At 43.2% G+C, this 121896-nt stretch overlaps 2 protein-coding genes and 1 long non-coding RNA gene across 4 annotated transcripts; 1 reads left to right on the top strand and 2 right to left on the bottom strand.

The window, feature by feature from the left end:
* Positions 1–6821: 6821 nt before the first annotated feature.
* On the bottom strand, positions 6822–21579 carry LOC137333984 (anterior gradient protein 3-like). Of its 2 annotated transcripts, none has more exons than XM_067998372.1 (8): positions 21399–21579; positions 21048–21222; positions 20822–20885; positions 16834–16886; positions 16585–16661; positions 10963–11026; positions 10765–10848; positions 6822–7089 (listed from the first exon to the last, which is right to left on the bottom strand). In XM_067998372.1, the coding sequence occupies exons 1-8, from the start codon at positions 21504–21506 to the stop codon at positions 7040–7042; spliced, it is 675 nt and encodes a 224-aa protein (XP_067854473.1). In that variant the 5' UTR covers positions 21507–21579; the 3' UTR covers positions 6822–7039. The 2 variants fall into 2 exon arrangements, with proteins under 2 accessions (XP_067854473.1, XP_067854481.1); XM_067998380.1 differs by having other exon boundaries at positions 21388–21444.
* Positions 21096–54218, top strand: LOC137333997 (uncharacterized). The gene is made up of 3 exons (XR_010966029.1): positions 21096–21578; positions 34072–34196; positions 54037–54218. It is a non-coding gene; the product is annotated as an uncharacterized lncRNA (long non-coding RNA).
* Positions 54219–100145: 45927 nt separating this feature from the next.
* Positions 100146–120198, bottom strand: LOC137333976 (anterior gradient protein 3-like). Its single transcript, XM_067998361.1, has 7 exons — positions 119950–120198; positions 118556–118619; positions 115616–115668; positions 110168–110244; positions 104773–104836; positions 102008–102091; positions 100146–101108 (listed from the first exon to the last, which is right to left on the bottom strand). The coding sequence occupies exons 1-7, from the start codon at positions 120047–120049 to the stop codon at positions 101059–101061; spliced, it is 492 nt and encodes a 163-aa protein (XP_067854462.1). The 5' UTR covers positions 120050–120198; the 3' UTR covers positions 100146–101058.
* Between the last annotated feature and the right edge of the window lie 1698 nt (positions 120199–121896).

The following is a 121896-nucleotide window of genomic DNA, read 5'->3' as shown; positions in this document are numbered from 1 at the left end:
TCTTCCTCCTTCAGGCTGCAGATCACAGAGGTCTCTCTGTGCACCTTTTGGAAGAAGAAGCGTGAGCAAATCTTGCCCCGCTCCAGGGAACGGACTGTAGTCCAGAAGATGATCTTTGAGGCCACGGAGGGGGAAAGCAAGGCTTGCTGGCCCTTCACCTCTCTGAGTTCCTCCCCGACATCAACCTCCATCGACTGCAGCTGGAGCAGATCCTGCATGCTTTTCTGGAGCTGCGACACTTCCCTCTGTCTCTCTCTTGCCTTCTGAACGCCTTTTGAGGATGAAGAACCTCTTGATGTTGGCCTTGATTGCTTCCCACCAGTGCACGTGGAGTTGAAGAGGGATTTCACAATCCTCCAACCAGAGTAATCCCTCTTTAGTTCCTCGATGTTCTCCGGGGTCAACAGTCTCGTGTTCAGCTTCCATATCCCCCTGCCCACCTTCTGGTCCTCCTGCAATTGATAGTTGGCCAGTAGAAGGCAGTGGTCAGAGAAGAACACCGGCTGGACGTCGGTGGATCTGACCTTGAGCATTGAGGACACAAATAGGAAGTTTATCCTGGAATGGACAGACCCGTCTGGCCAAGACCAGGGGTATCTCTGGGGTGCTCCGTCTGCAAGGTTGCTGAAGACGTTGCGAAGCTTTGTCTTTCATCGCTTCCATCAAGAATTTGGACGTGGTGTCCAGTATTCCGTCACTCCTGCTGCATCATCCAGTTGCATCGATGATGACTGGACTAGAGTCCGAGTTGAAGTCTCCGGTGAGAACTACCAGTCTGGAGGTTGCCAGCATCATCTGGAGAGGCTGGAAGACCTCCAGTCGCTCACTCCTAAGGGTCGGCGTGTACATATTGATCAGTCTGAGCGGGGCGTTCTTGTACAGAACGTCTGCTATGAGCAGGCGGCCCCCTAACACCTCCTTAACCTCAGTGATGGTGAATTGGCATCTTCGCAGCAAAATTCCCAGGCTTGAGAAACGATTATCGTTGCCTCCCGACCAGATCGATTGCCCCTCGGTTCACTTTTTTTTATTCGTTCATGGGATGTGGGCATCGCTGGCGAGGCCAGCATTTATTGCCCATCCCTAATTGCCCTTGAGAAGGTGGTGGTGAGCCGCCGCCTTGAACCGCTGCAGTCCGTGTGGTGAAGGTTCTCCCACAGTGCTGTTAGGAAGGGAGTTCCAGGATTTTGACCCAGCGACGATGAAGGAATGGCGATATATTTCCAAGTCTGGATGGTGTGTGACTTGAAGGGGAACATGCAGGTGGTGTTGTTCCCATGTGCCTGCTGCCCTTGTCCTTCTGGGTGGTAGAGGTCACGGGTTTGCGTGACCACTGCCAGTAGTTGCTGAGGTGTGAGATCCCGCACTCCTGTAAGAACAGCAGGTCCCTCTTGACGCTGAACAGGTAGTTCAGGGTAGCAGCACATCGCATCGTCGATTTAATATTATGCACATTTTAGGATGCAATTTTTAAAGCCATTTTAATAATACAAAAGGACAACCATTAAGGTATTACAATTACATCAATCCAGGTTCTACGTTACCGTCCACTTACTACTCTCGGTCCAGATTCTACATTTGTGTGGTGAGCAGGAACGTCTGGACGGTCTTTGGGCTGAGGAAGAGGGCGAGGGTCCGCGCTCGGGGGTCGATGGCGGGGTCTCGTGGGGTGGTGTGTCCGTGAGATCTGCGACCAGGTCTGGCACCTTGGCCTTCGCTGGTTGTTCACTCTCCGCGACCGTCGTGCTGCTCCTGGTTTCCTGGAATCGGGGGACCTCGCTCTCCACGTTGCTTCTCCCAGCATCCCGGAGTTAGGGTGCGCTAGGCTCCCGGTACCTTGGAGCTGGGTGTTGCTGCTCTCAATTTCCTGAAGCTGGAGCATGTTTTCGTTGTCACTTGTCACCATCGCATTTTGCTGCTTCCTTTGATGAAAGTGGGGTTTCCCATCTTTTCCTTGTTCATCAGCCGAGGAGTGGTCGCTGTTGTCTGTTGGGGACTCTAAGCTCCTCCTGCTGCTGGTCACACCATTGGCGTTCATACCACTGGCCCTAAGGGACTTCCTCTTTTTCTTTCTCTGTGTTATCCATCCTTCTTCCACCCTGGGTCACTTTCCATTGACTCTACGTTCTCCGGGGATGTCTTGGGGCTGGGTGTCGGGGTGTGGTTTCATTCCTCAACTCTCCCTTCCTGCTCTTGTCCTCCTCCTGGTCGTTGGCTATTTCACGGGGGTCCACGGAGTGGGGGAGTGGTCTGGCCTCCTTTGGGGCAGCCACGACTGCTGCTCTCTTCTACTGTGTCACCTCGCCACTCGCTGCCTGTGCGTAGCTGTGTCTGCGGTTTGGGCAGGTCTTGTACAGGTGACCAGCCTCTCCACACAGGTTGCAGCACTTGGCCTCCTGACAATCCAGTGTCTGGTGGCCCTCCTTCCTGCAAGTCACTGCCTTGCAGGAAGCTGCCTCATGCCCGCGTTTGCTTCAGGGTCGAAACACTCTGGGCTGCCCCTGGTATACCCTCCACCTATGACTCGACCCAATCGTGAAGTTTGACGGGAGCTCGATGATGTTTCCGTCGGCATCCACCCTTAGCGTCACCTGCATGCTCCTCTTGCTTGTCCAGATTCCATACATGTCCTCCGATGTCTATGCTCCGTCCACATCCATAACCGGCATTTGCGAGTTGAACTCCTCTGCGGTGAGGAGCGACAACGCTGCTTCCATTCCCTTCTCCTTGAAGCCCTGGAGCATCTTCATGCATCCCGTGACATCCTTGAAGGTCACGTCGAAGTATTCGCTCCTTGGGAAGTCCTGCAGGCAGAAGATGTCCGTGGCCTCTTCAAGAAGGACCTTCCTCAGGATGAAGTTCTGCTGCCATTGCAAGGTTCCTTTAACCATCCTTGCGGTCAGCCTGACGGTGTTGCGCACCCCATGCCCAAGTGTTTGGGAAGCTCTGACCGCTATGTCCGCTGCAAAACTATCATTTTCAGCCCACTGGAAAAAGGTGTTAGACCGGTCTCCGGCCAGCATAAGGATCCACCTTTTTGTCAGCAAAGCTCCAACTGGTTATAACTGCTTTTATTTGTCCTGGGAGATCCGCCTTCTGGATCGCGGACTCTCCCCTGCCAGGTAAGTATCAATCAAGCTTTTAACATGTACGAGCCCCAGAACCAGCCAAATCACATTTTATCCCTTGCAGCATGCTGTACAACCTCACCCTCCTACATCAAACTGATGCCGAAATAATATGCTAGATTCTATCATCTGGCCTCACAATATTATTATTCACTCGGAATGGATGGTATGCTCACAAACTGCATTTGATTCTATGATAAAATTGTTTAAACAAATATTAATTGTATGCAACGTGCATTATATAAGTAGAGTACACATCGGGGACCAGTAATTTATGGCAAACTAACCATTAATGTTGAAGCTTCTGGCAACTCTGAATTATACGGTGGATGTCAATCAGTAGCTTATTTGTGGTAAACCGCTGGCTCTCCAGTGCATACCCTCTGTATCATAGAAGCATAGAATCATAGAAAGTTACACACAGAAGGAGACCATTCGGCCCATCGTGTCCGTGCTGGCTGATAAAGAGCTATCCAGATTAATCCCATTTTCCAGCGCTTGGTCCGTAGCCCTGTAGGTTATGGCACTTTAAGTGCACATCCAAGTACTTTTTAAATGAGTTGAGGGTTTCTGCCTCTACCACCCTTTCAGGTAGTGAGTTTCAGACCCCTACCACCCTCTGGGTGAAAAGATTTCCTCTCAGCTCCCCTATAATCCTTCTACCAATTACTTTAACTCTATACTCCCTGGTCATTAACCCCTCTGCTAAGGGAAATAGGTCCTTCTTATCCATTCTATCTAGGCCCCTCATAATTTTATATACCTCAATTAAATCATCCCTCAGCCTCCTCTGTTCCAATGAAAACAACCCCTGCCTATCCAATCTTCCCTCATAGCTAAAATTCTCCAGTCCTGGCAGCATCCTTGTAAATATCCTTTTTACCCTTTCTAGTGAAATCACATCTTTCCTGTAATGTGGTGACCAGAACTGTATGCAGTACTCAAGCTGTGGCCTAACTAGTGTTTTATACAGTTCTAGCATAACCTCCCTGCTGTTAAAGGAAAGTATCCTGTATGCCTTCTTAACCACCTTATCTAGCTGTCCTGCTACCTTCAGGGATCTGTGAACATGCACTCCAAGGTCTCTCTGTTCCACGACACCTCTCAGTATCCTCCCATCTATTGTGTAATCCTTTGCCTTGTTTGCCCTCCCCAAATGCATTACCTCACACTTCTCCTGAATTGAATTCCATTTGCCACTTTTCTGCCCACCTGACCAGTCCATTAATATCTTCCTGTAGTCTACAGCTTTCCTCCTTGCTATCAACCACATGGCCAATTTTTGTATCATCTGCAAACTTCTTAATCAAGCCCCTTACATTTAGGTCTAAATCATTTATATATACCACAAAAACAAGGAACCTATTACTGAACCTTGTGGAACCCCACTGGAAATAGCCTTCCAGTCACAAAAATCTTTGCAGTCTAATGTTGATAGTTTCTCCTATGCCTGTGATGCTTCCTTGAGCAGATAATTAACTCAAATAAAACTATTATGTGCCTGTAAATTGTCTTATGCATGATTACTGCTCTATTATGATTACAAAACTCCCATGATACCTATTCACCAAATTGTTCAGATCAATGCTTTGTAAACAGTATGTTAGATTATTTTCATTTCGTATCCTTATAATGGGTAACATAATAAATGTAGAGTTCATAGGATTGGGATCTCACAAAATTAATCTTGGTGATTGCTGAGAACCTAAAATGTCCAGAAAACTGCATTCAGTTCCAGTCACTGAGGTACAAAAAAAAAAGCCCAAGCCCTGGAGCTTATGTGGAGAAGGACCATGAGATTGATCCCAACCAGGTGAATTTCCACACAGATTCTTCCTGCTCGTCCACTGTAACTTTGGCAGAAAAGCTGCAGAGACCCAGCAAATTGATATAAACAGCATAGAATACAGTAACAACATCAGGGAGCTGCATTGTTTATGTGGCACTGGAATTATGTGTGTGCATAGCCAGGGCAACTGTGGAAATAATTAGTTTAGGAGGTGTTTTGCTTTGCAAATATCATAGTTGTCAATCAGTTCTTTCACTAACTTTATTCTTGCTAATAAAGGAACTCCCTCAGTAACCCACTATACTTTTGCCAACAATGCAATGGTTAATGTAATACTACTCTTCACACCATAACTCTGTTCATTCCAACTTGCTGGCAGTTGGAAAGCATAGCCAATAATCTCCCTCCCATCTTTACTCCACCATTGGCGGCTGTGCCTACAGCTGTCTAGGCCCCACACTCGTCAATTCTCTCTCTAAACCCCTCCACTTCTCCACCTCCCTCTCCTCCTTTAAGACCCTCTCAAAATCCACTTTTTGACCAAGATTTTGGTCACCTCTCTGCTTCATTGGCTTGGAGTACATTTTTCCTCACAACTCTGTGAGGAGGCTTAGGATGGTTTTCTACATTAAACTATTATAAAAATGGGAGTTGTTGTTGTTACTGACTTTGGTTGATCTCTTCAAGCCTGTCATCATCATTCTCCTTGCATCCCTCCATGCCCAGGGAGTTCTGGACATCACATTCACCAATTAACCGATTTGTTTTTAGAAAAAAAGTAAACTATTCCAAACCTAGGATAAAGACTATAGAATGTTAAAACAACGGGGTGCAATTTTTGACTTCAGTGGAAAGTAAAATTGGGCAGGATGTAATACGGAGGGTCCAATTCTGTCAGTTTCCTGCCAGGTGAGTTAGGTTAATATTAACCTCAGGGTTTAAAAATATTTGCAATTAATTAACCATAAGGTTATGTATGCTGGGTCAATTGAAATTTCCAAGACTGAGATAGATAGATTTTTGTTGGGTAAGGATACCAAGGGATATGAAACTAAGGTGCTAAATAGCATTGAGGTACAAATCAGCCATAATCTAACTGAATGGCAGAACAGGCTCGAGGGGCTGAATGACCTACTCCTATATGGATAAGTATACATAGATAATCAAATACCGTGTAGAATCCTTTAGTGAAAATCTGTTGAATGCAGTCTTCAAGCTTGAAACAATGCAGACTGCATCCTGATTTTTTTTTGTTGTATTTGAAGATCACAGAGAAGCTTTAGGAGTTTCACTTTTGGAAATTTTACCTGTAGTGATTCATTTTACAGGAGATTAAATAAATTGGGATGCATTAATAACTGAAAAATCATACAAGATTTATTTTGTTCCATAATTTGGGTTCTTCAGTCAGTCATCCATTTGCAAATAAAAGAAAATCAGACTTAAGAACATTAGTAAGTGCTATGTGGTAAAATGTTATAGAAGAAAACATCCAAAATATTAAAAACTGCATTGTATCTGCTAAAAGAGGCAGACTAATTCTGAGAAGAATAAATTAATTATTTGCAATACGATGTATGAAAATTAATTATTAAAGAATGCAATCATCTTATAATTATATTCTCCATTATAAGGATCATGTGCCATTAAGCATTACTTGCTAACCCATCTTTAAAAACAAGGATTAATGATTGTCAATTTGAGGCATATGACATTTACAACAGTGACTACACTCCAAAAGTACTTCAGTGGCTGTAAAGCGTTTTGGGATGCCCTAAGGATATGAAAATCGTTATATAAATGCAAGTTTTTCTTATATTCTAAATTGTAAATAGACCACAAAACCACATAACAGAAACACTTACAGTCTTTTCACTTAAGAATTATAGAAGCTGTGCACAAACTCACATTGGTATCAAAAAGATTTATTAATATGTCATCACTTACAAGTTGAAATGCCCAATATTGAGAGAACGTTATTTACACCTTTTCTGCACACATCAGTACAATATTGGGACAGTGACATACAATGAGTCTACACAATGAGCTTGTTATGGTTACAAGTGTTGAACAGAAATAATATAACTAATAAAGCTTATGGTAGATAGATGGCTTCAAATTCTTATAAGTCACGTTTCACCAGTATTTTGGCAGCCTTCATGTTTGAAGTCACTAAAGAAAAAAAGAAAAAATGTTATTCAGGTATGATGTACAAATTTAAATGTTACGACAATTTTTTGTCTGTAGCAGATTACGTATTGAATTCTTTCTTGCTGATCGCGCACACACACACACACTTAAATTGATTACAGCTTGCTACTTCTGTAGGCTGCAGAGGACACAACATCGGCATCAATGTGAAAAAAAAAGTGAGTCTGAAGGATGTTCTTGTGGAACATAAGGGCAGTTTAATATGCTAATATCTCTTGACTGCTGACCCATTGGTGTCAATAGGTCCAGCAGTCTCCCTGATAACTGCCAGAAAAGTGTTAGATTCCTGAAATGACAGGTTAATCAAAGTGATTGGGTTTCTCATGTGGAAGTCAAGCCATTATATTTAATTGCAAGCAACCTGTGGACTATTTATAGGTATAGTACGGTGGTTTGGTGACTGTATTGGTGTGGGAAAACACCATTTTAAATCCTGTCTGACCACCTAAATGTAGTTATGAGAAATACTTGCTTTTAATTCCCTTTATTCTGGGATATCGTCATAGAAATTTGGTTAATCTTTGGCTTCTGTGCAACAGGAAGTCAGTCATTCAATCGGAGGCCATAGGGGGTATGAAACTAATCAAAGGTTCCATAGTAATGTTCTAAGAAATAGTGACCATGTTTCCAGGATCAATTTGATGTTGAGCATCAATGCAGGCAAAGCACCTTTATTGTTTTGATATTGAGGAAAATTGTAAAGTTTGTAATTACTATAAGTATCCATTTGTCTGATCATTTACCTGCTTAACAATCACTAAATGTGTATTTGTTTACAGCCTGAGTCATGATATGATAAAGTGTATATTCTTCTGTCTTCTGCAGCGGGAGAGATCACTATGGCAGCATGTAATATATTCCAGTAAACTGGAATGTAGTGACAAGGATTCTCTATGCAACCCCTGGTTTGCGCTACTTTTAAATATTGCCTGGTACAAGCACACATCAGTTTGAAAGGGACTTAAGCCTGTTTATGGGAATGATTAGTGATGCTGAACATGAGGAGAATATCTGATGTAAATGCAACAGATGTTTATAAATATTGCATTTGAAATACTCAGGATGGATTTTTTGGGCAGTGGGGTCCAGAGAATCCACGTTTCAGATATCTATCTTTGAAGCCTAGCAATCGCAATTCAAATTCACTGCTTTCTTTCTTGCATGCTCTACTTTAACTGAGAGCTTGGAATGGTTTGCAGCACAGGCTTCTTTACCCAAAATTGCTGTCAGCACCATTTTGTATTGTCTGCGATGAGGTGCATGTAATATGGTGGGATAAGTCTCCTACCAGCATGCAGTGCTCTATAAATGTAGTTTAGCTAAGAGCTCAGCCATAGTTGGTAATTGTAAACAATTTTACAACACCAAGTTATAGTCCAGCAATTTTATTTTAAATTCACAAGCTTTCGGAGGCTTCCTCCTTCCTCAGGTGAACATTGTTGGAAACGCATTTCCACACCGTTCACCTGAGGAAGGAGGAAGCCTCCGAAAGCTTGTGAATTTAAAATAAAATTGCTGGACTATAACTTGGTGTTGTAAAATTGTTTACAATTACCAACCCCAGTCCATCACCGGCATGTCCACATCATAGTTGGTAATGAATTTGAACAACAGTTGAGCCTTATATTCAAACCCATTTTCACTGAATAGGAATCCAATGCTGTAACATTTGAGCTAATATTTTAGATTTCTATTCAGCTCTTATGAAGCCAAATCACAGAATCATAGAATATTACAGCACAGAAGATGGCCATTCAGCCCACTGCATCTGTGTTGGCTTGCTGAAAGAGCTATCCACTTAGTCTCATCCTTTGCCCTTTCCCCATACCCTTTTAATTTTTTTTTCAGACATTTATCCATTTCCCTTCTAAAAGCTATTATGGATTCTGCTTCCACCACTGTTTTTGGTACAGCATTCCATGCTCTAACAACCCTCCGCAAACAAAAAAAAATTCTTCTAGCCTCTCCCTTCATTCTTTTGATGATCTTAAATTTATATCATTAGTTACTGACCAGCAGAAATAGTTTTTTCCTTTTTCCCGTCAAAACCATTCATAATTTGAATATCTCGATCAGATCTCCTCTTACCTTCTCTGCTCTAATGAAAAAAGCCCCAGTTTCTTTAATCTCAACAAGTGATATAATACAACTATATACAGACCACAGATTTTTAAATACAAATAAAAGTATTGAATAGCTTTAAATAGTCCATGGATATCATTAGCCTAGTTTTTGCCACCAGGTGATTGTAAATTTTGAAATGTTAAGTATCTATTCAAAACCCAGACCTCCCAAATCAAATAAAGAATAATGCAATTTTCTCAGTGAGTTCTACAAGCAACTTAGTCAAATCCTCAGGGTGCATTATAACCCTGAGGATTTGACTAAGTTACACACCTGGACTAAAATGTAAAATTTACCAATGAGGAAGATCTAGAAGGCCAATGTTCCTAATGTGTACACCTGGCTTGAAGCCTTGCCTGCTTGGGAGCTCATATCAGGAAATCACAAGCGTGTTCCCCAGAATTGTAGGTCCTTTTTGTGCCATTGTCCTCTGGTACCTTGTGCAAACTGAAGCTGAGGCTGCCAGCAGATTATTCAACTGTGGAGACATCACAGCTGAGACCAATCACCTTACACTTCCAACAGAATAACAATGATTTTTTTTTCTCCCTTCTATAACCCAAGGAAACTGAGAACTGTAGCGCCCCAATTACCACTCAAGCAGAAACTGGCTGAACAAGCGGGGTCAAACCCAATACCCTTCTGAATTATATAACTCAAAATAAATACACTGACTGGCCTAAGGTGACAAATTGCCTCGTCATCACTAGGCAAAAGCAGGCATTATAGGAAGTAAACAGTTATATTCACTAAGAAGGAATTAAGGAGAAATTTCGTTACCCGGAGAATAGTTAGAATGTGGAACTTGCTACCACATGGAGACTAAATGGCCTGTTGCTGCGCTGCAAATTCTATGTAATTCTATTTATTTCTGAAACATATTGCAGACATGAAAATTAAAGGTAGATGTTATGAATTTGTGCTTGAGATGCAGAGTTTTATCTGCCATGTGCACATATTGGGATTTTGTACTTGCAGATTAGCAAGCCACATAAAATTTTTCATCCACTCTTTACAAAGGTTGACCTCCTCGTCTGAATTCCTGATTGGCGCTCTCCATGGGTGAAGCTCTATGCCAGGAGCACAAATTCATAAAATCTACTCTTAAGCAAGAACACTGATTCAATACTAACAGTTACAAATACTCTTAGACTGGGATTACTGTTGTAATTTGCTGTTGTAAACCTTAGGGGTAGTTTGATGAAACTGAGCTCCCAGCATGGAGCGTTGCCTGCTGGAAGGGCAGATCAGTAATTTGGGTGTGTGATATATGTGAAAGTTGTGGGGGTGTGCATCTTAGTTGCTGATATGCATTCCTGTGAGTGAGGCTCAATGCCGGGAATGCAATTTCAGAAAATTACCTCTCTTAATTAATATTTACAGACACTTAGCTTTTCATAAATGCCCTGGCTATTTCAGACTTGAAAAAAATGAGGTAATTGGACATAAAACATTAAGGATTGTGACAACAAATATATATACACATGTTTAATAGAAGCAAGTTAGACTCACAGAGTTCAATGTCGCTGGCCTCATAAGTGTAAAGGCGGTTTCCATACCTCCCTTTGATATCTGCTCTCACTGTCAAGGAAGGATCTGTATTCAAAGAAAGCAGATACTCAATACTTACAAGTACAGTTGTTAAATACTGGGAATACTAACGAACATAACTAATATCCTACACGAGCAAAATAGATTTACAATTCTTACCTACAAAGATTATCCTGGGAACGTACTGATTGTCAGGCCACAAATTTTTATCGTTTGTCTCAAACTGTAATGAAAATGAAGATTTTGTTGAAGTAGTAATGTCATCATAAATTTGAATCAAAAGTTGTATATAGCAGTGCCAATCAATAATGCAAAGAATACTAAGATACATATTTAAAAAAAGGATGCAACATATAAACCTGTCTGTAGACAGCACCAATCTGATCTTTAAGAAATGTGATGACGCATGCTTAAGAGATGTAACATGAATGGATACCTCCTCTTTTAGTTTTCTTTCATTCCCCCAAATGGCCCAGCTGATTGAAAATTCACTTTCACTGGGAAGCCCACAAGTAAATCACTGGAGACTGAGATTCCAACGAGTGCCCTACTGAAGACTCTGACACGCTAGCTCTATAGCCACTAGGTTGCACTATAACCCATGAATTGGTCAGTGTGTAGAGAACAGTGCAATTCTATGCAAAAATACGGTCTGAATACTGTACTTTTTTTTTGTTTGCCCCTCACATTTTTCACTGCTCCCACCATCATACATAGAATGTGCATTAGGGGCAGTTTAGTACTGTGGACCCGATCCCAATGAGGATAATTGCCCAAACATGTGTATAGGAATCTTAGACCTTTTCTACCCAAACTGTTAACATGGCTTTGGTTTCAAAAGTAAACTTCAGGAAGGTTTCTTATCATTACACTATCGTTTAGTATTTGAAGCACAAATGTCTATGTTTGTTACTGTTTGAAACTAAAGTGTGCTATATATACTCGTATATAAAGCAACCCATGGAAATTCCACCCCGAAACCCCAGGAGGATAAAATACAATCCTCGTATAAGGTAAGGGTCAACATTTCCAAACTCCATCTACCGAAATTTTCACCTTTGTGTCAACTGGCAACTAAAGATATATTTTCTCAGTTCTTTCTCATTTCAACTAGTACAATCCTATCAGTTATCATTCTGTTCCTCCATCGTTGTAAAATGTCAGTATCAATTCTACTTCCCAACATCAATTCTGGCTCCTGCTGCTGATTTTAAATCTTCTCTCCATGCATCTAGACTTTAATTCAGCAGCAGGAGCCTGGACTATAGTCAGAAGCTGTGAGGGAAAGTTGACATTTAAATAGCACTGCCCTGAAGGAACAGTGCAACAGCTCATTGGAATGTGCTGCTACTGCTCCTGCCATCCTTAGAGAAATTATTCAGCTAGGAGGGAAACCTAAGGGAGGATGTTCCCCTCTCAGTTTTACCCCAAACAGTGACATAAATATCTAGTCTTATGCTTCAGTATATATGCTATATTACACTAGTATATTACAGGACAAAAATAATTAAACAAAAATTTCATACTTTAGTGAAAAAAGTGCAACTTTGTTTTTTGCTGAGTTTTTCCAAGTACTTAATTTGTAATTTTGTGCTTACACTAATTTGTGGAATGAATTGTCATTGTCCTTTCAGCTTAGGAGTCTTTTGCCTCCATGAAGTGTGAATATAATAAGATATTTAAAATGCATCGGAGGAATATTAGCCAGTTAGTTCTTCTCTTCATGACATTTTGTTAATATTACCACTGAATCTCCTGTAGAGTTGCTTATGATGATTTGGATGTTACACTGTTGCAGTGGCGGGAGGGGTTTGAGCTGTGAGAAACTTGGGGAGGCTGGGGGTCGGGGGGCAGGTGATGGAGTTGAGGAAGAGGGGAATTGGAAGGGAGGATTGAAACCTCTGTAATTATCTTTACATATCAGAGAAGGAAAGAGTCAGTCATGAAATGGGTATCAAAACTGCAACTTATAATACGTTTGTAATGGTGTTGAGACAATTCAAGAACTTGGTATACAAAAAATTCAGCTCCTTTGAAAAATATAAATATAAAGATGAAGCTGGTAGTTGGGGAAAAGTCAGCTTCTTAGATGAAAATGGTATTGGGGATTGTCAGCGATAAGGTGGTACTGGGAGCTTTTTTTGGGGAGGGTGAGAGTCAACACATGACTTTCATGAATATAGAAAACAGTGAAAGGAACAGACATTCTATGGATGCGTGGAAGTCCAAAACAGGCACTTCTGTGCATGCATGGAAGAAGGAAAATCATCGGGCAAAGGTCCAAGTGGAAAACTGTAGCACTGGGAACAGAGTAGTATTACAAAGCCGAGGTGCCTGAGAAGAAAGAGGGTTGGGGGGGTGGGGGTTGGGATGTGACAAGCATTCGAAGATAGTATTGGTAAGTATGTGGGGAGTTTCTGAACTCATTTCATATTTCCAAAATTTCTCAGGTGTTTACTATGTCATAAATTGTATTTGTAGGGTGTCTATAGAGGGTTGGATGAATAAGTATCACGGCCACTGAAAAGACTTGGAAGCAACTTTTGAGAGAGATGTGCTCAAGGACAGTGAGATAAGTTGCTGGGAAATTTGAGACAATCAGAATGCTTTGCAACCCATAAATATTTCTGCATGTCCCAAGACTTTTCTGCACTCTACAGATGTGTCAGATGCAAAACATTTATATACACTAATATGTAACATATTAAAAATCTTACATTTGCATACACTATGTCTACAAAACCTTATTTCTTGTTCTCACATTTTTGTCACTTAATATTTCCATAATGAAATAGCAAACATTCAAAATGATTATTTTCTTTAAGTATTCACAGGAAAAAACACAAGCAATGTGCCCTCCTCAAACATAAATAACCTGAGTAAAACCAATCATTTTGATATAAATGAGATGGAAGTCCTAAACCAGCTGAAAGGGTTTAAAATAAATAAATCTCCAAGGTTAGATGGTAATAATCCCTGAAAGACTTGTAAATCATTAACATTTGCCATGAGGCAGTTAATGATCACTGGGGAATTTCCACTAAATTGGGAGCAGGCTAATGTGGTGCCTATATTCAAAAGGGGTGACAAAACAGACACAGGCAATTAAATACCTTTAAGTCTTACTTCAGAATCAATTATTAGGAATGCACTTGAGGATTATCTGTACAACAATAACCTAATAAACAGCAATCGACACATCTTTAGTTGTGGAAAGTCTGCTTGACCAACTTTTCAGGAAGTGACAACCCAAGTGAACTTGCTAATCTCTATGATGCTGTGTAACTACTTCCAAAAGGTATTTGAAAAAGTTCTACATGTAAAGCTACTAGTTAATCTCAAAGCTGTGGGGATACAGGGCAAAAGTTGGAAATGGATAAGAAATTGGCTGAAAGGTAAATAACAGATGTCATATTGAGGTGAGGTGAGGTGGGGGGAGGGTGGTATAGAGTGGGGTGCCCAAGGGCTTAGTGTTTGTACCACTGCTGTTCTAATTTATATCAGTGACTTCCATTCAGAAATTCAATGAAAATTAGTCAGATTTACAGATGATACCAAACCAAAGCAATGGAATCAAAGGAGGCAGCTCAGATATCATAGAATGAGCTAAACAAAGTATGTGAGCATTCTGAACAAAGGTGGATGAAATTTAATGCAGACAAGTGTGAAGTATTGCACATTGGAAAATGGGCAACATACATAATTCATGGTGCTGAAATAGTTCAGGATAAGTTTGAAAGAGACCTAGGAGTTTTTGTAGACTCAACACGTCCAATCAATGCAGAGCACCAATGAATAATGCCAATAAAATGTTGAACTCAAAGATAAAACAGTAAAATATAAGTCAAAAGAAGTTGTGATCAAACTGCACAGTGTTCTACCTTGACTACTGTGTTCAGTTCTGGTTGCCGAGACACAATGAAAACTGCACTTGTGTTCAGTACTGGTCATTAAGAAAGAAAGGATAATGGAGGCAGTGTAGAGAACAGCCACGGGGCTGATCCCAATGCCAAAGGTATACGCTAAGAGAGACTAGAGAAACTTGGCTTATTAACCTGGAAAGGAGATGTCTGAGAGGTGACCTTATCGGAGGTAAGTAAGATGGTAAACTGTATGGAAAAGGTTAATCTGGAGTATTTTAAGTTAAACTCTGAGGGTAGGACAAGGGGACACAGGTTCAAACTAGTAAAAGACAATTTTGGGATTGATATCAGAAAGTTCTTCTTAATGCAGTGAGTGATCAACACTTGGAATGGGCTTGCAGGAGGAGGTTGCCTGTAGGAGATTAAACCCCTGGAATCTTTAAGAAACAATTAGATGTAACTATAAGGGAACTATAGGGTCTTTCTGGATGGATGAATTTTGATGAACCAAAGGGCCTGCCTCATCTGTAAGGATCTTATGATTATAAATTCCTATGTCCACAGTTATAATTAAACTGCCTATGTAAACTTGTCATGCTGTAATTATATTCTCTAATATGGAAGAGCTATAGTGCCTCAATTTTGAGTCTCCCAGCTCTGCAGACTATACTGCAGAGAAATTCCTATGCTCCAACCAACTCTACTTCTTGCTTCCTAAATTGCCCTATCCACTAAATGACTCTACTAGAAAGAAGAATTGAGCAGCCATATGCTCCTGTGTTAGTTTTGCTATTTAACTATAAATAATAATATAAATTCAAGCTATTATATAAAAATGTTACTTTAAAAAAGTATTACTTTAAAACAGGATCAGAATTACATCTGTGTACCCTGGCCCAATTATCCATCACCCTCTAACCTTGTTTCGCCAGAAGACAACACTTGGTCTTGCCTTCACCTGTGCAACACCGTGGTAGATTGACTGATATATGTATATGTTCACCTCCTGTGCCATTACTTATGGTAATCTGAAGATTACACTGTTGCAAGGGAGTGGGGTGCTGGTATGGAGATGGGTGAGTATCGGAGAGGTGCACATAACTGCTGAAGGAATTTAGAAAGAAGTTTGTGACAGATGTGGTCAGAGGCAGTGAATTAAGAGTTTGTTGATTGGTTCCTGTAAATATATAGATAGTGTTTTAGTGTTTCCCTGACCTCTCTCCCCTCATAGCTAGATCAATAAATAAATGTATTCCCCTCACATATTGGAGTTCTAGGAATAAATAAATAGATCTGTGCCTTTAACAGGGGAGAGAAGACTGGCTCAGGAAGAGAAATAGTGACTCAGGAGGAAAAGGGAGGTTCAGGAACATATGGTTGCCCAATTCTTCTGTCTAGTAGCATAGTTTAGGAGATAGGGAAATGTGGTAATGTGTTTGATTGCTGATCAGGTTTAAAGAGAATTCAATGGGCTCATGGAGCCCAGATGCTTAAATTTGGGCATGGACATTTGGAGTAAAAACCTAACAAGAATAGCATTTCTAAGAGTGGCTGGAGGGTTGGGAAGAGTCGGACTGTGGAATTGTTAGTATACACATGGTTGCTTTAAGAAACATAATTTGCATAAGTAATATTTTGTATTTTTTGTAAAAAAAGCCTAAGATAAAGTTTAAAAGCAAAATACTGCAAATCTGAAATAAAAACAGAAAATGCTGGAAATACTCAGCAAGTCAGGCAGCACCTGTGGAGAAAGAAACAGAGTTAACGTTTCAGATTGATGACCCTTCATCAGATAAATTTTATATAGTTTTAGAAAAGAATACAAATTCATAATTACCTTCATACCTTTAATAGTTTCCTGAATGTGTGCTGTTAATACTTAATAAAGTGCTTTGTAATATTGTATTTTCTCACTTACCACAAGATTAAGCATAACAAAGTCTTCTTTTGCCAATTTCTGAATTTCCTTATCATCAGCAAATGCTTTCTTCAGGGCTGTTATAAAAAAAGTCACAGGAAAGACTTTAAAAATAGTACAATGCAACAAACCTTTCTGGGTGAAGTGATAGTGAATCTTTCATAACAACATTTTCAACAGCTACTTTATTGAAAAACATTATGAAATACAGTATAGGGAATGAACTTGTTTGTTGAAGAGATCACTCACCTTGACTGTATGGGCATTCTTCTAAGTGGTGGATGACCATTAAAGGTCGGTTGCTAAAGTGGGAAAAGTACAATAAATTTTTATTTAATGCAAAATAACTAAATGTCAGATTATCTGACTAATATATAAGCAAATAAACTAAGGAGTTCTAGAATTAATTTCACATTTCAATTTTTAAATGCTATGAAATACATATTTATATTTAAAAACATTAAATTTGGGAAAGGGCTGAATTTGTTGGTGCTCATAGTCAGCATTGGGGAACTACATGTTTTCTCATAATTTGCTTCCCTTATTTAACTTCAAATTGATAAGAGTCTCTCCAGATGCACTCATGTTCTATTTCCATTTCCCACACAAGCCATTTTTGGAATACGAGAGTGAAACTAGCAATTTAGTATTAAATTATGGATCATTTGGGTTGTACATGTTGCACTAGAAATTGGATTGAAAATGTACAAACTTGTTTCTACTTGTGACCCTTATGGCCACTAAAAAGAAGAAAGGTTGGATTTTTTTCTTTGGCAGGATTCTTTGAGGAAGTGACAACCCAAGTGGACTATGGAAAGCCCTATGACACCTTGACTTCCAAAAGGCTTTTGATAAAGCTCCACATGAAAGGTTATTAATTGTACTCAGAAGTTGTGGGGATTCAGGGTAAACCCTGGGAATGGATAAGAAATTGGCTGAGAGGTGAAAAATAATGAACGCTCAATTGAGAATTATGTCAGAGTGGGGACGAAGTACTGATTGGGGCACCCCAGGGCTTGAACATAAATGACTTGGATTCAGAAACTCAGTGCAAAGAGATCAATTTGCAGACGATACAAAACTAGGAAAGACAGTCGAATTGGCAGCTCAGAAATTGCAGAATGGGTTGGACAAGATATACAAGTGGGCAGAACAATGGCAGATGAAATTTAATGCAGAAAATTATAAAATAGGAAGGAAAAAGAGACGACAAGTGTGCTCCATGAATAATGTTGAAATAGCTAAGGATGAGGCTGAAAGAGACCGAGAATCTCAGTAGACTCAAAATACCCGATCAATGCAGAGCATCAAATAAAAAAACTCAATAGAATGTTCAACTACATACCTAAGATAGTAGAATATGTTAGAGGAGGTAATGATTAAACTTTATTGTGCTCTGGTCAGACCTGACCTTGAATACTATGTCCAATTCTAGTCACCAAGACACAGGAGAGATCTTCAAGCACTGTAGGCAGTGCAGAGAAGAATCACAATGCTGATCTCTAGTATTAGGGCTGAGTTATTAGGAAACACTGGAGAAACTTAGGCTTTTCAGCGTAGAAAGAAGGTATGTGAGAGTTAATCATAGAGGTACAAATTAAACTGAGAGTAGAACAAGGGGCACAGGTTCAAACTAGTAAATGGTAATTTCAGGACTGATATCAGGAAATTCTTCTTCACACAAAGTGATCAACAAATTCCAGATAGATTAGTGGAGGCAAAAACCCTGGAATCATTTAAGAAACAATTCAATGATATAATGGGAGCAATGTTAGGATTGATCTAGATGGATGAATTAAGATGGGCCAAATGGCCTTCCTCATTGATGATTACCATGTGATCTGCATTGGGGCAGGCTTTGCCTCTGCCCGTTTGGCCATGGTCTGACCCTAGGTAGATTTTTCAGGGTCAACTTCATCTGAGTAATCTTGGTGGGCTCCCAGCATCCCAGCTTAGCACCATTTGGAAAAGGCTATCCAAAAAATAATTTTTTGCTCCCCAGTTGCTCTCCCCATGTTATGGGCCACCCTTCCTTGCTGCCTCACCTTATTTTTTAGCCTCACAGGGCTAGATTCTTAAAGGGGATGTAGATCCTCAACATCATACTTTCTCAATATATAAATAAACAGTACTGTAAGGTCCTTCACTGGTTGCTGGAGCGCAACATTTTGGCCAAGACCCATATGGCATTTACAACGCATCTTGTGCTAGATGCTGAGAGCACGATGGAAATACTTAGAGGTGGATATTGCCATAGCTGTATAGAACTGCTCCTCATCAGGCCCTGCCTGCATCTGCACCCAGATAAGTTGACCTTACATGATAATGTGAGTTCAGCTCACTTAAATGTTCGTGGTGCACCAGGCATGTAGCGCATGATGCACTGGGAAGGTCATGGGGGTTAAAGATGGAATGCCGGGCACCAGTAGCCAGAGAAGGACTGCTGATAACCCTTACAGTGCCTTTTTTTTTGTTGTGTAGAGTGGCAGGGACCCAAGTCCTCTTTCAGGATTTGGCCGTTGGAGGCTCAAAAAAAGACAATGGCAGCAAGAAAGGGTGGCCCTGTAACAAGGAGAGGGTCAGCCAGGAACAAATGTTTATTGTTCAATGTGGCTTCTCTGCAGTATGGGGAGGCCCCTTCCTTTGCATTGCAGTCAGGGTCATAATGAGCCTAGTGCACCATTTGTGTGCAGGCTCCCAATGGGCTTAGTGTTGGCCAGCAGCATAGGCCAGCGCTGAGGCCTCAAGCCTCTGTGCCCGATAATACGGGCTTATCCTGCTACTACGCCGCATTGCTTCAACTTGCATTGGCTTCTTAAATTAGTTGACCTCACATGAGCTCAGCTCAATGGGCTGGAGGCACAGCAACCTGAGGTAAGATCTTTCTGATTTTAATAAAGACAAGCTCTAAAAAAAATAAAATCTATCTTCAGATTGACTAACTAAACCTTTCATCTACCCATCAACAAATGCCAAAGTATGATCACTGATTTTAAAAAATGGCAATTGTATCAATTCTACCATTCTTGCATACTGGTTTCATGCTTTGTTAGTCATTCGTTCCCATTTGAGGAGAAAAGATTTTTGATTGAGGATCCTGGGTGGTTTTACCCCTTTTTGGGACTCTTCCTACTGTATGCACCTTTCCCTAGCCATGAGATCATAGACAAATTGCACTCTGTCAATACTACTCTAAGCATATGCCAGAGGATCTTAGTGTGACACCTGTCACTCTCTCTCCCTGTGGAGCCTCAGTACTGAATATTTTAGTGATTCTGAGCTCCTCATGGTAACAAGGACAAAATTGGGGATCAGGTGAGCATCAAATCACAGAATGAGAAAAATACATTCAACTCTTAAACCTGTGCCTTCCACAGACCAAACACATTCATAATCTATATCTAATTAATCTTTGTGGCACATAAGAACATAGAACATAAGAAATAGGAGCAGGAGTTGGCCATAAGGCCCCTCGAGCCTGCTCCGCCATTCAATCAAATCATGGCTGATCTTCGACCTCAACTCCACTTTCTTGCCCGATCCCCATATCCCTTGATTCCCCTAGAGTCCAGAAATCTATCTATCTCAGCCTTGAACATATTCAACGACTCAGCCCCTCTGGGGTAGAGAATTCCAAGTGACACAATACATACTCTCCTACACACTGTACCACCTTCTATGACTTAAAAAAAAACCCAGACCAGGAAACCAGCAACAAATCAAGATACACAATGATACAATTCATGGTTTACTTAATCTTTTAGTATTTCTCGGAGAATGTTCCACAATTTTCTTTCCTCTTCCCGTCCCCCTTTGCTATTCTGTTTTTTTTAGTTATGATCTCTTCAAATGGCTCCCTGTCCCTGTATATTCGCACCTCTTTAATATCCCTTTTTTTCTTCCTATACATTTCATGTATTTTCTCCCTTTCTGTATGCATCTCCTTTGCCTCCCCTCAGTACGTTCTTTCGCCTGTTGCTGTTTCCTTCTACCCTTCCACCCCTCCCCCTAACTAGTATAGTGCTGCTTGTTTTCCAAGCTTTAAGTTTCATTCCTGCGATCTTAAATCGGGCATCGCAGCTCGCACCATTTGTCTATCAGTCAACTCGAGAGTTATTCCACTCATACAACATCTTCCAGCTGAAAATCCAGGGAATCGAGAGAAGGGGAAAAGACGTCTAGATGTACAACACTGACAGACTCTAGAGAGCGCTTTTGGTCAGAAAGACAACCTTACCTCTTTCTGGCTTTGTACAGTCCTTCTTCGTAGGTTTGAACCCAATTAATTTCATCGCCCCATCCTACGATAAATAAGATATGCAAGTATTATCCTGCAGACAATATCACAGGAAAAGAGAGAGGAAAACAAAAGTCAAGCAAACTTATCAAACTGCACCGGTGGAAAATACTAGTCAAGCGATGGAACCCAGCACGAAGTTATATGAAAAGTTACAGCTCCTTACCTCTGGATAAACTAGGAGGGCATTTTTTCTCTTCCTTTCCACTCTCGTTCTTAGACGGAGGGCTAGCAACCTTCGAACTGGGGGAACCTCTGGCCAGACAACCCGAGACAGCCGCCAGCAGCACTAGCAGGGAAAGCGAAAGACCAGCCATCCTGGTGGAATTCAACTTCAAGTACTGGAAACAAAGAGCACAGAATTAGCAAAATAGTGGGTCCTGACAATTCTCCAACTGATATACGCGTTTGAATAATTGCAACGAGAGAAAAAAAAATTAGGAAATGTTTTACATTGTGAAAAATGATTTCCCTTTCTGAGTGAAAATCAAAAGCGTACGATATACCTCCTGCTTACCTGTGGCAGGTTAACAGCCGAGCTGGGTGCTGTTAAGACTGTGCTGTGATTCAGTGGTGTTAAGTTCTCAAATATATACCTGATGTTCTCCACCCCATTGGTCACCATCCTTTCATCGCCCTCCCCAATTTGGGAATGCAGGAAGGATGGGCTTGATTTAGATTATTTATCTTCACTTCTGTAAGTAGATATGTTCATTTTAGAACTTTTTGTGCTCAGAATTTTCAAAGTATAGTTTCTTGAGTGCAGTTTTGCGAGTTTAAACAGAGATAGTGAATTATTTAGAAAACTTGGCACTTTTTCAAAACATTGGGCAATTCAAATCAGTGTCTGTTGATTTCTCCAAAAGCTGACTGGTCTCTCTGCTATTGGTTAAAAGTTTTACAGACAGCATGTTAACATTTTTAAATTACATTCCAGTTGACTACAGTGCTGATTCACAACTTTAGATATGGTTTTAAACCAATAGCAGCAACACCCCTATATTGCCTCTGCAACAGAGAATCATAGAATCATAGAATGGTTACAGCACAGAAGGAGGCCATTCAGCTCATCGAGTGGGTGCCGGCTCTTTATAAGAGCAATCCAGTTAGTTCCATTCCTCCGTCCTTTCCCCGTAACCCTGCAAAATTTTTCCCTTCAAGTATTCATCCAATTCCTTTTTGAAAACCATGATTGAATCTGCTTCCACCACCCCTTCAGGCAGCGCATTCCAGATCATAACTATTCACTGCGTAAAAAAGTTTCTCCTCAAATCGTCTTTAGTTCTTTTGCCAATCACCTTAAATCTGTGCCCTCTGGTTCTCGACCCTTCCACCAATGGGAACAGTTTCTCTTTATTTACTTTATCTAAACCCTTCATGATTTTGAACACTTCTTTCAAATCTCCTCTTAACTTTCTCTGCTCTAAGGAGAACAACCTCAGCTTCTCCAGTCTATCCACGTAACTGAAGTCCCTCATCCCTGGAACCATTCTAGTAAATCTTTTCTGCACCATCCTAAGGCCTTCACATCCTTCCTGAAGTGCGGTGCCCAGAATTGGACACGATGTGGCCGAACCAGTGTTTTATAAAGGTTCAACGTAAGTTCCTTGCTTATGTACTCTATGCCTCTATTTAAAAAGCTCAGGATCTCGTAAGCCTTTTTAACCTCTTTCTCAACCCGTCCTGCCACTTGCAAAGATTTGTGCACATATATCCCCAGATCTCTCTGTTCCTGCACCCCCTTTAGAATTGTACCATTTAGTTTATATTACCTCTCCTCGTTCTTCCTGCCAAAATGTATCACTTCACACTTCTCTGAATTAAATTTCATCTGCCATGTGTCTGCCCATTCCACCAGCCTGTGGATATTTATGGATCTCTTTTAAATTTTGTTATAGAAAATTGAATTTATGCCAAAAAATCCAATAATTATTTTTAAATAAAAAAGTATTTTTAAAAATAATTTTCTGTTTTCACTTAATGGTTTCTAAAGCTAACAATTGGGTTTCGTGAAGCATTTCTTCAGGCCTGGTTTCAGTTTCTTCCTTTGCCTTTGGTTGCAGTTCTTCCACCTGTATCATTGTAATGCCTACAAAACACAGACATTTTAGTACAGGGGGAGGCCATTTGGCTTTTCTTGTGTGTGCTGAATTTAAGCCCTTCACGGGGATTGATTTTACAGTCCAACTGTCCTGCTTTCCCCCTGTACCTTTTATATTCTTCAAGTGATTACCTAATACCCTTTTGAATGTCCCAAAAAGCTGTTGAGGTTCAGTCAATTGAAAATTTCAAAACTGAGATTGATAGGTTTTTGTTCGGCAAGGGTGTTAAGGGTTATGGAACCAAGGTGGTAGATGGAGTTAAGACACAGATCAGCCATGATCTAATTGAATGGCGGAACAGGCTTAAGCGGCTGAATGACCTCCTCCTGACCACCCAAAATCTCTTTCTGGCCTCGTGCTTACTAACATTGTAAATAGTTCCCTTTCCTCATGCACTGTCCCACTCCCTTTCAAAACCACTGTCACAATTCCCTCCTCAAAAAATATGCCCTTGACACCTCTATCTTTGTAAATGTCTGTCCTCCTTTTCCTCTCAAGTCCTTGAATGTGTTATCATCTCTTACATCCGTGCCCATTTTTCCTGCAACTCCATATTTGAATCTCTCCAATCAGGTTTCAGCCCCTACCACAGCACCAAATCAGTCCTAATCAAAGTCACAAATGACATTCTCTATAACTGTGACTGTGTTGCATAATCTTCCTTGTCTTCCTTGACCTCTCTGCAGTCTTTGACATAGTTTACCACACCATCCACATCATCCACCTTCAAAGCACCTCCTCCATTGTCCAGCTCAATAGGACTGCTCTCAATTTTTCTTCAGCTACTTGCTCTTCCTTGGTGACATCATCTATGGATATGTGGTCAGCTCCTCCATGTACGCAGTTGACAGCTAGCTCCACCTCTCCACCAACTCTCTTGACCCATCTGTTGCCTCAGTGTTGTTAGACTGTTTGCCCAGCATTCAGTGTTGGAAGAGCCACAATTTCCTCCAGTTAAGCATTAGTAAGACCAAAGCCATCGTCTTTGGCCCCAGCCACAAACTTTGTACTCTTCCAACTGATTCCATCCCCCCTCCCCAGCTACTGTCTCAGGTTGAACCAGATTGTTCATAACCCCAACATCCTATTTCGCAGTGCTGAGTTTATGACCCCATATCCCGTCCATCTCCAAGACCACCTACGTCCACCTATGTAATATCGTCCATCTTCGCCCCTGTCTCAGCCTATCTGCTGCTGAAACACTCATCCATGTCTTTGTCACCTCCAGACTTGAGTATTTTAATACTCTCTTGGCTGGCCTCCCATCCACCACCCTCCTTAAACATCAGCTCATCTGAAACTCTGATGCCTATATGCTATCCCGCACAAGTCCCGCTCGCCCACCACCCTGCTCTCTGACCTACATCGGCTCACGGTCCCACAATGCCTCAAACTTCTCATTCTTATGTTTAAATCCTTTCACCACCTTTCTCCTGTAACCTCCTCGAGCACTACAATCCCAGAACTCTCTGTTCCTCCGACTCTGACCATTTGTGTATCACCTTCAGCCATTTAGATCCCTCCCTAAACCCTTCGGGCACTCCACCACCCTCTCCTCCTTTAAGGCCCTCCTTAACACCCACCTCTTTGCATTTGCTCATGCCTCCTAATATCACCTTTTTTGGCTCGGCATCCATTTCCCATTATGCCTCATGAAACGCCTTTGGATATTTTCCTACATTAAAGGCGTTTTATATAAATTCAAGTTGTTGTTATTCTTCTTCTTGGCTGTTTCAAGGGGATTATGAACCAGGCTGAAGAGGGTATCCTTTGTCATAGAAGTGCCATTCCATCCAGTCTTCCTTCCCCTTCAAATAATAATGGCACAGTGCTAAAAATGAAGGCATCATGACAGCGTGTATTCATACAAATGGTCACAGAGCCTCTGTCCATTAATGGATATTAAGCTCTTTCTGCTCTTTCGATTGGTGGCAGAGGCCCGTATTGCTACATGCGTACCAGCTATAATGGCCTGGACTTTAGGGGAGCCTGTCTGCCATCGTCAGGACCTGACTTACATATGTTAAAAAGACCCCATTGGCTTTGGCCGGGTGTCCTTACCGCCTGCTCAGAAGTGAAGGTTAAAATACAAACCTGGTAGCACCTGGCAGTTTCAGGGCGGATAAGTAACTTAGGCAATTTTAACTGCCAACCCACCCAGATTTCGCTGTGACGGCTGGGTTAAAATCACCCCCTAAAAGTTTGACAACTGGCATTGAACTAGTGGTCTACAGTTACCCACTTTATCCTTCTCTCCCTTCTTCAATAAAGGTTGAAAAACATTATACTGGGTGTATACTATAGGCCATCAAATAGTGGGGAGGAGATAGAAGAGCAAATTTGTCGGCAAATTACAGAAAGACGCAAGAACTATAGAGTGGTGATAATGGGGGACTTCAATTATCCCAATGTAGACTGGGATAGTAACAATGTAAAGGGCAAAGAGGGGGAGGAATTCCTGAAATGTGTTCGAGAACTTTCTGGAACAGTGTGTTTCCAGTCCAACCAGGAAGGAAACAGTGCTGGATCTAGTTCTGGGGAATGAAGTGGGGCAAGTGGAGCATGTTTCAGTGGGGGAGCATTTGGGAAACAGTGATCATAATCTCATTAGGTTTAGAATAGTTATGGAAAAGGACAAGGAACAATCAAATGTGAAAATGCTTAATTGGAGGAGGGCAAATTTCGGTCAGTTGAAAAAGGATCTTGCCCAGGTGGATTGGAATCAAAAATTGGTAGGCAAACCAGTAATTGAACAATGGAAGGCCTTTAAGGAGGAGTTCGTTCAGGTATAGAGTAGACACATCCCTACGAGGGGGAAAGGAAGGGCATCTAAAGCTAGAGCTCCCTGGATGACTAAAGATGTAAATATTAAAATGAAACAGAAAAAGAAGGCTTATGATGAATATAAGGTTCATAATATAATAGATAACCAGGCTGAATACAGGAAGTACAGAGGAGGTCTAAAAAAGGGAATAAGAGGGGCAAAGAGAAAATATGAGACTAGATTAGTGGCTAACATAAAAGGGAACCCAAAAGCCTTCAATGAACATATAAATAGTAAAAGGGTAAAAGGGTAGTCAGAGGAAGGGTGGGACGAATTAGGGACAAAAAAGGAGATCTTGTGGGGGTAGAGGGCATGGCTGAGGAACTAAATGAATTCTTTGCATCCGTCTTCACTAGAGAAGAGGATTGTGCCATTGTAATGGTAAAGGAGGAGGTAGTAGCGATATTGGATAGGATAAAAATAGATAAAGAGGAGGTACTTAAAAGATTGGCAGAACTCAAAGTAGAAAAGTCACCCGATCCAGATGGGATGCACTCTAGGTTACTGAGGGAAGGAAGGGTGGAAATTGTGAAGGCTCCAGCCACAATCTTCCAATCCTCCTTAAATATGGGGGTGGTACCAGTGGACTGGAGGATTGCAAGTGTTATATCCCTGTTCAAAAAAGGAGAGAGGGATAAACCCGACAATTACAGGTCAGTCAGCCTAATGTCGGTGGTGGGAAAACTTTTAGTGACAATAATCTGGGACAAAATTAATTGGCACTTGGAAAATTATGGGCTAATAAACGAAAGTCAGCACTGATTTATTAGAGGAAAATCGCATTTGACTAATTTGGTTGAGTTCTTTGATGAAGTAGTGGAGAGGGTTGATGAAGGTAGTGCGGTTGATGTTGTGTATATGGACTTTCATAAGGCCTTTGATAAAGTGCCACATAATAGGCTTGTCAGCAAAATTGAAGCCCATGGAATAAAAGGGGCAGTAGCAGCATGGATATGAAATTGGCTAAGTGACAGAAGAGAGCGAGTAGTGGTGAATGGTTGTTTTTCGGACTGGAGGGAAGTATACAGTAGTGTTTCCCAGGGGTCAGTATTAGGACCACTGCTCTTTTTGATATATATTAATGACCTGGACTTGGGTTTAGAGGGTATAATTTCAAAGCTTGCAGCTGACACGAAACTCGGAAATGTAGTCAACAATGTGAAGGATAGTAACAGACTTCAGGAGGACATAGACTGGTGAAATGGGCAGACACATGGCAGATGAAATTTAATGCAGAGGAGTGTAGAGTGATGCATTTTGGTAGGAAGAATGAGTTGAGGCAATATAAACTAAATGGTACAATTTTAAAGGAGGTTTAGGAACACAGAGACCTGGAGATGCACATACAAATCTTTGAAGGTGGCAGGACAAGTTGAGAAGGCTGTTTAAAAAGCATATGGGATCCTGGACTTTATTAATAAAGGCATATAGAGTACAAAAGCAAGGAAGTTATGCTAGACCTTTATTAAACACTGGTTGGGCCTCAGCTGGAGTATTGTGTTCAATTCTGGGCACCATGACCTGGATGTCAAGGCCTTAGACAGGGTGCAGAAGAGATTTACCAGAATGGTACCAGGGATGTGGGACTTCAGTTATGTGGAGAGACTAGAGAAGCTGGGGTTGTTCTCCTTTGATAGAGGTGTTGTAAATCATTAATGGTTTTGACAGAGTAAATAAGGAGAAACATGTTCCCAGTGGCAGAAGGGTCGGTAACCAGAGGACACAGATTTAAGGTGATTGGCAAAAGAGCCAGGGGCGACATTTTTTTACGCAGCGGGTTGTAATGATCAGGAATGCACTGCCTGAAAGGGCGGTGGAAACGGATTCAATAGTACGTTTCAAAAGGGAATTGGATAAATATTTGGAGGGAAAAAATTTACAGGGCTATGGGAAAAGAGCAGGGGAGTGGGACTAATTGGATAGCTCTTTCAAAGAGCCAGCACAGGCATGATGGGCTGAATGGCCTCCTCCTGTGCTGTATCTACTATGATACTATGATCCTGTGATTAGCTACTCTCCATTCCCTTGGCAGAATTTAAGGAAGATTGAAACATGTAGCCTGATGCTGTCGCTTCCCCTACTTTTTTCAAAAGCTCAGGTTGACTTATCCACCTTGAGTGCTGCCATTTTTTTAGAACCAATTCCTTTCCTACAATTATCACTAACAATTGCTCTATACCTTCCTTTAGTAAACCTACATTCTCACTTCCACCATCATTTGTAGAAACCGATGTTAAATATTTATTTAGTATTTCCGCCATAACTTCTTCCTCCACAATTAGCTCCCTCCCTGAGCAGTCCTATCCTTTCTTTAACGATTCTCTTACTTTATGTATAAGTTTATAAAAGCCCTTAATGTTTCCTTTTACATTATCTGCTAGCTTTAGAAACATAGGGCTCGATTTTAGCACCCGCTATCGGGTGCGTTCTCGGCGGGGGGGGCCCCGAAAATCGGGAAATCCAGGAGCGGGACCGGATCCCGCCTCGATCCCGCCCACTTCCGGGTTCCCCGCTGACGCGCCGGCATGCGCGCGCAGCCCCCGCTGGTGGGAATCCCGCAGGCAATTAAAGCCAGCGGGATGCCACTTGACAATATTTAGTTAGGTATTTCAGGTCATTAACTGACCTGATTAAGGATCTGTGTGTGATTTTTGATCAACATGGGACTGTTTCCCACACTGGGGGAAACACTCCCAGCTCGAATGGACGTGTTGCAGCTGTCAGCCTGTGGCAGCTGCAATGGTCCATTTGACAGGTCGGAGGGTGGGAGACCCTCACCCATTGCAGGAGGCCACTCTGTCACTTGGGACAAAGTTTGGCCTCCACCACCCTCCTCTTGACGGTCAAAGTCACCAACCTGCACACTTACCCCGGGGTCCGGAGACATGTACCTACCTTGCGGACCCCCTCAGATGTACATCTTCCGGATGGGGGCCGCCGTAGCTGCAGTCATGACCTCCTCGGAGGGCGAACAGTATCACCAGCCTCACCATCCACGTCGTCCACCTCTGACACGTGGAGCTCCACAACAGAGTGCTGTGACACATCCACCTGTACAGCAGGAGGGAGGGCTACCGCAGAGAGAGATGCATCGCAGAGGGCACTACCCTCGCCACAGGTTCCACAGACCGAGGCTCAGCCTCCTGGACCTCTCTGAGCAGCAGTGCACACGGAGGCTCAGAGTCACTCGACATGTAGCCGTGGACATCTGCAGCCTCTTTCATGCCGAGCTGCTCCTGGCTGGCCCGTGCACCATCTTCCTACCTGTCGCTGTCAAAGTCACCACTGCCCTCCCGAACCTCTCCTCCACAGCCTTCCAGGGTGCAACCGGGGACATCCCTGATGTCTCTCAGTCGTCTGCGCAGAAGAGCCCTGCAAATACACCTACACCCACTCTGCAGTGACACAATGGGTGGCATCAGTTGTGGGTCCTCATAGTGATACCCAGGAGCGGGCATTATTGCACAAACCAGACAGGATTCGCGAAGATATGGCAGTAGTGGTGCCAATATAATGTGTGATGTGAGTTGTTCTGAAATTCAATATAAGTAACAACCATGACAAACCCTCAAACACCCTTGTGCATCCCCTTCATGCTCACGACACGTTTGCCTTACGCTGCCTACTGCACATATGTGATGCATGCCCTGTGGCTGCAGCACAGGTGGTGGCAGGTTGAGTGAGGCTGGCCGTGAGAGAGATGCATGAGAGGGTGAGTATGGGATAGAGCCATGAGATTGTATGAGGATTGGGTTGCGTGGTAGTGGCAGGGTGAGTACTGGCGAGGTGAGTAGGTGCAGGTAAGATGAGGATGAGGTTTGAGTGGTTATGAGGGGTGATGTGACAGAGTAGTGTTGGCAGTGCCGAAGGAGATGTGGGGTGGGGGCAGTGATGTGGCAGACGGAGTGGAGGGGAAAGACTACGTGTACTCACTTTGGCTGACCTACTGAGGTCATTGGACTGCCTCCTGCACTGTGTGCAGGTGGGTGATATGTTGGTGGCGCAGGTGACCCCCTCTGCCACCTCGAGCCACGCCTTCCTGTGGCGGAGGCAGGCCGCTTCCTCCCGCCCGCCGGGTGGAAGATCTCTGTCCTCCCCCTCCCCCTCCTCCTCACCCCATGTATTGATACCTGGAGTGAGGCATCATTAAACTGGGAGCAGCCTTCCCCCTGGGCTGCTCCATGCAGTCATCTTTGCTATTGGTTGCAGCATCTGTCAGTGGAGGACTGCCCCTTTAAATAGAGCGCCTCCAGCTGACAGATCTTACTGCGCATGCGCAGCCCGCCCGACGCGCAGATTGGAAGCGGGGAACCCGGAGGAGCAGGTAAGTGAATTCAATTAGTGGGTTGCCTGCTACGATCGCGCTGGAAACCCACTAATTTCACCGGGCGCATTACCAACCGCCGAGAACCCACATCCCTGCTAAAATCGGGCCCATAGAAAATAGGAGCAGGAGTAGGCCATTCGGCCCTTCGAGCCTGCTCCGCCATTCAATCTGATCATGGCTGATCCTCTATCTCAATACCATATTCCCACTCTCTCCCCATACCCCTTCTTTTTTATATTCCCTTTTTGCGTTTCTAATCTTCCTTTTCACCTCCTCACTATGTATTTTATATTCTTCGTGGTTTTCTTTGTACTATTAGCCCTAATTTTATCATATTTCGCCATTTCAAGTTTCAATTTAGACTTATTCTCTCTGTACAGCCATGGCACTCTATTCTTTGATGTACCCCCTTTTTGCTTTCTGGGAATATATTCATTTTTCAATTTCCAGCAATGAGCTGCTCTGTTGACATGGAAATTGTAAATGCCAAAATAATTGACGATTTCATTTTAGAAAGAATTAGAAACCTTAAATCAGATAGGTCTGCTGGTCCGTATAACATCCACCTGAGAGTGCTTAAAGAGATTGGTCATGTGTTTTGCAGGCCCCTTGTCCGTATCTTAAATAGCTCGCTAGAGTCAAGGATTGTTCCCTTGGACTGGAGGGATGCTTATGTCGTGCCGATTTTCAAAAAGGGAGACAAGTTACATCCAAGGATCTATAGGCCTGTTAGTTTTATGTCAGTCATAGGCGATGCTAGAAGGGGTCAAAAGAGATGGTCGTTATGATCACCTGGGCAGAGAAGGAGTTATCAGAGACACTCAACATGGCTTCTGGAAAAATAAGGTTGTGTCTTACCAATTTGATTGAATTGTTTGAAGAAGTTACTGGGTTGGTGGATGAGGGTGGTCGGGTAGACATTGTATACTTAGATTTTCAGAAAGCTACCTCACAATATGTTACTTTACAAGGTAGAATCTGGTGGAATTGGTGGTGAACTGTTACAGTAGATTAAGAACTAGCTGTATTCCCATAGCAAAATGTGGTTATCAGTGGTTGTGGATGGTGTCCTGCAGGGATCAGTCACAGGGGTATTGCTTTTCACGATCTTCGTTAATGACCTGGATGTAGGTGTTGGGGGAACGGTCTGCAAGTTTGCGGATAAATGAAAGATCTGTGCGAGTGTTAGGACTGTAGATGCAAATAAACTACTCAAATCTGATCTTGATGTGATGGGGGACTGGGCCCGTGTTTGGCAAATGGTATTTAACTTAGCTAAATGTAGTGTTATGCATGTGGTCAGGACCAACACTATCTATACCCTGCAGGGTAAAGATCTTAAGTCTATTGAGAAGGAAAGAGACTTAGGTGTTATTGAATATAATTCTCTTAAGGTTCATGGCCAGTTCCGTGAAGCCACAGCTAAAGCAAATAGAATATTAGGTTGCATTGCTAGGACGCTTCAGTATAAACCAAAGAACACCATTTTGTCCTTGTATAAGACTTTGGTTAGGCCTCACTTAGAATACTGTGTCCATTTTTGGTCCCCTCACATGGTGGGTGATATAGAGGCATTGGAACAGGTTCAGAGGAAGGTCACAAGAATGATACCCAGTTTAAAACATCATAGTTACCCAGATGGGCTTAAAATGCTGTGTCTATTTACTTTAGAGAAGCGTAGACTCCAGGGCGATCTGATAGAGATGTATAAAATAATGAAGGGACTAGACTGTGTTCATATAGTTAGTTTATTTCAATTAGAAAAGTCAGGAAAGATCAGAGGTCATGTGTTTAGGTTGTGTAAGGGTAGAACTAGGTTAGATGTCAGAGGGTTCTTCTTTTCCCAGAGAATAGTAGCCCTGTGGAACAAGTTGCTGGCTTGTGCGGTGAGTGCAGATTCACTGCATTCCTTCAAAAAGAGCTGGTCCAGTTCCTGGCTGGGGCAGAGATCACAGCATATAAATGGTAGGGGGAAATAATAAGTAACCATGGTCAATGTGTTCACCTGGACTAGGTTTGGGTGCCAAAGTTGTTTGGCGAGGAACTTTCCAAATTGTTTTCTCCCTAAGTTGGCTTTGGGTTTTTATCTGCTTTTTTCTGTCTCTTCCATGATGAGCGGTGGGTGTTGTAAATCATAGCTGTATAGGGTAGGCTCGATGTACCAGCTGGTCTTTTCCTGTCCTTTATCTTTCATATATTCGTATACCTCTGATCAGGACCCCAGCTACATTGTTACATCACCATTTAGTAAATATACAAATATCATTATATTGCCATTACCATAAAAGGCCTGGAAATTCGCAGGAAAATTAGGAAAAGAAGAAAAAAAGAGTATGGGAGAAATAATTAAATTAAATGAATGGATCAGGACACAAAAAAGAAATTGGCCCTAAAAATCCATGAATGGAATATCTAGACATAAGAAGGACCCAAGGGGAACCTTCACCATTGACCCCAGTAACTTTCTGGGGTCAGGGGGAGGTTCCCTCATTTGTCTGCTATTAACAGGTGCCCTCGTCATTGTGAAGAGGCCGGGGAGTCTGTTGAAGGTGGGCAGTCCGGCGAGGGCTGTGAGATATCCTCAGAATGAATCTGTAGCTTCCCACTGCAGCACCTCGGTAAGGGCTTTGATCCTTTGATTGGACCACAATCCTGGCCTGGACCTCCAGGTGGTTATATAACTAGGGAGTTACACCTGATGTGACCATGCATACCTCTGCTGACCATAAGTCAGGTCTGCAGTGAAGAACCCCTGACGTGGGGAGTTCCTACGCCCTCTTCCCCCACCTTGCGATGTTCCTCGTGTTTGGGGTGGGCAGAAGCTTCGTTCCCAACAGGTCATTGAGGAAACTTCACCACAAGACCAAGACTCAGAATATTTGGGTCCTCGCCTAGTTGCTAGCCATTCTAGCGGACTCTCACCAAAATTATGGTGGGAGTATGCTGGAACAGTCACGGATTTTTAGAGTGATTGAGTATTTAAGTTTTATGTTACTCAGAGTTTCTAGCTAGTGAAAGCTGGAGGAGGTTGATAACTGACAATCAGCTTAAGGGCTGCACCTCCTTACTTCTGGGGGAGGTCTCCACTTTTGTTGGCAACAGTTACACTTTCGTCTGTAAACGTGGTGTTAACATCCAGAGAAAGTGGCACATTAGTCATTCCAATAGAATTCAAATTTATACAAATAATTTGAGATTAAAAAATAACTTAAAAATAATTTTAAAATGATCTTTTGCACTAATTTCTCAGGGACTGCTTTGATTTAGAAATACTTTCAGAGGAGCAGTAAATCCTTTTGGGTTAAAATGTAATCTGTTTATCACCTTAAAAAAATAAGACGATAATATAAAATAAATACGCCTTAATTGCTTTGAAATCTCTTTGACCAAGCTTTTGGTCACCTGCCCTAATCTCCTTATGTGGCTTGGTATCAAATGTTTGATAATGCTCCTGTGAAGTGCCTTGGGACGTTTTAGTACGTTAAAGGCGCCATATAAGTGCAAGTTGTTGTTGTTGTTGAAGTCATGTTACTCTTCATTATCATTAATTGTAGTCCTAACATCTGCCCTAGTGTTAACTGGTGTGTGCTTTAATATTATAAGTGCAAATAATTGTTTCTCTTTCTGAGAGTGTTTGGAAGCAAATCAGCAGAAACATACTTACTGCCTATTCCAGATTATAGCTGATCCATTCTAGGATGCTGTTGTGACCCTGATGTGATTTGGTAAATTTAAATGACCAAATATAACACATCATGTTCCCCACCCCATTCATTGTGAATCCTTGATCATTAGCTTTGCCCATTTCAAATATAGCTAAAGTATAGGAACAATAGCCTGAAATTATAAAGTCTTTCTTTTGAAAGGTTTGTGGACCTGTCAGTCTTACTTTTTTTGCTCAAAAATATGTCCTATTTCTCTCTGTTCCACTCTCTAGGGTAACATGAACACGTATAATTGCCCGAAGCAGATTTTTGGTTTTAGTTTGAGTTTTGAAACAGATCGCATGCCCATCAAGATGAAGAGTTCACCTGCATGTTTGTTCTTTTTACAATTGGACAGGTAAACAGTTTTCATTTTCTTAAAAAAAGTGAGTTGTGCAAAACCAAATTAAATAAATGACACTTGATAAACCCGAACACACATCTGTATATTAGATCGAAACAAACTACTGCGGATGCTGGAAATCTGTAATATCTGTATATTAGATATTCTTCTAACACACCCCACCCTTGTGGTTGTAAAAATAATCCCCAGTAATGTGGCTATGTCTGATAGGTTTGTTAGGTTAGCTAGAGACAGCAATTGATTTAGAAAATTTGGCACCTTTTCAAATCACGTTTTGTTGGTTTGTCTGAAGGATGACTTGTGTTTTTGTTATTGGCTAAAAGTTTTATAGGCATTTTAATTTTATAATTTTATTCAAAATGGCCACTGTGCTGATTCACAACTTCAGCTCTCAATTAAAATGAATAATGTCAACATCCCATACAACTTTAGTAACCTTTTATATTGCATTACACAAAATTTATTCAAGTACGTGACAATTTTTTACTGTAAAATAGATTAAAGCTTTTTTATGCTTTTTCCAATTTTGAGTGTTCATTCAGCTGATTTGATTCATGTAGATCTTAATTCACAAAATAAAACACCAAGTTGTAATAACAATTTTGTCACAAATTGACAGAACTGAAGCACTGAATTTCAATGATCAGTAAATGACTGAAATATTGATTTCTTAATTTCAGTCCGAATGGACAGAAAATATATTTTTTTTAAATAGTGGAACTTGTTTTATTGTCTCAAAACATATGATTCAAGAGATGCTATGATTGATGTATTATAATGACATTTTGCTGGTTGAACTAAGTAATATAGCTTGTGTTTTCATAATACACATTTTCCAAGTTACATGTTTACTGAATTGGTCTTGGTTAACAGGAGAAAAGCAGTGAATTATACAAAACAAAACAGGCAACGGTGAAAAAATATTTTATTTTTAATTTTCTGTTTATTATATGGATCCATGCAACATCTGGAAGGCACATAGCTGATAGTTTCCTTTAGAATCACATATTGATTTAAGCTATAGCAATGAGCACCAGCTGCTACTTACAGAACAAACTTTATTGAACCAATCAGCTTATAACACACAGCACAACTGTTCTGTACAATATGAAATAACCTATGGACAGATTCAAGCTTTTTTTTGAAGTCATGTTCCATGATAGAGGAAGCATTACACTTGAAGTTATGCTGTGCAATGCCCCATTGTCTGGTATTTACCAAAGGCATTAACCTATTTATTTTAACTGGCTAATGCCTGTGTTAAAATAGAGGATGTGGGAATTTCATGGTAATATATTGCACAGTGTAATTTCAACCAATTAGTGTTTGCTATGTGCTGTTGTTAGATCCAATATGATAGAATAAGGTATGCCTCATATAAATGTATACCTGATCACTGTGTCGTTCAGACCATGTCAATCAAAGTCCTGTTCCATGTGTGCTTAGATCATAATATAATACAGTTCTGAAAAGGGGCAATATTGAAAATACCCTGGATAAACATTGAGGCATCAGTGCAAGCTATTTTCTTAGACAACCAGATGATACTTTTTTTAATTTATAGAAGATTTATTTTACACATTTGTTAAAATCATGTAATTAACTATCTAACAGGCTTTCTTGCCCAGTGGTCTTTTCCTAAAATGTCTCACTTATACATGCTGCATTTCCTAACAATATTGAACAAGCGTATTAACTGATTAACTCCATACAGTTATCAACTGTATGACACAATGACACATCAGAACTCAGCAAAAATGATTTTATATTTTGTCAGCTATCTTTAAGGGTTATGCTTTTTATATCACCAGTGAATCAACTCATTTAACGAATAAGAGGAAAAGTTTTCAATTGGTTGTGCTAATCGTGGTCATGAGTGAATTGCAATCATAAAACCCTAGAGCTTGACTTATGTTTAGTTTTTGTCATGGCCCAGTTTAATTTTTAATTGCTAGTTTTCTAATTTTATTCCTAAATTTTCAGAATTGTTTGGGGTGAATTGCTGAGGCCTCCCACCTGGCAGAAACGGGGCGGTAGCGTCCTGAAAATGGTGGGCAATGACCTACTGCCCCATTGCCGCCATCATTGCAGCTGCGCCAATAATTCCTGGGCCAACCTCTGCATGGCCAGAGCGGCTCCCTGAGACATGCAGTAGGCCCATTTAAAATGACACCGAGCCACATAAGGAGATATGACAGACTTGGGACCCCCTAATTGCCATTTTTGGACTGAGCTGGGCGGAGCGTGCGGCATGCATCAGGCAGTGGTCCGGCCAAAGAGGATCCCACAAGTGAGTTTCTCTTCATTTTTTGGGGCCGGGAGGAGTAGTAGTGCTCCGCCAGGCTCCACAAACCCAACCTGGGCCTCTGCACTCCAGTTCCCCATCAAACAGATCAGGGCCCCCCCACAAGAATCTAACTTCTTCTGGCCTGGAGCCAACGGGCTTCCCTAGGGCTCTCGGCTTGTGACTGCAGCCTGGTAGCTCGATACAAATGAGGTCCGATCCTCAAAATGGACGGAGTCTCTTGGCAAGACTGTCAGTGGCTGCTGTCTGCCATGTGTCTAGCCGACCGGATACTGCTTTGGGGGAAAATCTACCCCATTGTGTTTTACGTGTCACTTAACAACAACAACTTGCATTTATATAGCGCCTTTAACATAGTAAAACATCCCAAGGTGCTTTACAAGAGCGATTATCAAACAAAATTTGACACCGAGCCACATAAGGAGATATTAGGACAGGTGACCAAAAGCTTGGTCAAAGAGGTAGGTTTTAAGGAGCATCTTAAGAGAGGAGAGAGGGATAGAGAGGTGGAGAGGTTTAGGGAGGGAATTCCAGAGCTTGGGGCCTAGGCAGCTGAAGGCACTGCTGCCAATGGTGGAGGGATTAAAATCGGGGATGCACAAGAGGCAGGAATTGGAGGAGTGCAGAGATCTCAGAGGGTTGTAGGGCTGGAGGAGGATACAAAGATAAGGAGGGACGAGGCCATGGAGGGATTTCAAAACAAGGATAAGAATTTTTAAATCGAGGTGTTGCCGGATCGGGAGCCAATGTAGATCACCGAGCACACGGATGATGGGAAAATGGGACTTGGTGCGAGTTAGGATACGGGCAGCAGGGTTTTGGATGAGGTCAAGTTTATGGAGGGTGGAAAATGGGAGGCCTTCCAGGAGAGCATTGGAACAGTCAAGTCTAGAGGTAACAAAGGCATGGATGAGGGTTTCAGCAACAGATAAGCTGCGGCAGTGGTGGAGATGGGTGATGTTATGGAGGTGGAAGTAGGCGGTCTTGGTGATGGAGCGGTTATGTGGTTGGAAGCTCATCTCAGGGTCAAATAGTACACCAAGGTTGTGAACGGTCTGGTTCAGCCTCAGACAGTGGCCAGGGAGAGGAATAGAGTCCATGGCTAGGGAATGGAGTTTGTGGCGGGGGCCGAAGACAATGGCTTCGGTCTTCCCAATATTTAGTTTGAGGAAATTTTTGATCATCCAGTACTGGATGTCAGACAAGCAGTGTGACAAATGAGAGACAGTGGAGGGGTCGAGAGAGGTGGTGATGAGGTAGAGCTGGGTGTCGTCAGCATACATGTGGAACCTGACGTGTTTTCGGATGATGTCGCAGCATGTAGATGAGAAATAGGAGGGGGCCGAGGATGGATCCTTGGAGGACTCCAGACGTAACGGTGCAGGAGTGGGAAGAGAAGCCATTGCAGGTGATTCTCTGGGTATGACTGGATAGATAAGAATACCACACTCAGACAAGAGAGCTGCCTACTGCTGGGAATGATAGGGACTGATGAGTGTCTGTTCTCACAGGAGTTGTCTACATGTGGAGAAAGGGAAGTTGAAGAAACTTCGGTTGAGAGAGACTTTGACCGTGGGATGAACTGTGTGGTGAAAAATGGAACTTTAAAATACTTTAGTTACCTGCAAATTTTTCTGTCATTTTAGATTGGGAGGATTAGGCCTGAGGTGGGATAATGCTGAATCATTGTGGTGCCGTTGATTTGTGTTACTGTGGGTGTAGTGTGCTATGTGCACAACTTGTGGATATCACATCAAAGGACAACTGAGAAATAATCCTCATTGAAATGTTAAGCCACTGAAGCAACATCAATTCTTCCCCAAACCAAAGCCATGACATAATTTTATTTATTTAATGGCTGTAGTTTATTTCCAAGGCATTATGTTTAAGTTCTGTAAACTGCTGGACCAAATGATTACATTTTATGCTTAAAAATTTGTTTAAAAAGGGGAAAATCTCCAGTTCAATGCAAAACACAACCAGCCAGGCAAGGGCAAATGTGAGGTTAAAGGCGGAAATCCAGAAGTTGCTGTTCTTGCCCTGTTAATTTCACAATTCTTCAATCTGATTGGTTAAGGAGATACTCAGTTGCTTGCCCTGTTCACTCATGTCCCAGATGCCCTGTTTCCCTCACTGTGATGTTATCACCTTGCACTTTCAGCAACTTGCCATGCAAAAAATTAAACCTAGATATGCAAGGGCAAGCCTAATTAATGGCAGATGCTGTCAGATGACCTGCCACAGCAAATTGTGGCCCAACGTAATCTATTATGTTAATCTACAGAGTCATACATGTGCAACGTGCAAGTTAATATAATGTTTTAAATCTGTGGGTAAATCCTCTCTACTTTCTCTTCTCTATCAATCTCCCTGGTCATGTACTAACAGTGATTGAGAGGATGATGGGTCACTTGCTCCTTGGTCTCTGCCAATGCTGCTGTAATCTGGGCTGTTTGAGGCACAGGAGTGTAACATTCAACTTGTTTTCTCTAACTCGCTGTTGGGAGGTGCTTGGCCTTTGGTAGTGATAAATCCTAAAATATAAAATGGCTTGAAATTGTTTTGAAACTGTAGAAATCAGTGTTTAAACTCCCCAGACACTTCAGGCTCAAACTCCTTACTTCCACCATGATCTGGTGATCATACACCTGCTGCAACTTATACATCTCAGTCTACCGTATCCAGAGTGCATTAGCAGTACAAACCCAGGAAACTCGCAGCTGCTACACCACTGACTCTCACTTTTCAAATGAGGCCAGTGAGGACTCAGTGGGCGGATTGCAGGAAGCTTTAAAGGCATGAGGGAAGTAGTAGCAAGCATTTTAAAGATGCACAACGGGTGAAAACATCTTACTCCCAATTTTCCTGGCTCAGAATTTTTTTTGTGCTGATTATGCACCACTAATAGAGAGGATCCTATGTTCTGGAAATGAGGAAAGAAATTTAGGTACTTGACTGTCACTTTATCCTTGAGTTAGTTTCAGTCCTCATTCCATCGTAGAACCCATAGTCAATTCCACATTGTGGCCATTAAATTACACCTTTTTTGAATATCAAAAGATATTCTCATTTTGACCGCAGTTTCGGTCACCTCATCTTATTTTAGGTGGGGTTTTTTTCCAGAGAATCGTTGACCTGTGGAACAGGTTATCAGCTCATGCAGTGAAAGCTGATTCACTGTATTTCCTCAAGTGATAGCTGGACCTGTTTCTGGCTGGGGCAGAGATCACCTCATACCCTGTAATATAAATCAGGGTCAATGTAATCTCCTGGACTAGTTTCGATTGCTTAAGGGGGTTGGAGAGGAATTTTCCAGATTTTATTTCCCCTAATTGCCCTGGGTTTTTTATCTGGGTTTTCATCTCTCCCAGGAGATTATATGGCTCAGGATGGTTAGAGAGTGTCTGTGTCGTGATGTTTAGGACATCACAACTAAATAGAACAGCCTGGGTAGACCAGTGGTTCATTCCCTGTGTGTCACTTTCGTGTGTTCTGTGCTCAACATGGTGGTGGAATGTCATGTGGGGTCAAGGCTCTTAGTTGCATTCCAGTGTGCAGTGTATCTTGCTATCTTGCAACTTCAAATTTGCTGAAGTTTGTAACAAATGCCCTGATCCAATGCACATAATCAGATGGTAGATTTTCATAAATATAAGCTGAAGTGTGGTGAAAAGCTGTGAAAGTGTGCCCAAACATGATTCTTGTTGAGATAGGGCAGAAGTGTGTGAAATACGGGTGTGTGCATCAGGATACTTAGGCCTAATGTACTCAGAAGAGTAATGGCTTCTTTTCTGTTTGGGCAGCAGCGTGTGGAATATACATGTGTGCATCAGAGCATGTCTGAGGCACAGAATGAGTTGGTGGCTTTTGCCCAACTAAGGCTGTGAAATGATTATGACCATGCAAAAGATCCTTTGGCAGTAAGCATGCTCGAAGATATTTTGTGCCCAGAAAGGTCAGCACTAAAAAAATGATTACATTTTTTGTTGGACTTACATGGACTTAAGCGAACATATTCAGGTTCCTGGAGGTCCCAGGTACATCAGCCATGCACCACGTGTTTCAGAGGCCCAGCTGCTTGTTCAATCATCTCCAGCATACTGAACCTTACAGTTTATTCCTTCTGGTTGATTGTTAGTTGACTAACGGTGGAGTCCAGAACAAGGGGGCATAACCTTAAAATTAGAGCTAGGCCATTCAGGGGTGACGTCAGGAAAACACTTCTTCACACAAAGGGTAGTGGAAATCTAGATCTTTCTCCCCCAAAAAGCTGTTGAGGCTGGGTCAATTGAAAATTTAAAAACTGAGATTAATATATTTTTTATAGCAAGGGTATTAAGGGATGTGGAACCAAGAAGGGTAGATGGAGTTAGGATACAGATCAACCATGATCTGATTGAATGGCAGAACAGGCTAAAGGGGCCGAATGGATTACTCCTGTTCCTATGACCATTCATACTTTTTATCTTCCAGGACAGTAATATGAGGGCATCAGATTGCCAATCTTTCTCGATGAAATGGACAAGAATAATATAGTACGTCGTTGTAAGGACAAAAGCTAAGGCTTCTAACCAGGATTTTGTCACTGTGATCTAGATTTCCAAAAAATAGTTTTGTACTGATGTATTAACAATAAACCGATAACTTGAGCATGATAAGGCTGGCAGAGACATTTTCCCAGGTCCGTGCTTTTTTAAATTAGCTTTATACTAGTGTATTGAAACATTTGGCAAAGCTGGAACTGACATAGTCAGCACACACAGTACAAATGTTTCCAAAAAGTGTTGCTTTGCTTACTTGCCAGACTTCAAAAATGATGCCAAAGTTTAATCTTTACAATGTTCTCTTCTGGTCCTGCCATGATGCACAGCATGTTGGCAATCGGAACCTGCCTATCTTATGATGTCATATGTAGAACAAGTGCTAATGGTATCTGAAATTGCGAGTGGCTGTCCAGCTGTATTTCAGTTCTATTTGCTGTGAATCTTCTCCTCTATGATGGTTTTTAATGAGAATCATTCAAGCCCAAATGTTTTTATTGTCTAACATTATGCTGGCAGAACTACTTGTACTGATGTCATCAGTATGTTTTGGAACTGAAAAGCTTATTGAACCTTGCCATCTGTTCAGGAGGTCAATAGGTTAATATCCCTTTTCTAGTAGTGATCTACTCAAAGTTGTAATTTGACTTGACCTTCCACATAGAGCCATTCTTAAACGGTGCTTGATGATTGATCTTTAACCAAGACCAAAAATTGTACCAACTACCTATCTGGGATAATTGAAAACACTGGCAAAATGGAGTCGGGTTCCTCTACCAATAGTTTTGCCAAAGTGACAACCTAAACAGAAATAATTTTTTCTTTCTGCAATTCCGCCATTATTTGAAGAGGTATACAAGAAATGTAGATGATTTAGTTGATGTAGTTGAATGCAACTGACTTAGTTAAGGGAAACACCTTTGCTGCTGCGCTCCTACTTGTCTTAACACCTCCATTATGGACCAATGCATCAATGTCAAAGGAGGCTTTGGTTTTGTTCCATAAAACCATTACATGGAAGGACATCGGGGAGCAAATAGAAGTAGGAATTTTGTTTATCTTGATTGCTGCCATACTGATCGGTGCTTGGGCCTCAGCTATTTACAATCTATATTAATGACTTAGATGAAGGGACCGAGTGTAATGTATCCAAATTTGCTGATGATACAAAGCTAGGTGGGAAAGTAAGCTGTGAGAAGGACACAAGAGCCTGCCAAGGGATATAGACAGATTAAGTGAGTGGGCAAGAAGGTGACAGATGGAGTATAATGTGGGGAAATGTGAGGTTATTCACTTTGGTAGGAAGAATAGAAAAATAGAATATTTTTTAAATGGCGAGAAACTATTAAATGTTGGTGTTCAGAGAGACTCGGGTGTCCTTGTACAAGTAACACAGAAAGTTAGTATGCAGGTACAGCAGGCAATTAGGAAAGCAAATGGCATGTTGGTCTTTATTGCAAGGGCATTGGAGTATAAGAGTAAGGAAATCTTACTACGGTTGTACACGGCTTCAGTGAGACCTCACCTGGAGTATTGCGTATAGTTTTGGTCGTCTTATCTAAGTAAGGATATACTTGCCTGAGAGGCGGTACAAGGAAGGTTCACTAGATTAATTCCTGGAATGAGATGAATGAGAGGTTGTCCTATGAGGAGAGGTTGAGTAGAATGGGCCTATTCTCTCTGGAGTTTAGAAGAATGAAGTGTGATCTCATTGAAACATACAAGATTATTAGGGGGCTTGACAGGGTAGATGCTGAGAGATTGTTTCCCCTGGCTGGAGAGTCTAGAACTAGGGGGCATAGCCGCAGGATAAGGGTCGGCCATTCAAGACTGAGATGAGGAGGAATTTCTTCACTCGGAGGGTTGTGAATCTTTGAAATTTTCTACCCCAGAGGGCTGTGGATGCTGAATCATTGAGTATGTTCAAGGCTGAGATAGATAGATTTTCGGACTCTCGGGGAATCAAGGGATTTGGGGATTGGGCGGGAAGTGGAGTTGAGGTTGAAGATCAGCCATGATCTGATTGAATGGCGGAGCAGGCTCAAGGGGCCGTATGGCCTACTCCTGCTCCTATTTCTTATGTTCTTATGTTCGTATGTTTACCACAACCCAGCATTTTCTGGTGCTAGACCACAAAGTGTCAGATTTTTAAAAATTCAATTACACAATTTACAATGGTGGGATTATGATTTCACAGTCCCTGGGTTGCTAGTCCAGCACCATAATCACTAAGCTCTCTCTCAGTTACCATAACCATTAGGGTATCTCTTGGGTATCATAATGACTAGAGTACCTCTCGGGTGCAATAATCACTAGGCTACCTCTCAGCTGAACTTGCCATTCATTCATTCACTGTTTGTGGCGCTTTGTTGTGTCCAAATTGACTGCTGCATTTGCCTACATAACAATAGTGACTGCACCAAAAAAAAAGTAGTCCATTGATTATAAAGCACTTTGAGACATCCTGAGGATTTGTATAATGCTATATAAATGCAATTTCTTTCTTCTTTACCAAACCCAACTTGACGGGCTTCTAAGCCAGAGAACAAAATGAGTTTGCTAGTACCAAGGTGCTAGATATCTTCCTATATGACCAGACATTCCTAACGAATTAGCCATTGTTTGGAATCTGTGCAAAAGAACTGCACATGCTGCATTTTAAATACCTCCTGTCTGCCTAAGTGTCCACCACTCAGCATGAGGCTATCTGGAGAAAGTAATCCCTTTTAGGCAAGCTTCTGATCAAAACACATATTTAAAATCGCTTATATCTAAGTATTTGTGGAAAAATGGCAAAAGAATCCCGAACTATGATAGGCATAATAAGGTAAATAGTAATAGATTGTTTCTACTGGTCTGTGACACAATAATGAGAGCGCACAAATTTAAGACAATCACAAAAATAATTAAAACGGAACTTAGGAAAAAATCTTTATACATAGGGTGATTAGAATGTGGATTTCTTTGACGTGGACTGTTGTTGAATCAGAGTCCATACATACTTCTAAAAGGGAATTAGATAATTGTTTGTAAAGTAGAATGCTAAAAGGTGTGGGAAACAAGAAAGGGATTAGCTTAGGTGACTCATGTAGTGAAAAACACCAGCACAAATGGGATGGGTTATATGATCTCTTTCTGGGCTGGAACATTCTACAAGTCTATAATTAAGGCAGATAATTTACTGCTATGTTTAAGTGCATTATGTTGCTATTACCTGTAAGTCTCAGAGCATGTGTAGGGTCAGAGCCTGTGGAGTCAGGAAACAGGTAGCAGAATGGATAGCAAGTTGGCTACAAAAGAGAAAACAGAGAGTAGGGGTTAAGGGTAGCTGCTCAGACTGGCAAAAAGTGGGAAGTGGTGTTCCACAAGGATCGGTGCTGGGACCACTGTTGTTCACAATTTCATTAATGATTTGGATTCAGGAATCGGAAGTACAATTTCAAAATTTGCGGATGACACCAAATCGAGGGGTATAATTAATACAAAGGAAGAATGCATCAAAATACAAGAAGATATTAATAAACTTGCAGAATGGCAAATGAATTTCAATATAGATAAGTGTGAGGTGGTGTATTTTGGTAGGAAGAATAATGAGGCCATATACTGCTTGGATAATAAGAGTCTAAAGATGATAGAGGAGCAAAGGGATCTAGGGGTACAGATACACAAATCACTAAAAGTAGCAACGCAAGTTAATAAGGTCATAAAAAAGGCAAATCAAGCACAAGAATTCATTTCTAGAGGGATAGAATTGAAAAGCAAAGAAGTTATATTAAACTTGTACAGAACCTTGGTAAGACCACACTTGGAGTATTGTGCACAGTTCTGGTTTCCATATTAAAGAAAGGATGTGGAGGCACTGGAGAGATGCAAAAAAGATTCACAAGGATGATACCAGAACTGAGAGGGTATCCTTATCAGGAAAGGCTGAACAGACTGGGACTCTTTTCTCTAGAAAAGAGAAGGCTGAGGGGTGACCTGATAGAGGTCTTTAAAATAATGAAAGGGTTTGACAAGGTAGACGTAAAGAAAATGTTTCCACTTGTGAGGAATCCAAAACCAGAGGTCATAAATAGAAAATAGTCACTAATAAATCCAGGGAATTCAGGAGAAACCTCTTTACCCAAAGAGTTTAAGAATGTGGAACTCACTACCTCAAGGAATAGTTTAGGCAAATAACATAGATGCATTTAAGGGGAAGCTAGATAAGTACATGAGGGAGAAAGGAATATAAGGCTATTCTGATAGGATTGGTGAAGTATGGAGGGAAGGGGTTCGTGTAGAGCATAAATGCCGGTATAGACCAGTTGGGCCGAATGGCCTGTTTCTGTGCTGTATTTTCGATGTAACTCGATGAAGTCTGCATAATGTTTCTATGGATACAATGTTGATACGATGGGTCCGTATCTGTGCCTGGTATCTACCAGACAGGTGTATGAGGCCGGCATTTATTGCCCATCCCTAATTGCCCTTGAGAAGGTGGTGGTGAGCTGCCTTCTTGAACCGCTGCAGTCCGTGTGGTGAAGGTTCTCCCACAGTGCTGTTAGGAAGGGAGTTCCAGGATTTTGACCCAGTGACGATGAAGGAACGGCGATATATTTCCAAGTCGGGATGGTGTGTGACTTGGAGGGGAACGTGCAGGTGGTGTTGTTCCCATGTACCTGCTGCTCTTGTCCTTCTAGGTGGTAAAGGTCGCAGGTTTGGGAGGTGTTGTCGAAGAAGCCTTGGCGAGTTGTAGCAGTGAATCTTGTGGATGGTACACACCGCAGCCACTGTGTGCCGGTGAAGGGAGTGAATGTTTAGGGTGGTGGATGGGGTGCCAATCAAGCGGGCTGCTTTGTCCTGGATGGTGTCGAGCTTCTTGAGTGTTGTTGGAGCTGCACTCATCCAGGCAAGTGGAGAGTATTCCATCACACTCCTGATTTGTGCCTTGTAGATGGTGGAAAGGCTTTGGGGAGTCAGCAGGTGAATCACTCGCCGCAGAATACCCAGCCTCTGGCCTGCTCTTGTAGCCAATATATTTATATGGCTGGTCCAGTTAAGTTTCTGGTCAATGGTGACCCCCAGGATGTTGATGGTGGGGGATTCGGCAATGGTAATACCGTTGAATGTCAAGGGGAGGTGGTTAGAGTCTCTCTTGATGTGGAGATGCCGGTGATGGACTGGGGTTGACAATTGTAAACAATTTTACAACACCAAGTTATAGTCCAGCAATTTTATTTTAAATTCACAAGCTTTCGGAGATTTTCTCCTTCCTCAGGCAAATGTTTCAAGATCTCCTTGAAGCCTACGCATTTATACATATTGAACAATAATAAATGGTGTTTACAGACTGCCCCTGCAACTGCCCGTTGCCAAGGCAATCACCGTGTTCAGACAGAGAGGTGTTACCTGCAGAACCTCCGAATACACATTCAATAAAAAAACAAACAGGGAAAAAAAAACAGAGAAAAAAAAAACACAGAGAGAGGCAGAAACATCCGGAAGGCAGAGAGAGCCAGCAAATGACCCATTATATTAAAAACAGATAACATTTGTTCGCTGGTGGGGTAACGTGTAGCGTGACATGAACCCAAGATCCCGGTTGAGGCCGTCCTCATGGGTGCGGAACTTGGCTATCAATTTCTGCTCGACGATTTTGCGTTGTCGTGTGTCTCGAAGGCCGCCTTGGAGTACGCTTACCCGAAGGTCGGTGGATGAATGTCCATGACTGCTGAAGTGTTCCCCGACTGGGAGGGAACCCTCCTGTTTGGCGATTGTTGCGCGGTGTCCGTTCATCCGTTGTCGCAGCGTCTGCATGGTCTCGCCAATGTACCATGCTCTGGGGCATCCTTTCCTGCAACGTATGAGGTAGACAACGTTGGCTGAGTCACAGGAGTATGAACCATGCACCTGGTGGGTGGTGTCATCTCGTGTGATGGTGGTATCTGTGTCGATGATCTGGCATGTCTTGCAGAGGTTACCGTGGCAGGGTTGTGTGGCGTCGTGGACGCTGTTCTCTTGAAAGCTAGGTAGTTTGCTGCGAACGATGGTCTGTTTGAGGTTGGGTGGCTGTTTAAAGGCGAGTAGTGGAGGTGTGGGGATGGCCATAGCGAGGTGTTTGTCCTCATTGATGACATGTTGAAGGCTGCGGAGAACATGGCGTAGTTTCTCCGCTCCGGGGAAGTACTGGACGACAAAGGGTACTCTGTTGGTTGCGTCCCGTGTTAGTCTCCTGAGGAGGTCTATGCGATTTTTTGCTGTGGCCCGTCGGAACTGTCGATCGATGAGTCGAGCGTCATATCCCTAGTAAGAACGGGATATGACGCTCGACTCATCGATCGACAGTTCCGACGGGCCACAGCAAAAAATCGCATAGACCTCCTCAGGAGACTAACACGGGACGCAACCAACAGAGTACCCTTTGTCGTCCAGTACTTCCCCGGAGCGGAGAAACTACGCCATGTTCTCCGCAGCCTTCAACATGTCATCAATGAGGACAAACACCTCGCTATGGCCATCCCCACACCTCCACTACTCGCCTTTAAACAGCCACCCAACCTCAAACAGACCATCGTTCGCAGCAAACTACCTAGCTTTCAAGAGAACAGCGTCCACGACGCCACACAACCCTGCCACGGTAACCTCTGCAAGACATGCCAGATCATCGACACAGATACCACCATCACACGAGATGACACCACCCACCAGGTGCATGGTTCATACTCCTGTGACTCAGCCAACGTTGTCTACCTCATACGTTGCAGGAAAGGATGCCCCAGAGCATGGTACATTGGCGAGACCATGCAGACGCTGCGACAACGGATGAACGGACACCGCGCAACAATCGCCAAACAGGAGGGTTCCCTCCCAGTCGGGGAACACTTCAGCAGTCATGGACATTCATCCACCGACCTTCGGGTAAGCGTACTCCAAGGCGGCCTTCGAGACACACGACAACGCAAAATCGTCGAGCAGAAATTGATAGCCAAGTTCCGCACCCATGAGGACGGCCTCAACCGGGATCTTGGGTTCATGTCACGCTACACGTTACCCCACCAGCGAACAAATGTTATCTGTTTTTAATATAATGGGTCATTTGCTGGCTCTCTCTGCCTTCCGGATGTTTCTGCCTCTCTCTGTGTTTTTTTTTTCTCTGTTTTTTTTTCCCTGTTTGTTTTTTTATTGAATGTGTATTCGGAGGTTCTGCAGGTAACACCTCTCTGTCTGAACACGGTGATTGCCTTGGCAACGGGCAGTTGCAGGGGCAGTCTGTAAACACCATTTATTATTGTTCAATATGTATAAATGCGTAGGCTTCAAGGAGATCTTGAAACATTTGCCTGAGGAAGGAGAAAATCTCCGAAAGCTTGTGAATTTAAAATAAAATTGCTGGACTATAACTTGGTGTTGTAAAATTGTTTACAAGAGTCTCTCTTGTTGGAGATGTTCATTGCCTGGCACTTATCTGGCGCGAATGTTACTTGCCACTTATCAGCCCAAGCCTGGATGTTGTCCAGGTCTTGCTGCATGCGGGCTCGGACTGCTTCATTATCTGAGGGGTTGCGAATGGAACTGAACACTGTGCAATCATCAGCGAACATCCCCATTTCTGACCTTATGATGGCGGGAAGGACATTGATGAAGCAGCTGAAGATGTTGGGCCTAGGACACTGCCTTGAGGAACTCCTGCAGCAATGTCCTGGGGCTGAGATGATTGGCCACCAACAACCACTACCATCTTTGTGCTAGGTATGACTCCAGCCACTGGAGAATTTTCCCCCGATTCCCATTGACTTCAATTTTACTGGGGCTCCTTGGTGCCACACTCGGTCAAATGCTGCCTTGATGTCAAGGGCAGTCACTCTCACCTCACCTCTGAAATTCAGCTCTTTTGTCCATGTTTGGACCAAGGCTGTAATGAGGTCTGGAGCCGAGTGGTCCTGGCGGAACCCAAACTGAGCATCGGTGAGCAGGTTATTGGTGAGTAAGTGCCACTTGATAGCACTGTCGACGACACCTTCCATCACTTTGCTGATGATTGAGAGTAGACTGATGAGGCGGTAATTGGCCGGATTGGATTTGTCCTGTTTTTTGTGGACAAGACATACCTGGGCAATTTTCCACTATGTCGGGTAGATGCCAGTGTTGTAGCTGTACTGGAACAGCTTGGCTAGAGGGGCAGCTAGTTCTGGAGCACAAGTCTTCAGCACTACAGCCGGGATGTCACCTTTGGTTCTTTTGCCAATCACCTTAAATCTGTGTCCTCTGTTCTCGACCCTTCCGCCAATGGGAACAGTTTCTCTTTATTTATTTTGAACACTTTTATCAAATCTCCTCTTAACCTTCTCTGCTCTAAAGAGAACAATTCTAGCTTCTCCAGTCTATCCACGTAACTGAAGTCCCTCATCCCTGGAACCATTCTAGTGAATCTTTTCTGCACCATCTCTAAGGCCTTCACATCTTTCCTAAAGTGCGTTGCCCAGATTGGTCACAATACTCCAGTTGTGGCCGAATCAGTGTTTTATAAAGGTTGAACGTAACTTCCTTGCTTTTGTACTCTATGCCTCTATTTATAAAGCCCAGGATGCCATATGCTTTTTCAACCACTTTCTCAACCTGTCCTACCACCTTTAAAGTTTATACACATATATAGCAGGTCTCTCTGTTCCTGCACCCCTTTTAGAATTGTACCCTTTAGTTTATATTGCCTCTCCTCATTCTTCCTTCCAAAATGTATCACTTCACACTTCTCTGCATTAAATTTCATCTGCCATGTGTCTGCCCATTCCACCAGCCTCTTAAAGTCTATTACTATCCTCCTCAATGTTTACTAAACTTCAAAGTTTTGTGTCATCTGCAAATTTTGAAATTGTGCCCTGTACACCGAAGACTAAGGCATTAATATATATCAATAAAAGCAGTGGTCCTAGTGCCGACCTCTGGGGAACACCACTGTATATCTTCCTCCAGTCCGAAAAACAACCGTTTACCACAACTCTCTGTTTCCTGTCACTTAGACAATTTCGTATCCATGCTGCCCTTTTATTTAATGGGCTTCAATTTTGCTGACAAGCCTATTATGTGGCTCTTTATCAAATGCTTTTTGAAAGTCCACATACAGATCATCCGAATTGCCCTCATCAACCCTCTCTGTTACCTCATCAAAAAACTCACTCAAGTTAGTTAAACATGATTTGCCTTCAACAAATCCATGCTGACTTTCTTTTTATTAATCCACACTTGTCCAAGTGACTATTAATTTTGTCCCGGGATTATCGTTTCTAAAAGCTTCCCCACCACCAAGGTTAAAGTAACTGGCCTGTAGTTGCCGGGTTTATCCTTACACCCTTTTTAAACAAGGGTGTAACATTTGCAATTCTCCAGTCCTCTGGCACCAACCCGTATCTACGGATGTTTGGAAAATTATGGCCAGCGCCTCTGTAATTTCCACCCTTACTACCCACAGTAACCTGGGATGCGTCCCATTCACACCGGTTGACTTATCTACTTTAAATACACGAGGGAAAAACTTACTTGACCTCATCCTCACCAATCTACCTGTCGCAGATGCATCTATCCATGACTGTATTGGTAGGAGTGACCACCACACAGTCCTCGTGGAGATGAAGCCCCGTCTTTGCACTGAGGACACCATCCAACGTGTTGTGTGGCACTACAACCGTGCTAAATGGGATAGATTCAGAACAGATCTAGCAGCTCAAAACTGGACATCCATGAGGCGCTGTGGGCTATCAGCAGCAGCAGAATTGTATTCCAGCACTATCTGTAACCTCATGGCTCGGCATATTCCTCACTCTACCATTACCAACAAGCCAGGGGATCAACCCTGGTTCAATGAGGAGTGTAGAAGAGCATGCCAGGAGCAGCACCAGGCGTACCTAAAAATGAGGTGCCAACCTGGTGAAGCTACAACTCAGGACTACATGTGTGCTAAACAGCGGAAGCAACATGCTATAGAAGATCTAAGCGATTCCACAACCAACGGATCAGATTAAAGCTCTGCAGTCCTGCCACATCCAGTCGTGAATGGTGGTGGACAATTAAACAACTAACGGGAGGAGGAGGCTCTGTAAACATCCCCATCCTCAACGATGGCGGAGTCCAGCACGTGAGTGCAAAAGACAAGCCTGAAGCGTTTGCAACCATCTTCAGCCCAGATATCCCCACCATCACACAAGCCAGTCTTCAGCCAATTCAATTCACTCCACATTATATCAAGAAACGGCTGAGTGCACTGGATACAGCAAAGGCTATGGGCCCCGACAACAACCCGGCTGTAGTGCTGAAGATTTGTGCTCCAGAACTAGATGCCCCTCTAGCCAAGCTATTCCAGTACAGCTACAACACTGGCATCTACCCGACAATGTGGAAAATTGCCCAGGTATGTCCTGTACACAAAAAGCAGGTCAAATCCAATCCGGTCAATTACCGCCCCATCAGTCTACTCTCGATCATCAGCAAAGTGATGGAAGGTGTCGTCGACAGTGCTATCAAGCGGCACTTACTCACCAATATCCTGCTCACCGATGCTCAGTTTGGGTTCTGCCAGGACCACTCGGCTCCAGACCTCATTACAGCCTTGGTCCAAACATGGACAAAAGAGCTGAATTTCAGAGGTGAGGTGAGAGTGACTGCCCTTGACATCAAGGCAGCATTTGACCGAGTATGGCACCAAGAAGCCCTAGTAAAATTGAAGTCAATGGGAATCAGGGGGAACACTCTCCAGTGGCTGGAGTCATACCTAGCACAAAGGAAGATGGTAGTGGTTGTTGGAGGCCAATCACCTCAGCCCCAGGACATTGCTGCAGGAGTTCCTCAGGGCAGTGTCCTTGGCCCAACCATCTTCAGCTGCTTCATCAATGACCTTCCCTCCATCATAAGGTCAGAAATGGGGATGTTCGCTGATGATTGCACAGTGTTCAGTTCCATTCGCAACCCTTCAGATAATGAAGCAGTCCGAGCCCGCATGCAGCAAGACCTGGACAACATCCAGGCTTGGGCTGATAAGTGGCAAGTAACATTCGCGCCAGACAAGTGCCAGGCAATGACCATCTCCAACAAGAGAGACTCTAACCACCTCCCCTTGACATTCAACGGTATTACCATTGCCGAATCCCCCACCATCAACATCCTGGGGGTCACCATTGACCAGAAACTTAACTGGACCAGCCATATAAATACTGTGGCTACAAGAGCAGGTCAGAGGCTGGGTATTCTGTGGCGAGTGACTCACCTCCTGACTCCCCAAAGCCTTTCCACCATCTACAAGGCACAAGTCAGGAGTGTGATGGAATACTCTCCACTTGCTTGGATGAGTGGAGCTCCAACAACAATCAAGAAGCTCGACACCATCCAAGATAAAGCAGCCCGCTTGATTGACACCCTATCCACCACCCTAAACATTCACTCCCTTCACCACCGGCGCACTGTGGCTGCAGTGTGCACCATCCACAGGATACACTGCAGCAACTCGTCTCGGCTTCTTCGACAGCACCTCCCAAACCCACGACCTCTACCACCTAGAAGGACAAGAGCAGCAGCAGACATAATGGAACAACACCACCTGCACGTTCCCCTCCAAGTCACACACCATCTCGACTTGGAAATATATCGCCGTTCCTTCGTCGTTGCTGGGTCAAAATCCTGGAACTCCCTTCCTAACAGCACTATGGGAGAACCTTCACCACACGGACTGCAGCGGTTCAAGAAGGCGGCTCACCACCACCTTCTCAAGGGCAGTTAGGGATGGGCAATAACTCCCGGCCTCACCAGCGACGCCCACATCCCATGAACGAATAAAAAAAAAACATGAGGATAAACTTTTTTACGCAGTGTGTACTTATGATCTGGAAAGCGCTGCCTGAAAGAGTGGTGGAAGCAGATTCAATCATGGTTTTCAAAAAGGAATTGGATAAATACTTGAAAGGAAAAAATTTGCAGGGCTATGGGGAAAGAGTGGGGGAATGGGACTAACTGGATTGCTCTTACAAAGAGCCGGCGTGGACTCGATGGGCCGAATGGCCGCTTTCTGTGCTGTAATCATTCTATGATTCTACAATGATAATTTGCATCGCTATTCACCTGCCTCTTTTTAACTGGTAAAGTGACCCGTCAAATTTTTATAGCTGCATCAGTGATGACAGCAAAGATCAGTAATTAATCACTTTCAGTGCCTTTACTCGACCAGAAATACTTACTGATCTGTAGAAGTAAGCAATCACTCTGGAAAGCGCTTGTAAGGACTATTTGAATTTCAATGAGAATATTAACAATTTTCTCTATCAAACTCTGTGAATACTTCACTTAAGTAAACAACTGGCACTGCATATGGCTATTGTTCCCTGTCTCTGATACAGTCTGACCTCAGTGTGTAACCAGTATATTAAATAAACACATTCAATACATCTGCTACAGGAGTAGATTCAATATTTATGCTAGGTGGGGCAAATGCTATGGAAACGAGTGAAGCTAACATGACATAATGCACTTTGTCCATTAAACCAAAAGCATTGCTCTTACTAAAATACTGGAAAAAACTAAAAATCATGTACAATACTGAAAAATGGTTTCCAGTGAAATAATAAAACATGGCCCTATTTTCTGAATTTCATAACTTTTTATTTCTGATAGGCCAGGATATTTATTTTTTATCACATATCTTATACGGGCCAAGAATTTGCATGTTATGTTGACTCTTGAGGAAGTAATAAGAGTAAGGTTATTGTGATTGTGAATGGAAAGGCAGAGCAGCAGAATTTTGAACAGTTTTTCACAGACTATCTATTTGTCACACTTCCCTGTAAAAGAAAGACTTGCATTTATATAGCGCCTTTTATGACCTCAGGACACCCCAAAGCCCTTTACAGCCAATTAAGTACTTTTGAAGTCTAGTCACTGTTGTGTTGTAGGAAACCTGGCAGACAATTTGCACACAGCAAGGTCCCGCAAACAGCAATGTGATAATAACCAGATAATTTGTTTTTAGGTGTTGGTTGAGGGATAAATATCGACCAGGACACCAGGGAGAACTCTGCTGCTCTTCTTCAAAAGAACACCTTGGGATTACATCCACCTGAGAGGGCTGACGGGGCCTTGATTTAATGTCTCATCTGAAAGACAGCACCTCTGACACTGCAGCACTTACTCAGTACTGCACCGGAGTGTCAGCCGAGATTTTGTGCTCAAGTCCTTTGAGTGGAACTTGAACCCACAATCTTCTGACTCAAGAGGCGAGAGTGCTACCAACTGAGCCACAGCTGACACTAGCTGTATTCTCCACCACAATAATACTGAAACATCTACTCCAGGAAGGTCTCAGGTTTGACTGGTGAATCTGCTGAGTTAGCTCATCTCAGCCAAACTTGACAGTCAGGGCAATATATTTGCCCCAGTGCCCCTGGGCTAGGAAGAGAAAAAATAAGCAGCCAAAGTTTCCAATCCTGATTACTATGTAGTAACCCCTTCTGGAAAGTGCGTGTGTGGACATTGGGTGAGGATAGGATCAAACTCAGCTGTAATAACTTACAAGATCTTTTTTATATTTCCATAGATGATTTGCCTATTTCTTTGCTATTTTTTTTTTGGTGCTTATCAAGTTGAGGGATTTTATTAACAGAACACAAGAGCTGAAACCAGAGGAGAGGCGAGAGTGTTTGCCCTCAAAGTCAAGGCAGCATTCAACTGAGTATGGCACTGTCCTGGTTCAGGATTCTGAGGCCATCCTTAGGCACAAGACGAGAGGTGATTCAAATGTTGGACAGGCAGTTGGTTTGTGCAGATCCCAATCAATAGCCCATCCATGAGCAATGTCTGGCATTCAGAAGGCATCTAGCACCTTGGTGTTGACAAATGTTTTTGAATTTTGCTGACCTAATGAACTGAGGCTTTTAAAATATCAACACAGACACCCAAAGTAAGTCAGGTAAGGTAGTAGAAAGACTGCAAGTGTGCAACCTCTGTCCTGTACAGGAACAATTTGGGTTTTTATGTTATAAAGGACTGCCTTCCCCTCACCCGTAGTGGGCTAGTGTACATGTGTTCTTTATCTTTGTAATAGTACATGAATCCTTGACCTGATTGTGCCAAGTGACTGTCATCATACTACAGTGTTCTGTATCTTTTACCTACTGTGGAATAAAGCTGCTGATGAACCAAAGGGAGTTTCATTGTTATTCTCCTAGGTCCCGCTATCACGCTGGCAGATACAGGGCAATAGGAATCAACTTCCATAAAAAGGCAGGCAACCAAACTGCTTAACGGAGTGACTGACACGATAGAACCCGAGCTGTTAACTGCAGCAGACCGAATTCTAAACAGGCACCAAGGAGCCCTAACAAAACTGACGCAAGGGGGCGGGATCTGGGGGAAAACCCTTAAGTAGCTGGAGTCATACCTGATGCACAGGAAGACGGTCGTGGTTGTTGGATGCCAATCATTGCAGCCAAAGGGCATTGCTGCAGCAGTTCTTCAGGGCAGTGTCCATAGCGCTAACCATCTTCAGCTGTTTCTCCAATCACTTGGCATCCATTAATAAGTCAGGAGTGGGGTTGTTCGTTGATTATTCTACACTGTTCAGCTACATTCACAACTGCTCTGCTAATGAAGCAGCCTACAGCGGAGCCTGGGCAATGTTCAGGCTTGGGCTGACAAATAGCAGTTAACATTTATGCCTCATAAGTGCCATGCAATGACTATCTCCACGAGAAAGGCCCAATCACCTCCCCCTGATTTTTAATGGCACCATCATTGCAGAGTCTCTCACCATCAACATTCATGAGTCACTATTGACCAAAAGATTAACTGGACTAGCCATATCAATAATTTCCCTACAAGTGCAATCCCTATCTACAAGGTTCAAGTCAGAAGTGTGATGGTACACTTACCACTTGCCTGGATGGATGCAGCTGCAGCATTCAAGAAACTTGACAACATCCAGGACAGAGCAGTCTGTTTGATAGGCACCTCTGCCACCGGACTCAATATCCACCCCCTGCATCACCAATGAATTGTGACTGCAGCATGTGTGATCTACAGAATACAGTGCAGCAACTCACCAGCAACTCACTTACTTCAACAGCACCTCCTTCCCCTGAGCCCTCTACCGCTGAGAAGGACAAGAGCAGTAAGATTATGGGAACAGCATCACCCGCAAGTACCCTTCCAAGTCACACATTATCCTGACTTGGACATGTATCAAAACTAAGGTAGTCTGCATGCCCTGGGGAGGGGTCCTGATCTCCTGGGTGGGAGACCAAATAGACACATAGCAGAATTATGTGGGATTGTCATCCTATAATATCCATTGACACTTTCAGGACCATCATCTAAAAAAAAGATATGTAATAGTGTGTACTTGGGGGCACAATATTTGTCTCAGATGGAGCAGTGGAAATGTTGAAGCCAACATGAAGTACGATATATTATCTTGAATTGGCCTACTTGCTGCATGCTGAAGTTGAGGGTAAGTTGCTCCATAATTCTCCTTATTCCCCCAGGTTTTCTGTGTTCTTAGGACAGGGTAGAGAACTTGGTGAAGAGAATGGAGATTTGTCTATGGTGTTTTTTAGGGTGTGAAGGCACATCGCGAGGAGGAATGAAATTCCACTGGAGATTGTGGAATATGTTGCCATACCTCTCTGCATGATATCTCATTACATTTACTGCTCTTGCTGCTGCCCCTGTGATTATGCTGTGTACTTTAGGATTTGTTACTTGATAAGCATCCATTTTGATTATCTCATGTTGTAAAGAGAAGAAAAAAATAGCCCCAACACCTGTTATCCGTTAAAGATAAAAAATGATGAGCAATTACACAAAATAGTTGATGGGCATCCACGTGACCAGAAAGAACCATTAAGGTCTATCAATTCAGTGTCAATGTTTTAAAAATGCAATGCACCTTAAAGATAGCTTCGTGAATTCATGATCCTGGTGTGGAGTCTTTCCCACTGGGAGCATATATTGAGAACTTGGATACGCGCTCAAATTAATGATATGGACTCCCTACAGGTGAAGCTTTGAGTCAGAAGTACATATTTGTAAAATTACCTGTCACACATTAAGCCACGTGAGATACAATTGACCTCACCTCTCCCACCTGAACACTAGGAAACGATTGACTCCAACCACTAAGCCATTAAGGAACAAATAAAACAAATGCTTCTCAGGATTCAACTAGTCGATACTCGTAAAGATTTTAAATACCTCTTTAAGATCCCTTCTCAGTCTTTTCATCCAGTGGAAACAAGCTCAGCTTCTATAGTGTCTTGTAACCTAGGTATCAGACAGGTCGACCTTAGTTGCTGCTTTTCCAACACCATGATGTTCTTCCTGTAATATGATATCAAGAACTGCATTCATAGTCCACATGCACCTGTATATGGCTCAGTATGATATCTTGTGATTTGTGTTCAATTCCACATGCTGTACAAAATCCCATTTGCCTCATTTATTGCTGCCATACACAAGACAGAAAGTTTCAACAAACTGTTCAAAAATACCCCTCTAGCTGTTTTACATTCCTTTCTTCAGGTTAGTCTCTAACATTTTACCCATAGCAGATGTCAGGCTGACTGGCCTGTAGTTTCTAGCACAGTCCTCTGGCATGCTATCCATTCATGTCATGTGCTAGGTTGCAAGTTTCAGTTCATTGGAGATGTGGGTCCACTTATGGAAACTTTTTTTTTGCTGTGAACAAGAGTTTTGGCAGAAAGCCTAAATTGTAACAATCCCTTCCCTGTACTTTGGAATTACGGCCCTTCACATTCACATCCCAGACACCTATAATGTGGTGGCATGTAAACCTTTCTTACAAATTGTGCAGAGGGGGCATTTTGTAATCTCTTTATTTAAATGTACACATCCATCAAAGTACATCTCACAGTCTAAAAGGGTTTCAACTGCGCTAAATTTACATTCTTTAGAGGAAAATGAATGAACCCAAACTGGATCAGTTCAAATTAACACTTTGAATTTGACAATCAAACAGAATTGAGGCTCTGTTTAAAATAATATTAATTTAAAAGGAACATTTGTTCCGTCACAGAACTACTCCCATACATTCTAATGAAAACAGAAGCTTCTAGCTTATAGGAACAGATTAAAGTAGATTTGTTGCTTTGTGGGCCTTATTGTGAGGAGGACCAATTATTGAATTACTAGATATACGTCTGATGTTCATGTACCTAACCAAGTGGAATGGTTTGCTTCCTTATATAATTAGGTGGCAGATTTTCCTGTCATTAGCACCTGGGGATATCTTATTTCTGAGGAACTTAAACCATTATGTTAGCTGTAGTTGCACTTAGATTATGAAAAAAATTGATGGGACAATTTTCCTGCTCTCCTGCCCAAGAGCTGAATATGAACAGTGAGTCCGAAGTGTGCGGTGCCTGTCCAGAGTTAAGTATGCCTGAATCTGGTGACCAGCTCATTTCCATGCCCCATGAAGTGAGGTAGTAAAGTTGACTGCTGCTGCATCTTGAGAGGAATCAGAGCTGCACACTCTAACAGCGAGCCTCTGTTCCCTTTTTGAAAGTTCAGGATTTCCAGAGCTTCCCTCAAGGGGAGGGGGAGGGGGAGGACCCAGAGAGTCCTTAGGTAAGTCTCTTCTCTCGCTTATAGGGATGTTGCACCAAGTGTCGTTTGGAGGCCTTTTAGCTGCTATTTATGGATGTTTTTGGACAGCAGCCAACAGGTCCTGCACATAGAAGCCATTGCTGCTGCTGCAGGCCTTTCAAGATGACACCTCTGGCAGTGCAACACTTCCTCACACACACACACTCCCTTAGTACTGCACTGGGAACATAGGCATAGATTAAGTGCTCAAGCCTCAGCAGTGGGGCTTGAATCAGTGACCTTCTGACTCAGAGGTGAGAGTGCTACCACTGAGGTAAAGCTGACACCTAAAAGTACTTCTCAGAAAGAAATAAACAACCTTGTTTATCAGCGAAAACACAATTTGTATTGAGCCTTTCCAAAGGCTTTCAGAATTATTTTCTCCCCTAAGGGGAGAGGTGAGAGTGACTGCCCTTGACATCAAGGCAGCATTTAACTGAGTGTGGCACCAAGGGGCCCTAGTAAAATTGAAGTCAATGGGAATCAAGGGGAAAACTCTTCAGTGGCTGGAGTCATACCTAGCACAAAGGAAGATGGTAGTGGTTGTTGGAGGCCAATCACCTCAGCCCCAGGACATTGCTGCAGGAGTTCCTCAGGGCAGTGTCCTTGGCCCAACCATCTTCAGCTGCTTCATCAATGACCTTCCCTCCATCATAAGGTCAGAAATGGGGATGTCCGCTGATGATTGCACAGTGTTCAGTTCTATTCGCAACCGCTCAGATAATGAAGCAGTCTGTGTCCACATGCAGCAAGACCTGGACAACATCCAGGCTTGGGCTGATAAGTGGAAAATAACATTCGTGCCAGATAAGTGCCAGGCAATGACCATCTCCAATAAGAGAGTGTCTAACCACCTCCCCTTGACATTCAACGGTATTACCATCGCCGCATCCCCCATCATCAACATCTTGGAGGTCACCATTGACCAGAAACTTAACTGGACCAGCCACATAAATATTGTGGCTACAAGAGCAGGTCAGAGGCTAGGTATTCTGCGGCAAGTGACTCACCTCCTGACTCCCCAATGCCTTTCCACCATCTACAAGGCACAGGTCAGGAGTGTGATGGAATACTCTCTACTTGCCTGGATGAGTGCAGCTCCAACAACACTCAAGAAGCTCGACACCATCCAAGACAAAGCAGCCCACTTGATTGGCACCCCATCCAGCACCCTAAACATTCACTCCCTTCACCACAGGTGCACCGTGGCTGCAGTGTGTACCATCCACAGGATGCACTGCAACAACCCGCCAAGGCTTCTTTGACAGCACCTCCCAAACCTGAGACCTCTACTACCTAGAAGGACAAGGGCAGCAGGCACATGGGAACAACACCACCTGCATGTTCCCCTCCAAATCATACACCATCCCGACTTGGAAATATATTGCCGTTCCTTCATCGTCGCTGGGTCAAAATCCTGGAACTCCCTTCCTAACAGCACTGTAGGAGAACCTTCACCACAAGGACTGCAGCGGTTCAAGAAGGCAGCTCACCACCACCTTCTCGAGGACAATTAGGGATGGGCAATAAATGCTGGCCTTGCCAGCGACACCCACATCCTATGAACGAATAAAAAAAAAAATTCTGACATTCCCCTTTAATTGTCATCTCAAACAGGCAGATGCTTTATTTAAATATTCATTAGGGGTGGGGATGTCCTGTCTTCACAGGGTCGAGGTTAGCAGAGAGCCAGTTGCAGAGCTGTGTCAAATGCTGCAAGAACACCTGCAACTAATCTGCAGCATAGGGCTGGCACAACCAGTGATAATAATGGTCAGCTGCAGCCTCAAGTCTCCCTTCACCTCCTTACTGGTGCAATGCTGGCCTAAGAGGATGGTGACTTTGACTCGGATGCAGGGCCTCCCTCCTTACAACCCACTGCCTCCACTTCAGCAAATAGGGGATTGGATGCTGGACTGCTCCATCAGTTGCCTGCATCATGCCCCTACCTGGATTTCCTTGTGCTTCACTTCTTAGTCCCTTTAGCCTTGAGAAAGGCTCCTTATGGGTTGGGATGCTTACCAAGCTTTTCCAAAGGTTCAGAATCTTTTCCCCCCTATTCTAACAGTGCCTTTTAATTGTCCTCTTTCAATTTTACTTACACACCTTTCTGCTCTCACCACTGGTGTGCTCCCTGTACCTGTCCAAATCTGCGTCTGAAGCTTCCCAAATGAACTGTCCTCTGAAAATTGTTGCAGGCAGCACACTTCCAATTAAGTTTGTCTATTCAGGTCTAAATTGCACCCATATCAGAAAATCTAGGCTATAAAGTTTCTTTTAGAAGCCTGGGTATAATGAAGGAACTGATTCAGCTTTGAAGTTTTTAGTGTTCGAAATGTTTGGAGTATTTTAGCTAAAAATACCATGTATTTCCCCACTCTGAAAAGCTACAGAATGCTAGGAAGGAGCCCTTAACAAACCAATGACAATCTTCTGTTAATAGTGTATCTCATTCATTTCAAAGATAAAATCAATATTCTTTGCATTCATTGTATGACCACTGTTGGTAGAAGCAAATAGAAGGGGAACCTAAGAACAGTATTAACCCTTAGGGTTCTGGCAGCTTCAGGAGAACTCCTGTGTCTCGAGTTGGATGGTTTTCAATTCGTATACTATGACTCCAAAAAAAAACACATGGTGATGTTACAGTAATAAAAAAATATATAGTGCCCTTTATATCCTTGGGGCTTTTAGCCTTTTACTTTTTGAAGTGTAGTTGTTTTGTAGGCTGCCAATTTGGACAGGGAAAGGACCCACAAATAGCAATGAGATAAATGACCAGTTGTTCTGGTGGTGTTGCTTGAAGGATAAATGTTCGACGGCACACCAGATCCTAAGGACAGGCATAATTTTAGTAACAACTAGGGCACCAGTATGCAGCATCCTGGATTCAACATGCTGCGGAATCAGATTGAGACAGCAATACCAGAGGGCTTCAGGACCCTCATAACTGTCCAGTGCTTTGCACCCACGCTGATCATTGGACCTGCTGATCGCATACCCAGCAACTGTGGAATAGCAGGACTTGGCATGGTTAAGGGGGTTGAATTCCAAGCACTGAGCTGCCCCATTCAAGTGATTTCAATGTAACAGATAGTATACAGAACCAGAAGCTAAAGGATCATAGCCATTTTACCAGCCATCACTAGAACATCCAGTGACCCAGCACAAGGAGGTGCTGGACTACTTCCATCCCTAGAGGCAAACGTTGACAGCCAGGAAGCAGCCACCTCACTTCCTCCTTTCATTTAGAAGAAGTGCATGGTTAAGGACTACAAAACATACAGTGAGATGTTCATAAAGGAGAAAGAAATACTGAGCACATATGTATCACAGACAGGCAGGGGAAATAAGACAGGGTTAATTGCAATCGTAATAGTTCTTTTGAGATAAGGCAGTATAACATAATAATATAAGGAATGGAATGTCCATTCATGGCACTTGAGGGTAATTTTATGTATCTGCGCTCCTGGTAGTGAGCCTATCCTGCCGGGAATGCATATCAGAAATTTGGGTGCACATTGCCCACCATTTTCCGACCAGGAAGATCAAGTTAGAAAACATATATCCCATCAGGAGAGTCAGAAATGCTTCCCAGTTAGAAAATGATTGCGTATTGCCTTGTTTTGTCCAGGAGCCCTGTAAACGAAAGGGAAGCTTTATAAGGAAGTCAGTACACTGAGTAAAGATAGCCCACAATACAAGGAATGGGTGTGTTAATGGGCAGTCTTAAAATTCTGTCATGCGGATCACCAGCTTCTAAAATGGGGGCAAATACTTGTTCTTTAAAAGCACTTCCAGTTATAGTGAATGACAAAACATTTTTAATATTGTTGAAAAGCAGCTTTTCTGGGACATGGGGCAGGATTTTAATATGCTGGCGGGAAGAGTCTGGGGGGGTGATTTGTGGGTGCGAAACCAGGAAAGGAAGTAGGCGGTAGAGGACAGGAGCTGCACATCCAAGAGGTGGGGTGGGAGAAAGAAAGAGAGACCTCATCGGCAGTTAGGATAGAGATGTTAGGTCACAGGTCCACCATCGGACATCGGGATCAGGGAGTGGAGGGGTTAAGGCAACATAATTTTTAAGATCTGTTTATTTACTTTCTTTTTTACAATGGGAAATGTAATTTTATTTAATTTATTTAGTATATTTTGCACCGATCTGGCCCTTCCCGCCTGCTTTCACCAGGCATGAATCAGAAGCTGTGGGAAAGCTGCCCAGGTAATGTTAAAATCTTTTTAAGTGGCCAATACACAAAAATAAACTACCTTAAGTACCTTAATGAGGTACGTTTGCCCCTTTAATTATCGGCCCGCCGGATTTAAGTGGGGGCGGGACTTCCTGGTGATTGCTGTACACATGCACACAGATTTGCCTGAGTCTCATTCAAAAATGTGTGGTTTGCAGCCAGGATGTCTGCCCGCTCCCAAAACCAGCGATTTTGATTGCTCCCCTCTCCACCCCCAACCCACCCGTTTTTCCCCTTTAAAATCCTGCCTATGGTCACTGAACTTTCTCTTAAACTCATTGGGTCGTGTAGCGCCAGTTGTTTCGGTGTTACACGGCCTCTCCGACATCCAAGATGGTGTCTTGGATGCGCACGCACGTTTCCAGTGTGACGTGGGCTGGACGCCATCTTGGTATAGGAGTTAGCGCAGGTGCAGATAACGAGTGCTGGAATCATGTAAAGTAGGGAGAAAGTGGCTTCAATCAGTGTGCAATGCTGATTTAAAGTGATAGACACCATTTTGGCACTTAACGCTCAACTCTTCGCACAGTCTTAACCCTGACCATCTGAACGTGTCTTAGAGTGCCTGGAGGACCTCCCACCAGCGCTGTGTAAAGGGACCATGCAGGATTTACAGGTTAGTGGCTGGATTATTGCTTCTGGCTGCCGAGACATTTGTAACTGCTTTTGGAGGTCTGCTACACTTGAATACTAGGACGCGGGGAGATAGCCTAACATTTAGAGCCAGGACATGCAGGAGTGAAGTTAGGAAATGCTTCTACACGCAAAGGGTGGAAGACGTTTGGAACACTCTTCTTTAGACGGCAGTTGATGCTAGCTCACTTGTGAATGTTAAATCTGAGATTGATAGATTTCTGTGAACCATGGGTATTAAGGGATATGGGGCTAAGGTAGCTTTTTTGGGGTTAGGTCACAGGTCCACCATGATCTCATTGAATGGTGGAACAGGCTCAACGGGCTAAATGCAACTTGCTGCCTCTTGATATGGCCACCTTCTGCTGCAAGGAAGCGGGACATGTGTCTGGGTGATGTGCCTGTCATGGTTGAATAGCTGCCAGTGTGTGTGGCTTGTGAGTTGTGGGTGGGCAGCTTGAAACAGTGGTAATGTGTAAAGGCGGGAGGAAGCATCTGATAGGAAGAGTTGAGTACTGATGGAAAGAGTGAGTTTGTTGGTAGGTGGGGGATGGGGGGATGTAGTGTGTGGTGCACTTGACAGTTGACCTCACTCACCTTGACCACTCATGTCAAAGCATTGAACTTCTTCCTGCACTGCATCCATGTTCATGATGTTGTGCACCTGGCACTGACTTCATCCCCCGCTGTCTCCCACTGCCTTTTGGATATATGTCTGGAGGGCCTCTTGCCCCCCCCCCCCCCCACCACCTCTACGGATATAGGATGTCCCTCCTTCTGTTCACCTCTTGCATCATGGTCTCTAGTGCGTCTGCAGAGAACCTTGGTGCATGCATTTTCACAGGCCTGGTACCAACTCAGATCGGCAGATTGGTGGATGTGTGATTTAGTAGTGTGCAACCTTTATTCAATGTTTTAACAAAACTTATCAGTGTGTAAAAATAGGGATGGGACCTGCATTTGTGTTTTACGTGTGCGATGTCTGATTTCCGCTCAGACTCGGTGCAGACAGTGGACTGATATTTTCAGCGAATAACAGGTACCAGCTACCTTTAAGAGATTTCAAAGAAACATCCTCCCTTTAATAGATTGAGCTCCCCTGGTGGTAGAAAGTGCGAATTGCATTGATTCCACATGTAAGGCCTGGAATCGATCGCTGATTGCAGATGGGTCCTCTGGTGAGCCAAAACTTGCGTCCTGCCTGCGCAGGGGCCATTGGGTGCGGGGTAATAGCACATCACGCTACCTATGCCAAAAACGGCCCCTATCCAACTTTTGCCCCACTATTTTCAGCTCCCTGATGGCTCAGTTGATAATGCCAGCATATAGCTAAGCCAAAGAGACCGAGGGTATTAGCTGATCTCAGCTGGGGTGATAGTATAGGCACTACAAGTTGCCCCAGTATTAGAGAAAGGAGAATGAACTAGGGTTCATGCACCGGATTGCTACTAGATAGGTTTCATTCGGAAAATAACATTTTGGGATACAGTATATGAGTAATTTGAGACATGACTTGTAGTAAGTGTAGCATGCTTGGGAGGCACAGGTGACTATGATTCCCAAAGCTCTCCACCACTAGGTTGTGTCTGGGCCTGTTGTAGACTAATTGATAGAGATTGATGTTATGATTATCAAACAACTCCATTATCATTGTATCATGCGACAACCAGGATGGTAGAAGGCGAACTTGATGGACCATAGTCTTTTATCGTCTAGCAATTCCTATGTTCCTATCCAGTTACCCTTCTGGAAAGTGGGCGAGTATGGATGTCAGATGGGAACAGGATTGGGCTTAGCTGTGATGGCTTCGCCAGTTGAATAGTCTACCAATACTTGCTATTTGTGATTACACATGAAGAATAGTAATGGATGAAGTACCAGAAGGTAAATGTGCCTGTGGAATGGAGAGGAGGAGGAAATAATTTTTTTTTAAAAATTGGTTAAAACTGCATTATCCAATAATCATATAGTTTATTACTATCCAAGAGGAATTGTGAGGAAATCTAAATCCACATTTGTGGGAGTATTAAGTTGAATACAAAACTCATTTCAAAAGCAAAGAGGCAGGTAGCCAGAAACAGGTCTGTCTGGTTTGAATTTGGCAATACTGTAACCTGAGTTCAGCTGTTTTACTAGCAGCCTACAGGTTAATTTTCATCATTAACATTCCGAGTGCAGAGCTTTGTATGCTGGGAGCACACATGGGGAATTCTAGTCCAGTGTTTTCCTTCTGAATTCCCAATATCTGCTCCTGGCATGTGAAGTTCTGCGCCAAAAGAGTTAAAGATAAAAATTCACCCCATTTTTAAATTGTGTTAAATTACTGAAGTACTCTACAGTATTTTAAAGTAGTTATTCTGCCAAGAAAGAATTACTAGTGGTTGAATTACCTCATTTAAATATAACACTCTAGAAGAGAACACAAATCCTTGTAAAGACCTGTGATCTTAGAGCTGGGCCAATTGATGGAGCTGTGACTATAGCTTTTTATCCTTAATTCCTGGTAGTGTAACATGCAAATGTAAAAGGTTGCATGCCCCATATGTTCTTCTATGCTAAAGCCGATTCTAATAGGTGGTAAACTGTTGTAATAGGTACTTTATATAATCATTAATCCTTTATGCATTTAAAAAGCATATCTGCACCAAATACAAGTTTAAAAAAGAATATACCAAGAATACAATCAATTTAGAAATATTCTCTGTTCTATACTTCCTACACTTTCAATGGGATGAAAATCGGGCAGATTGTACATGGGCGGGAGATCCGGACCACCAGATTACCGTCCTGGCGGTGAAGGTGAAAATTACCCACCTTCTGCGACACTCCCAATAGCACCATAGCTTCAGGCATTAGCAACTTAATTGGAACTATTCGGTCTGCTCTTATGTAGACTATTAGCCCAACTGAGCCCAAACCCAGCATGTGCAAGGGGTGGTCACAGATGTCGCTGTATTTCATAATAGTGACTATGTGGCTACATCATTCCAGCCCCCTCCGGTGCCAGCACAGGAGGGAGCTTCTGGTGTGGGCCGGGTCGTCATTGGATGCGCAAGCAACGTGACACTGGGAACAGGTCCAGCATGACACCAGTGTCACTGAGACAAGTGCCACCTCAGTCCTTGAAGGCTCTATTCGGAAGAGCCACTTTCTGACAACTTCCTGACACTGAGGTAACACCACGTAGGAGTAAGCGGTTAGGTTGACGTGCGAGAAAATTTTTAGGTACAATGGGTTGGCATGGTGATAAGAAAGAATAATGGAACATAATGAAGAGACAATCAGTAAATGTGGAAATCTTTTACATGTTGGTGCGTTTGTGAATTGTTTGTATGGAGGCCTCCAGTTCTCTTTTTAATTGGTATGAAAGTTTGAAAGAATGGGAACTATATTTCAGATTTAAATAACAGTTAGCTGTGAGCATTATGTTCTCTGGAGATGAGGTACCTTTTTTTTCTACTGGAAACAGTGGTTGATGATTTCCCTCAAAATTTTGCATGCTGCTGGACAACTGATTCTCTTGTGCCACCTCCTCTCCTTGGCACCTCTTATAATTCTTGACACCCTTGCTGGGTTGGACTGTAAATCTGCCCCCTCGATCCATCCAGACAATCAAAGCGAAATTCCAGAATACCGATGGTCTGTTTAATAATGGTGTGTGTAGCCACAAGGCTTCAGTGAACCTGTTGCGGTGTCTGGGCTTGATGATAGAGTGGTTGAAGTGGGTACCCTTGGTCTTTAAGCAAAGATCCTGATACATACCCTGGCTGAACAATGCAGGTATCATTGTCAGTTGGATAACAAGAATCACGGCAGCTTCCAGGTAGCATGCATTCACATACAGAATGAAGTGGCTGGCATCACTCACAAGCTGTATGTTCACAGAAGATAAACCTTTCCTGTTGATGAAATTTAGAGCATGTTTAGATGGGGCCTTTACTGCCACATGTTTGGCATCAAAGACACCCCGGACTTGTGGTCGATAAAATTTGAGTGCTTGCTACCTCTGCTTTAATAGGTCCACGGGCAGGGATATGAAACCTGAGGCCTGCTGAACAGGACATCTGTCACTTGTTTAATGGAATGGTGCACTACTAATTGACTTATGTCACCCGAGGCCACCTGGAAACATCTGGTGGCATAAAAATTCAGAGATGTTATCTTTACAGCCATTGACAAGGCTATAGGAACATAGGAACAGGAGTAGGCCATTCAGCCCCTCGTGCCTGCTCCGCCATTTGATAAGATCATGGCTGATCTGTGATCTAACTCCATATACCTGCCTTTGGCCCATATGCCTTAATACTTTTGGTTGCCAAAAAGCTATCTATCTCAGATTTAAATTTAGCAATTGAGCTAGCATCAATTGCCGTTTGCGGAAGAGAGTTCCAAACTTCTACAACCCTTTGTGTGGAGAAATGTTTTCTAATCTCGCTCCTGAAAGGTCTGGCTCTAATTTTTAGACTGTGCCCCCACTCCTAAAATCCCCAACCAGCGGAAATAGTTTCTCTCTATCCACCCTATCTGTTCCCCTTAATATCTTATAAACTTCGATCAAATCACCCCTTAACCTTCGAAACTCTAGAGAATGCAACCCCAATTTATGTAATCTCTCCTCGTAACTTAACCCTTGAAGTCCGGGTATCATTCTAGTCTCATTCTATGCAGCTTAGTGGAAAGTGACTGCAGATCTGGTGCCAATAGTTGGCATAACTGCATTGGGATGAAACCACAGCCACCTTATACACTGTTGTAAAAATCTATATAGGGCTTTCTTGGTCTATATAACCTTTGGCGTGGGTATCTATGGATCAGGTGCCGTCTGTGTACATGATGCTGCATTCTCCTGGTATCTATCCCCTGCTCCTCCATGTCCTTATTGTCAAGACACAGGAACAATGGAATTCCAAAAGGAAAATCCATTGCTTTCCTAAAATTAACTTCACTTTTAAGAATTTTGTACAGAATCTAGTGATTACTTTTAATGCTTCAGCTTTCGAGAGGCTCAGATATTGGCAGTCACTTCCAGGCTCTAAAGTCCTACAGAGTTGCTGGTAAGTGTCAGTAATAGCCTGTACTACGATTTCCCACTTCTGGAACACCGTACTGGTCCCAACACTGCCACCATTATAGTGGTGGAGATTCCTGGGATAGAAACTGTTGGGAAACTAAGGGAAATGCAGAGGAGAAGAAAGCCACACCCCCTGCTTCCATTTACAAGCAGTGGGGACCCTCAGGCTGCAGTCATATTTGGGAAATCGGAGGAAAATATTTTTTTTGGGACAGGGTTTCAGTAGGAGGTCACCCTGCCCCATTGATCTTTTTATACCACCTCTGTACTGCCCTCTCCAGGAAAATCCAGGTCCAATTGTTTACTTAAGTAGTTTGAATGTGTTACTTAAGTAAACAATTGGAGGTGCAGAAAATAATCAATAAGGCTAATGGACTGCTGGCCTTTATATCTAGAGGACTAGAATACAAGGGGGCAGAAGTTATGCTGCAGCTATAAAACACCCTGGTTAGACCGCACCTGGAGTACTATGAGCAGTTCTGGGCACCGCACCTTCGGATGGACATATTGGCCTTGGAGAGAGTGCAGCGTAGGTTTACTAGAATGATACCCGGACTTCAAGGGTTAAGTTACGAGGAGAGATTACACAAATTGGGGTTGTATTCTCTGGAGTTTCTAAGGTTAAGGGGTGAGCTGATCGAAGTTTATAAGATATTAAGGGGAACGGATAGGGTGGATAGAGTGAAACTATTTCCGCTGGGGTTGGGGATTCTAGGAGTAGGGGGCACAGTCTAAAAATTAGAGCCAGACCTTTCAGGAGCGAGATTAGAGAACATTTCTACGCACAAAGGGTTGTAGAAGTTTGGAACTCTCTTCTGCAAACGGCAATTGATACTAGCTCAATTGCTAAATTTAAATGTGAGTTCGATAGCTTTTTGGCAACCAAAGGTATTAAGGGATATGGGCCAAAGGCAGGTATATGGAGTTAGATCACAGATCAGCCTTGATCTTATCAAATGGTGGAGCAGGCACGAGGGGCTGAATGGCCTACTCCTGTTCCTAAGTTCCTATGAATGTAAAACGTTGACATAAGAGTACAACCAAAAATTGTGACAACTGGATGCTGGACAAAAGTATGTACACAAGGTTTTTAATAATATATGGATAGGTGTGAGCAAACAGGTGCTGCAAGACTGGTAGAAAATGGAAGTGAACTTTTCTTCCAAAACCTTGAAGCTTGCTGTCAAAATATGTTGATGACAAATAGTCCTTTCTTATCCAAAATTTACTTGTTAAGGGTTGTTCATGCCTTGTTAATATAGAGATTGGACTCTAGATTAACATCTCCTCCCCCTCATTCTAGTACCAATGGAAAGTTCTAGTGGTCAATTCCAAGGGTTATTAGCTTTTTTGTAGATAAGGATAAAGAAGGAAATTTAATTCAGTTCTCACATTCAGACCTGTGAGTTTGTTATATAAAGAATGGGTAAAATTTCTAATTTTTATCACAGCAGTAACAGAAGTGAAATGTACAGAACAGTTTTCATCCCCACAATGTGTGTGTGGCAGTCAGTGCAGGTTGTCTCATGGTGCAGCACTTGCTTGAGAAGCAAGTGGGCTGGGAGCATGGGGAGCTTTGGAGCTGCTGCAGAATGAACTAATGGCGTCAGCAGATCTACCACAACAGGTGCAGCTACTCTTCCTCATGAAGGAGCACCGCATGAAGTTGAGACCTGGCGAGGAGGCCATGACTGAGTCCACATGGTGTCCAGAGACAATCAATCCCATGCAGTCCACTACCAGGATCAGCAAGGTTAGTTACTGTCCTCAATGTCAATATAACAGCATGCTGCATTCTTCACAATATTGTCATGGACATAAGCCTCACCACAACTTAGATGAGAAGAAGCAGCAAGGCTTGGAAGGGCAATAATGTACATTAGGCATCAATAGGCAGACGTGCTACTGCAGCCAGGATGATGGATTCAGGAAGGCCTTGTTACTTAGAGCAAATGACCACTGCAATTGGCCACTTTAACTTTCCATTAGTACCAGGTTAAGTGGAGGAGATGTTAATATTAGGGGAGCAATGCATCTTCATTCTGAGATGAACTGGAACTGGCAAGCAGTCTCGTTTAGTTTGTGGAGAGGCAGCATTGGGGGAAGTGGGGCTATAAGGGAGTTATTAATGCTTCAACAGCACTGCAATGACTGAAAGGCAGTTCCCTGGAGTGCGAGAAATTAGAATTTGCTGATTGAGCTCCCTATTTTTACTCCTGTACTCATTTAGCTGAGAAAATCCATCACCTCCTGCAAAAGTCAACAGTATTTTCATGCACATAAACTGCTGTTCCATCCGATACCTCTCCACATTACAAGAGTGTCTTTCCCTCTTGACTTCACAAAGGGTCACAGATATCAATTCTATGATTTGAGAAGATATTGATGGATTTGCATCTTCTTTGTGGTAAATCCAATGCAAAATCAAAACTCTAATCTCCAGTCTTAGAAAAATTCCTAGTGTGCATTCAATGCATTTTGCCCTGTTTAAGGAATAATTTACAGTGGATTGCTATTACTGACTCACATCAACTCTTTAGATCCGGACGTTCAGTGCCTATTCTAATTGAACTAATAGGGGTAGAACTGGGTCGCTCCAGTGTCACCAGAAAGAAAATATCACCACAAGTGCCCCTCTAGGAGTGCACCACTAATACGATAATCATTTGTGAAGTAATTGAGAGTTGCAATGCAAACAGTGCAGAACTGGCAAAGACGAGCTTTGAGATCAGTGCTTCTGTTTTAAATCATCGAGTGTTCTGGGTGTGAATTTGCATCATTTTCTTTCTGACTTGTTCCACCCTCTCTTTTGGCACTCAGCTAAAGGATCCTGGTACCAGCTGTAAGATGTGTGTCTGATAACTGCCAGAAATCAACTAAACTTATTGCCTAATACGGCAGTATGAAGTTTAAACACCTGCCATATCCGGGTTAAGTTTTACATCATACCTGACCACTCCTAGCACTTTGTACATTTGTTACCTTCTGTTAGGTTCATGTGCCAATCGCATGTTATCTTTTGTTTCCTCCTTTCTAAATTTATATTTTTTGTCGGGAATTTTTGTACTCTTAAAGGTGAATGGTTTTAGGGCTGTGAATGGAACACTTTTTCTACTTTTGGCACCCAATCAGAAATTCAGGCATTCATGGGTGTAGGACAGCCTTTTGCAGGGTGAAGCTGATTGCATTAATAATCCTTAGTTTCTCACCTTTACCGCCAGACCTTTGCATGGTTTTCGTAGAATTACATAGAATGTACAGCACAGAAACAGGCCATTCGGCCCAACAGGTCCATGCCAGTGGTATACTCCATGCGAGCCTCTTCCCACCCCTTTTCATCTAACTCTATCAGCATATCCTTCTATTCCTTTCTCCCTCATGTGTTTATCTAGCTTCCCCTTAAATGCATCTATGCTAATTGCCTCAACTACTCCTTGTGATAGCGAGTTCCACTCTCTGGGTAAAGAAGTTTCTCCTGAAATGCCTATTGGATTTATTCTGATGAATGGGGGCCAGAAGTGGGGCAGGGATCTGTGAATGCTCATCAGCCAAATCCCCTAACCCTCCTGTAAGTCTAGTCTTTCTTTTCTACCTCCAGCTCCCCCTGCTCTGACATGTTCTATGTCTCACCTTACGCGCATCCCACTTGCACATTGAAGTGGGGTTGTGAAGGACTCCACTGTACCTTATGGCTCTTGAAGCATTTAAAAACATTGAGGGGGAGGTGGTTGCAAGTGCTTAGTGTACTGCATTCTTGGAAAGTGCGGCTGGCTCCTTATAACTTGCCTCACTTGGTAAGGTCATTAAACCTTTTGCGGCACTGAGTTGCTGTCTGTGGGATCATGGCACTGACTGCCCCAACCATCTCCTTCTACTGGGCATGGTCTCCTGCTTTGGGAGCTTTCTCCACTCGGTCCTAAACAGGCCTCCCTCCTCTGCTTTATTTGGGCCAGCAGCATTTCCACTGTGGCCTCTGAAATTCCTGAGGGGCTCTGTAGCCTGGAGCAAACTTCTGGACATCTTCTCCAACAATTTTCACTCATTCTATTGAACAAAACCTTATAGATGATGCTTGGCCCTTAAAGCTGCTGCATTAAATCCTGTAGCAGCTCATTGTTTCCCATTCCCAAATGGGCAAGAGATGTTAGCAATGCTGGGAACTTGACTGGAATATTCTAATGAGGCGAACCCCGGAAACTTCATCAGCGACAGTACTTGGGCAGTTGGGCAGTCACTTTAGTGGTGATCACACTGAAAATAGAAAATCTTCTATTAATGCTATAGGCCTTTCAACATATGATAAAGGAGCTGCGCTGATAGGATAGAATTGTTGGCGCCATGACCAATTCTAACTCTAATAATGTGTGGTTTAATTTATTTTTATATTTTAAAACGTCGTCTTTATTAAAAAACAAAGATTACTCTGAAAGCAAAAGTGTATTACTTGCCTTAGCACCAAGCTTAGAACTTAGAATCTTATTCTTGGAACCTAGAATCTTACATCTTAGAACTGAACTTGTAAACTTTGGCCACCTGCTGACTAAAGTGGGGTAATTTCAACTTTGGGCGATAGTGTAAAATATCGATTCAGCCGCCTGTTATACATCTCTTCCGATTTTCATGCCCATTGAAGTCAATGAAAATTGGGAGAGATGTATAACGGGCAGCTGAATCGATATCGCCCGTTTTACACTATCAACCAAAATCAAAATTATCCCCATCCTGTTTCCCTGCCAGCACATCATACATGGGCAGACATGATAGACACATAACCACAGCTGACATTTTTCCTAAACCCTTATGAGTGTGGCAGCAGGGGCGGGGGCGGGGGGGGGGGGGCTGGTGCTAGGTAGAATTATAGGATAACACTCTTTTTAAGCCCGAGTTCCTATTTGTTGGGAGATTGTTGATATGAAGGAGATTTAAGTCCAAATATTGGGTCAGTAATTTGAGGTTTCCTTTTCAAATGCCAGTTTTTTTCTTATGTCCTCTCACTCTCCACTCATTTTGGACTTCATGGAACTGACATAGTCGTGTTTTATTTTGTTAATGTAGCAGATTAATTAATGATAAGAGGTAAGCTCTCTATGCTGCTTAATTCTAAGGGGTAAGGCAGAACTTCTTTAAATGAGCAAATACAAAAAGGATAGAAAATGATCACTGATCTTATAAAGCTGGTGTTGGAATGAAGGTGAACAAGTATTTGTATTTAAAGTCAAGTTTGAAGTAAAAAGTACCCCAGGGTAAAATTATATTGCGTAGCCCAGCGTGAAATACAGATTGTTTGTGAAGTAAACTATCAAAGGTTTTTTCTGTAGTTACACAGAAGAATTAAACTCTGCAGTTCCTGATAAATGACCTTTGGCGCAAAATGAATCAGAATTGGGTTGTGATGGTAGTTACTGGAATATATGTTTAAAAAAATTCCAGATACAATTACATTAAATAAATCTATTATGGCCATTCTGAACGGTTCTGCAAATACTGCTGAAAATGACTGCATCTATGTGTCATGAGCTCACGCTCACCACAGTCAAGCTAAGAATGTGAAGCTTTGTTGCTGGTATTCTGTGTGGACTTTTTAGAATGATGCAGTGTGGTGCAGTTGGTAGAAGACGCCACTTGACAGTTGACCTCACTCACCTTGACCACTCATGTCAAAGCATTGAACTTCTTCCTGCACTGCATCCACATTCATGATGTTGTGCAACTGGCATTGAATTCGTCCCCCGCTACCTCCCACTGCCTTTTGGATATATGTCAGGAGGGCCTCTTGCCCCCCTGCCGCCCCCCCCCCCCCCCCAACCCCTACAGATATAGGATGTCCCTCCTTCTGTTCACCTCTTGCACCACGGTCTCTAGTGCATCTGCAGAGAACCTTGGTGCATGCATTTTCACAGGCCTGGTACCAACTCAGATCGGCAGATTGGTGAGGTCTGGCATGCAGATTGGAGGATGTGGGATTTAGTAGTTTGCAACCTTTATTCAATGTTTTAATAAAACTCATCAGTGTGTAAACATAGGGATGGGACCTGCATCTGTGTTTTATATGTGCGATGTTTGATCTCCATTCAGACTCCGTGCAGACAGTAGTCTGTTATTTTCAGTGAATAACAGGTACCAGCTACCTTTAAGAGATTTCTAAGAAACATTCTCCCTTTAAGAGATTGAGCTCCCCTTGTGGTGGAAAGTGAGAATTGCATTGATTTCATGTGCAAGGACCGGAATGGAACGCTGATTGCAGGTGAGTCCTCCGGCCGGCTGAAACTTGAGTCCTGCCTGTGCAGGGGCCATTGGATGCGGGGTAATAGCACATCATGCTACCCGCGCCCAAAAACGGCCCTTATCCAATTTTTCTCCCCCTGCATCTTTGACACCTAAGTCCGCATTTATAAACATACATCATCGTTTCATTGTCTATAAATTGAGATTCTGATGATTATGAATTCTTTGGCAAAAAAAATGACCTGAAGCCAAAAGCCTATAATATTAATTTGTAACATGTAACACTTTTTGTGCAAAAAAATTGTCATCACTGTAAAGACAGCCAGCAGTCCTCCACTGATTTCTGAGGCCTGACATATCGGCCTGTGACCCCCACATGGCGCTACCAGCTTGTCATGCGTTGTGCAACAGAAGCGCAACAAATATATTCAAATGAACTGACGGTGCATTATCATGTAAAGTCAGGTCATTTGGATGCAAGCACATGCTGTGCTTGAGGAGCAGCAGTCATGTATGCCATGCACCAGTATCCCATTATCCACCCTGTAGGCTTTCTAAAGTACTGATGTTTCTGACAACCAACAATGACAAGTAGGTAACAAGGCCTTGCGAGGATTCTTGTATTCCTGTCAGCTTTTCCAGACAATTTTGTACAATGTTTGCACAAGTGTAGATCAGATATGATGACTGAGCTAAAGACCTGAATGTTTGTAACTGAAAAGAGTTTGCAAATTTGTGGAATTAACTTGGGTGAGCAATACCACAATTCCTCCTTTCTGACAGAGTTATTCATTTGATCTTCTTAGCACTGAGCTTTACTCACTGTTGATGCAATTGCTTCAGATAAAATTTATATGTGAATATATTATGGGCAGTGTCTTCAGTTTTGATAAGAGCACTATAAACTGTTGTCTAATTATTATATTCTTCCCTTTCTCCCCATTTGTTTAGGTCCCCATGTGCCAGTCCCTGGATCTATCCTGCCACACATCTTCACTATTCAACTTTGGTTGGTTGATTCCTACAAATAGCCTTTTCGAAAGAACTGAAACTATCATCCATGAATGAAAGGATAAACTAGTGGTTTACTCCTGGGATTCTGCCAATGCTGCTCTATAACATAATAGGTTGACTTGCTCTTTCAGAGGAAAAATCTAGTGTTTATTGAGTTGGAACTGAAAGTAGCAACTCATCATGTAGATAGCAGTGATGCCCTAAGGCGTCAGTGCACAATGTGTCAGTGTATGTTTGTGCTGTGGCCCCAGGGATTAGTGGAAATTACCACAATAATATTCTAGTTTAATTGATATAATGGTGCCGATTTTCGGATGGCGGAGCGGGTGCGTTGGGGGTGGGGGGAGCTCCTAAAATCGTATAAATCCGGAGCGGGTTCAGAGCCCGGCTCCAACCCCCTGACTTCCGGGTTCCCCAGTGACACATTCGGGTGCTCGCGCACCTCCCGATTGCGGGACTCCCACCGGCAATTAAAGCCGGCGGGATAATAATTTACATAGTTTGACAGGTACTTGAGAGGCCTCATTGAGTAGACATTTTGGCTGGGGTGCAATTTTGAAGGATCCTCAGCGTGTTTCCTGTGCTGTGGGAAACACTCCCTGTTCTAACAGACGTGTTTCAGCCAGCAGCCAGTGGGAGATACAAAGGATTATTTGACAGGTGGGGAGAAAACCTCATTTATTACAGCAGGGCACTCTGTCACTTCAGATAAAGTTTTGGCTGTAAGATCTTTGTGATTTCACTCAAAATTCTTACTTACCACCCAAAACTGCTGTGCAAACACATTTACCTACTTTGCAGACCCCCTCAAACTCACACCGTCAGGATGGGGGACACCATGGCTGCATTCATCACTTCATCCGAGGACGAGCAGCATCACCAGGCACGCCGTCCACTACCACCGCATGGAGCTCCAAAACACATTGCTGCACCACAGGCACCTGCACAAGTGCACGGAGGGCAACAACAGAGAAAGTGACGTAGCAGGAGGCACTACCCTCGCAACAGGGTCTACAGACTGAGGCTCAGCTTCCTGGACCTCTCTGAGGAGCAGTGCATACGGAGGCTCAGAGTCAGTCGCCAGGTAGTCGCAAACATCTGCAGCCTCCTTCATGCCGAGCTGCTCCCGGCTGGCCCAAGCAGCATCTCCTTACCTGTCGCTGTCAAAGTCACCACTGCCCTCAACTTCTTCGCCTCCGGATCATTCCAGGGTGCAACCGGGGACATCGCCGGGGTGTCTCAGTCATCTGCACACAAGTGCATAAGGCAGGTCACCGACGGCTTGTTTCGCAAGGCATCGCACTACGTCAAATTCCCCATGGACGACCTCAGCCAGACTGAGAGGGCAGTGGGATTGCACGCTGTGGCTGGCTTGCCACGATTGCACCCATATAGCAAAACGAGCACCTCCACACGAGCCAGGACTGTTCATCAACAGGAAGGGGTATCACTTCATCAGCACTCAGCTCATCTGTGACCACCACAAGAGATTCCTTCACGTGCACCAGATACCCTGGCAGCTGCCACGATTCCGTCATCTTCCGGGAGTCCAACATCCCACCCCTCTTCCACGCACTGAATACCCGCAAGGGCTGGCTCCTCGGGGACAAGGGATATCCCTTGCACACGTGGCTCGTGACACCTCTGAGGAACCCCATCACCGAGCAACAACATCGATATAACGACAGCCACATCGCTACCAGGTCTACAATTGAGCTGCTCAAGATGCACTTCAGGTGCCTTGATTGTTCTGGGGGAGTGCTTCAATACGCGCCACACAGAATGGGATACATTATAGTCGCCTGTTGTGCCCTGCACAACATGGCACAACAGAGAGGGGTGCCGCTTGAGGAGGCCCCATCCATATCTGCCACCCACATTGAGGAGGCGGAGGAGGAGGAGGAGGAGGAGGCAGAGGAGGAGGAACAACCCAAGGGCAGAACAGCGGCTCACCTGGCTGCTCGTGAGGCAAGGGAGTGACTGATAAGTGAACGGTTCTCCTAACATCAGACAGTGAGAAGAGTCCAGCCGTCACCACCTGGACAGAGAAGCGGCCACAACTGCTCCGCCCCCGCCCCCTGCACAAAACAGTCCTGCAACTACACATACGTCCACTGTAGAACAACCCAATGGGTGGCATCAAGTGTGGGTGTTTATGGTGAACCTCATGAAAGGGCCTTATTAAGAAGTCAATCAAGAATGGCCAAGACGTGGCAGTAGTAGTGACAATAATAATATTTAATGTGCAATTAAAAAAATGCAAATATAAATAAAAAACATGACCAATGGTCAAACACCCTTGTTCATCCCCTTTGTGCTCACAAAACCTTCGCCTTTCGCTTCTGACTACTTCTACGTGGTGCATTCCCTGTGGCTGCAGCAGAGATAGTGACAGGTTGCTCTTGTTCATGCCCTGACCGATTAGATTCTTTGGGCCTACGCCCTCTGGGATTTGGTGCCCGTGAGGGCCCCTCCAAAGACTGCTCCACCTGCACCTGTGTGGGGAAAGACTCGGCCACCTGGAGAGGAGGCAGCATTGTGGGTACTGGTTGAGAGGGGGGCAATGGGTGAGACGTGGGGCCGCTTTGAGTGGTGTCCTCACTTGCATGTCCCCTTTTGCCATCATCCCTCCCCTGGGCCAAGCCCACACCACTCCTACCACACTGCTGGATGACAGTTTGGAGGACATGTGTGAAGCCTTGTAAGGCCAGTGCTAGTGTATCTGCCTGCCTGTTTAAGGCGACAGAATATTGTTCACCCTGAGTCCGAAGGGCCATTGTCAGGGCCTGAATGGACTCATTTGTGAGCCGTGCTTGAAGCTCCATGGAGGCTAGCCTTCACTCCATCGCAGACATTCCTGCACTTACCCGTGTCACGATCTCAGAGATGCCCTCATGTCCCTGTGACAGTATCTGAGTTGCCCTCCCTTACCTGTACCACAATTCCACTCATGCAGGAGTTGGACTCCTCCATCCTCTGCGTGATTGTGGAGAGTGCGCGTGGCACCTGTTCCAGCACCTCACAAATGTGCTGCTGCCCCTCGATTGTTCTCCTTTTAATGGATCCTTTTAATGGGTTCAGCATCTGTGTCCAGCCGAGCAGAGCCTGGAGAAGAGTGCTCCCACCAACGTGGACTCTCCACAGCGTGCCCTGCCACCAGTGTCTGCTCGTGCTCACGTTTGTGGTGAATCACCATGTGCAACCCCAACTAACAGGACGGGGACCCACCGAGTTGTGTGTATCTGCGCTGGTGGATGGCTCGCTCAGATGTGACCCTCAGAGGCCGGCAGGTCCTCTGAGGAATTGCTCTCCGCTGTCAAACTGATCCTGAAGGCCCTGTAGAAGAACAGAAGGCAACATTAAGCATGATGACAGATGTTGAGGTACTGAAGATGGCAAAGCATGTTAACATCAATTGATATTGTGTGTGCTGAATGTTAAAGTTCTGTTACCAGACGTTTGTCAGGTGCCAGTCTCAGTGTCCCTGACAGACAGGCACTCGAGGGTGCGGCTCAGCTCCAGCACCTCCTGCTCTGCATCTGTGAGGATGACTAGCTGTTGTGGCCCCTTGCCCTCTCCTGTGCATTCTGGGCTGTCTTCTCCTTTTAAAGGGGAGAAAGTTGAGAGGCGTGAGTGAGAGATGGTGACGTGGTCAACTGCTGACCACGTCATTGGTTTGGGTGTGGCTGACCATGAAAGAGATGCATCAGAGGGTGAGTATGAGACAGAGCCATGACACTGTATGAGGATTGGGTTGAGTGGTAGTGGTGGGATGAGTACTGGGGAGGTGAGGAAGTGCAGGTAAGTTGAGGATGAGGTTTGAGTGGGTGTGAGGAGTGATGTGATAGAGTAGTGTTGGCAGTGCAGAATGAGTTGGGGGTTGGGGGCGGTGATGTGGAAGACGGAGTGTATGAGAATGAGTAAGTGTACTCACTTTGGCTGACCTAGTTAGGTCATTGAAGCGCTTCCTGCACTGGATCCATGTGCGGAAGATGTTACTGCTGCTGGTGACCTCCTCTGCCACCTCGAGCCAGGCCTTCTTGATGGCAGAGGCAGGCCACTTCCTCCCTTCCACCGGGTAAAAGACAACCCTCCTCCTCCTCACCCCATCCAGTAGCACCTGGAGTGAGGCATCACTGAATCTAGGAGCAGCCTTTCCCCTGGGCTGCTCCATTGTGTAATTTGTGCATTTTTAAAATTCGTTCATGGGATGTGGACGTCGCTGGCGAGGCCGGCATTTATTGCCCATCCCTAATTGCCCTTGAGAAGGTGGTGGTGAGCCGCCTTCTTGAACCGCTGCAGTCCGTGTGGTGAAGATTCTTCCACAGTGCTGTTAGGAAGGGAGTTCCAGGATTTTGACCCAGCGACGATGAAGGAACGGCGATATATTTCCAAGTCAGGATGGTGTGTGACTTGGAGGAGAATGTGCAGGTGGTGGTGTTCCCATGGGCCTGCTGCTCTTGTCCTTCTAGGCGGTAGAGGTCGTGGGTTTGGGAGGTGCTGTTGAAGAAGCCTTGGCGAGTTGCTGCAGTGCATCCTGTGGATGGTACACACTGCAGCCATAGTGCGCCGGTGGTGAAGGGATTGAATGTTTAGGGTGGTGGATAGGGTGCCAATCAAGCGGGCTGCTTTGTCCTGGATGGTGTCTAGCTTCTTGAGTGTTGTTGGAGCTGCACTCATCCAGGCAAGTGGAGATTATTCCATCACACTCCTTACTTGTGCCTTGTAGATGGTGGAAAGGCATTGGGGAGTCAGGAGGTGAGTCACTCGCCGCAGAATACCCAGCCTCTGACCTGCTCTCGTAGCCACAGTATTTATATGGCTGGTCCAGTTAAGTTTCTGGTCAATGGTGACCCCCAGGATGTTGATGGTGGGGGATTCGGCGATGGTAATGCCGTTGAATGTCAAGGGCAGGTGGTCAGACTCTCTCTTGTTGGAGATGGTCATTGTCTGGCGTGAATGTTACTTGCCACTTATGAGCCCAAGCCTGGATGTTGTCCAGGTCTTGCTGCATGCGGGCTCGGACTGCTTCATTATCTCAGGGGTTGCGAATGGAACTGAACACTGTGCAATAATCAGTGAACATCCCCATTTCTGACCTTATGATGGAGGGAAGGTCATTGATGAAGCAGCTGAAGATGGTTGGGCCTAGGACACTGCCCTGAGGAACTCCTGCAGCAATGTCCTGGGGCTGAGATGATTGGCCTCCAACAACCACTACCATCTTCCTTTGTGCTAGGTATGACTCCAGGAGCAGCCATTGGAGGACTACCCCTTTAAATAGAGCTCCTCCAGGTGACAGCCTGTGATGCAGGTGCGCAGTCCGCCTGCTGCACAGGTTTCGGACGGCAAACCCGGAAGCCATATTAAGTGGCTCCAATTTACCAGCAATCGTGTGGGGAACAGATGGATTTTACTGGGCGGATTACCCACGTGCCCAATCGCCCCCCCCCTCCCCCCCCGCTGCCATCCTGCCTCCCCGGTAATGTCGGGGCCAATATGTTCTTTTACTTCTGTAACTGTTTTTAATTTTAGTCGGAAGTATTGATAAACAAGTATAAAACCTGATTAATATTAACAAATGCACGAAAGCACTCTATGATGCTCTGGGATTATTATGGATACTTAACAATCATACTGAACCTGTATAAAAGCAGTAAAACTGTGTCCATCATATACAATTTCCTCTGAGGGTTACTATCTGCAGATTTGCCTATGGTCTTACGTTGAGTTATCATGTCAATACCATTGGTTAGCTGAGATCTTTCATTTCCAAAATGAAAGAGATTTGTATTGTAACAAAGCTTCTATGCATGAATCACCTTTATTAATCCTGAAGGAGAAGGATGGGGTATCCTGGATATGCTGGTAAATGAATGACTGTATTGTGCAGTGTGCAATCAAGTCTAGCTTTTAGCATGACATTCAAAAAGTAACCTTTGACCCAAATTAAAACTGGTAAATGCACAAATGCTAGCTTATTCCGCAAAACACCTGTTTCATTTGATGCGAAATGCATATCGTTTGTGCAAGGTCCACTACGTTTTTTTTTCCTGTGATGAGGCTTAGTTCAACTTCAACTACATAAGCATCACTCTTTTAATAGTTATAGTAACTACCTATCAACCAAAACTGATAGCAAGTGTATCAAGAAATAAAGTATAACTAATAGGTAGCAGTAGCAGCATACATCTAAAACAACAGGTTACATTCCTGAACGTTCACATTTAAATTTACAGCACAGTCATGGGACGGTGTGCATTCTGATGACATTTCTTTAACAAAAGCTTCCAAATCTTCCCTTTGGGTATGTTTGAGGCAGTGAGCTGGGAGTTTACCATAAGTACATGATGAAAATCTCCAACGTGGATTTAAATTGAGAATTTACAAACAGTCCATCTATCAGGCAGGGAATTTAGTTTATCTTTTTTTTTATGCTACTTCTTATAGGCACGATGCCAACAGATTTCAACCACGATGCACAGAGCTATAATTACATTGTACTCGCACATCAGGAGAGTGGGGGAAAGACAAAAGTACATTTACAAAATTCTGTTTTTTTTTTCTGATTTGAAAGACTTGATGGGAATGGCAGCTCTTTTCAAATTGTAGAAAGGGAAAGGCAGTCCATCCTACTGCTGGAGTTTTAAAAGTGTTTTTTAAAATGTAAGTTGATAAACAAGCTTTGCACAATGAAGTGAAAATGAAAACAGCCTTTTAGAATCATAGAATTTTACAGCAGAAAATGTGGCCATTTGTCCTATTGCACCTGTGGCAGCTCTTTGAAAGAGCTAACCACATCGTCCCATTTCCCTTCACTCTTTAAATTTTTTATTTTTCAAATATTTACCTGCTTCCCTTTTAAAAGCTGTAATGGACTTTGCTTCCACTGCTCTTCCTGTTAGGACAGTCTGGGGTAGATTTTCAACTTGCCGTTCAGGCCTAAAACTGGCATTGCGATTGACCACCCAATGAAATAAAAATCGGGAGGTTTCTATAGCTGGCTGCTGAGCCACAATGCCAGTTTTAGGCCTGGACAGAAGCTGATGATCTATCACTCCATGTCCTTACAACCCTCTGTGTAAAATTTACCTCTCCCGTCATTCTTTTGAATTTTGGAAGAGACAGGAGCCAATTTTGGTTTGCTATGGTAATCAGGCTTGTTGTTACCACACCAATTGCTTTGCTCCTCTACAGCTGGTAGTCTCTTATCATTAAGAAAATATTCTGATTTGTCCTTCTCCGATCCAAGACCTACATTTTGCCACATTGATTTTAACCACCATAGTTTTGCCTACTCACTTAGTCTGTCTATGTCTATGTCCCTTGTGTTTCAGTATGCTGTTCAGACCAAAGAAAGAAAGAAAAGCGAGTCAATACTGGCAGATTTTGGTGCAAGTGCCTTAAGCCAAAGATCACACATCAGAAAATGTCCTCTATTGGCTCTGGCCATTACTCATCCTTTGTTTTCTTATGCTTCTTATGAATTGTTATGTCATGAAAAAACTCATATTTTTGTAGCTATTCTAAGTAAAGTACAATGAGAGAAAATTATATACATTTTCTACACTCCCGGGGGATCAAATTGGTTAAACCCTAAAACCGGGCACGGGTATTGCGATCCGCAATCAACCCCGCGCCTAGTGCTTCCTGCGCAGGCAGGACGTGACATTCGTCCTGCCTGAGGACTTACCTTCAAGCAGCGTTAAAAACTAGGTCTAACATGAGGATTCAAGGAAATGCACACTTTCCACCAGCAGGGAGAACCCCAATCTCTTTAAGGGAGGATGTTATGTAAAAATCTCTTAAAGTTAGCCAATACCTGTTATTCGCTGAAAATAAGAGTCTGCTGTCTGCACAGAGACTGAACGGAGATCAGACATCGCACATGTAAAACATAGATGCAGGTCCCATCCCAATGTTTACATACTGATGAGTTATGTTAAAACATTAAATAAAGGTTGTGCACTAGTAAATCCCACATCCTCCAACCTGTATGCCGGACCTCACCAATCTGCCGATCTGAGTTTGTACCATCCCTGCGCAAGTGCGTGCACCAAGGTTCTCTACTGATGAACTAGAGGCCTTGGTGTAAGAGTTGGACAGAAGGAGGGACATCCTATATCCACAGTGGGGGGGGGGGGGGGGGGCAAGAGGCCATCCAGACATATGCCCAAAAGACAGTAGGAGGCAGCTGGGGGCGAAGTCAATGCCAGGCACACAGCACCACGAACAGGCAGCCGATGTTCATTATTTGCGCATGTGTTAATACCTATACCAAGATGGCGTCTGCGCACGTTGTGCTGGACGCCATCTTGGTATAGGTATTAGCCAAGAGGCCACGTAGCACCGAAACAACGAGCGCTACACTGCCCAATTTCTAGCCTGCAATATTTTCTGATACAATGGAATTCATGGTAATGACACAAGAAAAGGATGTGCCATTCCTACACTCCAATTTTCCTTAATGTTTGCTCCCAAAAGCCTTTAGAAATTGTGTTGTGCGAATATCTGCTATTTTAACAGAGACAATTATCCATTTAACATAAATGGGTTAACATCGCCATTAAAAAAGCAGAGGAATTGAATACAAATACAACATTTGTAGATCAGTATCTGCACAACATCATTTCAAGCCCAATTTTTAAAAGGATTTATGTGCTGCTAAGATAATTAAATTTTTTTTTATTCGTTCATGGGATGTGGGCGTCGCTGGCAAGGCCAGCATTTATTGCCTATCCCTCGTTGCCCTTGAGAAGGTGGTGGTGAGCCGCCTTCTTGAATCGCTGCAGTCCGTGTGGTGAAGGTTCTCCCACAGTGCTGTTAATGTTAATTTTATATTTGAGCCGAAGGAATAATGTTCCATTTGCTTTTTCCCATCATGCACAGTAAAAGCACAATGATTAACTGCCTGGCGGAATTCTGTTCTTTATTCACAGGATTTTAGGTTGAATTGCTTTGAAAAAGAAATGAAGGGATTTTATGCAGTGAAAACTGGGCTCAATTGCATTCAATTTAGTATTGCATATGTGCTTGTGCTTTCAGGAGAAAATTAATAATATACTTTTTAATTTAATTACATTATTATTTTTTAGTAATATATGGACAACACTTGTGTGTGCGAAGGGTTAATAGGTGTGATTTATCTAACTACAGTTTCCGTTTTTAATGTTGGAATATAAACAAGCAATGCCATAAATTTTACTAATGCAATTAAAAAGTTTGCAGGCATTATCGAAAAACATATGCTTTCTGCTTTACATCTGTCATCAATACTAGTCAAAACCAGATAAAGCACTTCCGTAGCTGAAGGATGAGTGTCTTTAACTAACCATGCGATTGGTTAATATTGCTCCTACATGCTACTTGCTGTTGCTTAACTTGAACTTAAGAGTGTTGTCACTTACTGGTGGATTTCCAGATTATGTCAAAATCAGGAACGCCTTTCTGTAAACTGCGCTATGAAGCCGTCATGTTGCCCAACAGGAAACATTTACTTTTAAAGGTTGATTTGCAATCTAGTTTCTTTCTTCTTCTCATTTTAGTTTTTTAAAAAGTGTCTTGCTAATTTTCTCCAGCAGTTCTCTCCCCACCGCCCCCACTCACCCCCCACCTCACCATGAAGGCATTTATGCCTGGCTGGGCTTCTTCCACGGTCATCAGGCGCTCTCTAGTATATCGCCCAAATGGTTATTGTTCATTTGTGAACTGTTAGCAGCCTATTCGACTGCAAATGTAAGGAATCTTACAACACCAGGTTAGACTATAACCTGGTGTTGTAAGATTCCTTACATTTGTCCACCCCAGTCCATCATTGGCATCTCCACATCATATTCGACTGCAAAGGGGTATTGCAGCAGAGCCCGTACGTGATTGCTTCCGATCTCTATACACACACACTTCCCGCAGGGAACAATGGATAGTGGTCTGGAGAGGGAAACCTGGTTCGTTTTTGTCTCCTTCCAAACCCAGGTAGGCTGAGGCCAATTGTAGAAACCCTATTGTTATTGAGGTCAACTATCAAGCACAGACTAGAGATTGAACCTAAGATCTTCCTCATGCGTATGGCTCAGCAACTCACTGGATAAAATCTTCTTCAGCCAATGGGGGAACCTTCCTTTTTGTTTTAATGCATTTTATATTTTATAAAAGCAGCAGCAGATGTGATTATTTATTGATAGAATAACATTATCATGTTCCTTCATATATTCAGTGTTTATTAACATAGTAAATTGTCTTTAGCAGGTGATGGTGCCGACGGATCATTTTGTTAAATGAAGTAAATGATAACGTCAGTAAATTGCACACATATTCATTATATTAGGCTCCTGGATGGCTCAGTTGTTAAATGCAGCCTTGTGTGAGACAGGAAGGATCAGGTTAGCTCATTAGGTTGTGCTGAGTTATATCACTTCAGCTGGAGTGCTACAATTAGTCTCAGTGTCCCTAGTCTAGGAAGGATTGAAAATCAACCAGGATTCCCATGCCTACATATTATCCAGTGAACTGTGTCAGAGAATAGGTATGTGCGGACATCAGGTGAGGAAAGGATCAGATGGGCCCCATCATTGAGTGTGGTCGAATATAGGGGTTCAGTGTTTTTGAAATGTATGTGTTTCACAACTTTTTAAAATTAGTATATGTTTTATTTTCTACTATGTTCTTTTCAAAGAATCATAGAAAGTTATGGCACAGAAGGAGGCCATTCGGCCCATTGTGTCAGTGCCAGCTGAAAAAGAGCTATCCAGCTTAATCCCACTTTCCAGCACTTGGTCAATAGCCCTGCAGGTTACGGCACTTCGAGTGCACATCCAAGTACTTTTGAAATGAGTCGAGGGTTTCTGGCTCTACCACCCTTTCAGGCAGTGAGTTCCAGACCCCCACCACCGTCTGGGTGAAAAAAATTCTCCTCAGCTCCCCTCTAATCCTTCTACCAATTACTTTAAATCTATGCCCCCTGGTAACTGACCCCTCGGCTAAGGGAAATAGGTCCTCCCTATCCACTCTATCTAGCCCCGTCATAATTTTATACAACTCAATTAAATCTCCCCTCAGCCTCCTTCGTTCCAAAGAAAACAATCCCAGTCTATCCATTCTTCCCTCATAGCTAAAATTCTCCAGCCATGGCAACATCCTCGTAAATCTCCTCTGTACTCTCTCTAGTGCAATCACATCTTTCCCGTAATGTGGTGACCAGAACTGTACACAGTACGCATGCTGTGGCCCAACCAATGTTTTATAGAGTTCTAGCATATTATTCTATGCCTCAGCTAATAAAGGAAAGTATCCCGTATGCCTTTTTAACCCCCTTATCTACCTGTCTTGCTACCTTCAGGGATCTGTGGACATGCACTCCAAGGTCCAGTTGTTCCTCTACACCTCTCAGTATCCTCCCATTTATTGTGTATTCCCTTGCCTTGTTTGCCCTCCACAAATGCATTACCTCACACTTCTCTGGATTGAATTCTATTTGACACTTTTCTGCCCATCTGCCCATTGATATCTTCCTGCAGCCTACAGTTTTCCTCCTCACTATCAACCACACGGCCAATTTTTGTATCATTTTGTACAAAACATGCTGGAAACTACTACACACAAATTGGGCTCGATATTAGCACCCGCTAGCGGGTGTGTTCCTGGTGGGGGGGCTCCGAAAATCGGGGAATCCCAGAGCGGGTCGGGAGCCCGGCTCCAACCCGCCCACTTCCGGGTTCCCCACAGACGCGCTGACATGCGCTCGCAGCCCCTGCATGTGGGACTGCCGCAGGCAATTAAAGCCGGCGGGGTGCCACTTAAAGTATTTACTTAGGTATTTCAGGTCGTTAACAGACCTGATTAAGGAGATATTTCAGGAGGGGTGGGATTTTACAAACAACTGGGACTGTTTCCCGTACTGGGGGAAACACTCCCAGTTGAAATGGACATGTTGCAGCTATCAGCCTGCGGACCCCCTCAGATGTACATCTTCCGGATGGGGCGGCCGTAGCTGCAGTCATGACCTCCTCAGAGGGCGAACAGCATCGCCGGCCATGCCATCCACCTCTGACACGTGGAGCTCCACAACACAGTGCCATGACACATCCACCTGCACAGCAGGAGGGAGGGCAACCGCAGAGAGAGATGCATCACAGAGGGCACTACCCTCACCACAGGGTCCACAGACCAAGGCTCAGCTTCCTGGACCTCTCTGGGCAGCAGTGCACACGGAGGCTCAGAGTCACTCGACATGTAGTCGTGGACATCTGCAGCCTCCTTCATGCTGAGCTGCTCCCGGCTGGCCCGAGCACCATCTTCTTACCTGTCGCTGTCAAAGTCACCACTGCCCTCAACAACTTCTCCTTCGCATCCTTCCAGGGTGCAACCGGGGACATCGCCGACGTCTCTCAGTCGTCTGCACAAAAGAGCCCTGCAAATACACCTACACCCACTCTGCAGTGACACAATGGGTGGCATCAGTTGTGGGTCTTCATTGTGATCCTCAGGAAAGGGCATTATTGCACAAACCAGACAAGATTTGCAAAGACATGGCAGTAATGGTGCCAATATAATATATGATGTGAGTTGGTCAGAAATTCAATATAAGTAAAAACCATGACAAACCCTCAAACACCCTTGTGCATCCCCTTCATGCTCATGACACGTTTGCCTTACGCTGCCTACTGCACATATGTGATGCATGCCCTGTGGCTGCAGCACAGGTAGTGGCAGGTTGAGTGAGGCTGACCTTGAAAGAGATGCATGAGAGGGTGAGTATGAGATAGAGCCATGAGATTGTATGAGGATTGGGGTGAGTACTGGCGAGGTGAGTAAGTGCAGGTAAGATGAGGATGAGATTTGAGTGGGTGTGAGGGGTGATGTGACAGAGTAGTGTTGGCAGTGCAGAAGGAGATGTGGGGTGGGGGCGGTGATGTGGTAGATGGAGTGTAGGGGAATGAGTAAGTGTACTCACTTTGGCTGACCTACTTAGGTGATTGAAGCGCCTCCTGCACTGTATGCAGGTGGGCGATATGTTGGTGGTGCAGGTGACCTCCTCTGCCACCTCGAGCCAGGCCTTCTTGGTGGCAGAGGCAGGCCGCTTCCACCCGCCCGCCGGGGGGAAGATCTCTGTCCTCCCCCTCCTCCTCACCCCATCCAATGATACCTGGAGTGAGGCATCATTAAACCTGGTAGCAGCCTTCCCCCTGGTCTGCTCCATGTTGTAATTTTTCCTATTTCTTGCAGCATCAGTCAGTGGAGGACTGCCCCTTTAAATAGAGCTCCTCCAGCTGACAGACCTTACTGCGCATGCGCAGTCCACCCGACGCACAGCTCAGCAGTGGGGCGCGCAGAACAAGAGGTAAGTGGATCCAATCAGCCTGCGATCGCGCGCGGGGCAGACTGATTTCACCGGGCGCGTTACCCACGAGCCCAATCGTCTCCCCGCCGCGAACCCGCCACCCTCCTAATATCGAGCCCAAAGGATCTGGGCTAGTTTTCTACCCATTCATTGTCAATGGGTATAAAGCACACATTACATAGGCCAGTGAACTCATTTTTATACCTACTTGTAAGCCAAACTTGATGGGTTGGTTTTCCTGTTTTGCACTTTGGCATCAAATAATATCTGGCTGGAGCAGATAGAGGTAATTTGGGTGGGGAGCCCACCTGATTTTCCTCCCTGTGCTTTGCCCAGGTGATTATTTGATGCCCAAGTTCAAAACAGGAATATCTGCCCCAATAACTCACCAGCAGTTATGAGGATAAATTTCTCGATTTTAATGGGTGCAAAATAATACAACTGTGAATTGGGTGCACCTATCTTTTGTGCTCAAACTCCTAACATTGAGCTCCCGTTGTATGAAGCTCAGCACCGGTGGTGCTAAATTGCACCCTGTGTTCTGTGTTATATATTAGAACTTTTGTTTATGTAACAAATGTGCTGTAAAAGAATAGTTCAGAGCACTTTACAAGGGGAGAGGTGGACACCAAGCAAGAAGCAAAGAAGCGATAGGTTTTTAGGAGTCTTTTGAAAGCATAGAGAAAAATAATCAGGCAAAAAGGCCTCGAAAGAGAATTCCAAAGGGCAGGTCTTGTGGTTCAAAGATTGTCCCCTAATGGTGTTGTGAAAGATGCAGGGAACAATTGGTATTACAAGCATGGAGAGTATCTTAATGCCTATTGTTAGGACATGTGATTCATTAATGCTCAGATCCACTCAGGAACTGGCATTTTCACTGCCTGAGATTTTTTATGGACGATTGAGTCACTCGCCTGGAAAGTGGTGCTACATGAGTTAAGTGTAAACATTTACAAGATTTCTCATGGAACGTTGTGTTGCACCAAATGACTTCCCCAAGACACCTGAATCATCTCTATCTTCTCTCGAGGTGATGATGTGGAGATGCCGGTGATGGACTGGGGTGGACAAATGTAAGGAATCTTACAACACCAGGTTATAGTCCAACAGTTTTATTTGAAAATCACAAGCTTTCGAAGGCTTTCTCCTTCGTCAGGTGATTAGTTATTTATTGAAAAACCACTTAGAGGATTAGGTATTGTATTTACATGAAAAGGGATCTGAACTCAAATAGTTCCATCCTTTTTTTGAACTCAATGCATATAGAAAGGGGATGCACAGCAGTCTAATCCCAGTTTGTAACAAAATTATTTTTCACAAAGTTGCTTCCTTGGACTGTGGCTATGTGCAAACTGTATTAACCAGTATAGTCAAAAGAATCGACTATTCCGATCTTAAAAAAAGGTTTCTCAGATACTGTAGGAATAATTATCAGACGTGTTCCTGGTGGTGAATCCTTGCCTGTTGGGAGCATGTAATGAAAATTCAGGTGCATACCGTCCACGATTTTCCAATCAGAAATTGTGTGAAAAGCATTTCAGTTGCCAACGTGTGCTCCCGGCAGGTGAGGCTGCCTGTTAGAAGTGCTAAGTAAGAAAAATACTCCTTATATTGTTTTTTGTCATTCCAATTTGTCATTTCCATTTGTAGATATATTACGAATGAAGGATGAGATTTCACTGACCAGGATAGTATTGCTATTGACTTTTCTTACAAAAAACACAATTATAAATGGTAAAAACTATGTTTAACCATAGAATGTTAGCCTATAAAATCTGCTCTCCTAATAATCCTTGAAGTGAATCACACACTCTGTGACATAACTGCAAGAAACATGGGCCCCGAACATCTGCAAATCCAGCGGTGCACGTGGCCTGGGTGCGGTGGAGGGGGCGGAAAATTGGACCTGCATACACCAGGTCCTAGCTGAGACCTTGAGTTTCCATTGGGGCCTGTTTCAGTGGAACCCCTGACCACTCCAAACATGGCCTATGATGTCAGAGGGGGCGGGGCCAGGAAGAGGGAATTCCTATACCATGAATTTCCTTCGCTGTGGCCTCTCTAATGCCAAGTAACCCAGACACTGGAATTTACCTGGCGTACAGGTCACTTCAGTGTCAGAAATGGGGCTATTTGAAGTTCCAAGCATGAGTCCTTATCTGGAGCACCCCATCCCACTCTGACCCTGAAAATCATGGTGTAACAGTAATCTTCTTGGCCCCCTTATAAAGAAAGCTATTTGGGGAAGTCAAATGGCCAGAAGAGCAGCTAACCAGTGCCACTTTTCCAGCTCAATCCTATGGTGGGCACCCAAGATGCACTCATAAAGGTACAGACGTCCACCACTGCTATTTAAAGAGCTGATCTCCCCCCTCACCCCAGATACTCCAGTGGGGTCAGGAGTGGTGGTCATAGGTGCTCACTCTGCTGCACTTATGCTGACAGAGCAGACCCGTTGATTTTCGGGGTCATGGTGTACAGTGCAATATGTGCCAGTTCATGTTTGGTTTTGTTCTCTGTCTCTTACAAATGGTGAATTTAGATAAGAACATAGGAAATAGGAGCAGGAGTATGCTGTATGGCCCCTCAAGCTTGCTCCGCCATTCAATAAGATCATGGCTGATCTTCAACCTCAACTCCATTTTCCTGCCCGTTCCCCATATCCCTTGATTCCCCTAGAGTCCAAAAACCTATCAATCTCAGCCTAGAATATGCTCAATGACTGAGCATCCACAGTCCTCTAGGGTAGAGAATTCCAAAGATTCACAACCCTCTGAGTGAAGAAATTTCTTCTCATTTCAGTCCTAAATGGCCAACCCCCTATGCCATCAAGTTCTAGACTCTCCTGCCAGGGGAAAAAGCCTCTCAGCATCTACCCTGTGAAGCTCTCTCAGAATCTTATATGTTTCAATGAGATCACCTCTCATTCTTCTAAACTCCAGAGAATTTAGGCCCATTCTGCTCAATCTCTCCTCATAGGAATCTCTCATCCCAGGAATCAATCCAGTGAACCTTTGTTGCACCGCCTCTAAGGCAAGTATATCCTTCCTTAGGTAAGGAGACCAAAACTGTACATGGTACTCAAGGTGTGGTCTCACCAAAGCCCTGTACAACTGCAGCAAGACTTCCTTACTCTTATACTCCAACCCCCTTGCAATAAAGGCCAACATAGCATTTGCCTTCCTAATTGCTTACTGTATCTTGCGGTACTGACCTTTTTATCCCATTCGTTTAAGAGGGTTTTCAGGACAAACCGAACGTGGTCAAGAGATGAACAAGAATTGTTGACTTGTACAGCAATACTCAAAGGAAGAATTGTCATAATTGATGTATAAAATTACTGTCAACCACACCACATTGTTTTGCACCAAACATCATTTTTTAATTTTTGTTCTCTATTTTGAAGTGATTTTACAATTTCTTTTTGCCTTCACATTTCCCTGCTCACCACCCTTGGCCACAGTGGCTTGGGTGAGTTGCACTTTGCATTTTTTCCGAACTGCACTGCTGTGATTGGGAACTTGCCCTAAGTGGAATCATGGGTACAAGTCTCTGGTCAGCAACATGATGGGCAGCATGTTGGAGCACCAGCATTCTCCAGCACCACAAAAGAAGAAAAGATTTGCATTTATATAATACCTTATTATCACATCTCTCAGAACTATCTTCACATACAATGAACTACTGTGATGTGCAGTGATTGTTGACTGTTGCATAGAATGTATAGCACAGAGACAGGCCATTCGGCCCAACAGGTCCATGCTGGTGTTAATGCTCCACACAAGCCTGCTCCCTCCCTATTTCATCTAATCCTATCAGCATATCCTTCTATTTCTTTCTCCCTCATATGTTTATCTAGCTTCCCCTTAAATGCATCTAATCTAGTCACCTCAACTACTCCTTATGGTAGCAAGTTCCACATTCTAACCACTCACTGGTTAAAGAAAATTCTCCTGAATTCCCTATTGGATTTATTTGTGACTATCTTATATTTAGGGCCCCTAGTTCTGATCTCCCCCGCAAGTGGAAACATCCTCAAACCCTATCATTATCTTAAAGACCTCTATCAGGTTACCCCACAGGCTTCTCTTTTCGAGAGAAAAGAGCCCCAGCATGTTCAGCCTTTCTGATAAGGATATCCTCTCAGTTGTGGTATCATCCTAGTAAATCTTTTTTGCACCCTCTTCAATACCTCTACATCCTTTTTATAATATGGAGACCAGAACTGTGCACAGTACTCCGAATGTGGTCCAACCAAGCTTCTATACAATTTTAACATAACTTCTCTGCTTTTCACTTCTATTCTTTGCTTTTCAACTCTTGCACTTGAAGTTTAGCAATGCCCCACCTGTGAATAAAGTACACGTGTACCTAAGGCCAGGAGTCATTCCTTACAGAACAAAGAAGTAGTTGCGTCACACAAAGTTACACCCTGTTACAATCAGAGCTGGTGAATTCCTTAACTGTGGGGATAAAACTACATTTAGTACTTAGAGTTTCTGAAAAGTGAAAAAGATTTTACTGTCATCAAGTTTGCAGCAAAAGAGATTTTCTCCAGCCCTCATACTCATTATTATTAATTCTTATTATCAGTTTCAGAAATCTGACCTAAAATAGTGTCTGAACCCATCAAACAAAGAAATGATTTCACAGCCATTTAAACATAAATTATAAATCCGTGTTTATTATGTATTTTTTGTGCACTAAAATGCTACTTAAATTATTATATAACATGAATTGCATTTGTTTCCTCAGATATTAGTATGTTAAAGCCTCCACATTAAGATCTTCTGGTGACTGTGGGAAATTGTACAGGTTGAAAATGTGATACAAATGTATTAAATTCTAAAACTTGAAGCGTGCACTAGGTGTTAAATGGAGACAGATTAAACTGCATTTTGCATCAAAAAACAAGTGCCACATTTTGGGACTTTTGAGCATTTTGGGAATGTGCTCTGTTTTAAGTATTATGTTTTACAACAAAGTGAATTCGGGTTTAGAAAAAAGCCACAGGTTGCAGGCGTTAAAGTTGTGTATAAAAACTAGACAAGTCAATTTGGGGAATGTTGAGGCTGTTGGATGGGTTAAGGTAAAGCTCTAAGCATATATCAGGCACAAGTCCCTTCATATTGGAAATTTTGAATGATTGAAAATAGCTGGCAAGGTGGAAAGCTGGTGCCTTTGGTTCCTTGAACTTATTTGTTTAAGCCCCAGACTGGGGAATGGAAATTTCAGCTGGGGTTCCTGCTATTGATCATTTCCAGTGACCTGTGCTGGAAAATACTTGTGTGCGGACATTAGGGGTAACTTTCGGATGGTTCGCTTAGAAATGGGGAGCTTTGCTAGTCACCACTGCATATTGAAAAATTACAGGTGCCTGAATTTTGCCAAGCACTGATACCTCCTAATGTCTGCAGCACGCTCATGATTTTCTGAAAGGAGATAGTGGCAAGCAAGTGTTTCCACCAACAGTATGTCTTTTGTATTGTTGGAACGTGAGCGTTGAAGGTAAGGCGGGCATTTACCGCTGCAGTGTAACAGTTTGTAGCATTTTGATACAACTGAGTGGCTTGCTAGGCCACTTCAGAGGGCAGTAAAAAGTCAAACACTTGAGGCACGATTTTAAAAGAAATCTGCGGGTGTGTTGGGAGCAAAGAAAATTGGGATTTTTTGGAGTGGGCAGGAATCCCGGCTCCAACCCACTGAAGAACGCGCACGACCCAGAGTCATCTGGGTGCGCGCGCTGTTCCCGAACCTGGAAGTTCCACCAGACGATATTTGAAGCAGTAAATCAAGTACTTAAAGTACTTGAAATTGCACGTATATAGCAATCTGAGCACCTCCACACGAGCCAGGACTGTTCATCAACAGAAAAGGTTATCACTCCATCAACGCTCAGCTCATTTGTGACCACCGCAAAAGATTTCTTCACGTGCGCATGAGTTTCCCTGGCATCTGCCACGATTTGTTCATTCTGAGGGAATCCAACATCCCGGGACTCTTGCACGCACTAAACACCCTTAAAGGCTGGCTCCTCGAGGACAAGAGATACCCTCTGAGGAACCCCATCAGCGAGCAACAGCATCGATACAACAACAGCCACATCGCCATCAGGCTTGTAATTGATCATGCGATAGGACTGCTGAAGATGCAATTTCAGTGCCTCGATCGTTCTGGGAGTGCGCTTCAATACACATCAGACAGAGTGGGTTGCATTAAAATAGTGTGTTGTGTCCTGCACAACATGGCATAACAGAGAGGGGTACCGGTTGAGGAGGACCCATCCCCTCATCCAACATCCACATCTGCAATGAACGTTGAAGAGGAGCAGCAGCAGGAACAGCAGGAGGAGGAGGAGGAGGAGGATGAACCCATAGGCAGAGCAGCGGCTCAGCTGGCTGCTCGCGAGGCCAGGGAGTCACTCATGTGAACGGTTTTCATAAGATCACAAAGTGAGAATAGTCCAGTCCTCACATCACCTGGAAAGAGCAGCCCCAACACCAGCCCCCACTCTCCCACCCTGCACAAAACTGTCCTGCAGCTACACATACACCCACTATAAAGTCACCCACTGGGTGGCATCAAGTGTCGCTTTTCATAATGAAGCTGGCAAAATTACTATTATTAATACAATCACCTTTACACAAATGGTGTCATTGACAACATCTCCAACTTTTGGAGGTTTAATATTAGGTATCATAAAAGGTACAGCAAAGGCTATGGGCCCCGACAACATCCAGGCTGTAGTGCTGAAGACTTGTGCTCCAGAACTAGCTGCGCCTCTAGCCAAGCTGATCCAGTACAGCTACAACACTGGCATCTACCCGACATAGTGGAAAATTGCCCAGGTATGTCCTGTCAACAAAAAGCTGGACAAATCCAATCCAGCCAATTACCGCCCCATCAATCTACTCTCAATCATCAGCAAAGTGATGGAAGGTGTCGTCGACAGTGCTATCAAGCAACACTTACTCACCAATAACCTGCTCACCGATGCTCAGTTTGGGTTCCGCCAGGACCACTCTGCTCCAGACCTCATTACAGCCTTGGTGCAAACATGGACAAAAGAGCTGAATTCCAGAGGTGAGGTGAGAGTGACTGCCCTTGACATTAAGGCAGCATTTGACCGAGTGTGGCACCAAGGAGCCCTAGAAAAAATGAAGTTAATGGAATCAGGGGGGAAACTCTCCAGTGGCTGGAGTCATACCTAGCACAAAGGAAGATGGTAGTGGTTGTTGGAAGCCAATCATCTCAGCCCCAGGGCATTGCTGCAGGAGTTCCTCAGGGCAGTGTCCGAGGCCCAACCATCTTCAGCTGCTTCATCAATGACCTTCCCTCCATCATAAGGTCAGAAATGGGTATGTTCGCTGATGATTGCACAGTGTTCAGTTCCATTCGCAACCCCTCAAATAATGAAGCAGTCCGAGCCCGCATGCAGCAAGACCTGGACAACATCCAGGCTTGGGCTCATAAGTGGCAAGTAACATTTGCGCCAGATAAGTGCCAGGCAATGACCATCTCCAACAAGAGAGAGTCTAACCACCTCCCCTTGACATTCAACGGCATTACCATCGCTGAATCCTCCACCATCAACATCCTGGGGGTCACCATTGACCAGAAACTTAACTGGACCAGCCATATAAATACTGTGGCTATGAGAGCAGGTCAGAGGCTGGGTATTCTGCGGCGAGTGACTCACCTCCTGACTCCCCAAAGCCTTTCCACCATCTACAAGGCACAAGTCAGGAGTGTGATGGAATACTCTCCACTTGTTTGGATGAGTGCAGCTCTAACAACACTCAAGAAGCTCGACACCATCCAGGACAAAGCAGCCCACTTGATTGGCACCCCATCCACCACCTTAAACATTCACTCCCTTCACCACCGGCGCACAGTGGCTGCAGTGTGTACCATCCACAGGATGCACTGCAGCAACTTGCCAAGGCTTCTTCGACAGCTCCTCCCAAACCCGCGACCTCTACCACCTAGAAGGACAAGAGCAGCAGGCACATGGGAACAACACCACCTGCACGTTCCCCTCCAAGTCACACACCATCCCGACTTGGAAATATACCGCCGTTCCTTCATTGTCGCTGGGTCAAAATCCTGGAACTCCCTTCCTAACAGCACTGTGGGAGAACCGTCACCACACGGACTGCAGCGGTTCAAGAAGGCGGCTCACCACCACCTTCTCAAGGGCAATTAGGGATGGGAAAAAAATGCTGGCCTCGCCAGCGACGCCCACATCCGATGAACGAGTAAAAAAAAAATAACCAAGTCAGTATATCTGCCTCTGGAGGCAGGGAACACCACCTTGGTCGATGGTTTTGCTCCCAGCCTGCAGGAATAAAGATAGATGATCGTTAACAATGTTGGTGCTTCTTATGGCACTGACAAGCACCTGCATCAATGCAGCTCCCTCCAAAGCCAGCACATGAGAGAGCTTCTGATCTGGGCCCTGTAGGCAATAGACACACAAGCATCATGACATCTGAAGCAGCTCTTTCAAGGACATCAGCATCTCTGAAATGATTGCCACCTCAGTCCTCGAGAGGTCCATCAGTGCAGTCCCAGCCACAAACCTCACAACCTCGTGACACTGAGGTAGCACCATATAGGGGTAAGAGGTTAGGATCACTCATAGAAAGCACTTAGGCACGGGGTTAGTTACAGTCATAAGAGGTATCAGTCGAAGTAGGGCACAATGCAGGGACAAGGTGGTAGTAAACATACTCTTCTGGCAATTCAGTGTGTTTGTGTATTTTTTCTAGAGAGGCCTCTTGTTATCCCTCTTACATGGTGATTAATGTTTGTAACTGTACTCTCCCAGAGAGAATATTGGAGGTATTGCAGATTAGCTGAATGGTTGTCTGAGAGTAAGGCAAGTGGTCATGAAGGGCTTTATTGTATCATGCAGATGGAGGGCACTCTCTTTATTCGAAGAAGTTGGTATTGATCGCCTGCTTGAGGGCCTGTGCAGCTGGCATCCTCCTCTCTCTGCTGGGCTTCTTTATCGTGAGCGGGAGATTGATCTCCAGCACCTTCTTCCTTTCACCTTCTGTGCTTGGAAGGCCCAATCCCTTTGTAATGGCCAAATTATGAAAGATGCAGCAAGCCTTTACAATTCTGGAAACCCTTGTTGTATTGCACTGCAGGGCTTTCCTTGATCTGTCCAGGCACTAGAAATTGTTGGAATTATATCCTGTGACTGGGTCACGGTAATTCCCTAATCAGTTTGACCTGACACGGTATTGGTAAAGGAATTGAGGCTTTATTGTTCACAGGCAACAGATGATACAAACATCATTAAGCGATAACCAGCAACCCCAAACAAGAAGTATATTACCCGTTTGAAAGTTGGACAGCCGGCGGGGGATGGCATACTACTTCTACTTCTGCTTCTGTGTCTACTTCAGGGAACTACACAGGGTTAGGCTTCCCAGCCAGCATTCACGTCCCCTGAGATCTCTGTAGTTCCCCTAGGGTGACACAGTGTTAGGCTGGAGCCAGCATGGATCCACTGGATATATCTCACCCCTTCCTCTTGTTCAACTGTGGCGCTTATGGCTAGAAGCCAGTCTTTATATACCTTATTTCTGCCTGAGGAATGTGCAGTCTTGTACGTACTGTCTTGCAGGTGGTGAGCCTACACAATGGAATCAGTTGCTCTATCTTTCCTAATGCTGCAAAATATTTGAGGACCCGGTACAAAGGCTATCCTACAGCTGTTAGACTGCCTGCGGAAGGAGTGCAAAGGTTCTTAAAAATAGTTGATTAATGCAAGGCCTGGGGTCTGCTTCTTCCTGTTATTCAATGTATACTTCCTCTACAGGGGCCAATAGTTTACCATGCTGCTGCTTCATTATACTTTGCTCACTGCCTGGTTCTGCTACTTAATCTTAGCCTTTAACCCATTTACAGCTTTAACCCATTTAATAGATTCTTAGCTTATTTGATAGATTCTTACAAAAAGGCATTTGAGAATTCTGATAGTTTGTTCCACAATGATTCTGGTAGCACCCAAGGCCTCATTGAACCTGTTTTTGCCCTCTGACCTTGGATGTCATCAGCCAAAGGTGAAGTATATACTGTATTCTTCTATCAGCCACCCTGTCACATTGCTATAGCTGCGCAGTGTGGGTCGCCTGGATTGTCTGAGAATAAATGATCATGGCTATTCCACGTGCAGCATGCATTAACATGTATATTGAGGTGGCTAACATCACTCACTATCTGGGAATATTCAGGGAATTAATTTCCTTCCTGTTGATGAAGTTGATTGGATCAGATGGGGTCTTTCTAACCACACGGTGGCATCAATGACACCCTGTACTTGTGGGAATTCAGCCGCTGTGAAGAAATTGATGGCTCTGTCTTGCTGTCACACTCACGGCACAGTATTGCTGGCCAAGTGGGGACATTTGAAAGAATCATGTTTGTTTTGAAATGAACTTTGAAAGACTGCATTCAAAGAACACACCCCTATTCATTTCCACTCCACTGCTGGCCTGCCTGCGAAGTAAGTCAGTGACAAATGTAAATCATGAAATAGAACTGGTGGAAATTAGGGAAAAAAACAGCAAACATTATTTTTAAATAAGTTCATTTCATATACCCTGCAAAATTGCAGAGAAAGCAGAATAAGGAAAAAAAAATCTATGATTCTATGACATAAAGGGGGTGATTTTAAACCCCAAGAACGGGTGGGTAGGGGGCAGGTGGGAGTTGAAAATAATTGTTTTTTGGGTCGTGACCGCAACCTGGCTTTATTTCCGGGTTTAACGTCAGCGTGTAAAAGTACAGGCTTCCACTGGGAATGCAAAGTCCGAAAATTTTGCGGTTGTGACCCAAAAAAAAACTATTTTCAACTTCCACCCGCCCACCCCCCCCCCCCCAAATCCGCCTGTGCTTGGGGTTTAAAATCACCCCCAAAGAATCCACTCACATTCGATTAGTAAGGTGAAGTGACTGGGGGAAGAGTACAGATATCCTGAGTTTCTGTACTGTTCTCAGTTCTTGTTATTTACAACAGGTCATTCAGTTTGATTGGTGAGATGAAAACATTGGCCTCCAGTAGAGTTACCCCCTCTCCCTTTCATAGCACTTTTGTATTGACAATGAGTTACAGTTAAAGAAGTGAAAGCAACCCATTGAACATTTAACAGCACCACTGTCGCCAAGGCCCATGGGAGCGGGGTTTCTGCTGCCTTTCCAGTGAGGTTACGGCGGTAGAGCGAGAGCAGCTCAGAGAAATTTCCTGGCCATCATTCCAGGAGATTTTTCAACCTCTTTCCTAGCTATTCTTAAAAGACCAGCATGTCTTTGGTAATTCCATAAGGTAAGAAAAAGACACTTCATAAAACTTTTATTTTTTACTGATAATTCTAACTGGAAATTTTCAGGCAATAGACCTGAGGTACAGGGAGACACATATTAAACTCACAGTTCAAGTATTTAAATTGTTACAAAGCGACCCAATAGTTTGTAAATATGTTCGGTCATGATAATTACAACATTGGCAAGAAGTTTGGTTTACTTACAGTATTAAAAAGGTAAAGTGCAGTAGGAATATAGTAATTCATTCCATTGGAAAAAGGATAAGGTTTTGAGTATCTTATTGTATATGAAAAAATATTCAAAAATGCTCAACTGTGGTTATTCAAAAATATTTATTTATTAATCCTCCATGTAATTGAGTATTCATTAAATCAAGAAAAGAATTTAAGGCACTGTGTAAGGTTTAGACATTTCTTACATATTGATTTTGGGTATTGATGGATATGGATTAAGTAATTAAAGGTAAATAAACCAAATCTCAGTGCCTCTCCCTCAAGTAAAAACAAGTGGTGCTGCTGTACTTTGTTATAGCTCAACTGGCAACAAACGTTTTGATTTCTTCATGTTCTGAATCACTGGGAAAAGAAAAAGTGGTTAAAGCAATCTTTGTCAATTCAATTAATTCTTACAGAATGAAACTGAAATATTTCTCTAGAACCTTCAAAAAGTTATTTTTATGTGATATGACTAATTCCATTTTCCTGTACAGTGATAGATCAATAATCCGATCACAGCCATGTCCTCAATACTTAACCTGAAATGACCAAATTCTGAGCTTTTCGGGTCTTTGGCTCATTAAATTTGGCCCATAACTATAATTACAAAACTAATTTTCATGAGCTTGAAGTTTTACCGTCTACATTCCTTTCTCACTATAACAAATGTTTGTCTGTTCAGTGCTCATTTATCCTTTAGATTCAAGCCTGTATGACGGACTAGCTGTGTAAGATAGGATAATTCCAAATAAATTTGTTTTTGGCAAATGTATGCAAATTGCACAATACTTGTTATAAACTTAGCTAAATGGACTGTGATAAAGTAAATTTGTGTAAATCACAAAAATAAAGATTACTGTAGGTGACGTTATTGTATGAACGTTTAATACTCTCTTACCAAATTCCTCAGTGTTATTTTAATAGAGACATTAACCATATACACATCATGAAACTCTTCTATCATCTTTATTGGTTAATTCCAACTGGAACATTTTTAGGGAGAGTGCCTGATGTACTTAATATAGATTAATGCCTCCATTAAAATAGCAGAGAATGAAATTTGTAGGGGCGCATTAAACGTTCAAACAATAATACCACCAATAGTAATGTCCACCAAGGTCTATTGCAAAATTTGCAAATAACCTTTTGAAGACAAATTGCAGAAAATGGTACATCAGCAAATTGGCAAAAATGTTTTTGAATTGGGACAACAGGATTCATTGAGTTCAGAAATTCCCAACAAGGTGCTTCACACTTACAGTACTGAATATCTTTTGGTTCGTATGTGTAGAGACGGTTTGAGTACTTCCCTGCGATATCTGCTCTCACAGTCATAGAAGGATCTGCAGCAAATCAAACACAGAGCAATGAAACCTAGCAACCTTCTTAGTCCTGAATTTAATCAGGGCTGTTTTATTATGCCAGCTTTTGGTGCCGCAAAAGCAAGAGATTAGCTTTGGTCAAAAATTAAACAGCAAGAAATCTACAAATATGCTTATTTGTTGCTATGTGGGATACATTAAACAGAAAACAATGAACATTTCATATATATGGTTCCACATGAATATTGCAGTGGACAAAAACTTGTGAAAAAATATATTTTGTGCATTATTCCACTATAGATTGCTCTAGTCAATACATGGTTGTATTGCTACTTTATTCCTGTCTTCATTAGACTTTCTATACACTTCTGTTTATTGCCACTATTCTTCAGTGACTCTCCTGCTAGATTTTCCAATTAGTTTAACTAAGAAAGTATGTCAGACAATGAGTTTGAAGTCCAACAGGACAGCTAATGAGGATTCCAGGCACTAAGAGGGAAATATTCCACAATGTCACTCCAAATGCATGCAGAGAGTGCATATTGGGAAATTGTGCACACCCAGCCCATAATTTTCCATCCATTAACTTTAATGGATGTAAGATCGCAGACTGGGAGTATATGGTTTCCTGATATGCGCTCTTGGCATGTGGCTGGAGCATCACTGGAATTTTTACCCCTAAATTGAAAAATTCTGATAACATTTCCATACACCACTGAAGATACAATGGGGGTGAAATTACTCTGTACAACAGAGCCAAGAAGTGCTGAGTTTGTTAATGTGTAGTCGTTTAGTATAGCAGCAGCAAAGGAGCATTGAATATTAACTAAAAATCCTTGCTTAACATTTTTTGGCTTGTTAAGAGCTTATTAAGCATCAATTAAAGGCAACTGTTCAAATTTATTCATGTTTGCTTTCTAGTCCACATTGCATTGATAACACCTATTCATAGTATCATAGTAGGTACAGCTCAGAAGGAGGCCATTCAGCCCATTCAGCCGGCTCTTTGAAAGAGCTATCCAATTAGTCCCATTCCCCTGCTCTTTCCCCATAGCCCTATAAATGTTTTTCCCTTCAAGTATTTATCCAATTCTCTTTTGAAAGTTGCTATTGAATCTGTTTCTACCACCCTTTCAAGTAGTGCATTCCGGATCATAATAACTTGCTGCATAAAAAAAAAATGTTTCCTCATATTGCCTCTGGCTCTATTTTAAAGGTAGAGAGTCAACAGAAGTCCAGTATAGAGCAGAGCAGGAGACATTGGGCTGGAAATTGCTCACATCGGTGTGACAACATTTGCAGCAGCTCCTACGATTAAAATGTACAAATTTACTTACCGCGGATCTGTGGCATAGACTTGCGTGATTTTGAAGCTTTGAAAAAAATTGCGACATCAGCCCAGCCTCTGAACAGCCTGGGTTGATTCGCGTGAGGAATGTTTGTGGGAATGGAAGCCACGCCCACAGGCAGGCAAGTAGAAATAATTCATTCAAAGTAAACTTCTATATGTTAGAATAAATAAAAATTTAACATATCTTATAAAAAGCCAAGCAAATGATTTAATGACATAGATAGAAGTTAAAAGTAAAAAAAAGTTTTAAATTATTTAAAAAAAAAATTTTAATGATCAAAAAATGTTAAAATAAGAGTAGTATGACATTCCACATTTTTAAAATTTAATTTTTAGTTTTTTTGCAGTCATTAGGAGTCATCGCGCTTTTAAAAAGCCAGTGTAGAATTGGTATTTTTTGGCGTCCTTTTGGTGGCGTAAGTATTTTCGTTCCAGCTGGGCAGAAGGGTAAGTTTACAATTTGTGAATGATTTCAGTGATTGTAGCGTACCATGTCCCTTTAATCCGCAGCTGTCAAACCGCTGGTGAACTAATGGGAGCAAGTTCACGATTTCCGAGTTTTAGTGTGCATTCGTGAACTTGCTTCCTGGATTCGCTGGCCGTTATAGAATGGCGTCCCGACATGAGTAATTTCTGGCCCATTGTAAAGAGTGGTTCTGTCTGCACATAAGCATGGGTGCAATAGCAAGTCTCATTTCACTGGACATACTGGAAGAGGAGAAGGAATTCAGTGAGCAGTAGAGGATAGCCAGATATGTCTGAGGCCATAGGAGGAGAATCACCAGCATCAACCACTTTCTCATGTAGCATGTTTACTACTGATGATAGAGCTACCTTGATCTCACCTAGGAGCAATGGGTGAGAAATATAACCTCACTAAGGAAACCATGATGAATTATGCCATCTCCTGGAACTTGTCCTGCAACCAATAAGCAAGATTGATACTGTATTGCTATAACCTCATTCCAGGAAATTACAGGACTGTTGGCAAGGATTAGCTCATTTCTGGTTGAATATCCAAGCTACAGATACCCTGTTCCAATATGTTGGTAAATACATTAAAAGCAACACCTGTCCACAGCAGTGAAACCAGCACAGCACTAAGTCTCTAAGCCAACTATTAGCCCTTGTTGTACTTGATCTTGGGCAGTTGTTATTATAAGTACTTTCACTTCACTACAGATTATAAATGTCAGAAAATAGAACACACCACAAAATTTGTTCATGTAAGAAAATAAATAATAATTATCAACATGGAATGATAAGACTCTTGGAAATTAACATGATAGAACTGGATGTGGCGGAATACTCAGCATTAAATGATGAATCTATGATAAGATCAGACACTTACCTACAAACATTATACGGGGCACATATTTACCATCAGGTGCAAGGTTCTTGTCAGTGGTTTCATGCTTGTAAAAAAAAAAGAGCAAGTTGATGAACACTTGGAGTGAAATCTTCACTGGTTGAGAATTGAACTGTATCAGAATGCACGCCACCTCAACTGAGATCCACTGGGCTTTCCACAGCTTATGTACATACTATTGAACTCATAGACAATTGCCCCTATGATGCTAGTGTGGGGGAGGGGAGAAAAGAAACATAATACAATACTTACCTTGAGGAAGGTGGATTAAACTACTGTTTTTTTCATTCGATGCTTATCATCTTGAGACCCTCCCCTGCCCCCCAAAATTTATTCCAATTCATATGGGTTTAAAATTCTTGGGGTATAGTGGTGTACTAAAGTCTTAATCTGGGCAGGCATGGGCAAGATTTGAGGTGGGGCCCAGTTAAATTGGATTTTTCCGGGTCACCACATAGGCTGTAATCTCAGAGCAGATTGCCTGCTGGTATGGAACCCACCCGATCTTCATTCCATTGATTGCATTAGGTTCTATAACAGCCAGCAGGCAGACAATCTGCTCCACCAGATTACGGCCTAGGTGGCAAAGATAAAAATCTACCCCCTTATGACAACACGCAAAAGGGGTCATATTTTTTGCCTTTTGCAGCAATGCTAGGTACAAGGGAAACTTGTGTCAAATGTTACTAAAGGCCTGGGTGGGGGGGGCAGGGATTTAAAATTCTAAAGCCCCTTTGTGACAATGCAATCGTTCAATTGCATTAATGAAACTGGCAAATGAAAATGTTGAACAAGTTTACATTATTTTTGGACTTCCCAATGAATCATGGGCCCACTTATGTTGTGACATGGCACCACAGCGGGATCTCTCCCTGCGCCTGAATTGGGCACCAAATCAGCATCAGAAATTTACATATTGTTCATTCGAAAAAATAATGGCACAAAAGACTGACAAATCCCCAGGACCTGATAGTTTCTACCCCAGGGTTTTAAAGGAAATAGGTGAAGAAATTGCAGAAGCTTTAGCCATAATCTTCTAAAGCACTCTCAATTCAAGGATTGTCCCTTTAGATTGGAAAATTGCAATATAACACCATTATTTAAGAAAGGTGAGAAAGAGAAACCAGGAAACTATAGACCTGTTAGTCTAACATCTGTTGTGGGGAAGTTATTGGAATCTATAATTAAGGACAGTGTGACTGAGCATTTAGAGAAATTTGAGCTGATTAGAGAGAGCCAACATGGATTTGTAAGGTGTAGGTCTTGTCTAACGAACCAAATTGAACTTTTTGAGGAAGTAACTAAAGCAGTAGACGGGAATATCTAGGGATGTGGTTTACATGAACTTCCAAAAGGCATTCGATAAGGTCCCACATAAGAGACTGTTAGCTAAAATTAAAGCTCATGGAATTGAAGGCAAATTATTGACCTAGTTAGGAGATTGGTTAGATAGTAGAAGACAGAGAGTAGGGATAAGGGGTATGTACTCGAATTGGAAGGAAGTGACTAATGATGTCCCACAATGATCTGTGCTGGGGCCTCAACTATTCACTATATTTATTAATGACTTAGATAGCACAATAGAGAGCCATATATACAAGTTTGCCAATGACACAAAGATTTGTGGCATAGGAAGTAGTGTAGACGAGAGCATAAAATTACAAAGAGACATTGATAGATTAAGTGAGTGAGCAAAACGGTGGCAGATGGATTGCAACGCAGGTAAGTGTGAAGTCATCCATTTTGGACCAAAAAAGGATGGATCTGAGTGTCTTTTAAATGGTGAAAGCTAGGAACAGTGGAGGTCCAAAGAGATTTATGGGTCCATGTACACAGGTCACTAAAATGTAATTTTTTTTTTATTCGTTCACGGGATGTGGGCGTCGCTGGCAAGGCCGGCATTTATTGCCCATCCCTAATTGCCCTCGAGAATGGTCAGATACAAAAAATAATCAAAAAGGCTAATGGAATGTTAGCCTTTACAACTGGAGAGCTAGAATATAAAGGGGAGGAAGTTTTGCTACAGCTATACAAAGTCCTGGTTAGACCACATCTGGTGTACTGTGTACAGTTCTGGGCGCCACACCTTAGAAAGGATATATTGGCCTTGGAAGGAACGCAGCGCAGATTCGCCAGAATATTATCAGGTCTCCAAGGGTTAGATTATGAGGAAGGGTTACATAAATCGGGCTTGTATTCCCTGGAATATAAAAGGATAAGGGGTGCTTTTATTGAGGTTTTTAGGATTTTGAAAGGAATAGTAGATAGAGGGAAACTTTTTCGGCTGGTGGAGAAGTCTAGGACAAGGAGACAATCAGAGCCAGGCCATTCAAGAGAGAAGTTAGGAAACACTTCTTCACGCAAAGGGTGGTAGAAGTGTGGAAATTTCTCCCACAAAAAGCAGTAGATGTTAGCTTAATTCATAAATTTAAATCTAAGATTGATAGAATTTTGCTAGCCAAGGGATATGGAGCCAAGGCGGATAAATGGAGTTGGGATACAGATCAGCCATGATCTTATTGAATGACGGAACAAGCTCGAGGGGCTGAATGGCCTACTCCTGTTCCTATGTAAATGTGTCTGACCAAAGGATATGGATCGGGGTCAGAGGCATAGCCATGGTGTGGATGGAGATTCCAGCCTACCCAAGATCAGCCCCCATAAGGTCTACCCCGGAATTTCTCGGTGATAGTTACTAATGAATATTATAATGAGCAATTTCCGATCTAAAATTATATCCATCACAATCATAAATATAGGGCTCGATTTTAGGAGGGAGTCGGGTTGGCAGCGGGGGGTCGACTGGGCGCGTGGGTAACGCGCCAGTGAATTCGGGGTGCTCCGCACGCGATCGCAACCTAATTGAAGCCACTTACCTTGGCTTCCGGGTTTCACGCTGGAAAGCTGTGCACCGGCGGACTGTGCAGCCGCATCATAGGCTGTCAGCTGGAGGAGCCCTATTTAAAGGGGCAGTCCTCCATTGACTGATGTTGCAGAAAATAGGCAAAATTACAGCATAGAGCAGCCCAGGGGAAAGGCTGCTCCCAGGTTTAATGATGCCTCACTGCAGGTCTTACTGGATGGGGTGAGGAGGAGGGGGAGGACAGAGATCTTCTCCCCGGTGGACGGGAGGAAATGGCCTGCCTCTGCCACCACGGAAGCCTGGCTCGAGGTGGCAGAGGAGGTCACCAGCACCACCAACATATCACGCACCTGCATACAGTGCAGGAGGCGCTTCAATCACCTAAGTAGGTCAGCCGAAGTGAGTACACTTACTCATTCCCCTACACTCCGTCTGCCACATCACCGCCCCCACCCCACATCTCCTTCTGCACTGCCAACACTTCTCTATCAAATCATTGCTCACACCCGCTCAAAGCTCATCCTCATCTTACCTGCCCTTACTCACCTCGCCAGTACTCATCCCACCACTACCACTCAACCCACTCCTCATACAATCTCATGGTTCTATCTCATACTCACCCTCTCATGCATCTCTTTCACGATCAGCCTCACCCAACCTGCCACTACCTGTGCTGCAGCCACAGGGCATGCATCACACATGTGCAGTAGGAAGCGTAAGGCAAACGTGTCGTGAACATGAAGGGGATGCACAAGGGTGTTTGAGGGTTTGGGGTTTGTCATGGTTTTTATTTATATTTGATTTCTGATCAACTCACATTATGTATTATATTGTCACCACTACTGCCACATCTTTGCAAATCTTGTCTGGTTTGTGCAATAACGCCCTTTCCTGAGGATCACAATGAAGACCCACAACTGATGCCACCCATTGTGTCACTGCAGAGTGGGTGTAGGTGTATTTGCGGGGCTCTTTTGTGCAGACGACTGAGAGACGTCGGCGATGTCCCCGGTGGCACCCTGGAAGGATGCGAAGGAGAAGTTGTTGAGGGCAGTGGTGACTTTGACAGCGACAGGTAAGAAGATGGTGCTCGGGTCAGCCGGGAGCAGCTCGGCATGAAGGAGTCTGCAGATGTCCACGACTACATGTCGAGTGACTCTGAGCCTCCGTATGCACTGCTGCTCAGAGAGGTCCAGGAAGCTGAGCCTCGGTCTGTAGACCCTGTGGCGAGGGTAGTGCCTTCTGCGAAGCATCTCTCTCTGCGGTTGCCCTCCCTCCTGCTGTGCAGGTGGATGTGTCACAGCACTGTGTTGTGGAGCTCCACGTGTCAGAGGTGGACGGCGTGGCCGGTGAGGCTGGTGATGCTGTTCGTCCTCCAAGGAGGTCATGACTGCAGCTATGGCGGCCCCCATCCGGAAGATGTACGTTTGAGGGGGTCCGCAAGGTAGGTAAATGTGTCTGCACACCGGGGTTGACGTTCCAAGTTGGTGAATTTTATTGTTAGGAGGAGGGTGGTGGAGGCCAAACTTTATCCAAAGTGACAGAGTGGCCTCCTGCAATGAGTGAGGGTCTCCCCCCCCCCCCACACCCCCCCCCCCCACACACACACCCCCAACCTGTCAAATGGACCTTTGCAGCTGTCACAGGCTGGTGGCTGCAACACGTCCATTTCAACTGGGAGTGTTTCCCCCAGTACGGGAAACAGTTGAGTTGAGTTGAAAATCCCACCCCTCCTAAAATATCATATCAATCAGGTCTGCAAACGACCTGAACTATGTAAATAAATGGTTTAAGTGGGATCCCGCCGGCTTTAATTGCATCTAAGCGCGTCACTGGGGAACCCGGAAGTGGGCGGGTTGGAGCCGGGCTCCGGACCCGCCCCGGGAATCCACGATTTTTGAAGCCCCCCCACCACAGACCCCCCTTCTCGGACGTCTGAAAATTAAGCCCATAATCTCTACATGCACCTATAAAGGGTACTTTTTCAATTTTCCAACTTCACACTCCTGGTGGGGAGCTTTGCCTGCAGAGATCACGTATCACAAATTTAGGTGTGCATTGCTGACACTTTTCTGAACAGCGAAAATTTCTCTAGTCGAGATATAGATATGTATGGTGATGTCTTAGTTCTCATTTTATTGATTTCAGTATAGTTTTATATATTTCTCTACTTACAATATGTAAATAATCTGAATTACAACTGTTAATGTTTGCAATAAAACGTGAAGTAAAATCCTCTAAATGTGCATATGATTTCAATGAACTGCAAAAATTTTACTTTTCATAGGAAATATAGATATAATTTTCCAAATGCACATTCCTGATGCATGACCGGGTATTGGGGATTTTGACATGTACTCCCCTCAATTTTTGAACCATTAATTTTAATCGACAGAATATTGTGGAAGTACACGTCCGAATTCTCAAAGTGCACTCCATGTGGGCAAAACTACAAGTCAGAAGTGCAAGTTTATAAAATTACCCCTTTTAATAAGTAAACAGAGCAATGCTTACCATTAGATTTAACATAATGAAATCTTTGTCAGCCATCGCCTGGATTTCTTCATTTTCAGCAAAAACTTTCTTCAATTCTGAAAACGATTGATAATATTACTGTTTTATGGAAATAAGAAGAAAGAACTTCCATTTATACAGTTCCTTTCCTCAGACTGTCCCAAAACGTTTTGCAGCTAATAAATTACTTTTGAAGTGTAATCACTGTTGTGTAGGCAAACATGAAAATCAATTTGCCATGTAGGGTCACACAAACAGGAACGAGATGAAAAGCCAGTTAATCTTTTTTGCTGGTTATGATTGAAGGATAAATATTTGGCCAGGAAACCTCCAATGCTTTTCTTCAAATAGTGCCATGGGATCTTTTACATCCAGCTGACAGGCAGATAGGTCCTCGGATTAATGCCTCATCTGAAAGGCAGCACTCTCTCATTATTGAACTGAATTGTCAGCCTAGATTATATGCTCAGGTCCTGCAGTGGGGTTTAAACCACAATCTACTGATACAGAGGCAAGTGTACGGTCATTGAGCCAAGGCTAACAACCAAGCTTGTTCCAAGTTATATATCCATTGCTCTTTTTTGCAAAGGTATTTCATAGCGTTAAGATAAAACTGAAAACACAAACACATAAATATATCAGTCACGCACAGTCCTCACCATACATCCATACATTCCCCTTACTACATGCTGCTCACCTCACAAATCAAAGTGTCCCTATGTGCACAGGCATCAAAAAGGAGAAGGGAACTTCACAGCAGAATAGACCCTGAAGTCCCTCATGGTGTTAGCTGTATGTTGTCATCACAACCTATCAGTAATAGTTTGTATGAGTTTCATACTATGTTTTCCATTTCTAAACAGTAGTAGACATATAATAGGTTGTTTCACCAGTCCAGGTGTATCACCAAGGCTATTTATGACTGGTTGTCAGCCTTGGCTCAGTGATAGCACTCTCGCCTCTGAGTCAGCAGGTTGTGGATTCAACTCCTACTCCAGAGATATGAGCACATAATCTAGGCTGACACTCCAGTACTGCACTGTCGGAGATGCTGTCTTTTGGATGAGACATTAAACTGAGGCTCCGTCTGCCCTCTCAGTTGGTTGTAAAAGATCCCATGGCACTATTTGAAGAATAACAGGGAAGTTCTCCCAGTGTCATGGCCAATAGTTATCCCTCAACCAACACTTAAAAAAAAATTATCTGGTCATTATTTCATTGCTGTTTGTAGGATCTTGCTGTGTGCAAATTGGCTGCCACATTCCCTACATTCTAACAGTGACTACACTTCAAAAGTACTTCATTGGCTGCAAAGCACTTTACGACATCCTATGGTTGTGAAAGGTGCTTTATAAATATAAGTCCTTTCCTTTTCCTTATTTCGGGTTTGCTGAGTTTTTTCTCAATATATTATATTAAAATACTGTATCGCAATTTCTTACCTTTCTCAGTTTTCAGTTTACTGTTTTTTTTGTCAGCTGCAATGGAAGATCAGCTCACATTATTTTATTATTGTGCCCAAATTGAAGGGCACAGACCCATAGTGCAGGACATCACCAACATTGAAAAGAGTAAGGGAGAAGAGCAAGTGAATCTGTAAGATTGGTGTCCAAAAGTCTATCTAGTGTAAGAGTAAGTAAAGGTTGAGAGAGGTAAAGAATTCCACAATTCAGATTAAAGTTGATTTTCTGAATGGGCAGAAAACTGAAGGGAGCACGACTGTGAATTCCTGATATGTGCTCCTGGTGGGTAAAGTAATATATTTCATTGACTGATGTAGGACAACAACATAGATTATAAACCCAGTAATCCACAGATAGCAGTATAATATCCATTTCAGTCTACTGTCTTAATTCAAAATTGGTTAATCCAAATTACTGGATAATTCAGACTTTTTTTTGCTTTATTTTAACATTGCCATTTTAATTATGATGGTTAATTACTGGATGATTTATTTTTTTCATTATAAAAAATTACTTCTAATTATCAGGAGTAGTCTTTTGTTTCATGGGTGCAAATCGTTATTTTTCTACCTAATTAAGAGACAATTCATGACAGTGAAATTAAAAACAATAATTCACTCAATCATCATCAAAGGATGCAATTTGCAAAGCATGTTCCAGATTGTGTTTGAAAAACTACTCACATCCTTGAGTAAATAGAATATTGCAGCATTAGAGAGATATTCATGATATTTTTTCACTCATGGAACAGGCCCTCACTACTCTCTTGTAAGTTATGGATGATTCATACACATGAAAGAACATCCGTATTGTACCCTTACTGGCACAACATCCCATTATATAACTTTATGACATCAGTCAGAGGTATTTAATTGTCTTTGTTGTCTGTTCTTGGGGCCATCATGCTTCAGAACTGTAAGTTGTCAGCTAAGCAGGTCTACAGTGCATAGGAAGGATTCAAGCCATAATATAGAGATGTCCATGTGCTGCTAGAAAATTGCTAGATAACAACAAAGTCTCGCATTTATATGGCACTTTTAATGTAGAAAAAAATATTCCAAGCCATTTCATGGTGGTGAAAGGATGAAATAGACTCTGAGCCAAAGAATGAAAGATTAGGAGGGATGACCAAAGCTTAGTCAAAGAGGTGGGTTTTAAGGATAATTTTAAAGGAGAAGGAGGTCATAGGGAAGCAGAAGGGTTTAGGAACTTAACTCCAGAGCATGGGGCCTAAGCAGCTGAAACCACAGCTGCCAATGGTGGGCAAAAGGAGAGAGAGATGCACAAGAAGCCAAAGTCAGAGGAATGGGGAGTTGTCATGTGGGGACGGGACGGGGGTGAGGGGCGGGGGGATGGTGTTGTAGGACTGGAGGAGGTTACAGAGATTGGGAGGGATGAGGCCGTGGAGGGATTTAAATACAAGGATGAGAATTTTCAAAGTAAGGTCTTGGTGGCCCTGGAGCCTATTTTGATCAGCAAAGACAGGATGATGGGTGAGCGGGGCTTGGTGCGGGATAAGATACAGGCAGAAGAGTTCTGGATAAACTGAAGTTTACAGAGGGTAGAGGATGGGAGTCCAGCCAACAGATGATTGATATAGTTGAGTCTGGAGGTGACAAAGACATGGATGAGAGTTTCAGCAGCAGATGGGTTGAGCTAGGGGTGGAGATGGGTGATGTTACAGAAGTGGGATTATGCCATTTGTGGAGCAGGTAAATTTTCATCTTTTGGATTTGAGGAGTTAAAGGTGGGAACTGTCCCAGGGGGAACAACACTGATGGGGTTAAGGCATCATAGATGGAGGTGAGAGATTGATTAAGTTAATCAACAGCTGCAAAGGTATCAGGGCAAATGGAGGGCCAAAGACTAGGCAGTTTGGTGTTTGAGAATGTAGTTGTGAATAACTTCAGGGAGGGCTTTTTCTGGGGTGGATGTAGAAAAATGTGAGATTGAAAGAGGGTAGGTTAATGTAGGTGGTGGGGGATATAAGGAAATGGTCAGAGATTATCTTGTCTGTAAAGGAAACCTTGACAGTAAAGAGGCAATGGGAGATTGTGAAATTAAGGGGGTGGCCATTAATGTTGGTAAGAGAGTTTATGTGGATGGAGAGGTTTGGGAGACAGGAGATCAGTGAATTCGGAGGCGAGAGGGCTAGGGTTGCTGAGACGGAGATTGAAATCATCGAAGGTGATGTGCTGCTCAATGCAGAGGCCGAGGAAGAAAAGGAGGGAGGATATCTTGAGGAGAAACTCAGGGTGGGGCTCAGTGGGGGTGGTAGACAATGAGGATTTTAAAGGAGAGGCGAGGGAGGCAGAATGGGTTGAGCATTTTTGGCACTTTTTCATATATGCTTTTCTTTAGAAATGAAGGGCTTGAAATTCCAGGTTTCCTGCGAGAAGTATAGCAGGCTGGAACTTCCATCCGCTGCTTAAAAATACTGTTGACTTCACCTGAAATCCCAGGAATAGAGTCATTTTAATATTCAGGCACGAGGCCTAGGCTTGTAGAGGCACAACAGAGGCCCCTGCCCCAGTAAGGTAGTGGATGTTGGAGAGGCCCCTGCCCCAGTAAGGTAGTGGATGTTGGAGAGGCCCCTGCCCCAGTAAGGTAGTGGATGTTGGAGAGGCCCCTGCCCCAGTAAGGTAGTGGATGTTGGAGAGGCCCCTGCCCCAGTAAGGTAGTGGATGTTGGAGAGGCCCCTGCCCCAGTAAGGTAGTGGATGTTGGAGAGGCCCCTGCCCCAGTAAGATAGTGGATGTTGGAGAGGCCCCTGCCCCAGTAAGGTAGTGGATGTTGGAGAGGCCCCTGCCCCAGTAAGGTAGTGGATGTTGGAGAGGCCCCTGCCCCAGTAAGGTAGTGGATGTTGGAGAGGCCCCTGCCCCAGTAAGGTAGTGGATGTTGGAGAGGCCCCTGCCCCAGTAAGGTAGTGGATGTTGGAGAGGCCCCTGCCCCAGTAAGGTAGTGGATGTTGGAGAGGCCCCTGCCCCAGTAAGGTAGTGGATGTTGGAGAGGCCCCTGCCCCAGTAAGGTAGTGGATGTTGGAGAGGCCCCTGCCCCAGTAAGGTAGTGGATGTTGGAGAGGCCCCTGCCCCAGTAAGGTAGTGGATGTTGGAGAGGCCCCTGCCCCAGTAAGGTAGTGGATGTTGGAGAGGCCCCTGCCCCAGTAAGGTAGTGGATGTTGGAGAGGCCCCTGCCCCAGTAAGATAGTGGATATTGGAGAATTAAGCTGCTGCTCCAACAGGGGGAACCTGAAGGTCAGGAAGGGCAAAAGAAAAAAATCATCACAGACTTTTTAGAATGATTCTCTGGGAGCAAAGGGTCTAAACCACCACCTTTCTTACTGGCAATCTTGGACTTCTCAGCAGGCCTAAGTCCAGTTAGGTGGTGAGCTGCGCAGTATTTCCAGATTAGCCCAATAATGCCCCCAATATGCCCCCCATGAGGACAGAAGCTCTGGATTTTTGACAGTATTTGGTGCTTTAGAGCTGAGACACAATTCAAAAATCTATCACAATCTACTGGTGCTATCTTTTTTAAACGAATACATACTGGAGATATAAATCTGTGCCTGTAACCAGTGTGAACTATTATTCTTGCTAGCGGGAAAGAAGATTAAATAGTATCCCATGATGCCAGCTTTCGTTTAAGGGCCCCAGTGTGTAAAAACTACTGGTCCATGAAAAATCTCACAATTCATTAGTAAATATTGACTCAACTTTTCTTCCCATTTGTTTTTCCAACAAAATACCAATGAAAGTAAGACTTATAAGGCACTGCAGCACTCATCTTTAGTCAAATCCAGGATAAACCTGTGTCAAGAATGAGTCAAAAAAATGTAGGATGCATAATGACTTCCATTTATAGCTGATCTAAAGATTTTGTTAAAAAGAACACAGCGACTGTATTATGGTGAATGTGTAGAAAATGAAATGAAATAATATTTCTGACTATGAAGCTGGAAGAATTCCATAGAACAGATCACTTACCATCACAATACTGGCATTCTTCCAAGTGATGGATGACCATTAATGGCTTGTTGCTAAAACAACAAATAATGTGCAAGTCAGAAGTGATTCTTCAGAGAATTATCATGTTTAAAGCATGTTCCATGTGCATTGGATCAACAAACATCATACTAAACACTAAAAGCTCAACACATTGTATTCCCACAGTTATCACCTAAATTTTGTCCCAATTAAGCATAGGGGCAAATTTTCATAACTTTGGCTTCAGGATGTTACTTGCCTGAATTTTAATCAACCCCAAGATTAGCTTTACCAGCAGGTTTCAGATTTTCTCTGATGTCTAATGACAACAGAAGGGATCTACCATTGAGGATTAAGAAGGTGGTCTGACCAATTAATAGGACTAGGTTGGCAGCACTATCACTCCATTCGACTTGCTACTTCTTGTGGTGATCTTGCAGGTGGGGGGGGATGAAACCAACCTTATCCCCGCCACGATGTTTTGTTTTGTAGATTTGAATGGTGTCTCTCCCATCAACTCAGAACTAGGGTCCTGTTGTCAGAAGGGAAGGACTAAGCTACTTATTCCAACAACGATTGGTGGAATGGCAGAACCAGCAAAATAATTTGCTTGAAATTTAAAATCATTCCACATTTTATGAAATTGGTATATACAGTAACATAATAAAGTGTAGTTGAAGACAACTGTAACAAGCATAGATGTTTTGTGATAATAACTATGGTAGTTGCTGAGAGTACAACAGATGTGCAAATCCAAGAGGAAAGCTACAGATTTTCTTGACTTCCAATACATTTAATGGCATACTCTGGATTTGAACTTTTGCATAAAAGGGAGAAGATTCCAGGTGACAACATTGGGTCTATGAGAGGATTTGACAGTTAGAGAAGTGGTGTATGAAGCTTTGCTACAGCTAATCCATGCAAACATTTCTGGATTGGCACAGAAGCCTGGATTTTCCTCTAGGAATTCTCCTGTTTTTGGGTGGTCTTGGCAAGTTAGTGGAAACAAAATGGGGCAGGGGCATTTACTACGAATCAGCAACCGAAAAAGTGATTCAGTGATTTTCCTCCCCTCCCCCTGTGGTGTGGGCGGGTTTTTCTGGCAAGTTGTATTCTTGCCCTGCTACACGTGAATGATGGTGAGTGGGAGGGGGAGGCGTAATTTGGTAAAAGGGATGATTTTCTTCTCCTGCCACCCAGTGACCACCAACAGACAAGGATGCCTCTGCCAAAGAGACATTAAGGCCTGTTTCCAAATGAATCAGAAACACTCCACACCAGAAAGCCAGGGACCGGGAGCAATCTGCAGGTAAGTTGAGTGATATTTTAATTTAAAGTTCTGTTTCTGAGTTGGTTGACTCAAGAACCTTGGTGATAGTGACTTTGGCTTGTCAGGAACTCTGTCATCATATGGAATGCAACCTAGATTTCAGAAGGCATTCCTTAACTGAGTGAGGTCGCATTCACTGCCAAAGTCTCCTCCTTTCACAGGCTGAATCATGCCTTTAACTGGCCTCCTTTCCTTGGGGGCTAAAAGCTGGGTCCTCCTTTACTGGATTACAAATAGCAACATCTCAACTGAAGAGTCTTTAAATTTGTGGGTTCAGTGCGCTGAAGAAGCTCCAGTGTCAGATATTGCAGTGAGTCACATTGTTACAGCCACAAATGGCTGACATGACCCTTTCAGTTTCTACAGCAGCACTGGAGTTTCCTCTCCTACCCCTTCTCCATAGGAACATTGCCTACAAAGGGCACTAATATCATCAGGAAACCATCATAAACATGTAATAAAGGTTCACTGAGGAAAATTGGACTGAATCTAGGGGGGAATTGTACCCTAGCATGTTTGGTTTCATTGGTCAGAACATTGAATACAGGAGTTGGGATGTCTTGTTGAAGTTGTACAAGACATTAGTAAGGCCACACTTGGAATACTGTGTACAGTTCTGGTCACCCTATTATAGAAAGGATATTATTAAACTAGAAAGAGTGCAGAAAAGATTTACTAGGATGCTACCGGGACTTGATGGTTTGACTTATAGGGAGAGGTTGGATAGACTGAGACTTTTTTCCCTGGAGAGTAGGAGGTTTAGGGGTGATCTTATAGAAGTCTATAAAATAATGAGGGGCATAGATAAGGTAGATAGTCAAAATTTTTTCCCAAAGGTAGGGGAGTCTATAACAAGGGGGCATAGATTTAAGGCGAGAGGGGAGAGATACAAAAGGGTCCAGAGGGGCAATTTTTTCACTCAAAGGGTGGTGAGTGTCTGGAACGAGCTGCCAGAGGCAGTAGTAGAGGCGGGTACAATTTTGTCTTTTATAAAGCATTTGGACAGTTACATGGGTAAGATGGGTATAGAGGGATATGGGCCAAGTGCAGGCAATTGGGACTAGCTTAGTGGTATAAACTGGGCGACATGGACATGTTGGGCTGAAGGACCTGTTTCCATGTTGTAAACTTCTATGATTCTATGAATTACAGTTACCAGTAGAAATGCGTCAAGTAGTGCTAAATCCACCACAGAGAAAAATCTTGGCCAGAGTGTTAAGATACAACTGCAGCAGCTCTTGTGACCCTGACATAAAGATAGAGGTCTATCTTAAGGATCAACTTGCCACTCTCGTTGTAAAGCCCAAATGTGGTCTTGGAGAGAGCTGACAGAGCAGTCATATCTCTGCAGTGTTTTAGTGGATAGATTGTAGCATGAAATAATCTCATTGCAACCAATCCAATCATACTTAAGGCTTTCAACATTACTTTGTCTATGAATATGGGACTGTTTTTCTCTGCAGCTTCCAAACAGGACTATGAAACACCATGCCTGACCAGATACAAATTTCTAGCTAGTGGATTTTTCTATCTACTGAAGTATTTATTAATTTTGAATCCTTCAATACCACCTTTTGATGCAAAACATTAACACTGATGAATTTTCTTACCTTTTCTTTGCTTTATAAAGCCCTTCTTCATAGGTTTGAACCCATGTTATATCATCCCCCCAACCTAAAACAATAATACACATCACAACATTAGCATGCAAATATTTAATAATCAGTTTAATCTGTTATCATTAATTGCAATGAGCCACCATAAAAAAAGTACTGTTTAATTTTAGAGCAGTTTAATTAATTCAGCCTCTAATATTGTTTAAGACGCAATGAAGTTTTAGGAAGAGTCTATCAACATGCACAATGGACTGAACTACAAGCAATTATAACTTGAAATTTCAGCATTTAAAAAGACATATAAGATAGGTTTGGTTTATTATAACTTCTCTATATTCAATACATTCATTGTCCAAATGGGAGTCAAATCATCCAAATACTCTCAATTCAGTTCCTGGTTGCTCCTATAAATAGGATACAGGTCTTCTTTGAGTGCTGAAGCCCATTTTAAAAAGGAGAGGGGAAAGCTGTTAGTGAATTAATGCAGTAATACATTTTAGATAACACTGAAAAGAAAAATGGTCAGCATGATACTGCAGAAACTGAAAAAAGAAATAAATACATTCCCAAAGATTTCTCATAAGTCCTTTTGTCCAAGTGCAAATTGATTGCTATCTACTGTGCAAGTGACCACTTTCTATATTCAAGATCATATAATGCCACATATGAGCACAGCCTGTTGAACAGCTTTTTCTTACCATTGTCTGGAGAAAATTTGTGCATGCTTCAGTCATTTTTTTAATCTAACGGGCTTTGAGAAAAAGTAATGATTCAAAAGGCAGTATGCCGACAATAGTTGGTATGGAATCAAGTTATATGAGGTGCGATTTTAACCCTGCCCATCTGGCATGAACGGTGTGGGCAGGGGATCAAAACAGCGGCCTGACAGAACCTGCTGTGTTCCTGCAGCATTCTCGTCCTTATAATTTTAACTCCCAGGTCCTTGGGAGCGTGGTGGCCGTCTGACGACATTTGAAATGTTGAGGTCTGATGATGCAATTCGGACCCCGAGTTTTAACCATCAAATGCTTGATTCGCACTTAGTCTCGGAGCTGCCAGCAAAAGTTGGCAGCGAGCACGATAGGGTCAGAAAAGGCACAGGTAAGTTCCCTGTCGGCTAGGAGTGCTGCCCAGGGCCTTCACGCTTCGGGGGTAGGATGTATCGCTGCCCATTTCGGCTCATGCACCCATGATTCTCGCCCCAGGTTAAAATCAGAGCTAGGATCCCCGACCCATGCAAGATAATTTTCTTTCTGCAATAACAAGTTGCTTTTGCAATTATACAGAGCGTACCATTCCTTGAGTATAAATTTCAAGACCAACTTAGGAGAAATCCAAGCAAAGCGATATTTCAACTTCACAAAATCTATTAAGTGAGTATCACATACCTCTTGACAGTGTTTGAGGTGGCCTTTTTTTGATTGCTGTGGCTAGGTTGGATGTGACAGCAACCAGGAGCAAAAATAGAGGAAGAAATAACTGCAGCATTGTTGTATAATAAAATGTAGTTACACCCTTGATTAGAAATCAAACTAGAAGAACAAGTCAAACAGAGTTACTAGCACCAACCCTTTCTGCGTCAGTTCAGTATGCGAAGCACTTGTCTTATTCACTATTGCGGTGAGTCCCTGGTATGAAAAAGTTTTTGAAGTGAATGATTTATTTAAGTAAGGTGGGTATGCAATCTTCTCGTCAAATAGCAGTACCATGGCAACTGCATGACGTCCAACTGGAGCATAGCTCCTCAAAACTCCATTCACTCGAATAAGTTCATGGAGCTCTGACCATGTTGCTTTCTTTTAATATCTTTTGCAACAATGCAAAATGCAATTTTGTTGAAATATGGATGCCAAGATCACGTGAAGTAGAAATAGGGAAACGGGAGCACAACCCTTTCATCAAACAGCTTTGACATTTTGTGTTGGATTACATTCTAGGTGAGCACAAATCAGAGCTGGGTATAATTCACAGAAAGAGGAACTACCAATAAAAGTCAGTACAGTCATTCTAAACTTCACAAAGATGACTGGGCTCAATCCTATTCGTACTGGATTAAAGCCAATAATTGCTTTTTAAATTAATTCTGTGGAACAAAGCACTTTATTTTACCCACTACTGATGTTGACTTTTAAAGTGGAAATGTCTTATATCGCTCCATGCAGTTTTTAAAATTTCAGTATCTCTCCTATAAAATCTCCAAGAAGTCTCTGTTGGTCAAATAGATATATATCATTACATTATGTACAACATCTTCAATACTTTTAATGTGAAAGTGATAGTGTTTAAAGTTCTTACCTAGCCAAATATTTAAAAACTAAACCTTTCTTTTTATATCACAGCATATTTCAAAGATTCAGTCCGTGTTTATGCCTTTCATGGGTCGCAAACAGTAGAAAATGAGATTAACAATGCATTGGATTTTATTTATAAACCAGTGTAAACACCATCAAAACTGTAAAGGATGGGAGAGGCGATGAGGCGAATCAAGAATTAGTGGTTATTTGATACCAAATTTAGGTTTTTAAATCCTCCAGATTATAAGAGGGAGGAAAGACCAAGGAATATAAAGAGTTTTATAGTTTTCAGACATATGTTGCTGCAAAGTAAGGATGACACAGTAACTAAGTACTGACTGCATTCACTGCTTTAAAAAGCACATATGAAAGAAAAATACTGAAATTTCATATCACTGTTTGCTATTTTAATTTCATTTCCTGTCTTCACTGACCTGCTTATTCGACCCTATTCCCACTAAACTACTGACCACCCAACTTTCCTTCCTTTCAGCCTGAAAGAAAGGAAGATGGGGTATGGTATATACATGGCTGGGATGTTGTGTACATTGCTGTGATATGTAGCCAGAAGGAACAGGGTACTTGAGTGGTACTTGTGTATTGTTAATGTACATTCTTCTTCAGCCAGATGAATGAATAATTTCAGGTCATAATTTGAATGGCCCCAGTTATACCAAGTTTGACTTCAGCGGAAAAAAAGTGCATTTATATAGCACCTTCCATGTCCTCAGCATGCCCCAAACTGCTTCACAGCCAATGAATTACTTTTGAACTGTAGTTACTGTTGTAATGTAGGCAAGTGGATAAACTAGACCATTCAAATCTAGCTACAGGTTTTATCTCATTCTTCACACAGTCATTGTAAGAACTATCGTTTTTTTCCCATAACCTGCTCTAAAGACCGTGCAAAGTGCTCTACTGCTTATAATGCTATAGGAAGGATCGTACAGCCTTAAAAAGGATGTAATATGAGGCAACTGAGAATACCCAGGGATCAATTTTAACTTCCAGCAGGTTTCCAGCAGGAAATTGTGGAAATTA

This window comes from Heptranchias perlo, chromosome 2, assembly GCF_035084215.1.
Source record: "Heptranchias perlo isolate sHepPer1 chromosome 2, sHepPer1.hap1, whole genome shotgun sequence".
NCBI lineage: Eukaryota > Metazoa > Chordata > Chondrichthyes > Hexanchiformes > Hexanchidae > Heptranchias > Heptranchias perlo.
This window is presented reverse-complemented; position numbering and strand designations above follow the sequence as displayed.

Excerpts from the sequence above, each read along its gene's own strand:
- LOC137333976 (XM_067998361.1), bottom strand. The coding sequence starts at position 120,049 with ATGCTGCAGTTATTTCTTCCTCTATTTTTGCTCCTGGTTGCTGTCACA. Across the intron at positions 115,669-118,555 it reads CTTTATAAAGCAAAGAAAAG|CAACAAGCCATTAATGGTCA; the intron begins GTAAGAAAATTC and ends TTGTTGTTTTAG. Across the intron at positions 110,245-115,615 it reads AGAATGCCAGTATTGTGATG|AATTGAAGAAAGTTTTTGCT; the intron begins GTAAGTGATCTG and ends AATCGTTTTCAG.
- LOC137333984 (XM_067998372.1), bottom strand. The coding sequence starts at position 21,506 with ATGGTGACCAATGGGGTGGAGAACATCAGGTATATATTTGAGAACTTA. Across the intron at positions 11,027-16,584 it reads TTGTTATGCTTAATCTTGTG|TTTGAGACAAACGATAAAAA; the intron begins GTAAGTGAGAAA and ends TTTTCATTACAG. Across the intron at positions 7,090-10,764 it reads GGCCAGCGACATTGAACTCT|TGACTTCAAACATGAAGGCT; the intron begins GTGAGTCTAACT and ends TTTTTTCTTTAG.